At 40.3% G+C, this 144,179-nt stretch overlaps 1 protein-coding gene across 5 annotated transcripts; it reads left to right on the forward strand.

The window, feature by feature from the left end:
- Positions 1-26,539: 26,539 nt before the first annotated feature.
- On the forward strand, positions 26,540-116,628 carry meis2a (Meis homeobox 2a). Of its 5 annotated transcripts, none has more exons than XM_030126586.1 (13): positions 26,540-26,696; positions 27,013-27,911; positions 28,401-28,627; positions 30,205-30,346; positions 30,579-30,629; positions 31,103-31,153; positions 31,661-31,810; positions 42,591-42,705; positions 66,663-66,805; positions 90,198-90,274; positions 114,472-114,530; positions 116,028-116,138; positions 116,541-116,628. In XM_030126586.1, the coding sequence occupies exons 2-13, from the start codon at positions 27,900-27,902 to the stop codon at positions 116,597-116,599; spliced, it is 1,197 nt and encodes a 398-aa protein (XP_029982446.1). In that variant the 5' UTR covers positions 26,540-26,696; positions 27,013-27,899; the 3' UTR covers positions 116,600-116,628. The 5 variants fall into 5 exon arrangements, with proteins under 5 accessions (XP_029982446.1, XP_029982444.1, XP_029982447.1 ...); XM_030126584.1 differs by having other exon boundaries at positions 26,541-26,696; positions 66,660-66,805; XM_030126587.1 differs by having other exon boundaries at positions 26,543-26,696; positions 66,660-66,805; positions 116,049-116,138.
- Positions 116,629-144,179: the final 27,551 nt, after the last annotated feature.

The following is a 144,179-nucleotide window of genomic DNA, read 5'->3' on the forward strand; positions in this document are numbered from 1 at the left end:
TGCTGAGGCTACTACACTGTGAGGGGAGGAGGGGGGAGGAAGGGGGGAGAGGGTCTGACACGTTTACAGTGATGTGAAAGCTGAGATGTTGATTAATGTGCATTGTTCCTGTCATATAAACTGAATAAATAAATATCAAACAAAAGCACAGGGAGAGACTCATTTACAAACCAGGAAATGAAAGTTCCATTTAGTTGTGGAGTCAGACAGACTGGGATGACAGTCTGGAGACGCCACTGTAAACAACAAATCACCGCATTGTAACTCAAGGCCATGTGACCACTTGCAGAAAACACCTGGAGTGTCTTTTTTGGAGATTTCTTTAATATGTCTGAAGATCTAAGCTCTGATTTTATCTGCATTTTGTGCGTTTCCCGGCTATTTAGCATTAGTAGGACCTGATAAGTATAAGAAATGTAAACCATCTTGGAAGAGAGATGCAGGGAAATAAGGTTATTTTATCGTGCAACACTAGTGTGTAATAAAACTGTTTATTTAAATGCCTGAACATACTGGGCAAAAGCAACATCTCTAACAATGCAACATTTATAAGCCTGGTGATTTGTACGATTTTTCAACACTGTTTTGTGTGTATGTGTGTGTATGTGTGTATTAAATCACTTGGCCTGTGTGAAATCCTGCAAAACAATTACATATACACATGAAGTGCACATTTTATTTCCCAAAGCAGCTTTTTTTCTCTTTGCTTTTTTTTCTCTTTTACCTCTACTTGACTTTTACACCTTCTCCTCGTAAGGATAATTATAAAATTCCCAGTGTCCTCAGATGAGTTCTTCCTAATTAGCAGCATCAAAGCTTGTTACTATGGCTAAAGCCTGTGAAATGTTTTCTGTATTAAACTATCAATGTTATTAAGCAGAAATAAACAAGTTTCAAGTATAAAATTTGATAAAGTTGCGGATCTAGCCTCCTAATTTGCTTGTAGTTCTGAGGGGCCCTGGGGTGGTGGGAGGGAAGGGGGTTTACTTTGTGGAGTTTTTTTTTGTTTGTTTGTTTGTTCCTGTTTTGTTTTTTTACTATTGTGGTTTTTCTTATATCTCATTATTTCATTTTTATGTCATTATGTTTTATATTTGTTATTAATATGTACTACCTTTTTCAAAGTTTGGAAAACAAAATACAAATTTAATCACACAAAAAAGATAAAATTGAAGTAATAAACCATGGTTTCTGGCTGCTGGTTTATTACAGGTACATTTTGAAAACCAAAACTATGAATTAAAGATAATGTTAAAACAAATGCATAAGAAAAAACATTAAAATAATACACAAACACCAAAAATAACATAAGTCACTGGTTGTAATATAGCAAAGAAATTTTTCACCAAAGCCCATAATAAGCCGCCACTTTCTAACGAAATGATAAATACTAAAATATGTTTATGGTGTAAACAAAGAAAAAAAAAAAGACAGTTCAAGCTATTAATTTGTCCACTTTTACCACAGACTTGGCTGTAGAATGGGTTGACTGACATAGCTGCCATCTTGCTTCTACGCTGATTAGTGTACTGAGCTTTTCATTCCACAGGATGACATCAAGAACATGTATGCTAGGTTAACTCTCCTGTTAGCACCAGCTCCTATTGTACAAACATGACTCCATCTATCTATAATTCCCATTAGTTATTCCCACAGTAACAAATATTCTTACCGCATCACAGAAATAAATGAAACAAGACGTCTATACGTTTGATTATTGACAATAACGATAGTAAATCAGTGAACATAAGTGTGGACTTTGTAGTTTCTTATTTATTTATTTAATTAATTAATTTTATTGGCTTTTTTAATAGGGTCTGTGCATATTCATTAATATTGTTGTATAAAAAATACACCCACGTAAATATGCCAAAATTAGTAAAAATAACTACTTTTCATCTGCAGTCCCTTGGCAGCTGACAGAACACGACAACACTGATACAGCACTCATTCACTATATTAAAAAAAAAAAAAAAAAAAAGTTGTTGATACACAATTTAGTAGCCTAACAATGCCATTAAAATAAATAATTAACATTTGTTCCATTCATACTAGAGCACAGTGTTAAGAAGCAACTGTTATAGTAAGAGTCTACAATAGAAACTAATTGAATAAATATATGAATAAATAAATATACTATTAAATAATTACACACAGGAAAGGTTCAAGGCAAAGTGCTTTTGAAGGAACTGATATAAAAGGAGAACAATAAAAATAAATAAACAAAGGGAAAAAAAAGCCTAACCATATAATTACACAACCAAATAACATGTGAGTAAATTGACTCCATAATATATCCTAGACCTGGGCCATTTCAACTTGTTTTAGTCTCATGTTAAACAGAAAAACTACAAGATATTCTCTTTTAAATGAACCCTAATATCAAACACATTACATTTACAGTTCTTCTGTTTAAGCCTAAACCCAAGTTCAGGGTTAAGATTTCATAAAAGAGTTGCAGATAAAGGCAGAAAAATGACATAATAATAAAAATCTGTAATAAAGATTCAATCACTTTTGTGCATTTGTGTATTTACATTGAGTCTGTATTGCTGACGTTAACTCTACACTAGTTGAGGTAATTTCTAAACTCTAATCTGTCTACATTCTTCATAACAGCTTGTACAGTTATTTCTCTTTTTTTCTCCCATTAAAATCTTTATACTTGCTCTGAGTTCTTCAGTGCTTCTCCTCTGATTCCCCACAGCAACAGTGTACAACAACAGCCACCGTAATCTTACAAAATGAGCTGCTAACGTCATCAAACAACCAGTTACCGACACGATGTAGACTCCACGTAAGCGCACAAACATAGACTACATATTAAGACTTGAAGCAGAATGAAGTTATCGGGTACAGCAGCCCTCAGACGTCCTCGTATGCGGACGCAGGGTCTCGAAATGATGCAGCTCAGCTCTTGTAGCATAGACAAAACATGAAAAGTAGATCCCCCGTTGCCCCGGTATAGACTCTCTGAAGTCCACCAGTGAGATAAGTGGCCTTTCCCTGTTAGCATGACATGCTGCAATCAGCTCTGAAAGCCCTCAGGCTGAGATTACTTCACAACAATGTGCAATGTTCCGATTCAAGCAGAGTATAAAATAAACACATTTTTTCTTTCATGTTGCGAGTGATGCACGATGATAACAACAGTCAATAACAGCCCATCCCTGTTTAGGTCATATTTAGGATAGGCTGTTTATATTGATCTTCATATCCCATTCACAAGCACTCCTGTTTACATAAATAAACAATATTCTGTTTGCTACCATGGAAACCGAGTTGACACAGACCACAAAATCACCACTTAATGGAGTACGATGTTTACATGCTTCAGCCTGCTGGCTAATAATGGCATATCTCAGCTGTCATATTCTGGTTTCTCATAACTGGGATATGTGTTTATCCAGGAAGATGGTGTTTACGAGCTACAAGTCTTAAGCGTAATGCTAGTGTACGCCAAGTAATTTGAGAATATTAACGTGAAGTGTGTGTGCTCTGGTGATAATCCCCTGGCGGTAACAGATAAACTTCAGACTCCAAAAACAAAGTTGCTGATCGTTATTTTACATTAGTTCAAATAATTTTCACACTTGTTAAAGCAGTAGCAAAGTGTAATCAATGCGAACTCCGTGAGCCGACGTTCTTCATTGTTCGACAGTGCCAACTTCATGTTTTGGCTTGATCCTATCCATTACATCCCCTCAGTCAGGCTCCTTACCAGTCATTAGATCATTACTTCATTTTAGGAAGCGGCAAACATCCGAAGCCTTCTGAACTTTTCCTGTGGAGCGGAGCCAACGACCACATGACTTAATAAATGGTGACAAACATAAGCCAGCTCTCACATCAGCAACATTACTTGGTAGCAGACACATGGAGCAAGTTCAAGCATATAAATGGTCACTTCAGGTTTTGTGTGTTTATGTATGTGTAAGTGTGTGTACTCCATCCATCATGCTGGTGTCACATCTTTACTTTGATCATTTCCAAACTGTCCTTGACATGTGATTGTTCCCTGACTATGTACAGATACCCAACGCGCACTAATTAGGCGTTATTTTGTCAGGTGAACGATGGATACCAATACTCGCTCTGTCATTTTCTGCAGGAGAAAACACACTTGTGCAGGAATTCCTCCGTCTGCTACCCTCAGCTCCTTTTTTTTTTTTTTTCTCTTCCCGGTTTTTGCAGATTTCCTCGGTCCGCCCGGGCAGGCAGGCAGCCTGGGAGAAGTCGTTTTACAGTTCAATCAGGAATTCTAATAAACTGACCTGTGCTTTAATGACTAATTCATTGTCTCCTTTACTACCTTCATGGGTATAAAGCGGATTAATGACTTGAGCAAGGTTAAAAACAGTACCACTGTGCTTTTCCTTCATCTATTATCAATCATCCTTTAGATTCTTAGGAGAGCAACGGAAATTGAAGGAAAATTAGTAATCCTTTTGATGGATGAGAGCATAGGTATGAGTGTATGCTTTAGATATGACTGCCTTTAGCATTAAGTGGAAATAGCCTGATAAGTAGCATCACATGAGGAGTTTGCAGATCAGGATGAGCCACATGAAAATATGATTCTGTATGACAGGAGTATTAAGGTGTTTAAGCAGTGACAGTTTTAAGGACTGTTATGGTCTTTGTTTTGGTTTCTACACTGTGGGTGGGGGGTTTAAGGACTGGAACCGCCACAGTGACCTGCAAAAATAGTAATGATTAACACTGTATGTAAAGGGAAAGGAATAATTTTGACATTTTTTTTTTTTTTCTTTTGATTTATTTAGCTAAAAATTTATATAAATGTCTAATATATGTAAGTCCATCCATTTGGACATGTTGAGTGTTCTAGTTTATTTATTAAGTCATATGTTATATTTTAGGGCATTCGGATACCTCAAAAGAACAAGAAAATGTTGTGACAAAGAATATTATCCTAATTTTTGAGGTGAATAAAAAGAACATGGAACTCATTTACTATCTTTTAGCCTGTAGCGCTACATTAAGCCATAACTAATAAACCTTGGTACTACACTTGCTCTGAAAATGTCAGACAATGCTGAAAATACTCATGCTATTGTGTTGTCTGGCTAGCAAAAATAATGTGCATCTGCTGACATAACTAGTAATTTTAATAGAAAAACATGAATAAAATACACATATCCCTATTCATTGGAAACAGTTTTGGATTTCTTATTTTATTTTCTTGCAGAATTGGATTTTACATTAACCTTGTTAATATTGTCTGCATGAACTGGACTTTTGCCATAGCAACAGTGCAGACTATGCCGAGCGGTCACGCTAACACATATACACTGATATATTTCTATTATTTAGCACCCTTAAAACATTACAATTCAAAGGTTTAAATATGTAAGATTCACACATGCTCATGTACGTATGTGAAGTTTGTGTTGGACTCTGCGTTATGGGGAGAGCTGGTCATTTATTGATGTTAGCTATCTCCATTTGTAAGCTAACAGCTAGTGCTACAGTAGAAATGAAGTAGCATAGTGGCACTGAAGAACTCAGAAATGAACTTAGATTTTTGTTTTGTTTTTTTTTCAAAGACAGATCATCTAGAGTGTTCTACATGTAAATTAGTTTATAGTCTTTTGTAAATGTAAACAACCACATCATTGGCTTCGAAGCAAAATGTGAACTTCACATAAACATACACACTTGTTAAACCTTTAAACTCCTGCATGCTATTTTTTTTGACAAGAAAGCCTCCAAAGTCATATTTTTGTCAGATTCTTATCCTCTCAACAATGGAATATGTGCTATCAAAATGGCCCTGAGATGTAATCCCATATATTTTAAGTACCGCACATTTCTTTACACTGTTTACAACAAAAGGGCTTTTAGGAAAAGCTCTAAGGAAACTGGAAAAACTCTGCAGTAGTTTTTGAGAATAGAGGCAGAGTGTTTCACGTGAGTTGTTAAACTTCTTTGACAGTTTCTTTACTTTTCTTCACACTGTACTTTTGTGTTGCTCGGAAATCCCACAGAAGAGGAAAGAAATATAAAAAAAAAAAACACACACGCACACAAAGGGGAGGCAAAGGGGATTGGTAAGGAAAAGGGAAGAGCAGGTATGAGGCTGAGTCTCTTTGTTTACCATTCTATATTCCCATCACACATACATTCGCCTCTGCTGCATCTCTGGGCTCTTCCCATTCTTGGCCCAGTCATTTCTGACAATGTTAATGATTTAGTAGAGAGCACTCCACAACGGATGATTTGTGACATGCAGGAAGGCTCGGAACGGGGGAGGACTAGGCAGGTTTCTGTGGGGAGTGTTTGGGATCCAGGGATGCCTTGAAGATAGTGATTCATTATATTTAAGACAAGTGTGACATCCTACTTCAAGGAAGCAGCACACATATGTATGGAGGGGGAGATTTTTCGGGTGGCCAAAGTGGGGAGGGGTAGGTAAGTACAAAGGAATGCCTCAGTGTTTTTGGAGATGACATAGGAATAGGAGGCAGGCATATGGAGACGGCAGACTGGAAAATAATGGGTAATGGAGGAATTTAGCCTGAGGCTATATGCCTGCTTTGCCTACTTCTGTATAACTAGTATATTTATAATTCAAATACATACCTTTAATAATTAACAACCAGTGAATATTAAAGGAGAATGCAGGATATCTTTTCTACAGATGGAGCTAGGTGAAAAAAGTATTAAATTTCAAATTTGACAACAGCACAGAACAAAGAACAGAAGCACCAAAATAAAAAAAAGTTGGCTGCCATTTCTGACCGGGCTCTTATTTTGGGCTCATGCAGTAAACAAAAGAAAAGTAGACAGATGTAAGTGGGTCGCTTTTATGACATGTAATACATAAGTATTAAATACAACTGCAAAAAGGGAATTCAAGAAAGTCAAAAAGGATTGCCTCCTGAAAATGATTCCTTTTCCCCCATAAAAGCACAGTTTTTATTAGAAATATATATTTAATTATTATTTTTTTAGTAAGATATCCCACTTCATATTGAGCTACCAGTAAAATATTTTCCATTATTATAGCAGTGGACTCCACTCGCACAACTTGTCATTTTAACAATATTATCTTAAATAACTGTGTTTTTGTTGCTTGTAACATCACACTTTTCTTAAATTTGGCCATTTTCACTGTTACACAAGCAAATGTCTTGTTGATTATGTTGGACAGTCTCGTTATTTAATGGAGACTGTGTCCATTATGGAAGAAATGTAACTAAGCATAATTACCTTACTGCACTAGCATTTTATTTGTTTATTCAATAGGATGTTTTGAAGTGTCAGAACAAAAACACAAGAAAAAAAGAGTGAAAAGAGCAGGGTGAGCGGTGATCATATATAAAATAAGTTGAAAGAAGTTAAAAAAACGTAAAAAGTACCGCTAATGCACATCATATTGAAGTAATATTAATGAAGTTGACAAAGACAACTGAAAGTTTTATTAAACAATAAGAGATAATAGTCCTTATTATACCCTTGCAGTGGAAATAAGAACCTTAATGTTACTTGATGTAAAAACTGGTTCAATTTGTGGGTTCGTCACGCTTACATTTCAGTTCAAAGACACTTGATCATTGGCTGCGTGTACAGTAGACTCATTGTTTCATGGTTTCTCTTGATGAATCATTCCTTAAACCAATTGTGGGCAACTCCCTGGAAACTTCAGTGTACACTTACACAAGCAAATGTCTCGCTGATTTTCTTGGACTGTCTCAGTGTTTGATTGTTGTGTGGAGTCACTGTCGACTCTTTCTGTCTGCAACAGTCATCAACAGAGTAGCGTCAGTTTTGGCCCGTTGTTGACACCCTTTTGTCTGGCTCAAATCTCAGTACAACACATGGAGTAACACACAGAGGACATTATCAACTTATATTTAACATACAGCTACAAGAAATTATGTCATTTCAGGCACATTTGCAGCAATTTGGAAATAGAAGTGTGTTGCTAAAAGCATTAACATTCAGTGTATTTATGCAGAACTACTGGTGTGCCTTTTAAAATAAAATATCCCAAAGGACAGTGTGTTTTGTAGTCTGTACACAAGTGGCACAGAGAAAGCTCTCATAGTGTGTGTCAGCTGATGTTATGCAAACACCAGAGTTCAACAAGAACCAGTACATTTGCATATTGTGGATCTGAAATGTGTTCTGCTTTTGTGCAGGGCCTATTTCTATCTCTGCTCTTTGATGTAGCTCATACATATTGACGACCCTTCCGAAGAAACCAACCATGTTAACTAAAGCGTGAGCTCAATTTGTGCATCCCTTTTAAAAATGGTGCATTACTTTGTCCCACTTATACTTCCAGGGTTAATTAGCAAGTGAGAAATTGGACAATTAGTTCATCCATGCTAATTGATTATAATATTACAACTTGGCGATGATAGGATGAATGCAGACTCCTCGTTCCATATTCCTCTAAGGGATGTGATAATATATACAATGCTTCTGTGTAATGAGGGTTTTAAAAGACCAAATCAACTAGGGAAATTGTTAATTCAATTCCACTCAGATGGGGCTGAGTTTTTCAGAGAACAATTATTTGAAGTGAACTGCAGAGATGCAAGAGCCCCACAGAATGTCAGTGTTCTTTTTGATTTGGACTCATCGCAAATGATGTAGATCACTGGTTCATTTCTGTCAATGACACCAAATGATGTGAACTCTCAAAGACCTTATCTAGGTCATTTGTCTTCTGATCATAGCTGAAAAGTTCCTCTTTCCCCTTAGTCCGTATCTTCAGTTTTCAGAAATGCAAACTTAAACACGGTTTGGACAGAGATGTAATTATAAGGGGGACAAAAATAGAAAGCGATGAAGATATTGCTTTAGGAATATAAAAATAAATGTCTGTATAAGCAAACACAGTGTTAAAGCCTCTAAAAAATTAATAGAACATAGCCCTCAAACTGTGTATGGTCTCATGTACATAGTAATAAATATTAAGGAGCATTAGTTTGAAACCAATTATTTATTTATTTTTTCCTACTTTTGGCTTGAATTTGATATGGTTAAACTTGAGATTCAATAAGATTTAGATATTAATCAAAATAATTTTAAATAAGATTTTTTTTCAAGACACCAATAACCACAAGTTAAATGACAATTCCAGTCAGTTGTCCCTCCCAAATTCTTATTTATTTGTTTATTAATTACATCCACAGCGATTTACAACATAACCACTGTGAACCAGTCAAAAGCTAACTGATGCCCTCTCTCTACATTCACTGTCTACCTTGCTCTACCACCACTGCACTCTCTTGTATTTGTTCCAACAAACCACATGACCCTGATGCTTTACATTCATAACCAGACGCAGCTATGTTTTATATGTAATTGACTTTTTGGCATATTATGAGACCATCACTGTGTCTCAAATTGTGTACTTCGGTACTAACACCCACTATTTTGTGTACAGTTACACTGTCAGCTTCAGCAAAATGCACTACCAATACCTGGATGTACCCTCAAAACAGTCAAAAAGTTGCATATGGGACGATGGACATTTTTTCTCCTTTAACAGAAAATGGAAGATGAAGTTATGATTATGATGTTGCTCTATACAACATCAGTTATATATAAAAAATAAATTAAAAAAAAGAAGAAGAAGAAGAATCATATAGAATATAAGAGTAGAGGTTGGTAAATAATGCACCAAATAATGAATAGTTGCATAAAGCTGCATAAAACTTGTTGAAATTTATGCACTGCACAAGTAAGTACACAGTGTACTGCTTATAAGAGTAATGCCGGAAGTACTGAAATGGTGTGTATTTATGTTTGTCTTTCAGATTTTGCTACACTGCGTAGACCTAGTGGTGGTGAAGCTAACATTAAAAGAGCCTGATCAGCCACACCTTCACAGTCCTCAGATTTCCTGTTTTTTTTAATTAAATTAACTAGTCATGAATGCTTATTTTCACTCATATATTTTATGGATGCTTAATGTGGTACTCTATTCTGATATCATACCTGTATTTCTTACTATTTTGGGCCAAATATCTAGAGGCTATGAGGTAAAAGTTATAGGAGCTTCTCTCTCCCGTGTTGTCAAATATCTTGAGTGTGACACTCAGGTGTGGACCTCTAACCACTGTGTGCTCAAGTCCTGCTCAGGCTCCATCACTGTGTGACAGTCTGTCAAGAGGGACGGACCATAAAGAATCACAAGGGAAAAGAACTGCAGGAATGTCCACTGATGTTTCTCAACTGGAAAGTTAGATGATGTGCATTAACAGAAAGTACCCAGACTTCCACTTTTTGAATAATTGCTGCTTACCACAATATTACTGGTGTTCTAGGTGAGGGCTGGGGCGGGGCCAATGTTCCCCCTAATTTTTCATGTGTCTGAGCATACACACAAACTCTCTGAGAATTCCTTGGAGCACTGTGAGCAACATCAGACGTACACACTGTGGACACACCTGTGTCACACCTGTCCAAAACCTGTCTTATTATTCATTAGATTACTTTTAATTAGGGCTGTCAAAATTAATGAGTTAACGTGGATTAATCCATCCTCATGACCAATCTGATTAAAAATTTTAACGCAATTAGCCCATCTTATATATGACTCTAAACGCCTCTGCCAATGCATTTGGGTCAGTTTGTCCAAGTAGAGTTACTGTTGCACATGCACAAATGGTCAATTGATCCAGTAGTGACAGGCAGCAGAACCAACACATAAAGATGGAAGATGCTAAATAGTATGTTAGCCCTTTGGATGGGAAATATGAGGACAAAAAAACCCAAGACGGAACAGTCAACCAACATAAAGTATTATACACACTCTGCAGGAGGGAGTTTTCTTTTTACCGAAGCACTTTCAGCTTCAAATACCACATTAACACAAAGCAAATGTTAGTCAGGGATTCTGCTAGCATTTCTGCTAACGCATCGCTCAGCTTGCGACAAACACGTTAAGTGCATATATATTCCCTTCTTTTTTGAGTCTGTTTGGTGATGCAAAGTGAAACGTGATTGGTATAGATTAAAAATGAATGATATTTAATGGTGATTAATCGAAATTAATCCACAGCGACCCTGTGATTAAACTGATTGAAAATGTTAATCATTTGACAGCACTACGTTTAATATAAGTGATTTGGCTCACTTACACTGAAAAAGACAAAAATCTTTTTTTTCATGAGCTGCATAGTATGTTGTATGTCTGGGTGGGGGTCTTGTTCTGGTCTGGGTGGGGTCCTGCTCTGGTCTGGGTGGGGGTCCTGTTCTGGTCTAGGTGGGGTCCTGCTCTGGAAGAATTAAGACATGTACACTTTTCAGAGATCAAATTTTGTTCACATTAAAACATTCACATTTTGCACAATGACGTGTGCTGTAGCACAGGCATGTGATACAGTGTAAATTCCTGTAACTCTGTAAAATATATAATTACACCATTTTTTATTAACACTTCTACTATTCATAATCTGGTAACAGCATTTAACGATTATCCAAACATGAAAATTGTTAATAAATTATACTAAAATAAGCACAGATCTCATCAGGGACTTAAATTTCTCCTTAATTTTCCCATCTGTCCTTCTCACTTCTCCAGTGGTTGTACACTTTGTCCAGGTCGATGGCCCCGTCTGCTTCTTGCTTTGACTTTATGTGCATCAGCTGGTCCAAATTTGCCACTTCAGGATGATTTCTGGATGCTGTTTTGATATGATTCATTAAACTAAAGCCTCTTTCTTTCCAATCTGCACTCAACGCTTGAAAAGTAGCACAAATATCCACAAGCTGTAAGATCTCCTTTAGCTCGTTACATCTTAGTGCTGCACCTTCCATATCTGAGAATGTGCTGATTGACCCTTGTTTAAGTTTTTGCTTCACTATGCACTTGAATTCAGCATATTCACTGTTAATGGTCTCCACTGAATGTGGGTGGTGGACAATGGCCTCATACTTCTTTGTCAGTGTAGCAATGTCTGCTGATCCATACTCAGAACTGATGTGTGATGCTTGGTGCTTCCATGTCAAATGCAGACCACTCCTTTAATTCATCCTCTGGAAAATGAGCGTCCAAGTAATCACAGAGCTTACAAATAAGAAGAGTAATCTCACCGGTATGATGAGGTCCTCATCACCTCTTTGACACGGTCACTCCACTGAACATCCTTCAAGTATTAGGAACACAACTTCTCAATATTTGCTCTCGTAAACAGTGTCCTTCCATCACAGTCAGGTTGCATCTTTCAAAAGAAAAGCAGAGTTGTGCCAGCTCGCCCAAAACATCTCCCAGACCAGTGAGAGTAACCTTGAATATTGAATCACTCACAGCTTTTTGGAGCAGTAGTTTGCCACTGGATCTCTGTTATCACTGGATTCTCTCTTGCAGTATTCTTCCAGCACAGTGTAGTTCCTCAGAACAGCATTCACATCTTGGTGTCAGACTTCGCTCAGAGGCCGGAATGACAGTGTATCCTCATTGAGAATCTTTGCTAGGTCTGCCATTTTTCCCCTCTTCACAGTGGACCAAGAGAAAGTGGAATACACAGTTCTAAGAAGAGTTTCGACATCTTGCATCAAAGGCACATCTTTCCAGGCATCATCAATACCCAAGTCCTGTCTATAGGCCACGCAATGACACTCCATTAGGTGTGGTATTTCCGATGTAATAAAGGTGCAACTCCATTGTGCTTTCCTAGCATTACTGAGGTACCATCGGAGGTCAGCATCACCATTCTCTGCAAGTCCAAGTCCGTACTTGGAGTAAACCTCAGTAATTGCCTGAACAATATCATGAGCAGTGCATGCTGTCAGCTGGATGATTCCGCCAAATACAGTTTTATAGTTGACGTCATTTTCCTCCCTGTATTTAATATATAGGACTAGCATTTTGTGCGCTGTTATGTCTGTGCTCTCATCTACTATCAGGGTTTACCAGGGTGCATTTTTAACATCATCTCATTCTGCACTATCTCATTGATTGAGTTCACAAATTCAAAGGCATCATTTTTGCTTCACTAGCTTTCGGGTATGCTGGCATACTTTGCCATGTGATTGTGGATTTGTTGAACCGACAGCACTGATGCATTCATTTTGATGGCGAGTTGAATCTTGTCGATGAAAACTTTAACTTGCTCAGGGTCGGACTTCTTTTTGTGTGACAGCTCGTTCCTCTTCTCTCAATCTTTTGTGCTCTCCCACAATAATGCACCGATCCCCTTTCCCCTCTTGCGTCTTCATACAATTCCAACAGCATTCAAATGACTTTTCTGCTGAATGTGACGCTTGAGGTAGTCCAACTTCCATTCAGTCCACGCTTTTCCCTCCAAAAACTCGCTTGCTACTTTGGCTTTGCAGAGCAGCCCTTTCTCGTTCGAAACAGAAAAAAATCTCACCCAGTTTCACCTCTGGTTCTTCTGTTTGCACATACTCCAACAGCCATGCCATCTTAAAAGAACCACATTTATTTTTTATAGGGCTGGGCAAGTTAACGCGTTATTAGCGCGTTAACGCATTCATTAAATAACGCCGACAATTTTTTTTTTTTTTTTATCTCACGTTAACGCCGTTTTATTATTATTCTGCCTTTTAAGCAAGTCTTAGTTGGTTTATACATACGAACTCTTATTTTGAAACTCATGCTTTTATTTTGCCGGTCTACACGCACCAAGTGCCGGTGCTGTGTGTTCGTGCCGGCTGAGAGGAGAAAACCAGCGAACTTTACAAGTAAAGCTGAATCAAACTTTGTGTAACTCCTGCAGAAGCAACACCTGTATGTATCAATCATTCTGTTGTTTGCTAAATAATTTCACATGCAAACATGCCGTTAGAAACATGTTTATGACGTTATTTTGGATGTGTTTATTACAATGTGTTATTAACATGTTTAAGCTAATTCGTTTATGCTAGCAGTCGCAGATGGGTTGCTAATTCTTTATGTAGGCTCATATTAAGTTTATGTAAATTCATTGGTTGTGTTTAGGTATAATATGCCAGCCTTTGAACTAACCTTTACTTATTTACGTTGTGAATGTTGTATTAGCAGTCATTTTATCTCGATGCTAACTTGAATGGGAAAATCCATAGACACGCTAACGATTAGCATTTACAGCTTAGTTTAAGATTTACAACGTCTTTTGATCCAGCAACAAAGGTTCACATCAGAGATATTTTATACTATTCATTCTTATAACATCTGAACATAAAATACTCACAGACAAACGTTTTTGGGGCCATACAAACAGAGTGAAAGAAACGTGTGTTAGTTCGTTCTTATGTCTGAACTGACTACAGTAACACCGAAAGGACAAAACATACGTTAGTGCAACTTATTCTGACCACTTCAGGGCTCCTTTTGCTTGCTTTGAACAACTGAACATCACATATTATTGGGCTTATTAGTATTAGTACTTATTAATGGGCTTAAGACTCCTGTCAATCACTCACAACTGTAAATACACTGGTGGGGACATAAACATGTGTAAAAGTACCAGTCTTTTCCATGGACATTTTCATTTTAAATGTCTTCAGATGGTGGGGTTGAGAAGGACACAGTTGTTTGGAAGCACTGACATGTGCAATTATTTTTATCACCAGAGTACTTCCAGTCTGAAATATCCCTGAAAGGCAATACATGCTGTTGATGCGCCCCTCCCCCCAACAACTATGCGATTAATCGCAATTAATCGCAGAAATCCACGCGATTAATCGCGATTAAAAATTTTAATTGCTGCCCACCACTAATTTTTTACTTTGGCTTGATGAGTGGATGTGCCACTGCCTGTTGTTTTCACCATAATAAGGGGTTAGCATCATTTACCTCTTTTAACTCCACTGCACCGTTAGCTAACCTTCAAAACATTGGCAACTACGCATAAAGCACTGTCAATGACATTGTTTGGATGCGTAAGTAAATACATGTGAACTGCATCATATCATTGGTTGGACAGTGTTAGTCATTATTCTATCTGTAGTTACCGCTTGTTGTCACCTGTCACTCACTGAGATGCATTGCACAATCGGACAGAATAAATTATGTGTTTTATTTTATCTACAGTTCAGGTTGGATTTTATTTAGTATGCTGCATAGATTTGCTGTGCGAGATTGTGCAAGCATGCAGCTCAGAGGGACCACTGGTTAAGGCTACATTTGAGTCCTGTTTGAACTGATGTTTAGGTTATATTTTATCGGATGCTAAATTCAAAACCTGCTAAAGAAATCAAATGCATGTATTTTGGTCTTCCAGTCCTTCTGTTAGAACACAAAAGCTTCATGCAACATTCACTTATGATTAAAGTATTCTGAAAAGTTGCTAAAAGATAAAAGGACACTATAGCTGCCCTCCAGATTGCATACTTTTTCTTTTAACTTGTAGTATCTGCTGCAGCTTTTCATACAAAGTACAAGTGGTATGCATACAAGTGGGACATACGACCTTGTCATAATATTGTGCGTTGAATTTATTTTACACATTTCTACTGGAAACTCGATTTGTTTTTGTTGTTTGTGAACATAAAGTTAATTCTGACCACTAGCCTAATGCAGCACTTTAGGAATTTAAACTGACTAAAGTTAACTTTAGTTTCACTAGGTCCATAAAAATACATTAGATTTACATTACATTTTTATTAAACAAGTATTATTTTTTATGGATTAGAAAGTTAAGTGAGCTAATAACAGTTAATAATCACGAGCTAGAAAACTGTAGTTACCATTAGCTCAAAAGAAAACTGAACTTAATTTACTTCCGTCTTTCAAAAAAACAGTAATAGCTGCAACTTCAAGTATTTATAATTTAACAAAGAAAATATACTTCAGTATTTTATCAGCACGAGATTTTTGTGTAGAAATCAACTATTTCGTTTGGCTTGAGTTGCAGTAACTGCATTACACACAACTGCTTACATACTATGCATTAGGATTTCTTGCCCACTAAATACTATGATAGTAAGCCTATCACTACTAGAACACGGTAAAAAAAAAAAAAAAAAAAAAAAATATATATATATATATATATATATATATATATATATATATATATATATATATATATATATATGTGTGTGTGTGTGTGTGTGTGTGTGTGTGTGTGTGTATATATATATATATATATTTTTTTTTTTTTTTTTTTTTTTTTTTTTTTGCAGAAGCTTGTGCCATTTCTCTTGTAATGTTTTAGTAAGAAGGGCTGAGCAGATAAAAGGTTTTGTGTTTCTCTGCTGCAATCGGTTTTATCTTATTTGCCTTTTAGCTCTTGTGTTAATAATGCATGTTCTGAGGCATTTCCTAGTTAACAATTACTGTCCTTTATAATTTAAAGACATCCTAACTGAGAGCAACCTTATTTTTTTCTTCTATGGGAACTATTTTGTGAAAAACGTCTTGTTTCACCTGCGAGTGTTCATCCTTGGGAGCAGCAAATAAAAAATAAGATTCATGTGTTAAATGCTGAAGTATTACACTTCTTTTACTGTGCTTAATAATTAATAGCCCATCCCATCACCCTATGAATATTTACATGCAAAGTGTCCCTGGGAGCTTTCCATATGCCAGAGGGAGGGAAGTCTGTGTGTTTATAGCATTAACCACTCAAACATCGTCACCAACCCTATTTTGCCTCCAACCACGAAAAACGCTCACTAAAGCATTGCAAGCATTTTATTTGTTGTTGCACAATGTAACCTATTCAACTTCCATTTAGACGTGGCAAGTCAAATTACAGGTACTTCTTTCTGTGCTCCACTGAAATCCCACGACACCGCTTGTCTGCTTTGGAATGTGAAGGCAGCAGAAATGAGGTTTCTTCTCAGGCATTGTTTCCAGAGCAATGACATTCTTCATTGAGATCACCTTCCACTTACAGCGTCGCCGTGTCAAAGGTCTTGTTGTCAGGTCTGCTCAAATGAAGGTATCATTGCACAGCTGAGGGAATCTCATGCTATATTAAATAATGAGTAAGTGGAGAGTCTTGTTTTGCAGTTTAAGAAACGGGGTGAGTGTCCTTTTGAAAGTTTATTTAAAACCATTCACATTTCAGCAACGAAAATCCACGACGTCTGTGTTCACGGCTGATCACAGGGACGACTTGACCACTGTTTCACTGCCAGACGTTAGTGTCCTATTCAATTACAATCTGGATGGCTAACGTCTCTTCTCATATTGTGTCAGATCCAAACAAAAGCAGAAATACTGTATGATCACATTTATAATGGGTTTCAACCAGATCAGGAGCTGAAATACTAAACATAACAATAATACACTTGATTCATTCATGGTTTTTATGTATATTTTCATGTTTCTTATGAAAATATACATAAAAACATGAATCAATCAAGTGTTTTATTGTTAATTTGGCAATTAATGATATATGATATGATATGATATATGACATGATATGACATGATATGATGCGATATGATATGGTTTGAAAAAAGAAAGTGAAGTCCAGTAAAAAAATTTAAAAAAATAAAAAAATACACATTAAAAAATGAATGAATCAAGTGTATCATTGATAATTTGGCAATTAATGATATGATATGATATGATATGATATGATATGATATGATATGATATGATTTTAAAAAAGAAAGTAAAGTCCAGTAAAACAACAAACAAAAAAGCAGGAAAATACACATAAAAATATGAATGATACAAGTGTATTATTGTTAATTTGGCAATTAATGATATGATATATGATATTATATGATATGATTTTAAAAAAGATAGTGAAGTCCAGTAAAAAAACAAAACAAAACATGAAAGTATACATAAAAACATGAATGAATCAAGTGTATTGTTAATTTGGCAATCAATGATATGTTATATAATATGATATCATATGTATATATATATATATATATATATATATATATGTGTATATATATATATATATATATATATATATATATATATATATATATAATTTTAAAAAAAAAAAGTAAAATCCAGTTTGTTTTTTCACTGGATTTTACTTCCTTTTTAATCATATCATATATTGTCAAATTGTCATTTTATTTTATTACTTTGGTAAAACTCTTTTTAAGACAATACGGCACCACTTTACAATAAGATCACCCATAAATCATCTATAAATGCCTTATATAATTAGATTATAAACACTTTAGAATTTATTACAGATATGTAAAAAAAACAAAACAAAAACATTTAAGGTAAATGAGAAACTATAGTGTTATTAAAGTGAGCCTACATTTACCTGTACAGTTTTATCTCATATTTATTAATAATCTAACCACTACAAATGCATCTTAATGATCAAATAGTGCTATTTGACAGATTAAATAAACATATTTTCCAATACTCAGTTGTACACATCACATTTAAACTCCCCTTTGTCTGATACATATCATAGTAGCTTGCTGATAAATTCTGATGTGTTTTACTTTCTCCAGTAACATCCCCTTTTATGGTTATAACTCATAATAACTTACTAGTAAATGGTTTAACATGTTTAAATAGATAAGCTAAGATAAGAGACTAACATAATCTGAGGTTTAACAGAGTAAAGAGATTAAAAAAAAAAAAAAAGTGCAGCGGTAAGTTGATATTGCCAAATAGTGACTCTGAGCTGATGAACTGATAACTTCTATTTCTTAATAACATGTATATTATTATAAGGATTGTAAAACAGAACAATGACACACTGATATTCTCTCTTTAAATGAGGATGTTTGTTACCATTTTGTTGCATTGTGTTAGTTTCAGTTGTTTTTTTAAAAGCACAATAAAAGTAGAATTTAAGAAAGCCTGCAATAAAAATCCTAACAGTAGATTAAAAAGTGCATGTTTGCTGATTGGGAGTATTTCTGCACACCAGTGGAAAGAGCTACAGTCGTGAATTTCCGACCTTTGACCTATTATACATCTTGATAATGTAGATGAGTAATGTCTGTTTGTTCCTCCTTCTAAAACTCCACAACAGAAACACGGCTGCACACATGCTAACACTGATTTAACTAACGCTGATTGACAGAGGATGATTTACATTGATCTACGTTGGTAAGAAGTGATCTAAAAATCCCTTTAAAGACATATAAAGTATTGCACAGGCTTTCCTCCATGTTACAGTCAGACTTTTCTGTCTGTTTCTGCAGATAGTCTGAAATATGCAACAGCGGCCGAGCATTTGCAGCCGTGACTCCCACCCTTTAACGTGTCTTCCCGTGGTCCTAAAAAACCCTGTTGGAGCTTAAAGAACTCACCTGTTCATATGTTTATATGTTCACATGTACGCTGTCCTGTGAAAAAGGTTTACAGTCTGTGTCATTTTTATTGTTTTTATTGATGTATGGTTGACCTCCCTGTTTACCATCTGTGTAGGTTTTATTATTTTCACATATTATTATTTTATTATTTGTTTGATATTAATACTTCCTCATTTTAATCTTCTATATTACACCTTATTCAATATCTGTATCATATAGTATGTTACTTACAGTATTCATAGTTACTTTCATTTCAACCAGGCCTGGAACATAAAAATTTCTTTTAAAACATGAGAAAAATCACTATTTCTTGTACTAGTTTGCCACTTTTTATTTATACTTGAAATATATAGAAACAATTTAACCAAGATCCATGCACCAACTACTGGGTTAAAGCCATTAAACTCTTTTCTTTTCTTTTCTTTTCTTTTCTTTTCTTTTCTTTTCTTTTCTTTTCTCCTGTGTACCACATACAGTTTATTAATAACACACTCTACAGTTCAGTGTATCTTATCACTTATTATTACTTTTTTTTTTTTTTTTTTTTACTACATTTACTCTACTTATGTGACTCTTACTCTACCTCCTGTCTTTTACACGGACCCAGAGATTGCAAATCAAAGTTTGTTTGATTGATTGATGTTACCTTTCATGAGCGGAGCTGTTTCAGCTGTTAAAAGCAAACTACCAACAGTTTGGAAGTGAAAGCCTGCAACAAAAGCTGCAATAGAAGACTAAAAAAATGTACCGTTGTGTTTGTAACTGCTTCAGCATTGCCGTGCGCAGCCATATTCATGAATTCCCAACCTTTTGACCTGTCACATCGACTCAACAGGACTCAAATCATGCAGGTCTGGGAATACAGCGAATACTAGTTGTTAAAGTTGCACCGTGGCCACCGTAAAGGATATCATGAGCTAATAATGGACAAGTAGTAATACAAATAAATACTGTGTTACTATAGTGAACCTACATGTTTGGCTCTGTTGCTCCCATTGGTGATATTTATCTAGGAATGGAAAGCTGGATGTTGTTGTTGCCTCTCTGCAGGTCCCCGAGCTCTCAGATCTCCTCTGTGTCTCCTGTGTGGATAAGTAGTGGCTGTAAAGGCAACGCCGCTCTTTGATATTTCACTCCTCATTTGAATCAGTGGCCGCTTTATTTGACAATGCCAGGTAATTACCTGGGTACCTTGCTTGATCATGTGAACTCCTGCAGAACCACAATGGAAGGAGGGAGGGGGTAAAGACGAGGGAGGAAAGAGGGGAGGGTGGTGTGGAGGAAGGAGGGTACGGGCTGTGGATACCGGAGATGGAAATGGGAACATGTAAACAGGAAAAAATAACGCAAGGGGACAAAAAAAAAAACAAACACAAACAAACCATCTGCATTTGTTTACCTGTATTGTGTTAAGTGAGTTGTGTGTATGTGTGTGTGTTTTTGTCACCAGTGGGTTCTGTCAGTGGTGGGACCGTCCCACGCTGTGATGGGAGGTCAGGCAGCATGGGTTACTACACAAATGCATTAACTGGAGACAAGCTACACTAAGTGCAAGTTTATGATTGCCTAAATGAATAGCTTTTGTCTCCTGGGTTCAGTCATTTTGATTAGCCTGGTCATTGTGGAGCTGTGTGTGTGTGAGTGTGTGTGAGAGTGTGTGTGAAATAATTAATTTAACCTCCTACTAATTATATTTTGTGTATTTCACCATTTCCCCTGAAGCAGAAACGTACATTCAAATATAAGAAAAGCATGAAGCAAAAGACAGTTTAGAACAGTTTTTAATGAAATAACAAGAAGTCAACACTAGGATCACAAATCGTACAATAAAATATCAGGTAAAATACAGATTTTACAAGAAAACACATACAATGCAAGAGGCTGGAAATGACTCTTAACTTTGGTGTTTTAACAACTGCAACCAAAAACTCAAACATTACCCAAAATGACAGTGATTACAAAAGGCTAAAAAGTGTTGATCCTCTTCGTGGGGCTGAATAAAAGCTGAGTTTTTCTAAAATGGCTGGATATGGAACCTTGTCAATGATGTTTATTGAATAGGAGAGCGGTGTTTACGCTGCAGTGTGACCAGAATATCAAAATCCGTCACTCCATGTGGATGCAGCTGCGTTCAGGCTCCACTGACTGAGCTGTTCTTGGAGGAAACACTGCCCTGAAGTTCACATTCAACCTTGCTCTGCAATATATGAGAATAATCTAACATGGATGCACAAGAAAATAACACATTATCCCTGTTTTGCGTCGAAATACTTTCAACAAATAACGGTATAAAATAAAATAAAATAATCAAATAATAATAATAATAATAATCAGATTTTACAGAAACAAACTTAAACCTTAAGTGTTGCGTTTAAACAGCCTCTTTATGCATGACTTACTCTCATTAAGACTTGCTATAAATAAACTACTTAAATCACATAACACAGACTTCACTTAATCCCAACTTTACCAGTCCTGTGCGTAAAAATACGCACGGCTATAGCGCATATACAATTATGCCCAGAATAAAATATGCAAATCTATTTTTACAGCCATTGTTAGACGTTATGTGCCACTCGGTAGTTATAACCCTACACGTATTATTTCGCACAACTTTACCAGTATATCTCGCATGTAGACACTTTTGTGCAATTTTATTCACTTTCTAATCATATTTAAACCATGAAAACCTCCGCAGTTCTTAAATTCCCCCGCTTCCGCACTGGACAAACAAAACACACCAGAGTGGAATTTCTATTCATCCCAAAGTCGAGAGTGAGAGAGGGAGAGAAAGAGAGAGAGAGACAGAGAGAGAGGGAGAGAGGGGGAATTAAGACAATTTAATAAAGGCTTAAACCGCTGGGGTTGTCTGCGCAGCGCCTAAAGCCATATTTCCTCTGATCAGCGGAGGAGGGCGACTTTATTGGACATGTTTCTATTTCCAAATCCGCATAACAGGCAACGATGCATGTATTTCCTATATAATGTAGATAAGGGAGAGAGAGGGGTTTGATATGTAATAAAAGGTGGGTCTGTGCTGCCTGTTTAAGCCCCTTAAGCCTGATAAATGATGAGCGACAGAGGCACAGCAAGAGGGTCACCGCTATTAACTCCTCGCTTTCCCGGCCTCCACTTAAACTTCTCTCAATTACATCTGGTAATGTGGCTGGATACGGGCCTTATACGGGCTTCGACCCGCTCAATCTAACCGAAATGAAACAGAAATCAGACGGAAATATAGGCTATCCGCACTTTGAGAGGGGGGAACACTCGGTGCGTCCTGGAGCCACGTGTTAAAGAGGGAAATGAGGATTATGGCTTGTGTGGATGTGTGTGTTTGTATGTGTGTGTGTTGGTGTGTGTGTGTGTGTGTGTGTCAGCCCAAACACATGCACACATGCAGGTATTCTGGGACAAACAGCCAATGCAAGCTCATTAAATCGGCATTTGGTGGATCCGCACAAGCGTTAACGACGGGCTCTAATCTCGGCGGTGACCTGCTCCAAAGTGTGTCAGCGCCGAAAAGGAGCTGGGACTGCGCACGGACAGCACGTTAATATCAGCAACACGGGGGAACAAATACGCTTTTATCTAAAATCCGTTCGGTTTTACACCTGAATACACATTTTTCCCAATCTAAAGTTACGAAACCGTACTTTTACGCACGGTTTCATACCGTTTCTTATTTAATTCTGCGCTCTCCAAATAAGATCAGCCTAAATTATTCGACGTTTTTTTTTTCTTTTTTCTTTCACAAGTTTGGCCACACTAACATTTTAACTCCTAATGGTTCGGTTTGGATTTTATTTCAACGCCCATTCACAGAAAATAGTCGATTATTAAAGCGGTTCAAGTATAACTAATAAAAAAAAAAAAATTCACAGGCCTAAACATTGCTCTATTTTAATATTTAGATAAAAATACAACAATCTGAAATGATTTAATGTTTTTTCTAATTGTCGTGGATTTTTCTGAACTCCGATTTGGATTTAAAATAAATACAATAACCATAATAAATTCGTAAAATCAAAATGTATCTCATTAAAGTGAATTAAATGACTAATAAATGTCACATTTCCCCAGTTTGAGTGAAACACTCACATCATCGACTGCAAAAATAGAGTTAATTTGTTGGAGATCTGCCCAGGAAACAAATAAAAAAAATATCAGAAACAAATGCATCGGAGCTTGTAGTCATTAAAATAAAAATCATCACATTAACATTTTGTGTTTTAGATTTAATTTGCTGGTCAGTTTTTCTGGACATAACAAAGGATTGAACCGCAAACTCTTAAATGTGAATTTTAATACGTGATTTTACTGCGATTTTTGTTCATATTTTATGTCAGATTAGTCATTTAATTGTGCTTTGTTTTATTCTGAGGGCCTTCTCTTATTTTATTACACAGACCTCGACAGCCCGGCCTCGGATGCGGCCGCCAGGTGTCGCTAGAGGGCCGCAAATTATATTTTTTGCGGCAGTGTCCTCCCGTCGGTGTCTATGAAGGGAAAAAGCCACAGTTACATTCTGTGTTGGCCCTCTCTCTCTCTCTCTCTCTCCCTCTCTCTTTCTTTCTCCCTCCCCCTCCTCCTCCTCGTCTTTACTAACCCTCTGACACCAGACTCTGAGAATCGGTGGAGGGGAAAATGAGGCTTTGGAGCTGAAGAATTTACAGTTAGTCGCGAAACTTTTACAAGTATTTGAGTTGCTCACTCCACTTTCTGAAACCCTATAGTCACATTTCAACGCGGGGTCAGAAAGAGTTCAGAGGCAGAGGATTGAGGTAATGTGTTCTGAAGAGGAAAACACAGAGGAGACAAATTATTATTAATATATTACATGGAATTGAATCTCAAATATGGCAGAAGATGACTAAAAAAAAGTAATTTAAAAAAAAAAAAAAAACACGTTTGCTCTCTTAGGTTTGTTAAAACTGAGACAAATCTGGACTTTTATTACGCGCAAAATTTACGCATTAAATTTACGCGATTAAAATAGTTTGCAGTGTCTAAAATAGTGCAAAAAATAAAATAAAAAATGTCCAGGCTGTGAGTTTTTCCGCTTTGCGCGCCTCTCCAGCAGTCACTCTATGATCCAGTCTTATCTCTATACATTAGCTTTTCTAATTTACATAATCTCAAATACTGAAGAGGGCCAAAGAAGAACAAAGTTACAAACAAGATTAGGGCGATTTTATTTGCTCCTGCTTGTTGAGCTCCGATTGTTTCTCCAGGAGTGTTTAAGGTCACTAAGAGGATTTGAAGCTCGTTTCATATCAGTGATCTTTTTGAGGGAATTAAAATCAACAATGCATTTCTCTCCATATTTAGCAACAAGCTTGTGTTGTGTGTGTGTGTGTGTGTGTGTGTGTGTGTGTGTGTGTGTGTGTGTGTGTGTGTGTGTGTAGAAGCCAAACCCTGCAGGGCAGAAAGACAAGAGAAGAAGAGAAGAGAAGAGAAGAGAAGGGGGAGACCAGACAGAGGGGATTGGAAGTCCTGCAAAGAGTAAACACACGAGTGGGGAAGTTCAGTGGCTGATTCCTCGGGTCCTGGTGCACCTTTAGGATGTGACACGCAGTGTGGATCTTTAGCCCGGTGATTGTCCCGCTAGTGTTTTCCTTGAAATGGATCCTCTAACCCCCCTAATGAATCCAAACGCAGCTGGCCATGTCCCACATGGACACCGAGAGCTTTAACCCTAAACTGACCTCAATTTGACACCACCAGATGAAATTTTACCGCCTGTTAATGCCATCCACTGATTTCTTCATAAGAACTGTGCGTGGATCTGAAAAGACACTTGTAAAAAAAAAATAATAACATGTATATAAATGAAACTACTTGGCTACTCCAAAAATGTCCTTCTCTGATATGGGCGCGCTCTTGGTCCCTCTGGTTTATGGGGAGTTTAAGTTGGCACGGGTCCTGTTTATGTGGAAAATTAATTTTAATGAATCTCTGAGTGAGTAGTGATTAAAAAGAAAATAGAAAATTAAACGCCGACTTGCGTAACACATAATTTATGTCGCATTTAAAGCCAAATGTACTTATTTTACAACCTAAAGATAGTTAATTACTATGTCCACTGTTTACAGCTTTATTAATTACTCAAATAAATATATTCGCCAAAATAGGGAAAATTTCTAATTTCATGCCGTTAGTGGAGGAAGTTTTATAGGGAAGGATGTGTTTCTGTGGAGCCGTACATTGGACACGCATAATTAGCCACTGCTATTTTCACACGCTCTTCGGGTGTTTACATCACTCTCCTCGGGGGCAAATCACATATTTCCACAATAAATGCGAAGAAACGACGGTAAAATCTCAAGATGTGAGATCTCATAAAAAGAGAGGAAATTATTATCTCCGAGGCGCATTAATGGGAGTTTGCGCATACACACATATATATATATAAATTGTAGCTGTATTTATTTGTCAGTAATATAATCCAGCCTTAAAACTTTCCGTGAAAACACGCGCGTTCCCAGAGCAGCGGTACAGAACAGCATAAAGTTTACTTACCGTGTTCGTCCAAAGCAGGAGGATGAAAAAAAAGTCGGACGTTTAAGGGCGCAAATCAACGTGAAGGATAGTATTTAGCTTATGAAAATATCAGTCTTCAATAAGCGGAGTCTGCCGGGTTCTAGTTGTGTTTACAGAGTGAAGGAGGAGAGACTTGGAGACGGTGAAATGCCTTGGCTCTGTGCGCACCGCTCTGCTGCTGCAGCTCCTTCTTCCCGGCGTTATTGCACGTTGAAATGTCCACACAGCCGTTTGTCAAACCCTGCAGTCCTCTTACACTTCCCACCCCCCCTTTATGCCAACAAACATAACTGTTGTCACGGTTTCATTTATTAAATCTTTTTCCTTTTTTTTGTTTTAAAGCTATTACTGTAATCGACCCCGGGCTGTAACTGTAACTTGTTTTTTGTTTTTTGTTTGTTAAGTTTATTGACCCTCCAAACGGTAGCCATCTCCTTCACTGTTTGTCTACCTTAATCCTAACCTGTGAATAATTAATTTGCACCTTCAACAAAAAGCCATAAATGGAGCCTTTATGTGAGAATCTATCAATACAGCCATGATATTAGCATTGATGGAGCTAAATATTAAAGGGGATAGATGGCCTGCTTCTGTTTTGTGCGTAAAAAGAGGCTCCAAAAAAAGGCTTCACTAGTGCAATCGATGGCCAGAGCAGTTTGCTCCTCCTCTAAAACTTCAATCTCCTCACATGATTGATGATCTCGGGGAGCTTTGATAATTGACTACTCTGAGGTAAGGCACGGATTTCTATCAAGAGACGGGATTGGATGAAAAGAAACGTACAAAATTACTTTCTCCACAAAAGCTTTTTTTCCCTCTCGGAAAAGTTCATTGTGGGCCTTAGAGGGGTGCTTTCTATGTGTCGTTTAAATTTGTTAAAAAGAGCAGAGTAATAATTAGCAGCGAGATTAGAAGGTATTAGCGAAATATTACGTAGGCACACCGGCTTATAACCACAAAACAGATAACAAGTAAGCGTCATGCTCATATATTAAACTCAGCATTCATAACATCTTGAGCTAATGTTCACTTTAGATGTGCTTTGTAATGTTTAGTTGCATGCACAGAGAAAACTCAACATGTTAGCTGTTTATTATTATTATTATTATTTTTATTTGTGTTGCATTTACCGTGCGTAAAAGTGCATGCGTCGTGCATAATTCTGCTTTAAAATGAACTTTTGAAGCCTTAAACGTAATTGTGTGCTTTAATTCAGTCCTTATGTAGCTGTCTAAGTGTCCGCGCTGTTCAACCTTCCTCACGCAGCCTTTTTCTGCTTTTCTTTAGGACTTCTTCTCGGCAAAAAAAAAAAAAAAAAAAAAAAAAAAAAAAAAGAAGGAACACTGGGGTGGGAGTTGGAGCTGTGTGTTGCTTTGGCTTTTTTACCCCCAAGTGTGGAGTTGAAGCCGTCTTCTCTGTTGCCTCGCATATACTCTGCATATCACAAGATTTGGTCTCTCCTCTCTCTTTCTCTGGAGCTGCTGTAGGACTGGCTATGGCCACCACTACTTCCGGGATCCGTCATTTCATTCGCCCACCGCTCAGCGCTGCGAACTGACTCTGTTTCTATAAGCAAGCTAGCAGCCAACCTGCCAACACTCGCTGACACTCACTCATCTCAGTCTCGCCAGATAGACGAAATACCTACGGGGGGAAAGAAAGGAAAGATCTGAATCGCAATCTCTTAATTTCTACTGCTTTTTTTCTTCTTCTTCTTCTTTTTTTTTTACAGTGATAATAAAACAAGATAGCGATCTGGAGGCATTAAAGGAGACGCGGACTTGCGGGATGAAAACGGACTAAAAAGATTCGTCCTTCTCTTGAACATCATCGCCAACCGTCATTCATTCATTACCTTGACAACCTCTGGCTTTGATTGACAGCTGGAGTGGCAAAAAGCCATGAGACACGACAGTTTAGTTACATGCAGGTTGTTGATGGGCCGATTGTAACCTTCACTTGGGCACATTTTTTTCTTTTTTTTCGAGGAAAGAGGGGAAAACAAGAAAAATTGCAAAACTCCCTGATGCTACGATTTCAACTGAACCACACTGGCGAATAGGAGAATTCGCAAAGTTGGTTGAAAAAGGAATCTTGCCACTAAATCACTTTCTTAACCGGGACTGGGATATTAAATATACGACAGATTCAGGAGTTTATTGGAGCGCAGCCTGATGGCGCAAAGGGTAGGTTTTAAATCTCTCTACACTTACCTGTTCAAATCCACTATAGGGAGGCCATCCTATCGCTAACCTCTTGTCGCTTAGTGGCAAATTTACAAAGTATTCCTATCAAAGCGGCTATATTTGACATTTTTGCTGCGCCCTTACTCTTCAAGCGGAGTGACAGCCTGTGCTTTTACCGACAGCCTCCGCGACAGTCAGTCGTGGAGCAGTTTCACAGGAGACTCCAAACTAATTCGCTCTTTTCACGCACCAAACTCTTTCTCGTGGAACATCTGAGTTGTAATGTTTCTGGTAATGACAGTTTTTAGCAGTAGAACGCACTTTTGCTTCTTTCTGAGCGCATTTTCTGCGTTAGTTTCTCCACCTAAAAATCCCACGGCATGCCTTTTTGTACTTTTCACATTTGTGTTAAAAAAAAAAAAAGAGGAAAAACTCAAACCGGCCGCTGATTCCTTTATTTTTTTTGTTGCTCTTTATTTTATCCCCCAGTACGATGAGCTGGCCCATTACGGTGGGATGGACGGAGTTCCGGCGTCGATGTACGGGGACCCGCACGCTCCCCGGCCGCTTCCCCAGGTCCACCACCTGAACCACGGACCGCCGCTGCACGCCAGCCAGCACTACGGAGCCCACGCTCCACATCCGAACGTTATGCCCACCAGCATGGGCTCCGCTGTCAACGACGTTTTAAAGAGGGATAAAGATCAAATTTATGGGTAAGGCTTGTAAAATAAACCCGTTTTTTTTATTATTTAGATTTTTTTTTTATTTTCCCAAAGTTTTCAGCTTTACCTTAAGTTTGTTTTCGTGGACTTTTTCTTTCTCTCTCTTTTCTCGCCACGAAATTCAGACAGTGTTTTGTGAAGGACTGACCGCAATTTTGGAGCCTCTTTGTTGGTCAGGGGAGTTTTGTTGATGTGTAATTTTATACGCATTGTAGAACAAGCCTTCAGTAAGTAAGAGTAAGCCTCGAGCTTCAAATAATAATAGGGAAGTTCTCTGGCCAGAGTTCAGGCGATAAAGTCACACAGACTGCATGGAAATAGAACCAAACTACCCACAAAATCAGAAATAAGTTTCAAATAATATTAACCCACTATTATATGTCTTCATCTTTACTCAATATCACCCCGTTTCAACCTTAGTCGTTGCTTGTAGAACTTGACAGACCTTTTTTTAAATTTAATATCTTATTTTTTGATAATAAACACACAACCCAAACGCGCAACAAAACACTATGTGTATTTGTAATTATTCCACAATCACGCACCTCTAACATAATTCCACACAGTGTTTTCAGACCTTCTCGTAAGTGGACAGGAAAGTTTAGAAATGTTTTGGGATGCTTTTGTTGAACACACGGACGCAGAACGTGCCATAATCCATGTGCGTATCAGTCTAATCTGGTTTGGAGCGCACACTAAATCCACCACAACTTTTACTAAAGCATTTTACATCCGGAATAGAGTTAAGGCTCTTTTTGAGACTGGTGGAAATGTTAAAAACACACATTTATCCACTGATGACATTTTATAGTGAGCCCTTACAGAGAGTGTAATGTATCCTGAAATTAGAATCTATTATTTTTTATTTATTTGTCTTTGTTATGATGATGTCTGACTGTAAGTTAACTTAACATGTGAGTTTGTATATTTATAGAATTAACTATTAAAGCTGCAGGCCTATTAAAGCACAAATCTGCCTGTAGTACATACAGTATGTGCGTCAGTGCGTCACTAACTTTAACTGTACAAAATTAGAATCTAAAAGTAACTTTTCATTCCGGCTGTATAATTTCTCTTAAACCCCAGTGACATGTGTCGTGTGTCTCTGGCTTGTTTTTTTTTTTTTTTATGGAGTTTTGTTGCTTCTCTTAGTTTGCACTGCAAGAAATATCAGTCTGAATGTATGCATTAATATCATATTGAGTCTAAAACCATTATTTTCCCACGAACGAGATGTTAAAATCTTCCATGTGCGTAATTACGCACGCTTCAGTGTTAAAAAAGTCTTAAAATGCGCAAACGTTACGCGCGTAAATGTCTGTTTTTATTTTTTAGAGAGAAATGTTTGTAAAGCAAAACCTGAACATGAGAATGAAAATTAAATATCAGACACGTGGAGAATATTTTTAACATAAACCCATGCTTGTAAAATGTTTCCGGTGAAAAAGACGCAGGATAATAGTGATAATAATAATGATAATAAGAGGTCATTTTTTGCAGTGGGCATTGTGGAGCCGGTGTGCTGCTTGCTTTGCTTGTACTCAGCCTGTGTGTTTCCCCTCTTGCAGTCACCCTTTATTCCCACTGCTCGCACTGGTTTTTGAGAAGTGCGAGTTGGCGACGTGTACTCCGAGGGAGCCCGGCGTAGCAGGCGGCGATGTCTGCTCCTCAGACTCCTTCAATGAGGACATTGCAGTCTTTGCCAAACAGGTCCATTTTCACCTATTTTTGAAGCATATATTTTGGTTCTATTGGCTGCGTCATAGCGCACAGTTGTCTTTACCGTTTTCATGCATTTTTCCTATAAAACTTTCCCACGATTAGATTGAAGAATAGTGCCAAATCTATCACAAATATTGTCTTTGAAGGTGCATATCAGATTACATACAAGGATAAAAACAGAATATATTTCCTGATAAACTAACTTTGATATTTATTTTAGGTCCGAGCAGAAAAACCTTTATTTTCATCAAATCCAGAGTTGGACAATTTGGTAAGCGCATATATTTATTTATTTATATATATATATATATATATTTTTTAATCTATTTTATTCTTGTTTCTCAATAATTCCCCTCTTCATTGGGGGTGTATCCTTCCAGCAGTGCCTTGTTTTGGGATATTCTGTCCACAGCATCAGACAGAAAATAAGTGAACATATGATTTAAACTTCCACACAGATGTCAGATCAGTTTTGAAGTGAAGCTGTGTGACCACATTCGCCGCTGTCATTGTTCAGCCTTCCATGTAACTGACCCAACTGACCAGTGTGGGATGACTTATTAGATTGGAAAACGCAGCTTTGTTTTCTAGTCTTAAAACATTTTATTTCATTTTATTTATTTTTTTTTTAAGTCTGTGGTGCACTCTATAATATCACTGACGGCGCTGTATCATATACTCCTGCGTAAAAAGTCGCATTCTCTGTTATAATCTGTGATAAATTTGACTTTTTTTGCCCCCCAGATGATACAAGCCATACAAGTATTACGGTTTCACCTCTTGGAATTAGAAAAGGTAAATATAATAAATTTGTGTTTTAATTTAAAAAAAATTATTTTCTGTCGCTTTTGTTGCATGCGTGATCTGTATTTAGTATCCTAATTACCTGCTATGTAAATATAAGCATATATTTAAAATAATCAAGATTATTATAGGTCCAAGTTGTCATTTTCATAAAATATACAATTTTATTTAGTCAACTCTTTATGCAGCTGAAGTGACTATTGATAAAATATGTTGCTCCCATTGCACATTGTTATCGATCTGCAGATTTAGTTTCAACTGCTCATTATTTCTGCAGCTTACGGCATTGCTGTTTATTTTTTTGTCGTTCAACTTGTTGCTCCGGTCTCTGGAGAATAATAAGCACTGCAACAATTTCACTATTGTTTCCTTGCCGCCCGATAATGCCCTCCTTAATTGCAGTTATTCTTGGACTGGCTGAAGAAGTGCTTCCCCCTTCTATCCTGATCCTGAAAATGTTCAAAAATATTTTTTCTTTTTTTTTTTTTCTCCTCATAGGTGCATGAGCTCTGCGACAATTTTTGCCACCGGTACATCAGTTGTTTGAAAGGAAAAATGCCAATAGATCTAGTTATTGACGAAAGGGATGGCAGCTCGAAATCAGATCACGAAGAGCTCTCGGGATCGTCGACTAATCTTGCGGATCACGTAAGTTTATTCCACCTTAAAAACGTGTTTTTTTTGTTGTTGTTGTTGTTTTTTCTTTGGCTGTGTTTGTGCGTGCCTGCGCCTGATCTCACATTTGTTTGATGTTTCTCCTTGTGCCAAATTTTTTGGGGGGGCTGCTCAGTCTGTGCTCAGTGTGACCCTGTTATGCCATTAGTAAATAGAGCATGCTCTGTTCTGCAAAGGAAAATCTGCCGATCGATGTTCTAAGGTCAAAAGCTAGATGTGATACAATAGACTGAGTTATTGTTTTAGTCTTTTGATTGGGGGCAGTCATGTGTGCATAATGCATCTGCTTGTGTGTTCGGGCTTTTGAGTGGGTGTGTATGTATACAAGAGGTGCGTGTGCGCGTGTGTTAACCGCCACCGTGCGTAAAAAGGAGAGAGTTGGAGAAAAGAAAAAAAAAAAAACGCGAGGCAATTATCTGTTACGCAGGTTTAACGTTAAAGCAGGGTATCAGCGGTCTAAGCTTTAGCTTTAGGCCAATATTTAAAAAGAAAGGGGCTTTATATTTGGGTTGCTGTGGGAGCTGCTGTGGATATGGCCCCGTGTGCGTAAAGCTGTGGATTTTTTTTTTTTTCTTGCTGCAGAGGTGGAGAAAGTGGTAGCCTATTGAAATAGATCTGCGAGCTAAAGGCTTACCATCAATGTCAAGTTCACAAGGCATATATGATGGTTCGTCTGGAGGGCCCTTCTTCCATAGCTGTTAATGTTAATGTGTTTAATTGTTTCCTATTGATTGCCGTGTGTTTTTTTTTTTTTTTTCTTTTTTTGCTCTGCAGTGCCTCTTCTCCTCTGCTCCCCATTTTATGGCTGCAGGCTCCATAATGCTGAATTCAATTATATGCACCTGAACTACAGTAGCTTTAAATTTGAGGATCGATTCCCCTTGGTTTAAATCGTGCATTTTCGGTGTAATAAACACACGCCCCCCCACCCCCCCTCCCTCTTTGCAATATGGATCGAGCTGACAGTGTATTATTGAGTTGATATCTGTGAATTATTGCGTATTGCATGCCTGTGATAAAGCTAATGTTTTGGTGGTGGAGGTGGAGGTTTAAGGGGGGGGGGGGGACTATTGCAACAAAGTGACTAGTTAATATCTGTGCAGCACAAGGCCAAGCCTATTAGGAATTAAAGCAGATTTAAGTGTTATGCAAAGTCACAGCACTACATCTGTTGGGTCTGGCTATAGGCCTAATAGCACTGGACCCCCCCACCTCTTTTTTTTTTTTTTTTATTTGGAAGAAGCCCGTTGCGTTTTGCAGCTCACCACACCGCACACAAGGTGAATTAAAGCCTAATCAGACCTTAATGCACCGCTGTTAGGTTTGGTCAGATGAAGCTGCAATATTGCAGTCCTCCAAGCACAAGTGTAGAAATGAGGCATGCTGTTGTTTATATTGTAGAGATTAGATAAACTAGCCTGTTTAGTTTCATGGCAGATGGTTGATACTCTAGCCAATTTCCAATGGTGCCTCCAGTGCTTCAGACACCACCAGCTTTGTCATCAGTCCTGCTTGTGAGAAATATTTTGATAATTAGAAAATTAGATATGCCAATAAAAGCTAAATCAGGAGCAGCAATAAACAAAAGAAAGGAGGCATGACAGGCCATTCATCTCAGTCATTTTTGCACTGACCACTTCCTTTAAAGTTTTGAGGGATTTATTTCACTTTAGTGGCACCGGTGAAGTTTTTATTATAGAGGTGTGGAGCTAAATTTAAGCAAAAAGCACAAGCGTGTCAGTGATTTAATAATGCATGTATAGAAAATACACCCTCATGATGAATGCAGTGAAAAATTTAAAAAGTAGTGTTTGATTTTTGCAAAGTGCATGTGAGTGTGAGGGTTTTGTGTGTGTGTGTGTGTGAGTGTGGAAATAAGGTGCACAGTGCAGTAAACAGTCAACTTCCACAGCAGTAATTTCCATGTCTAATTGAAAAGACTCCAGCTTTTACATGCCTCCAAATGTGTTTTGAATACTGGAGACAATGCACAAAAAATGCATTTGGCTGCAAAAACAGTGCCGCTGGATGGAAAGCTAATTTTTTTACTTGTCTTGATTTATTTATTTTATTTATCGTTTGTATTTGGCTCTGTGTTTTATTATTCATTTCTGTCCTCATTGAAGGGAGAAAGGCAATCTGATAGTTAGATATGCTAATTTATTTAGTTAGAATCTCTCACGTCCATTTTTCTTTGCTTTGATATGCATTTTTAATATATAGCCCTGGGCTACATCTCATTTGGTGAAAAGGCTGTTTTTTTTTTTTTTTTCTGGAGATGATGAGGCTCTTCACTGTGAAGGAGGCGGCCCCGTTCAGCTTGTTTTTGTGTGTCTCCTTTTTCTTTCCCCTCTTCATACCTGACAGTAGGAGCATAATAAGCGCGGTTTTATTTACACTTGAATGCAGCACTGTCTTAGAGAGAAGATTGGATTATGGTATAGTGAGAGCAGGCTGAGGGCCTTTGCTGACACTGTTGATTTCCCCCCTCTTCTTCTTCTCCGTCTTCTCCTTCGTCTTTGCTTGCGGTGACTATCTCAACCATGTAGCCCACCCAAGGCTTTCCTAACTCGTCACCCCTCCTCTGATCAACCCCATCGCATTTAAAGACAGAAAAATAAAAGATGTATTACACATGAAGGGGGAAAACAAAGCAGTGTTGATTTGTAAACGTTTGGTGCACGGTGTGTGTATATACGTGTGTGTGTATGTGTGTGTCTTGTCAATGGTCCGCTCTCTTGTCTTTTAATTAATGAATAAAATTTCTGTCTCTTCTGTGCTACATCCAATTAGGGAGGCAAATAGAATTAACAGCGTCTGAATATTATCTGTTCTAATGAATTAGCTTTTGTGTCTTCTACTGTGCTGCTTCTTCAGCCGAGCTTATATATTAGCTTTTCATTTCCTTTATGCATATGCATTATGCTTTGAAAAGTGTCTTTGAATTCTTGCACAGTTCCAGATTTGGACATTTTTGTAGGATTTTGCAAGTGTGGTGCTTTGTTTTTGTGCAGCTTTCCTCAGGGAGTGAGTGTAGTTCCATTTGAGGTTATAGTGTGGCTCAGTTTTTCTTTTTCTGAGGACCCACTTTTTATAATAAACCTTTGCAACTCACTACAGGCCTCATCTATAAATCATGAGAAGATCATATTTGTGGAAAAAATGAACAGTCCTGATCATTTTTGTGACCATTCCCACATTTCCTTAAGATATTATCTTGAAAAAGTTAACCGTTGTATTTTATTTATTTATTTATTTTTAAAAACATATGTATGTTAAATCATCCTCTCCAAACACTGGGTCGTGACCCACTAGTGTTCAGCAGGAGGTTGTGTTTGGGTCGCCAAATAACCCCCCCCCCCCCCCCAAAAAAAAAAAGGTTAAACAAGACGCAGCTGTTATCTGTACGTAAATGCAGTTACATGCTCTCATAAAGTTTTTAATCTTTATATGTTTTAGGTAATACATATTTAAAATGAAGATGGGATTTTCTTTCTAAAATAGTTACTTTATTTGGTCAGATTAACAGTGTATGGTCATGCAGAAAGAGCAGTAAATATTGTCAGGAATGGTCATTTATGTACAGATTTCTCATGATTAATAGATCAGGTCTGTAATCAGTTTGTTGCAATACTTTGTAAATTAAAAACATTGGAAAAGAAAGCAAAAACTAACTTGAAAATCTGAGTTAAGTACTTAATAAATGTGACTAAAATGGATTTATGTGCAGTGCGACCCACCTGTGGGACAGGATCTAAAGTTTGGGAGTAGATACAATAGAGCTTGTCTTTACTGTTACTGGCTGATGCAGACTCTGGGTGCAGCAGACGATTGGTCAGATGCTCAGGTGATTTCCCAAATGCCCCTGCAGTGATTTACTGTGTGTATTAGTGGAGATGCATGCGTGGTAATGTCACTACGTACATGCACAGCCTGCACACTGCTGCTCCACTCTGTGGACAGCGAGCCCTCGGGCCGAGCCGGCTCTGCTTGCTGAACCGTGGAATTTCTCCGTTTTGGAAGGTGTTCTAATTCAACTATAGCCCCGTTCTCCTCGGGGAGAACTGTCTAAGGTTTGGATTTCATGAAAACAGTGTGTGTATCGTCGACTCGGACTTGGACCGCTCTGTCTGTTCCACACAATTGTTTTGTGATGGTGGGATGTCTGGCCTTACATTTCCTATTTGATTAGTGTTCACAGGCAGGCTGGGCTCTGTTGGCAGGCATAGCTAATCATCACTACTGCGGCTGCACACAGGCTAAGCTCACTTGTTGCATCTCCCATGCTCCCTCTGCTTTAAGTGCATTTAGGAAAGTGCAGCTATAAATGATGCAGTAAAAACAGTTAGTGTGCAGTCGTTTCAGCATCGTGATACATGAATGTTGACTTATAACTTAATAAAACACATGTACTTAATGATACTCTAAACTTATAATTCACATTTGCTAGTTAATGCTTTAGGGTCATTTTCAGTGGGGCACAGTTTTCACCAGTTTATAAAAGCCTAACCATTATTACTGCAATTTGTGCTTTATTTTATAGTAATATTTCAAATATATAAACCAACAGTATTAAAGGGACATAAATTACATATTCTTCTTATAGATAGATAGATAGATAGATAGATAGATAGATAGATAGATAGATAGATAGATAGATAGATAGATTATAATGCACAGTAAAATAAGTATTTTGCATATCTTTATTACAAAACTTAAATAATATTTCTAAAGGTTAGAAGGCTAAAAAAGTACTGTTACTGTGAAGTCATTATAGGAGCATTAGATGCATATATGTCGACTTAAATACATGTGGTCAATGATGGCATAGACACTTATTTATCTATTCATTTGCTCGCCCATATTTCAAGTTAATTCACTACAATAGACAATAGAAGAATCACTCAAATCCACAAAAGTAGAATGAATAGAAGTTACAAAAACATTTTGCAGTACTATTTTATTTACTCTCTAAAATATTCCAGAGAAGTAGACTAACTAAAATTATAATTATCTATTATAACCTGTGATGATAATTGTGATGAAATTATGATGCTGATATCCATAGATTAACTGTATATGTTTTGCACAGGTGCTGTTGTTTAGATTGTTATTATTGTTTTTTAAATATATAAATAGCTAAACTGTTACTACTATTAGTATTGGTGTATTATTAGTGACTTTTTGGTCCATATGTGCTTATCACTTTAATAAATCATCTAAGCGGATCTTGCCTCTGACGTAAACTGACGTAACCGCCTTTAAATAGATTATAAATACCATTTTTTTGTTCTTGTAATTTATTATTTAATACTCCCATGTCTTAGGTCTTGTTTAAAACCTTATTTTTGCTTGTACTTTCTGAGGCAGAAGAAAACACTTACTTTCTTTATTATTATCTTTATCTTTAAAATATAAGCACAAACCCTTTTTTTTTTTCACTTAAGCTCCTCTTTCCGAAGACATATTTGTACGTGTAATATGCCGTTTACTACAGCAAAAAAGATTGTTTTGCCTCAGAGAAAGTTTTAAAGCTTAAATACAAGCAGTCAATCCCTCTGTGTCTGTTAAAACATGCTGCGGTGAATTATTAGCTGCTAAATTTATATTCTGGATAATTGAGGGTGTGTAAATGCTCAGCTGTTCAATAGAGGTGCACCTACACTTTTCTAAAGCGCCTGCTGTATATAATTAACCCAACACAAATGTGCGAGGAGGTTTTTTTTTTCTGTCTCTCTGTTTATGCCATGTGGCAAGATGTGTCTTGAAATGTCAGTTTACTTTTATGATTTATGGTCCTGCATGTTTCTGATGTGTCAGCGATTCTGGATCCCCTTAGCTACACACACACACACACACACACACACACACACACACACACACACACACACACACACACACACACGTATAAGAGTCATTCTTACACTGCTACTACACCAGATTTCTTCCCGTCTTCCCCTGCAGCTTCCAGGGGAATTTAAGGGAAATTCAATGATGCTGCTAAATCAATTTTATTTGAAATTCCTAGGGATGTAGGCAGAGCGCAGTGAGGGAAAGTGAGATTGTGCCAGGCAGGTGTTTGTAAATGAGAAACAGGGGACAGAAGCGGAGGAGACATAGCAGCGGCATTCTCCCGCTCTCCTGTGGCCGGAGCTGCACCACTACAAGCCTTTTTCCTCCCCATATTGTCTCCTGCTTTTATATTAATTACAACTTGTATTAGCAGCCGCCAGTTGCTAACCCCAGCAAATAGAAAAGGCCGCCCCTGGAGACCGTGCTTCTTTTGTATCTTATTCTCTATCTAGTCCTATTGTGTTTGTGTGTGTTCTCGCCTGCAGATGTATGTGTGTTTGCTTCTCCTCCTCCTCCTCCTCCTGGTAACACTGCTCTTTAACACAATTAGTGAAGAGCATGGAGTGAACCATGTTTGACTCCTAATTATGCCCAGCTTTAGGGAATAGTCACATGGGCTAGAGGCCGCTTTTTTACTCTTTCACTTCTTCCTTCCTCTCTCTCTATATTTTTTTTTACTTATGTTTGGGTGACATGATTTTTCCCCCTTTTTTTTTGCACAACTTGTTTGAACTTTATCAGACCCACGGGGCTCGTGACAAAATGGTTGTGTGTTGTGTTTGTGTTGCACGGGTATGGTGTCTGATGATGCGCCCTCCATAGCTCAGAGAGAGGACCGCTAAATTATTCATGGGGAGGAAAGGCTGTTGCTTTTGTCGCCTTGTTGAGCGCGGAAAGTTAACGCTGTTGTTATATTTGTTGTCTTGTTTTGCAGACGGGGTTATGAATGAGAGGTGACTTGCAGGTATTCAGTTTGCATCATCAAAAAAAAAAAACCACTGCATAAGCACTAAGGCTGGATCACAGTGGAGTATTATTCTTATTAGATTATATAAAATGCTTCTTTTTTTTGCCCTGTAGCTTCCAAATGAACAAAGCCTTATCTATATTCCTGCATACGAGACCATTAAACTCATAGGGTAGCAAATCACAGCAAAATATCATTCCCTTTAACACCATTAGCTGAGGTGTCTTTGAATTTAATTTAGTGCCAGCGCCATTAAAAATGACACATTACTCTGCAATGATAGCTAAATTAAGTCCTATCGATTCAGCTGTTGCATTAAAACCATGCTGTGGCCATAGCTGGCAAGTGTTAGAGTGAGAGAGACAGACAGTGAGAGTGTTTGAGAGCAGCCAGCGTAGTTTTTCAGGTCTGTCTCTTGTCTCGGCGGCAGTGGGCGTCTCATCGTGAGGAAGTAAGAACCCAGTCATTTTCCTCTCTTGAAACAACAGCAGCAGTCCATTCAGAGTGTGCACAGTGAGCCCATCTGCAGCCAGATACTTCATGCACTTTAAGCTGAGATTGAAGACTGCACTGCTCAGTACAGAATAGCTGAAATATAAAAGTACAAGTATTCAACATGTAAAAGTTGAAGGATGTGTCTACTACCTGTATCTGTGCAGAGCTAAGTCATCTTAATGTCATATTTGAAGGCTTTACTAAGTTTAATTAAAGTAAATAAGATATATTACTATTAACTTTTCTATGATGCATAAATAAGTCCTTTTACTCTTAGGTTTAGATCGGTCTTGATGTAGGGAATGTGTGCACTGATGCATATAAAACTAAACCCAAATTCTCCTCAAATACAAACTGTAAAAGTACAGATATCTGTGTAAAAATTAATCACTTCAGTAAAGATCTGAGACCTGAATACTCCTGAAACCTGAAAAAACTACATCAAGGAAGTATTTGTACTTTGTTACTTCCCATCTCTGGGGATTCCTACCTCTTTCTCTTCTTTCCCTCTGTGTTTAATGTGACAAAAGACAGAATTAGATAGCTTTGAGTGGTTTTTCCCACATTTTACCCAGCCAGCGCTGTGATGAGATTAACTGAAATTTACAATAACAACAGCCTCATGAAGTATCCCATGTGTGGATCAGTGGCCCAGAGAGTGAACACATCACAATCAGCCATCCCTCGCACAACAGGGACACTCTTCCCTCTGCTTACTCTGGAGGGCTAAAATCCACGCAGAGCTATTGTTCCCCCTGTCTCCTTACCCCTCTTCTCAGTAATTCTCCGAGCTCTTTATCTGATTGCCATCCGGTGAACAGCTGACGCTGAGAGGGCCTTGAGTGGAGCGGAGGGTCTGAAGGGCCTTGTGTGTTTGTGTCTGCTGTTTTCAGCTCCGAGCTGTTTGAGAATACAGCCCTCCTTCCCCTAAAAAACTTAGCAGATAAAAGGGCCTTGCTCGCAGGCATAGCGGGAGAGCTTCGCCTCCGCAAGCAGAACAAGCAGTAGCACATCAGGACTGTGTGCACCCATGGGAGCTCGACAGCCGCTTGTTTCATAGCCTGTGTTTCCTTGCGAACCTCCGCTAGTCTCCAGGCTCTGTGGTGTCTGTCGTCCACCAGTACAGCTCACTCTGACAGGGGCAGTAACGCAGGCAAAGGCAGGCAGGCTCCTCTGTGGCGGGAAGGAAAAGAAGTCCATCACTGAACTTAGACAAAATGGTAAAAACGGTCTCTTATTTGGAATATTCTGTGGCGTGTACATTTTCCCTCTGCTTTCGTATGTATGTATATGTGTTTGTGTGTGTTTGAGGAAGAAAAAAAAAACCCATAGCGGGAACTGAGAAGTGGGTTGAGGTTTGTGGGAAGCCTTGGTGCAGGCCTGTGTTTGTTTGGCTTGGGCTCTGCTCAAGGAGGGCTGCTCCTCTCAGGCCCCAGACAACGTTGGGCTTACGTTAGCCAACATTTTGTCATCGTGCTCAGGTGACATGTTAAATTGGGAAAGACTAGTGAAGGGTTGTGTAAGCTACGAAGCCCTATCAACTCTGTGTGTGTGAGAGGCTGTTCGGTATTTGATTGAGCCCGTGTGTTTGTGGGCGAGTGTGTAGTAAATGACGTGATCGGTCTGTCTCTGTATTGCCTGAATGGCAGAGGAAATTCCACCTCTAGCCTGCCTTCATGTGGCACTGATAAAGCCTTTCCTGTACAGTAGAAAATCCTGTTTCCCTGCGTGCACCAGCAGGGCAGCAGGAATGACCAGCAAAGTAGGAGCAGGAGAGAAAAGTTGAAGAAGTGAAGGCTTTAAGGCCCGGAAATTGATGTACATTTCTGGCGTAGCGGTGTGGGTCAAGGATTTTAATTAGACCAGTACTTCTATGGTGACCAGAAAAAGCAGCAGTGAGCTTTCGCAGTAGCTCTGCAGACCATAACCCAAGTTCCAAGTGGATGTTTGAGGATTTCTTGCAAACAAAACTGCCAGGAGTAGCTGACATGGTGATGATTTCATAACAAGTAAATCAATAACGGATCAAAAAGGAGACAGCCCAATCTACTGTACAATAGTGACTCAAGACAAGTACTGCAAACTTTGGCAGGGGGTCAAGCTCATGCTAATGTGCATAGATATATTTCCAGTTCCTGAAACACTCATTAAAACTGTAGCTGAAGAGCAGTTAAAGTATTTTTGGATTTCTATAGTGATCAGAGAAAAGGTGGTGGGCAGGTTTAGCCATGATTTATGCTAGCTAATAATAACTCCAAATTGACTTGATGGGATTTATTGCCTCCAAAACAACCTTCAAACTTGATTTTTACCTAAATCCCCACTAAAAAAAACACAAAAAAACTAATAAAGTTACTAAAACTGTATTTTTACTGAAAAATATACTTAAAATCTTGCTAACTTCATCATGCATATACTGTTGCAACTTCAAGAAACTTGGGCTTTGGGGCCATAGTCTTGAACCAGGCGACTGCACGCTCACGCAAACAAGCAGAGGTCTATTTCCGGTCACCGTAGCGGTCCAGAAAAACTCCCTAATGAGCTGTAGAGGGAGTGAAGGAAAAAAGAAAAGAAAGAGAAAAGCTATGAATTTGTTTATGGACATTTCTTTGAAGTAAGCCAGCAGAGATTTAACACTTTTTTGCTGCATGTGTTTGTATATATAAAAGTGAGTGTGTGTGCATATGTGTTTATACTTCTTGCTCTATTATGTCATTAACATGTGTGTCTAAGTGTATTTCTGTGAGCCTCTGTGGGCGTGTGTGTGTGTCAGTGTGGGCGTGGACACATTTTTGGCAGATTAGCAGGAGAATCACTGTCATATCTTATTTTCATTTCTGACAGTGGTAATGATTAATGGCGGCCGTGGTGTGTTTGGACTTTTTACCTCTATATTTCTCACTTGACACGGAAGTCTCAATTGGTTATGGTATAAACGAACACTGCTGGGCTCTGCCATATGTGTTTAGACAATTACTCACAAGTGCTCTACTTGCAATGCTCAAAATCAAACGGCACATTAACAGTGCTGTGTTTTGCTCTCATGCATTAATGAAACACTTTGATTACAATGTTTTGACTTATTGCCAGCTGCTTTAGTGCATTAGTTTCTTCTATTTAGCTGTGATTATAGTGACATCCGTGATTGTCTGCTAGCTGGGAAAAAGGCAATGGGGCTCTTCGCCTTGCCAGGAGAATGTAAGCAGGCTAAGGACCCTCACAGTGCTTGTTGTAGACTCTTACAGATGTCACTCTCACGTTTCCAGCGCACTCATATGGGTTTTCTGTGTTTCTCTCTCTACCTTCCCCTCTTCTCCCCCCTTCCTGCTCCCTCTCTCTGCTCCTGGTTTGCGGTTTGGACTGGGGGAATGTGGATGGATGCACGGACGGATGGATGGATCCCACGCTCGCTTTCTCTCCCTCTTTTTCAAACCTCAGAACCCAGCTTCCTGGAGAGACCATGATGACGCCACCTCCACACACTCAGCCGGCACACCGGGGCCCTCCAGCGGAGGACACGCTTCACAGAGTGGTGACAACAGCAGCGAACAAGGTGAGCCAGCACAGAAATGGGCATGCACATGCAGAAACATGCACACACGCACACTTATATATGCATGCAAATGTGCACTCGTGCACGAAGACGTAAACATACACAGATACAGGCACAGATTCATGCAGGACATTAATCATCATACATAGGTAGAGTTGCCAGCGCTTCTCTTTAACCCTGTTTAATGTGAGATGTACAGTGAATAGATGGCACATCTGTGTTCCATTCCTTCTTTATACACATTGGATTATCCCGTATTTTGACTGGCGTCCATGTAAACACAGTCACACCTAAAAATGAACACGCTTATCCACTCTTACACTAAACAGGAGCAACAGCCACTGTAAGACACAAACCTCGTGCAGGGTTTTCTAAAATGTTGCTATTTAAAGAGCAAAACAAAAGCGGGTGATTAATACTAGATTCCTGCCAGTTCTTGCTTGCATTTAAGCCATATTAACTTTGCAAACACAACAGCCCCTAATTATGTCTCAGTGTGCCTTGTGTTATCTAGTGCATGACCTGCCAAACAGTAACAATGCATTTCAAAACAAATGTATTTGTATTTATTACAGATAGTGTGTGCAAGTCACAGCTATCTGCCTTGTATTTTTGTCACGGTCTGTGTCAACCTTGACAAGTAACTTAGTCAAAGTATATGCTAGTATTTAAATTTCAATCCCAGGCATCAATACGGTGTGAAGATTTTTAACTGCAACTGCAGCCTGATCTGAAAGAACAGATGATAAGCTCTTGGCCTTTTCTTTTTTGTCTTCTGCTTGTTTTGAATGCACCAAGATCTCCTTTCACTGGCGGCGGAATGTGTGTGTTTTTGTGGGTCTCATTCCGTTGTGTGTGCGCCTTCTGGCAGTGTCCAGGGTTTTGCATGAAATTTCATCACACCATCTCTCCACACACAAACACACTCAAAAAACACTAGGATGCACACTTACACTGGCTCGCTCAGCAAGCGGAGAAGCTCACTGTGTCCGTTCAAGGATATCGCTTTGCCAATATGTGATCAAACGTATCGATGGGTTTCTGTGGTCGAGCTGTTAAAACCATTTTCTCCTCTGCAGACAGAAGAAGTAGTAGTTGCAGCTTTTGAACCATTGCTGACCACAGACTAGTGGCCGCAGAAGACCTCTGTGGTCAACTATGTCAGGACTAGTTGGATCAGAGACTGGTTGGAGAGGACTTGATGCTGCCAGGCATTGGTTTAGCAACAAAATGTTTCTGTCTGACAGTATGGATAGCACAGGAATGAGGAAAAATAATGTAATTCGTGTATCCTGCAGTAGTTGAAGACATACTGAGATCCTTTAGTCAAGTAAAACTACACAAGAAAAATACTGCTTTAGAGGTAAATGTCTGCATTCAGAACTTTACCTAAGGAAAAGTATATCAGTATTATTAAAATGGACTTAAAATATGAAGAGCAAAAGTAGTAGTTTTGGCTGACCTCACTTGAAATACTTTAACAGTAATACATCATGTCTCTAAAAAGTATTCTAGAACAGGCCTTTTGTCAGCTTTGTGATGTGCATTTTCCACATTATCCAAGAGCGTTTTTAGAGTTGAATCACCTCAGCCTCTAAAGGAACAGTTAAGAAACATTCACAATACACACATTTTTAGACGGTTTTCAAATATAGAGGAGTAAAAAGCGTATTTGTGTGGAGTAGAAGTATAAACCTACACAAAATGGATCTACCCAAATACAGCAGTAGTACATTAAAATTGTACTTGAGTAAATGTACTCAGTTACATTCCATCACTGGTATCCTTTGGAATAACTGACCTTTCGCAATCCAGTGCAGACAGCTCTGAAAGTCTTTAAATAGAAGGCATGTGTTAAAACCAAAGGCATTAATAGTGAACAGGAATGTCAATATTAACAAAATATGCAAAAATACAAGGATTTAGATATTGAGCTTTTCGGAATGTTAGTATTAGTATTAGGTTATCACCAATCAAAAGGCACAACGTAGATGGAATTTTCATCTTTGCAATTGCAACTAGCAAGGGAGATGAAGACAGCAGAACAAGAGCAAGAGGGAAGGGGAGGGGAGGGGGGAGATGAGAGAAAGAAATGCACTGCCTATTGATTATCTTACACACATAAGTACAAGTGACCTGTAATCCACAGAGCACTTATCGACTCCTCTCTCCACCGTATCCAGTAACAGCGGATCAATACGGGCCAAAGACAGTTACGGTACAGCACCGTGCACTGGGCCAACACAGACCTAGACCAGATCAGGCTCTGACCTACACTGAGCGGTGCTAAATGCTACATCCACTAGCCACCTCCGAGCCTTTTATGGTAAGAAAAGAAAAACAAACATAAGCGTCAGAGAATAGAGGAAGATATTTAAAAGAAGCGAAAGAAAGAAAGAGGCATTGAAGTAGAGAGGTGAAAGAGCAGAGAAGGTGAAAAAGTAGGCAGAGCGAGAAAAAGGAGAGAGAGAGGGCAGCTGATTTAATGGTCTAATGAGGCCGTCCTCCAGCCAGTTGTTTTGTGTGAGGCATGCTCTGACCTTTCGCTCCGCTCGGGAGCCCCGCCGCCTCATTTTTCACATTCTTGCAATTACGTTAACGCTTGAAGCGCTCGCTGACTCCCGACTCTGGCCCTTCCATTCTGACAGAGCCTTCCCTTCTCCCAACCTCTCCAACCTTTTCCCTCCTCTCCTCCACTCCACTCCACGCATGAACTCGCCTCCTATCTCAATACATTTCCACAGAAAATTTGTAGTCCACACTCTCAAGTCCGCAGAGGAAAATGTGAAATGTGTGCTTCACTTCAGTAATGGGGTCTTTAACAGCTTGGCCCCTGTTAAAAGGGGTGACGATGTGGATCAGTTGAGGAAGACAGAATAGATGGAAGAAAGAGAAAGAGAGAGAGAGAGGGAAGGGAAGAAAAAGAGACAGAATGTGAGAGATCCACGGTGCGTTTTGGGCTCCATCTGCCGAGAAAAACATCAACTTTATTCTGCCATGGTCCATCTTGAAAGGTGTGTTGTATGTGTGTCTTGAAAAACACTTACCTCAAAAATGGATCCAGAAGCATCACTTTGTTGCAGAGATGGTGAAAGAACACACATTCTTCACTAAAGCAAAAGTTAAGATACGAAGAATCTTGCAAAAGTATTAAAAAGGCACTGAAATACACTTAATGTAAAGAAGTCCAAACTTTGTCTTTTTGATGTTATTGTCCCATCAACATGGATTGCAAACAGTATTAAAGGCGTGCAATAATGCACAATAAATGAATAACTTCCCTTCAAATGCCTTAAAACTAAAATAATTTGTCTTTTTTTGAAAATGTGAGAAGAAAGTACAGATACTTTTGCATAAATGCAAGAAAGAAAAGAAAAAGGAAATATTTAAGAACAGCACAGATCCCTCTACTTCTGCATCTGCTGTGTTCAATATGTTATTTTAGTCCATTCCTCCTAAAATAGCGAATCACTTCAGACAAGTTCAAAAGTAAAAAAGTAAAAGAAACTTTTAACTGGTTTTTCGTCCACTTTTGGCTCCTGTTGGTGGAGATACAGTAGATTAAAGAGTCACTGATGTACCTGTTTATGTATGTATGTATGTTCAGTGCAAACAGGAATTAAGATGGTCGCTGTGGGCAGAATTCACTTCCACAATCTCCAGCTTGGATCTCAGCGTCGAGCATTGCTCTGAACCTATGCCAAAAAACAATTTAACAAGAGCGCAAATATGTATTGCTTCTCTTGTGGAATAATTTATCGTCAAGCAGTAAACCAAGGTGAAGCATGCTCAGAGCTGTCAGTAAAGATTGCCAGTTATGGTTCTGACACATGTGAAAAAGGTTTCAGTACAATGCTAAGATCTGCTACCTCCCCCACTGCCTTATCTTAACAGACTTTATTTTTCCTTTTTCTCAGAATTTCCCTCCAAGAAAGAAAATATGAATTATCACCTTCAGGGTAAATTCTGCACTTTCACTTACTGACTTTTAAAGACTGACTCCCTATGTTCTGGCTAGATAAACAAATATCAGTGATTAAATCAAGATGGTTCAGAAGGTAACGCACAAAAACTCCATTGACTCGGCTTAAACACAATTTTGATTAACAGTGCTTTGGAAGTCTTATCTGGGAACATCAGAGACATCAGATGCAGGGAGTTCAACTTGATGAATGTGTGTGCCTTAAGATAGCACTCAGTTTCCAGGCAGGTGCTTGTAATACGCTAAACATTCAAAGTGTGATGGAGCAGTGTGATGAAATACTCTGCACATGTGCCCACGCTGACACTCAAATGCACTCTGTCATAAAGTGTAAATCCCAAATACTGATTCAGCACAGAAAGAAGGTAGCTGCATATGTGTGTGTGTGTGTGTGAGAGTGTGTGCTTCAGCTCCAGTCCACACTTGTAATTATTAGCTATGCATGAAGACCAAATCCACGTTGACATGTTGAGTAGTGAGCAAAGGGGCTTTCTGTACAATTCCCCATTTCTACTGTAGATGGAAAAGGCTCAACTGAAGAGAGGAGAAAGCATTTTGTACATTTTCTCATCAATTGAACAATCCCCACGCTCCGCGGATAGACAGACTCCCCAGAGAGTCCGAGAGAGGCAGAGAGATGGAGAGAAAAGGGAGGAAGAGAGGGAGAGAGATTGAGTGTTGGGGCTCTGAGGGAGCAAACTGTGCTTGATGGTGTTGTAGTACATTTGTGTGTGCGTGGGGAGTGTGGTAAAGCTCCCTTGGCCCTGGCCAGGGGCCCCACTCAGCAAGGTCTTTGTGGTTGAGCTCACTGGAGGGAGGTCATTCCTGCTGGGGACATGACTTCCCTGCGTCCGCCCAGAAAGTCCAAGGCCTGTTGAATTTGACGTTTTTTCCTGAACCTTTCATTTTTCCTTTTTTTTTTTTTTTTTTTTTTAACCCATGAAGACTCTACTTTTATGTCAATTCCTAAATAATTCTTTTTTTATTAATTTAACTTTTCTTAAGCAATTTATCACTGTTAATATAACATTATCCTCTGTATTTTATGTCTTTAAAGTGTTCAATTCATGTATTTTCCTATATTTTATTCACTGATCATGTTGATATTCATAAAAGCTCAGATTAAAGTTGGGGTTATTATGTCAAAACCTTAGAAAACTGAAGAAAAAGTGACTTTTTCAGCAAAAATATCATTAACTGAACATAAACCAAGTGCCTTCTTCCACTGTCATATATCAAACTAAATGGGTTTTACTGGTTAATCAATGTTGTAGAAGATGACGGTGTTTCCATGGTAACTATGGAGTCTCTGAACATCCAAATGGGTCATATATGATGAACATGAAAAGATGACAAACCGTATTTTACACCAATTAGTTACATGTATTGATAGGATTAGTGGATTATTTTGGTCACCAGTGGATGTTTGGGTTTTTATGGGTTAAACAGATAAAACCCAGTCTCTAGAATAAAAAACATGTATGTATGATGTCATTGTTTTTGATGTAAAATATCTGTAATAGTAAAATTTCTTGGTATGTGTATATCTGCGTTTTAATGACAGCGCTTTTCAACCATCTGTAACAGATATCATGTTCATCTGTAAAACTGGTGATGTTTATGGTTAGGTTTGATAGCACGGCTTGGTTTAATACAGAAATCGTCTGCAAAGATATAATAAAATTGAGCCTCAATGTCTGCAGGAATATTTAAACCAAACCGCTGTCTTTTCCTAACCCTAACCAAAGCGGTTTTATTGCACAAACCTAAAAACCTAAAGCGGTCAAGATTCAAAATCCAGTTTCTCGGGCTGGATTTTATGCATCTGACAACCACCCGACCTACCTCCTACTCACTGAGGTAGAGACAAAACAGCAGCACATCCTTTAATTCATCAGTCATTCAATGTGTTTTCCAGGAAAAAAAGGCGACATTTAGCTTTTCTTTTTGGTGATCGCGTTGTACGACCACACTTAAGTCTCAAGAAGAAGAGACAGGATTAAAAAAAAAAAGACAACTAACCACAACAAAAACAGCATCAGAGTCACTGCTAAGCACAAGATGGAACCCTGTTGCCTTTATACACCATCTATGGAGTGATCAGCGAGGTGTGTCTGTGTATATAAAGTATAGTGTTGTGTGTGTGGGCATGCATGTGTGTTAGCTGGTTTCCTCTAAGTGCCTGTTAGAGTTTAATTTAGTGTAGTAATTAAAGCTGAACACTGGCCCATAAACAACAGATAAACAATAAAGCAGACCCTGGCCCTGCTGTTTCATGGCTCTCACTCCCAGCTGTTTGAGCACTGATAATTTTTTTTTTTTTTTTTACACAGTGCTCCCACCTCACAACAACACAATGCCGAAGCAACAAGGGTGTGTATGGGTTGTAAAATGGGCACATGGATATATTTTAGTGAGTGATGGCAGAGACTGAAGAGGAAAAAAAAAAACAAAAAAAAAAAAACACAGCCACACAAACACACAGGATATGTCCACTTCCCCTCTCACAGAGAAAACACTGAAAACCAGCATGAAGCAATCAGAAAGTATTAAAGGAGTAGTCTGCCTCAGTGGCCATTTACAGCAGCAATCACGTAAATGTTAACGCAAGTGCAGCCATCATGTGCAATAAGCCGATAACTTTAAATATCAAGTGTTTTCCAGAGTAAAATGTTAAATTTGAGCTTTTCTGCAAACCACATGAACCAGTAAGGTACTTGACATATTTTACTCGAGTGTCTATTTTACACAGCTTTACTACTTCACTACTTGCTTTAATGGAATTTAGTTACACTTCTATCTGAAGGCTTTTAACTCGACTCCCGTTTCCTTTAACCCTCATCTACTGATCTAAAATACAGTATAAAACATTTTCAGGGGCATTAGATATGATACATTTAGAGATCCAGAGGATCCGTAGTGAATGTGGAAACATTGTCATCTTCTGCAACATAATAAACTCCATGATTAACAATTAATTGTGGCCATTTTATTAAATGGCTTTCTCTTCGATTTTCTTTGTTTTAATTACATAACCTTTGAATTTACTTTGAGTTTATGTAAATTTCTACATGATCAGCGAATTTAATACAGGAAAATAACTGATTTTTACTGAAAAATGCAAAATGCAAAAGATATAATATAATAAATGGTGATTAATCAAGTAAGGAAAAAGTTAGACCACAAAAATAATTCTATGCAGCATCTTGAATTCGATACTTAACTAAAGAGCTTAATGTCAGGATTAGGATGTCTAAACCTAAAAACTTCCAGGATGCTCTGTTTTCTTGTGGCAAAGTTCTATGTTTTATGTATCTATATTATATCTCTTAACTCTTCAGGAAAGCCAGAATTTGCCTTAACCCTTTATCGGGCAAGTGACTATTTTCGGTAATTTCCACACACATTACAAGACAGTGACAGCGATAGTTACAGTGAGGATAGTGAGGCAACAATCTCAGGTCCAATGTGGTCTCCAGGGTCTGTAAGGTCCACCTCTGCATGAACAGTGAGTGGACCTGCTTTGTTTGGTACCATGAAGTAATGGTACTAATGTAAGGAATGATGTTCAAAGGGATAATGTGGATGTGGACAGGGGTCTGGATCAGCATTAATGTTGGTCTAATGCTCTAAAATACATGTTCCTTTCACCTTACATGTGCTTTTTTATGTACTTTTATTTTAGTTTTTGCCACTTATGGCTAAGGAACCAAAAATAGTAACTTCATTGACCATGATTTTCTACATAATAATACAAAAGTTTAGAGCTTTTACAAAAGTACTATAGTTTTGTCAGGTCCAATAACACACTAAGGTTGAAATATTGGATTTCAGAGTATTTCTATCAGTGCCCTATAAAGGGTTAAAGTGGCAAATTACATTGAGATTACGTACTGTATACACCCATCAGTTGCAAAAACATACAATGGCAACATTTTATTCCAGCAACCGGATTCCGTGAAAGCAAACTGAGGAAAACTCCAGCACAAATCAAACTAAAGATACGGGCTACCTGTTTAATGATAACAATGCGATACAGTGTTTCTCAATTAGCTACCGCATGCAATAATTTTAACCTTGTCACTACTTGTCAGGCTGATGTTAGTCAGGTGTCTGTTGTGAAAACAGTGTCTGTCTGATGGTTTGTTGGGAAGGGGCAGGGCCATTGTTGAAAGCTGAGAGGAGTTTGCAGCGGAGGGGGAGAAAACACGGTACGGAGGGGATACTTTCATGATCCCATTAGCATAAGAGAGGTTAAATTATTCATGCCGAGTGCTTAATCTATGGGGAAAAGTATAGTTAATGCACATAGTTTTAAAATGGATCTCTCCCTGCCTCTGCTCTAACACCAGATTCTTGCTGGATTCAGCATTCGTGGGCATTTACGGGAATGGCTGTCACTCTCATACACACACACACACACACACACACACACACACACACACACACACACACACACACACAGATGTAGTCAGTGTGGACATATGTACACACACTCTGAAGCACTGCTGCACTTCAAGCTGTTTCAAGGGGCTCTGCTCTCAGGCTCATCTCCTCTCTCCCTTTCTCCTTAAGTCCCTTCCTCCTCCTCCTCCTGCTCTCTCTCCTTCCATTTATTCCTCCATCTTTCTCCCGGCCCCTCCCTCTCTTACCGTCTCCCTCACACCCCTCTCCTCACTCACCCCTCTCTGTCTCGCTCTCAGCACTGCAGACTACCTGGCCCTCATCCAAAATGTGATTAAAGAGAATGATCAGCTCCCTCAGCTCCCTCCTTCCTTCCTCCCTTCCGCTCTCTCTCTCTCTCTCTTTTTTTTTTCTATCTCTCTGTCTTTCTTCTGACCCTGTGTTACGTTCTTAGACTCTATAGATCATGAGAGAAGGGTGGGGGGGTGGCGGGGGTACATGAAAACAGCAAAAGAAACAGGGACTGTAAAAGGATGAAGGCTGGTACTTCTGTACTCACCCATAACATCGCTACTACTCTGTGCCTTTCTGTTTAGTGTTGTGGAGAAAATGTAGCTTCAATATAAGGGGAATTCCAACCTGTTACTGTTAATGACCAAAAAACGATTTTAATGAAGTCAACCCTAAGAGATCTGGGATAGTTTTGGTTGAAAATTAATTTAAAAGAAAATAAAAATAATAAGCTACGTGACTTAGATGAAGTTGTTGAGGTAGTTACATTTTTAGCAAATCATCTATTCCACTTCAGAGTAACCTTCACAGCACTGGTTTCATCCGCTAAAGCTTAAGTTTTCTTCTCTTTCCCACTTTTCCTCATATTCTCCCTCAGCTCTGGTGGAGGCCTGGTCCCTCTGGTCCATAATCATGAACAGGCCCCCGGCACGACCCGTCCCAGCCCAGCCCCGGTCTAAGTTGGCCGTGCAGGAACTGGGTCCTACACAGCAGGAAAGGGGCATTAACTGGGTCAGACTAATGTGCTAACTAATGTTTGGAGAACATAGGGAAAAAATTACTGAGATTATTCTGACAGCTGCTGAGGAGAATGCCTGTTTTTGCGCCATTAAGGGAAAGCTAGGGGGAGAACTTTTTTTTTTTTTTTGTCTTTCTTTTCTTCTGTTTCTGTCTTTCTCTGAGCTGAAGATGAAGACCAGCTTATCTGGGAGTGAGCTGAGCATAATTAAAAAGCAGAAAGGAAACAGTGTTGCAGGGAAGTACTCATGACTGAGCTCCAGTCAAAGGAGGGGAGTGACTTTTTTCTGTCTTTTACCTCAAGGCTTGGACCAAAAACAGAGTGCATTGTATGGGTTCATTATATGGTGAGTTTACACACCCATGTTCCATTGCTGATTACTCCTGAGCATGTGGTGGTGATGAGTGGAGTGCACAGGGGTCTGATGTAATATGGCTAAAAGGGATTTGAGCACCTGCCCCAAAGGGCAATTCCATGTCCATTAATGCTGCTGCTGCTGTATTTTCGTAAGAACGACAATGCTTTGGTTCTTTTAAGGCAGAGTGTTTTCCCAGGAAATTTTCAGTCTTGTTTCAGCAAGGCTAGCCTGAAGGGGGTCAGCCAAGAAGTCACCCTTAAGAGGTGATAATCCAATTGCTCTAGTCCTCACCAGATTTGTTTTCCCTTGTCTGGCAGTGTGTTTGTGTGTGTTTACAGAGAGTGTAAGCATGCGTGTGTGAATGTAATGGACAGAGAATGTGAGGCAGAGGCAGCAAGATGCCACCGGTTTCTTCTGTGTCCAAACCCTGGGCCCCATTTTAGATCAGAGAGAGGTTATGGAGGCCAAGTCTGTCAAAGGCACACCTGCAGGGAAACTCCGAAAACCCTCACCGCCAGCTTACACAGTCCCATTTAAGGTGTGCTTATTTGGAGTTTAACCCTGACTTCAAATGTCCTTCCCTTCGCTCCCTCTTTGTGTTTGACCAATGGGCCTTGTGGCCTTTTACTTTCTTTCCTTTCTCCAGTCTCCCTTGGCTCTTTAATCTCTTCCACCACCCCCACCCTCCCAATTCTCCTCCCCCTAATGTCCGAACCCCACATCACAGGAAAAAGTCCCACCCAAAGGACAGCACGCGGTTTAGACTAGAGTGGCTTTTGCAAGGCCAGTTATAGCTTGTTCAGTTGATGTGTGGTTTGCTCTTGTGTAAACGAAGGTTTACACACTGAAGCATGTTTGGAACTGAGCAGAGCAGCTATACCCTACAGGTAGTACTTTAACCATGCTGCCGCTATCCAAAAGAGTGGGAGGATGATAAAGGAAGTGTGTTACAATCCGAGTTCTTCCTCTCTGCTGCTGATTTTCACGCGCACATCTTTCACGTTTATGCAAAGCTTTTGAGGGCATTATGCAAGATAAGCTCATTTTCTAGTCTGATTCCCACTCTAGTACATGCTTTAATGACTCTTAAAGCCAAGGGGTGCTTTTTTAGGCATAATAGCAGTCTTGCGGTCTCTCACTTTCCACGTAGCCAGAGTGCTTTTTCCACACCTGATCACTTTTGTTCACTCATTTTATGGCTATTGGGGCGCAGGCGGAGGTGAGCGATTTGACAGTGGTTAGTGCCATGAGCCCTAATGTTTATTGGAAGCATGCGTCTAATAATTTTTGATTACCCCAGAGGAGGTATTAGCCATGTTAGTCAGCAAGGATAATTTCTTATTTACATGCCCCAAGCAGTGAACACTCTTAAGGAACACTGGGGCTAAATGCGCAACAAAACGAATCAAACATGCCAAACGAGATGCTCCATCCTGGCTGGCTGCGGGGCTGAAGCTGAGAAAACCTTCATTATGCATTTACCATAATTCATTTAGAGGGTTATCAATTTGCAGAATACAGAGGAGATGTTTGGAGGGGGAAGCAAGAACACCATATCAAACGAACGAAGAGAATAAGGAACAAGGGAAGGCGAGATGAAAAGCGCCCAGATATACACGGATAGCTCAGTGCCTGGATTTTTAAAATGTTGTTCCAATTACACCCCTTTCCATGTTCTGAGGCAGAACTTGCATGCTAAATGCTGCAATCTCTTCTCTTACCAGTGTCACGCTCCGCCCCCTAAAAAAAAAAAAAAGCAGAAGCTGATTTCCCTTTAATGAAAGCAGTTCGGCTGAGGAATTCTCTCCTCTGCCATTTTTGTTGAGATTGAGGCTGCACAGAGATGTTCTACTTCAAATATTGTCTTTCAGTTCATTTAGGGTTGCTCTTTGTTTGGCTTCTGCCCTGCTTACACAAGGGTTTCTTGTACTTGTCTCTCAGTGTGAATTTCAGGACAGTTACTACATGTTTTCATTTTTTCTCTCCTGGCAACACATACTGAGAGAAGAAAAAGACCTTTAAAAGCATCTTTCCCTCCGCCATCAGGCAAGGATGACTAAGGCCCCATTAGAACAATTGGAGGAAACTTAGGGAGACGGGGAGTGTTTAAAAGAATGAAAGCAGCCAGAAAACAGCACTATCTGGTGATAACCAGTGCTTGCTTTCATTATCTATACACAAAAAGAAACTCCACCTTGGAAAAATTGTACTCATTCTTTTGCTTCATTCAAAAATAAAACAATGAAACATAAAGGTAGAAAAAGAGTGAGACAAAAAAAGGAAAGACAAAAAAGATTTAACATTTTTCAAACTGAGGGAGGGGGGGAAAGCTGCATTGTTTTGTACGAATGCTTACTCCCAAGGATGCAGTCCTTAGACAACTGAGTGTCTGCAGGAGACATCTGTGAAGCCTGACCTTGTGACCCCGGAAAGAATGCTCTTAAGGTGGGGGGAAAACTGCCTTTACTACTGCATCATGGCCTACAGGACAGCCCAGCAGCAGCAGCAGCAGCAGCACAACAAAAACGACCTCTCCAGAAAATAACAACAGATAAACAGTCGATGGGAAAAAAAACAGTGTGGTGAGAAGTAGTCAAGCACAAGAAGAGTGGACAAAGTACAGCTGATATGTTGAGGGAGAATATTCAAGAGACAAGAAGGGGTTAAGCGTGAAGCAATACTGGAAAATAAAAGGACAGAGAGCAAAAAAAAAAAAAAAAAAGAAGGAACATACACAAGTAAAAAGTGCAAAAACACAAATGGACTTGGTCTGCAACATGCCTTTTAGGCCTGGCTGTCTCGTACTCCTTTGGCCCCCCATGAGATCATTTTCATCCTTTATGAGTCAAAAGGAAGCCCGGTTGAAAATGAAAGGTTACACAAGCCAGAGCCTGAGCCCTTGGAGTGAGAGAGGAGAAGATCCCCGCTGCAAGGGCCCTGCTGCTATTCAAAGCACCTGCCATTGTGTGGGCGCCTATCCAGGCCCATTGTTGTGCAGAAATTAGTCGTGCTCCCTTTGGCTCCCTTCGGCTCCAGAGGCATGCGGCAGACCCCCTTGTTGTTTTGGGTTCAGATACGTGGTCGGATAGATGCGTGGCCCCGGCTACCATCACCACTGGCTGTGGCCCTTTGCCCTCTCTCCCTAAGCACAGTATCATTTTCTTTCTCATCTCTGTTCACTTCTCGAGAACACTTTCAGGCCAGCATTCCTATAGTTTTCTCTTTCTTTCTTTTGTACTCCTGCTCTCCATTCTCCAGTGGTGTATATGCTTATTGTTCTTTGGAGCACCCTCATTATACCCATGGTTATATTTTAAGGGCCTCTCTCTTTGATTTTGGTCTCGTGGGGAGTGAGTGGTGGGCTGGTGGGAGCTGTAGGGCTGGCCCAGCTCTCAGGGCTCCCCAGCCAGCGTCTCGGAGAGTGGGCTTGGGGGTATTGTTGTTGGGCTGGGCACCGCCGCAGAAGCACTGGTGCTACCGATAGTGCAGTGGGTGGATGTGAGGGGAAAATTGAAAAGTCAATAACGAAGGCCGTACAAAAAAAAAAAAAAGAAAAAAGAGGGTGAAACAAAAGGAGATGGAGAGCTTCAAAAAGCTGAGAGCTATAGAGCACCCTGCTAATTAATAGCATCAGAGGAAGAGCTTTTTTTCCCCCCTTTCTTCTAGAACTTTAATGCTGAATATTAACTTGTGAGGCGAGGCGATTAAGAGCTCACATTGTGAGTCAGGTCTATCACATGGCCAGACATACAGCTAGCATGTTATATGCCAGTGGAATAGGAATGTCATATTTAGGGGATAACAAAGGAACATACAAGGAAACCCATGGTAACCCTTGATATTTACAATTAACTAGCTGCTTATTAGCATATTAGTAGCATATTGCCTTTATTAGTCATTAAAAACACTTCAAAATATTCTGCAGTTACTTAGTCCCTTACTACTTTGCCTTCAATAATTTTAAAATGACTCATTACTGACAGTAAATAGTTGGTCTCACATGAGTATAGAAGATACGCTGTCCATCTCTTGCTAGTAGGAGCTGGTAAATTTAATGGAGTTCACCTATAATTGGGTCAGGTCACGGTCAGATGACAAGTTTGTATCTACACCACCTCTTCTAAGCAATCACAGTCCACTTGTTGTCAACCCAAGTGAAAGCCAAACAAACTGCAAAAAAGGGGAAAACAAATACAATCTGATTTGAGATTGTAATTCTTGTACAGTAATTACGTTTCTTACTGTAAATAAGCAGTTAGTTATTTTGGGAAAGCTGTCAGTTAATGACTTAATGCACTGAGGAGATCGTATGTTCCTAATATGTATGATAGTTAATTGAAAATATGCCTTAATGTAAAGTGTTACCACAAGAATAACCAAACATTTGAGTGGCATGAAATGATTGTATGTTGTAATGCAATCTACAGTAGAAGTCCTTTAACATAAAAATTCTACCTTTGTGAAACTATTGTTATTGAGGATGTATCTATGATATCATCAGATACCATGTATCTATATATAGATTCCTATTTCATGCAGATAATTAAAAGGTCCAGAAATGTGATAAAATACAGATTTTGGCGTGGCAGTAAAGCAGAGAGGCAATCATTTAAACCAAGGCTTTACAATTTGTATTTTTCACAGCAGTAATAGGCTCTTCTCCCACTGTTCCTGCCATAGCAATTTCCACTGCCAACAGCTGTCAAGCTCCTAAAATCAAAATTAGTGCCATGGAATTGGACCTTAATGAAATGACCTGCTGAATTTACCTTAAGGAGCGCAGTGGACAGTCAATACGAGCCTCATCAAAACTCTCTCTCTCTGCATGCTGGGGTCCCATTAACGGAGGGAAATAGTCTCTGGTGAATGTATTAAGCACTACTTCCACCGTATAATTATATTTTTCTCCTCTCCCTTCATAATTCATTCACTATTTCATTAGTTCTTAATATTGAAAAAGGCTTTTAACTGTCTTTTCTGTCTTCATGGGGGTCACCAATTATTTGTCACTATGTATTACAGAAATGTCTCTGGACCTGACTTTTGGGGCTGAATGGACTGTGACAGGTTGGACTGTGGCAATATGTGTTATTATGCATTTATGCCAGAAATATATTATTTCCATAATATCACGCCAAATAGTGGAGTGTTAAAGAGCGTTCCTTGGAGTCCGAGCCAGCTTCCTATAGAAAGAAGTGAATGTGTGCCAGGGCCCAGAGGAGGACACTGGGCCCTGGTTATTGACTTGTAAAGGAGCTGGTAGGTGAGGGGTCTTGACAAGACATGAGCGGCTGACTCTCTTGTAAAGCTGTATCTGATTTCTCTGCTAGTTGGCTCCCAGGAGAGACTCGCTCTACCCTCTGTTGATCAGACTCTCTCTCGTAGCTGTATGGAAAAACGTACCGATAAAAAAATGAAAGAGTAGTTTTGTGAGAGGATGTGCTCTTGTTCTGTATGCCGTGACTCGCTGTTGGGGTGAGAAAAAGAGCAAGGAATGAAGGCGAATGAAGCGATAAAATCAGATGCTAGGTGAAAGAGCTCTATTCTATGAGCAGATATGTCTCTGTGCCAGAAAAAAACCTCCTCAAACTAATGTTTTTGTGTAACATGGACTTGTCCATAGGGGTATCAACATTTGTGTTGGTGTAATATTTTAAGAAATAACCAGAAAAAGCATGTAACAACCACAACAAGCTCCTCGCTACTCGTAGATCTGACTAATTTATGAGGGTAAACTGCGCTGACAGAGAGAGATGCAGGTGGAGGGAGCAAGTTTTCATTGACTCTTCAGAGCAGGCCAAGCCAAAGCCCTGGAGGGATCTCTCTCAGTTTGAACTTTATCAGGGGCTACGCTTAATCAATACACTATCGGAAAAAGAATTAATTACTAAAGCAGAATAAAACAGCTGCATTTTAAACCAAGGATTCATCAATTCTGTAATCTCTTGGTTACAGCTCAGGTGTCAGGAGGATCATTTCAACTCCATGTAATGAGGAACTGTGGGAGTTTACCCCAACCCCTCCGCTGTCCTCCTCCTCCTCACCATGCCTGACCCCCCCCCCCCCCCCCCCCCCCTCCAAGCAACATCCACTTCTTGTTCTTTACCTCCTCCTTAACATTTTTTCCTTCCCTTCTTTTTCTTTTTATTCTAACATCCATTTACTTTCCCCTTGCTCCATCCTTACTAGATCGACTGTACTCCACTCTCCAACCCCCTGTTTCTCCACATTCCCTTCCCACCAAATTCCTGTCTTTGCGGGGATGCGACGAAGCAGTATTAAAGTTGAAATCTCTGGTGCGAAAGCTGACTGGAATGGGACATTCCCGCTGCTGCAGTCATCAAGCCGGACATTCCTCTGCTCTGGCTGGGACACCACAAGTGTTGCTAAAGAGGGGGGCATAGAAGATGGGGCGTATTGGTATCGGTTATGAAAAACAACCAATCAGGCTCAAAGAATAAAAATAAATAGGTGCAAATAGTTGCACATAGGATAAAAAAGGATGATCACTGGAGGTAAATCCAGGCTGCCTCTTGTTGAAATAACCTTGGCAAGCCTGCAATGTTGCCACGACCACTACCATCCTCCTCTTGCTGCCCTTGACCCGAGCCCAAAGCCTGTAAACGGACTGTCCTTGACTGCCCATAATGGGGGATTTCAAGGCAGGTTGAGAAGGGGTTATGGGTGATGAATTGGGTTTTTAGTGAGCTCATTAGGAAGCCAAACAGAGTTTAGACTGGCAGAGCGGGGCAACAGCGCAGTAATCAGTTCTGCTCGCTTTGTTCCCTGCCTGCAGGACATTTGTGTGAAAAAAAAGGAGAGACCGAAGAGAGAGAGAAAAAAAACTTCATGGCATTTGGCTGATGAGAGGGCTGCTGAGCAGAGGCTACAATCTGATGGTTGACTTGTTGATTTATAAACCTTTTAATCCATTTACTCCACCAACCCCCAGCTCCTATGTAGAAGCCCCCAATCTCTGCTAAACCCCACTTTGATGCCACTGTCCATCAGGTGTGGCAAAGATGTTTGTAATAAATCCAAATCCTTATGTCTTAACATAAAACAGTGAGTTTGTTTGTTTGGTTTTAAGTTGTAATTGAGGGTAGAGAATCACTGTTGAGGCTGTTATCATAAATTACTGTAAACAATGTAAGCTGTTCTGAATCATGAAAATATTTTAAAGCCAGAAACCTTCATACAGCTGCGCTTTGGTTTAGGAAGACAGCTTTGATTATAAAACTTTCTAGCCCTTTCTCTGCTAACTTATACATCCATACGTTGCAAATGCATTCTCTGTATCTCTTTGTTCTTACTTGTAGCACATTATCATTCAGTAGTTGAACAGCATATTCATTTTGTGGGAATAAAAAGTGGAAGCAGCTTGTTTAACTAATGATCCTGCTTGTTTCTATTCAACATAGCTGCACTTACGTTTGGGAAATACCTATACTTTAATATTTAATGAAGCATCCAAGGCGAGGATTTAGGTATGCTACTCTAGTTATGCAGGCCTTTTTTTTATGGTGAAAATACCTACAGGGAGGGAATAGTTTGGATGTATGTGAATTTTAGTCAGTTGTACAAGGAAGTACAAAGTCTCGTTTGACAGTGGCTGGGGTGTAATGTTTCTTGCTTTTTTTTTAAATGAATCTAGAGATAACTTACGGTTACCTATGATTTTGGAAATCTGAAAGAATGGTAGCAGTTTCTTCTGCTGTGTTTTAGTACATGGGGGACAGGGTGGGGTTGTCAGGGAGGCACAGAGTGTGAAATGTGTGGTGGAGACCCATAGCCCTTCATTAGCCACTGATCCTTGTCTGCTGTGTGAAGGGCAGTCATGGGCATCAAAACTCCCTTTTAGTTCTCCCAAAAAAAGAGTGGTGTAAGGGGGGGTGAAGGGTACCCCCATCCCCTGCAATTTAGCCCTTTGCCATTCATGCAAATTGGATCCTGACATCTGCAACAGCCTGCCTCCTTTCTTCTATACATCTTTATTCCATCTTTTTTCTCTGGACCTTTTTTGTCCAGAGATAAAGTCTTAAAGGCTCTTATCTCAACTGGAATACATTCACTTCTGAATACTCAACATCTGTGTAAAAAATGTATACGGAAAAAAGTATTAAAATAAAGATTCCATTCCAGGAATCATTATGTAGCCCTCAATGAATAATGTAAGCCAGACACCATAATAAAACTTTTGCCATTCTACATTTCAGCACAATAATATTTAACATTCACCCTGAGCTTAACTCTTATTCTGAGCAAAATATGTAAAAACTGATGGATGTAAACCATAGTCTCTGGTGACAAAGTCAGGGAATTACATGGATTCTGTCCTCCACATCTACTTTAGAGGACAGCATCAAACAGTTGAGACATTTAAAAATGATGAACAATATATAAATGTTCAGATGAAGCATGTTTTTGGTTCACAAACACAGCCATTAAACACAGTTCTGCAAAAATGTATCATAACTTGTTTTTCCTGCTAATTGGGTTTCCAGTTCAGTCTATGTTATATGCTGATGTGCACACTTTGGACATAGTCTTAAGCTGTAGGATGCTGGCAGTGATGATCTCACGAAGAGATTTACATACTTCTAAACCACATGCCCTGCCACCCTTTCTTTCGCTTGTGGATAAACTACCCTCCTCTGGCTCAAGGGGAGAAGCTGAAAGTGGAGGCTGGTGTTGCTCCAGCCCACATTTTAGGTTAATAGGTAAAATAGCCTAACTGACCGTTAAAAACAAGTTTTACCTCTAACCCTCCACTCTCACCCCTCCCCTCCCTTTTCTCTGTGCTATCCTTCCACTTCAGATCACCCTCTATGGTAGGGATGTGCACAGTGCGGTCAACACTGGGCCTGTGAGAGTAGAGAGGCCTTGTATCGGTGGAGAGACGATAGTTATCTCCGGCATTCCAGGGATGACAGAGAGATATCTGCCTGATGGCAGGGTTAGGGGGCTTAGAGAAGGGGCGGAGAAGGGAGGGAGGAGAGGAGGTACAGGAGTTGTTGAGCAACTACCCCCCCCATTACTTCCCCTCCTGCCTTTCTTGCTGCCTGACTGCTTCACTTCACCACACATAGAAAAACCCATCTAATTAGAAGCTCTTATTCCACTTCATTTAAGGGAACACTTAATGATGTGTTTTTTGGGGGAAGACAACTACACATTACTTCTCATGCAAAAGAAACCACTCAGTTGTAGCACCCAGGATGCAGCTACAGCTGTGTTTGCAAAGGAGGTTTGTCCCTATTTCTCTGGGGTGTCATGGCTGTTGGGGTGCCATAGCTGTTGGATGATCACCTTTTATCCGGTGTCCCAGCAGTAAGAGGGGTGGTAAAGAGGAGGTGGGTAGTGACATCTGAGTTTGGCAGGGAGACTTGCTAACAGAGGGAGTTTGTTGTAATTGCTCTGACAGGTTTTAGGGCTGTTAATGACTCTGGCCTGAGCGCTACCAATTTGTCAGCATGCTTGCTGTTTACTAAGCTGTTGTTTTATGGTCCAGTGCAAGGGGCTGCTGCTTGTTTAAGCACAGATCAGGAAATAATCAGCGTAAAACACTGGCTGCAGTGGTGCAGCCACACTAAAACAGTTCCAGTTTAAAAGCCCTCATCTACTGTATGGATCTAAATTAGCACACTAAACCATATGGTGTGTGGTAACACCAACAAATACACAGATGTGTTACTGACTACTAGATATTGGATGCTTGAGTGTGTGTTTTATCATTAAAGGTATTATGTTATACTCATTAGCACTTGTCTGTGTTGTATATTTTGTGAGTGTGAAGCATATTGTTAGCATGCGGTTATAGTCAGTGGGCCTGTAATCCCCAGTTGGGCACCATTCTACTAGTGCGAATGGAGCCTATGTGTTTGTGTATGTGTGTGAGAGAGCTTGTGTTTGCGTCAAGAGCATGTGGTCCCAGAGACCCCTTCATAAATCCAGAGTAAATAAAAGGGGTAACCAGACGGACAAAAGAGGAGCCCCCACTGCTTCTCTGATTCGCTGCTATTTGGGGGACTGAATGTGCTAAACGCCGCTTATGTTGGCTGAAAAGTTGAGGAGAAAAAGGGGGAAAAGGGAGGCTCTAAATCCCCCTCTTCTTTTCTCTTCATTCTCTGTGGCCAAGCCTGCAGGGCTAGAGGTGGTGTAATGGGAGGGTGTTGGAATGAGGACTGGAGCACCACTATGGTGTGCAAAGGTAGCAAAGGCCAAAGGAGCTCCTTCGACACAGCCTCTTACCTTCTATCCTCTGTTTACGTTTACTCCTTACGTTTACCTTCTAAAGCCTCCTTAACAAATGTGTCCAGGGGCAGCTATGGCTGCTTCTAGCTAATAGCAGCCTCATGTACACCTGAATTCTCCTTCACGCTAATGAAAGTAACACTGGTCCAACTCTCCTTATGAGTTTTTCTCCTTTCCTCATGTGGGTGAGCTTGGGTGAGCATGCCTGACTGGTTTGGGCTGACAGGGGGCGGGGGGGTGGTAGCGAGGGTCTGTTGTAATTAGTCACTTTAACCACAGCTTCCATAAGCCACTGCCTCTACACTCCTGCTTCATTACCCTGAAACAAATGCCGGGGCCTCCCATTTCAAAATCACTGCACAGCCAGTAGAATAATACACAACATCTAAAGCTAGTCAAGAGATCTCCTAGTTGGCATATAAATACTATAGATACCAATAAGTCTGGAATGTTGTTTGATAACTTACCCTGTCTAAATATTTCATCCAGCTATTGACAAGTCATTATTAATTAATGCATGGATATATTGGAATAGTAGAGAACATATTCTTCAATATGTATTACTCGCGGTCATATCCATAATATTCACAGTGCTGACGAGACCTTAGTGTCTCCCTGAGGTACACAGTGTATCCTAGACATGAAGCCTGTTCTCTTCAGTCATTAGGGCCCTCCTGAAGTTCCCCCTACTCTCAGCAGAGGACTCTAAAGCAATTCTTTGTGCAAGAAATCCTGAAGCGACCCTGAATGTGCCAACATTAGATAAGCAGAGTTGCAGTGTGTTTACAGTCCTTTCCCAACCCGTTAATGAGCTCAGCCCTGAGACCAATTTACTCACAGGGAGATATATCTGAATGCATTTTTAATAACCACCCACTGGTGATGAGAGATGGAATGTATGTGAGCGTAATGTGCTCTTGGACTTGTTTGTTTGCTAGTATATTCATTCACTCTGTCACCCTCGTTGTGTCTGGTCATTGTCTTCCATCTTGCCTGATTACACCTTCTCCATTTGCATGCATATAAAAATGCATGCAAACTTTTATTGCAAGCACTTTAAGTCAAGATATTGATAGAGAAGAGGAGAAGGAAAGAGTGAGGGAAGACAGAAAGAGAGTGGGGAGAGGAGGGAGTGGAGGGGCTGTCTTTTTTCCGTCTCCAAGGGCGCTGCTTTTCCAAAAGTGCCTGGGGCTACACTCCAGCACCTCGGCTCCCCTAGGCCTTTCGGCTGCCTCCTAATAGCCAACCCCCATCTGTGTCACATGGCCAGATGATGGGACGCTTCCCCCTGCTCTACCCTGCACTTTTTTTTCTTTGCCCATTTTTTTTTCAGAGTGCACATCCACACAGGTTAGAATGGCAGAGTTGCCAGGGAACAGTCAGAAGCCATTAGCGTTTGGGACAATTTGCCCTGCAGCATTCCTTTTCTTGCTCATAAGAAAGAAGTGGGGGTGGATGCAAAGCACCAGCTCTCCTTTAGATGTAATGAGGTTGTGCAAGTTGGGTCGTCTTTATTCTTTTTCTACTCCTTCTTTTCTTCTTCCCGCTTCTTGTTCTTCCTCTTCTTGCTTTCTTTGGTTCTTTCACCTTCTTCACACTTAGTTATTTCAGTTTTTCTTCCATTTGCATTTAAATAACGCCTATTTCTACATATAGTTTTGCTCAAAAACACTTATTATTGTGCGCACACTCAAATGTTTGGATTCCATATTCCTGGTCTGCACATATATGACAGTATCCATGTGCATGCAAGAGAAAGAGAGAGCGAGAGAGGAGCTGATAGCCTTGGAGTCTAGTTTCACCCTTGCGGGCTTGGGCAGGAGGCAGTGAGCATGCTGGGTAACGAAGTGACAGGTCAGTCTGTAAATACGCATGGGTCGCTCTGGCCCTGGCCAGGGGGGGAAGCTATCGCATTGCAGTGAAAATGGAAACGTCAATAAAATTAATCTGCCAGCCTTTTGGCCACTGTGTGGTTCCATTGGATGAGCCTGACTGCTCACAGCAGGAGAGGGATTTGGAAAGTAGCTCGAAAATCAACACAAAACCTAGCGGCACACAAACAAACAGCCAAACTGTGTATCAACATTATTCAGTGGAGCTCAAAAGCACAGAAACAAGGGGAGGGTGGTTGAAATTCACAGCTCGCCAGTTGTGTTGTTATTGAAGTTGGGAAGCTAACTGGGGGAGTTCGACTTGACTTCCGTCTGGGTCACATTTCTCAGGAAGCCCCTTGCAGTCAGGGTAGGGCTATGGCCAGACCAAAGTTTATTGTTTTAGGCTTTCCTGAACAAGGATTCGTACTTAGCCTGGGATTTACGGCATTTGCAACTAATGAATGCCCATTCTAAAATTACAACACCCCGAGTCTGTGTCCCCATTCCCATATGTCCTTCAGAGAGGCTGATGCTTCTTCATATGGGGAGTGCAAAGTCGGCACTCCTCTGTTTTCCTCTTTCGTGTGGCCCTGCACTAATGATGTGGAAGGAAAACACGGCACAGACAGCAAAGAAAGACAGAAAAGAAAAGGGACGGGGAAAAAACAAGGGGGATAAAGAGAAAGAGAAAGTGGGGAAAGTAGTTAGTAGTGAGGGCCCCTGCTGTCCTTGTATTCTTCATTTATTTTGCATTTGATTACGCCACCAGTCGGATCCTTTTCCTTTCACCCTTTTTAATGTTATTAGTTCAAATATTTATGCGAGATTAAGGCTTGTATAGGTGGTTGTGATTGATGTCTCCCCAAAAACAGGAGGACATGTGAGTCTGGATTTTGAGAACGTCAGGGTCCTTCTCTGCCTTAGTAGAGGAGTTTTTCAGATACATAATTTAGATGCCCTCAAGGAAGGCTTTCAAGGCATTTGTGCCCGGGGGCAAGAAAAAATAACTATGACTGTTAAAAGTAAATCATTTTTGCTAATGCACAATTAATGCTAGGGAAGAGGAACAAGAAAAAGGCAAGGGACAAAGATGGAAAGTTTGATTTTAAAGGAGAAATTGCACTTGGGTATGTGCATGTTTTCCTCTTGAAATTAAACATTGACGGACATTAATGCAGACGAAGCCGCCGCTGGCCTGTCATGCTAATCTTGCGGAATGGGGAGGGGTTGTTGTGTGCGAGGGGAAGGGAGTGGGAGAACTAAGAGAGTCGGGGGTTGGGGTGGGGTGGAGGAGGTAGACAAGTCCATTATGTGCATCGAAGTGCAACAATGAACCACCCCAAATCACATCCCTACTTCAATACGCCTGCCTCTCAACTGGATGTCCTGAATTATTATCAACTGTAGTTTGTATGTTATCATGGATGTGTGCATGTGTGCGTGCTAGCAACACGGATACTGAAATATCTGCGTGGTATACTGTATACGCCTAGATCCTTGTCCCCTTTGGCTCTTTTCAAAGGGTGAAAAAAACACTCTACATTATGTCAAGCATGCAAATTTAATTGAATTAATGACACGAGTCCAAGCCTCTGCTGTACTTGAAGGCTCCTTGTCCTTCTTTTTTGTCATGTTGCTCTATTTTATCCCTCCTCCTCCTTAACTGGAATGAGGAACCTAGTGTTTCAGCGTCCAACCATAACATAAGAGTCATTAACCCTCATTCCCCTCTTCCGTGCTCTGGGGTATAAAACAACTCTGCTAGGCCTCTGTATAAACCCCTCACTCCCTGTACAGGCCTTCGTCTAAGGCCATCTAAATCCCTCTACCTCCATATCTTTACTTCACAACACTGGCTTTGCGCCGGCGAGTCTCTAGGTCTCAGAATTCCGCCTTAAGTATCAGTGGTATTTGTCCATTTATCCATCTTTCATAAGCCTTAAACTCTGCTTAGCCTGTTTCTTCTTTCTGAGATCACAAATCTGTACTGTATTTTGACTCGAGAGTTGCGGTTTGTGATGTTATTTAACCCCGGGTTTGGTTTCCGTCCAGGAGATGGCTTAGACAACAGCGTTGCATCGCCTGGCACAGGAGATGACGACGATCCAGACAAGGATAAGAAGAGGCAGAAAAAGCGTGGCATTTTCCCCAAGGTGGCCACGAACATCATGAGGGCGTGGTTGTTCCAGCATCTCACGGTAAGCACAATTATTATATGTGAAGTCAGGACAGGTAGCAAAAAAAACACACACACACAGATTTAGAAAAGCTTGCACAGGGAATCATGCACACACCTGTCACAGAGTCGTCACTGATGGAGTGAGGGTGTGAGTGACGGCAGTGCTGTGACGCTCACCTGTCAGCCACCTGTCAGAAGGACACAGTGACCAGGTCAATCTAATCAGTTTGGACTGTTTACTCTGCTCAGCACACTGAGTCACAGGGAGATGGCCAAACAGTCTGTGACATTTACTCCTATATGAGATGCGCTGTTCATTTGACCTGAAGTGGGATGTCTTGGGATAGTTATTGGAGAATGATTGTGAGTGCAAAGGTTTGTAAAGCTCATTGACCTGATTACACAACATTTGGCACAGTTATGTCACCTTCATGTAGTCACTTTTAATTTAGCCACCTTGTATGATTCCAGACATATTTATATGCAACTAAAGTGTGACTGCACACTACAACTTCCACTGCATATAAAACCGAAGTATAAAGAAAAAGACAACATTCTGCAAAAGTTTACAATACTGTGAAATCTGACAAGAGCATTATTAAAGAGTTTTTGGTTCGGTGTAAGCACCAGCATCACTTGAAATCAGGGTCTTTGTAAAGATGGAATAGAGATGATCACATTTTTGCTGTAACACTCCAGAATTATGGTTATGCTCATAAAGAACATAAGTTGCACATCCTACATTTACAAATTATCTTTCATTGCAAAAAAAATACAGATTAGACATATGGAGCAAGATGCAACACAGCTCTCCTTATGTCGATTGCATCACTTCACTTGCATTTTCTGAACATATGACATAACTTTGGCTTTGACCACATTCTTAGTACAATAGTACATTATTCTTTCATTGCTCAGTTGTTTTCAGGATACGAGAGCCTGTTTTTCTGTCTGTTTGTGTCGAGGAGGAGGGGAACGTCTGTCCCCGCACCCTTGCTAATGTTAGGACATTATCAGAACATTGTGCTATATTGATTTTGCAACACAGGTCAGATTTCAGGAGGAGGCAAGCCACACCAGGACACATAAGCCGCTCTCTGCACACATGGCTCAGTGTCCCAGAGATGGGGGACAAAGCAAGGGGGGGGGGGACAAGTAAAATAAGACAGAAAGAAAGAAGAAGAGACTTATTTTAGCTTCGACTTACAGATGATTCACACATTTACAAGATTCTAAGTGATGTCGCCTGCTGCCCCCCCTCCCTTCCCAAACAGCACCCACTCCCTGCCCAAAGCCCTTGGACCCTGATTACCTAACCAAAAGCCCAAGTAATGAGTGGCCAGCAAATACTGCCTAATTGAAAGGGCTGTAAATCCATTACATATTGGTCAGGGATAATCAGGAGTGCTTTAATCACTTTTATCTATTCAGGAGCAGTGAAGCTGCAACAGCAAAGCCCTGAGCCTCACAGGCCTTAGCGGCTCCACCACGCCAGTCTGCATGCTTATTATTCTCATCATTATCAAAATGACTTCACAGCTGTTCACAGCTCTGCCGTTCCCTGACTGGAGACCTCAAACCAAACCATACAGACCAGGCTTCATTCAGAGGTAGAGAGGGAAGAAGGAGGCCACATTATTTAACTATTTGAGAGAAATTCTTTTACCACTTGAGTTTTTTTTCCCTCCCTCGAGCTCGGATTAGAATACCTCATTTGTGTATGAAGGGAGCAAACAAAAAACTAAATATTTTTCTAAAGTGGGATCTACTGTATATTCATATACATAAATGCACCTTATGTGAGGCTGAAATTTCCTCATTATTTGGCATCTGTCCTGGTAAAAGCCTTGCACAGATTGAGAAAGATGTGGAGAGAAAGACAGAATGACGCATACAGAGCTTTTGGACGAGTTTCCAGCAATTTTCTTTAGAATTGTTTTAAAATTGAATTGAAAGACTGGAAAAGAAAGGAGGGAGGAAAGCTCAGTGTTGGGCACAGGCAGGGTTTTTTTTTCAGAGAACTGGTTAATTCAGACAGAGGAGAGCTTTCAAGACCTTCTTTTTCTCTTTTCCTCTCTTCTTTATCACATTCTCTGCCTGTAGATGTTCTCTCCAATCTTTATTTGTTTCTTTTGTGTAAAACCCTGGCCAGCCTTGTACAAATAATAATCCCTCCCTTTTAACCTGCCTTCATTTCTCTACTGAGGAAGAGGACTAATTGAATTATCCCCCTTCTCTTCTCACCATCCAGTTCTCCCACCCATAAACTCTCTCGCTCACACACACACACTCACACACACACACACACACATATATACACACACTCACACACACCCATTAGCTATTCTTTTTTCTTTTAATTTGTTAAGCAAATGTATTTGCCATTGCTGGATGCATTTGTGCAAGGGTGAATTCTTAGGGACTTTGGCCCCTGAATGGCCAATAGCGGCATTCTGCCATTCACGCATTCATTAACTGAGGGGTGAGGAGTGAAAGGAGCGGCCTTGTATTTTCTCAAACGGCGGGGCCAGCGTGGTAGCTCCTCTTCCATGAGCCGCAGGGGTCTCTCTACATATGTTCTCAACATCCAGCCATTGTCACGTCTTCTGAAAAGCTCAAAAGGACAGGACCCCCCCTCCCTCACACATAAAAAACAACACAAGGCCAATAGAAACAAATGTTGGCTTTTGGATTCAGTATAACAAAATTGCCCTCTCCCTCTGCCCTCCCACTCTTCTTTGGTTTATGCTGACCTCATACTCTCTTGGGAATAATCACAAGATGGTTTTGGTCACATATTGAAACAAACCTGATATTTGTGACCAACAGTGTTGCGCCAATAAATGTGTCAGCATCCAATTGGTGCAAAAATAACAGAAATCCCGCCTCAGAAAAAACAAAAAAATATCACAATATTTACACTTGGGAGAGTCGGAAAAGTTGGATCACTAATAAAAAGTAAATGCAGATAAGGGCAAATTCCATTTTTGATACAGTAAAGATCTCAAAGTGCACAACGATTCCAGCTGACGTCGATAACCCTGAGCTCGTTTAGACAGCACTAGACAGCACGTGAGTTGGCAACCTTAAATGCCCCATATGTAATTGGCAAATGGCTGGACAGATCAGCTGGCGTTGGCTGGCAGAAGAGGGTCAGACTGTCTCTCCACTCCCTCCTTGTATCCTCCCTCCCACTTTTTTCTCCCTCTCGCTCTCTCTAATACCGCCCCTCCCTCCTCGTGAGTTTCTGGATGTTTTCCAGCCACATTAGGGGAAGGGAAATCCCAGACTGTTGGTATAAGCTTTTCAATACTACAGGGAGATTATGTTATCAGAAAGGTAAACTTCTCTGTTAGGGGTAAAAAGTACTACTGCACTTCAAAAGCACAGAGCATAGAATTCAGGAGGGGAAGGAGGAGTGACACAGAAGGACACATAGCGAGAGGAGAGATACAAGAGATGAAAAAGTGAGGCAGAAAGTAGCATAGAGAGAGGGGTTTTTTTTGTATTTATGCTAAAGGTGATGCCCTCTTGTTTGGCAAAAGCAAACTCTAAAATTTACAATTAGCCTTGTGGTGCCCCTGGCCTTCCTTCCCTCTCACCCCCTGCTAGCCCTGATTCACCCCTGTAAAGACAAGGGTCGGCCTCGCAATGAAAACAGGAAGCACTCAGATACAAAGATACCACTCTGGGCTTTGGTCTTGTCTTTTGACTAGTGTAAACCCTCAAACACCTATGAAAATAAATAGGGGACCCTTAAAGGAGCGAAACCGGTCCAGATGAGAGTTTGCACACGTGTGTGTATGTGTGCATGACAAGGAGGGAGGGAGGGAGAGTGGTCAGTCAGATGAGTAAGTAGGTAGCCCTCTCAAGCATCAAGCGTCTCAGGTTTTGTGCCGGGCCACCCTTTGGCCTGGGTGTTTGGGGAAATGCTGTTAAGCTGCTAAGCCAGGTGTATTGGTCCCTTGGGCTCCTTGAAAGGGAAGTGATATACCCCTTGGTCATTTGGAAAGTCCTTGGACTGTGAACGTTAGAGCGGTATGTTTGGATGTCAGAAGTTTATGTGTGATAAAGCGGTATTTAAATCTAGTTTTAGCACATCATAATATTTTATGCTCTATATGTAAACCAGTGTGAGTACTTGAAAAAGTGCTAAGTATTAAATTGTATTGCAACCCCAGTCACCAGAATCAAATGTTAAAGTCTGAAATCAACCATCTCCAACAGTAATTATGATCATATGTATATTCAAGGATTTGTATGTTGACTAGGGTTAAGGACAATCACCAGAGACTAGTTTAATGAATTACAGCACATTATGAAAAATGTGTTGGCAAGATGTGATTAAAAATGAATCACAAAGTATTCAGTAATATTTCAAATAAACCATGATCAGATGGGAATTTGGTTTCTGTCCTAGATTTTGTTTATTCAACCTCCACCCCGACCATGTCCTATTCTCCCTTACTTTATATGTATCTGTGGTTTACAGAAACTCACAATGGCAAACTCTTTTTCTGGCAACTTTGTGTTGAGTATTGTTTTTCTTGTCAGAACAGCAGAACCTCTAAGATGCCACACAAACCCTCTTAATACAAGCATTAACTAGGGTGAGGACATGTCACACTTTGTGAGGAGATGAGTGCATTGTGTTGCAAACATCATTAGATACACTAGTGACAGTGGCTACCCCCCACCAACACCTCCTCCTCCCCACCCCGCTCCCAATCCTAGCCCAACATAGCATTAGTCTCCATGACAACAGGGTGTCATCGTCAGGTCGAGCCCTCCTATGGGAGCTGCTCTCTCGACCGCCCTTTATAGATGCACATAAAAGAGCCAGCTAGGGTCATTCACAAGACATAGGTGCACGCAAGGCCTAACCCTGGCAACGGATGTTTGTCCCGTACGATAAACAAGTGTACAAGTCCATCTATCCAAAAGAGAGGGCATGTTGTTTGAGTAGACTAAACAGTCGGGCCTGTAGGATCCCCAGTTTTGCTTAAGCTCCTCTAGTCCTTCTAATCCTTGTGTGTTGTTCCAATACAAGCAGCATTTTACTAGTGGAGATGCACATCTGCAAACAGTTTCAAATACCCAACCTTTTCGCTTTTCGACTCAACTGCTGCAAGCTGTTTATTGACACGTTATCTTCCCAACATACATGACATGCAAAGTTTTTCATCCATTGTTTTGCATGTCATACTCGCTGGTATTGAAATTTCACTTATGCCCATGTTTCAAGAAGCAGCAAAACTTATCATTGCCAAGAAATGACTGTCGTATGTATCAGTGATTCACGATGTAAAGCTGTTTGCTCTTCACTTCCTTAGCTTGTTGTGTGAGTTTTAGTTAGAAGGCGGAGACAAAGAAGTAGAGAAAGGGGGGGTTGGAGGTTTAGGAGTAAGAGCAAGGGTGAGGAGGGGGTAAAGAGGGGACTCCTAAGGGTCACAGAGGTGGAAGCCTGGAGGAGGCCCACACACTAATCTGTCATGTGCTCGTTTGCCTCGGAGCCCAAAAGTCAGCTATCCAGTCACCCGTAGCAACCCAGGCGACAGTTTGGTTCACTGCCACTGCCCCACTGTGAGACTACCTTCAGGAAAAAAGAGTCATCACATTGATTTCAAGACAACACCTATTGCTGTTGTGTGTGTGTTTACCAAACAGATGTTAGTGACAATATGACGAGACAGTTTACTGATGTTTAGCACAGAAGTTATTGAAAGTCATTGATAATGACTGTGTAAGAAAAGAGGAGGAGGGAGGTGATGGTGCCTAGCTATTGTCTAGTCACTGTGTTCTAATGTTGGCTGCTCAGCGACCCTGGAAAACAGAGACACAAGCCACCTCAGTCTGCCATCTGTTCTTGTGCAGCCTGGCTACCAAAGAGGGGCTACCTCGGAGAGAAAGACACTCAGAGACACAATACCCAAGAAACGACTTATTTGAAGAAAGAATGACAATGTCAGTTACAGAATGACATTACTATTACCACTCAAACATCATGCTAGTTGTAGGAGATCAGCAGAATGAAGAGAAGTGGCAGAAGAAGTATTCAGATCTTTTGCTCAGGAAAAGAATCCACTACAAGTAAAAGTATGGAGGTATTATCAGATTAGTCTCCTTAAAATGTGAAAAGTAATTGTGCAGCAATATAGTCCTTTTCAGTGTTTTAATATTATGTGACGCTGCGATTTCTAACTTGTTTTGCTGAAGAAGGAGGAGATTTTTCTTGCTCTATTGAAGAAAACTAAATTCTCTAGTGTATCGCAAACATTCAAAGTCTGACTGGACTAACAGCACATAAAAATTTTAAACTGAAAAGTAACAGACATATATTGTGTAGAAACAGTAAAATGTTAGCATCCTCTGAGATGTGGAGGAGTAAAATGTATAAACCTGTAGTAAATAGAAATACTCAAGTGCAGTACAGGTATCTCAAATGAGAACTACAATACAGAACTGAAGTAAAATTACTTATTTGTATTCCGCTACTGACAAACCTTTTAAAAAGTGTTACTGTCTTTTGGAATCTTTTGGTAACTTGCGTTGTGACAATAGGCAAGAGGTTGTTTACCTTGTACTGTGGCATAACTAGTAGCCGTTCTAGAGGTTTAGTGCTGTATTAGAATGTAATAAGCTCTAATTCGTTTCATGCTCCGACATCAGACCTTTACACTTTGCCCCCTAATCCAGATCTGTCGTAGTTCCACTTCAAAGCCAACTAACCCCTCATGGAATCCACTAACATAAAAAGCATGGCACATTAACCTTGAATACACTATGATGTGTATGTGTGTTTGAGAAAAGATCTGCCCTTGTTTTTTTGGGGGGGTTTTTTTGTTTTTTTTTTCCATTGCCATAGGCTTGTTTATTGTGCAGGGATACCTGCATAACCCCACCATTTCTATTCCCTCAATCTCAAGATTTACCCATTTCCCTCCCTCTTTCTGTTCATTTTCATTTCTGCTGTTTGCATCTTAATGCAGGTTGTTTAATGAAGTAGCAGAAATGAGTGCTTTCGCTAAGGGAGTGTTTATGACACGTTTCCCGCCGCATGGAGGTGATTAAGTTGTGCGAAACACCACAGTGTTTGCCAAAGAGGGAAAAAAAAGAGCAACCCACAACATATCCTCCAGTAAGACAGCAACAAAGCAAAAACAAAGATGAGAGTGTTCCCCTGAAATGTGATGCAATGTGCACTTCCTTAAATGAGGTTTAAGGAGTGAGGGCGTGCTCATGGAAGACCAGGAGCGCAGCGTGAGTTTGACTGGCCCCTGCAGAGGTGACTGCACATGCCCTGACCGCAGCAGAATATAAACAGAGCGGGGTCTGCAGAGGGCCGTCAGATTTATAAACTTGCAGCGCTGAAGCAGTGCGAGGCTCCTCCAGGAACACACATGCACACAGCTGAGGAGACTTAAGGCTCTACACTCCGCTGAGATTAGGTCCTGGCACAATAACATTTCCTTGCCTTCAGCACGGCAGCACAAACCCAAGGCTGCTGTAGTCATAACACTGATCCACCGGCAAGGACCTGGCTGAGCTGACGCTATTGGAAATGAGGCTGAATGACATCATGCGTACTAAGGGACCCCACAAGGCAGTCTGTCACAGTATACATGCCCCCGGTGGAAAGCAGGGTTATTAAGATAGTGGTAGCTGATTCTGTGCCGTTTCCCCCTTTCTACACATTTGGGGTTATCTTACTCATAAAAAAATGCATAAGAGGATTTGGTTTCACATGTCTCCTCAAATTACCCCCCCAACCCTCCCCAGTGGTACTTGCCTTGCAGGCTTCCCCCCATAGTTGATTGTGCAGTTGTGGTAGAACGGTGGCTGCTGCATGCCGGGGACAAGGAAGGCCAATGAGATTCTGCTGCAGGCCTCCAAGCTGCCCCAGCATTGCTTTGATATTCATCTCACACCAAGAGAAGAAAATGCAAAAGGGAAAAGGAGCGAGGAAACAGCAAACCAGGCTAAAGACAGGGGAGGAAAGAGAAAAAGGTTGAGGGGATGGAGGCATTGAATAGAAATCAAAAACAGACCTTGTGTTGCACTGTTTGGTTTGTCATGGGACCCTGGCTGCACCAAATCCCTCTCCTGCCATTTTCTGTGATTTTTTTTTTTTTTCCTCCCCTCCCTTCCTACTGCTCCTCTCAAATTCGTGCTTTTTGTTTTGCCCAGTCCAGGGGCAGCCAGTGAGATTCCTGCACAGTGGGGTCCTTATAACTGGAAGCCATGCCTCTTGTTCTCACCTCTTCCCCCCACTTCCTCACCTTTTTCATTCCCCCTCCCATTGATATTCTCTCCCGTTCTCCCTTTCTGAACATATGGACTGGTTTTCAACGAGGAGAGCCCAGTCCACATCAAAGACCAAGGCTGAGCGGGTCAATTTGTTGCTCCTTTTCCCCAGCTCTTCCCTCTTCATTCGCCTCAGCGGACCCTCCCTGCACCACAGCCATTTACCCAGAATTCTCCATTTCTCCAGCAGTCCTCCCTAGCATATACAGTGTATATATATATCAAGCCATGTGTTGTTAATGTCTGAGTCTGTTCTCCACATAGAGCAGACCTAGTTTGCTTCAGAGCTTTGAATTTCTCCGAGGCCACATCCCCCTAAGACAGTGTAAGTCTATACAGATGAACATGTATGATAGATAGCAAAAAATAGCCACACGCTGATAAGAAAAAGCAGATGGATGGAGGAAAACACAACCAAGGAAAGAAAAAAAATCAAGTAAAAAGAAAAAATAAATATATAAATCTAAGTAAAGCAGGCCTTGGCTCCAGATGTGAATCTCTGAATATTGATCGCAGGGAAAGCTAGTTCCCTATATCCCCAAGGCTGCAGCGACTAACACACAAAGCGCCTCTCTAAAGCCCCTAAACCAGCTTGTACAATTATAAGGATAAAGCTGGTGACAACAGCAGTGTATGCCTCCAAAACCAGAACCTCCTCTTTGGCTCTCATCCGTCTGCTACCACTCCTCCTTTTTTCTCTTTCTCATCCAGCATGAGGATGAAAAAAAAAATGAAAAGGGGGGCAAATGTGTAATTAGCCACACATTTCTGAATCCTCCTTAATGTTCATTACTAAAACCAGGGGCAATTACAAGTTCAAAGGGGTTTAGGGGACCCACAGCCTGCATAATCAGTCACAAATTAAGCACTGCTCATTTGTCACAGCGCAGCATGTGCACACTGAAACACACATCAATACATACTGTCAGGGTTGAGTCATAAACTGGTTGACAGGCATCAATTTCCGCACAGGCACAAATCTCAGCTACCGCAAGGTATTGGGTTAGGTCGGCCAATCCTCTTATGATGCTTTGTTTTGCCTAGACGACGGCAAACACCACTGACATCTTCACCTTAACTTACTCGACATTATACTGTAACCTGTTAGCAGTCATCCTCTTATTGGTGTCCTGTTTGCACTTAAAATCCCTGCAGCCACCTGTCCCATCCCGTCTTCATTTTACAGTTGTTTTTCTTTCTTTCTTTCTTTCTTTTTTTTTTTTTTAACCACTATCTTTCTCTGTGTCTATCTCTCCCCACCTGGCTTTGCTTTGCAACACGTGACAGTGTGTGTTTCATGTCTGTCCCCGGAGGTGTATCTCAGTTACCTCTGGGGCCAGGTCACAATGGCTAATCCTGTCTTCAGGTGGCTGTTTAGCACACTGAGAGGAGAGCTTGCAAAACCGGAGGTGAGCTCTTGTTACAGGACTCCCTGACCAGGGGTCACCTCAGACGTTGTCAGAACACATACACACACACAGAAACATGCACACATGTCCAGGCAGATATTCCAGCATGCTTTCACATGTATAGACACACAAATACAATCTGGTAAGAAGGCCGAACAGAATCTGGTAAACACGCACAAGTTAACCCACGGGGTAAGGTGAGGGTTAGTTAGGGTTACTGTTAAGGAAACACTGTCACTCTGCCACATTGACCCTGCTTATCTATCCCAGGTGGCTCAGCCTTCATCTCTCTCATCCCTTGTTCGTCTTTATCTGTCTACTGTACTGCTCCTCTTCTAGTCTTTCTCTGTCTTCTCTCATTCCCAGATCAGTCAGACTCTTGTTCGCATTAGAATTCCCTGATATGATCTCCATGAAGACTTGCTCTAGTGACCATGCGTTGCCTGTCCTGCCCGGCACCCTCATTGTTTAAGCTGCTCTCACACGGGGACACAGTCAGGTCTCCAGTGAATTGAATGGAGCCCTATCATGTGTGGCTCTGCCTCGGCGTAGTGGGAGAGAGAAGTCATTTTTCACTGGGGGAACGACATCCATCTCAGCAGCCAAACGCTGGCTGTTTCATTAAGTAGCCCATCCAGGCAGACAGATGTGTTCACCACACAGCCATGTTTGCCTATGCAAGAGCGTGTATTAACCCACAATCCTTTGGGGGAGATTAATAGGCTACCAGCCCCTTTCCATTGATTATCTCCATGCCTTTTTCCCCTCCTTTCCTTGGCTAGATATTAAAAACTAATGAAGCCTATTGAAAACGGGAACCGCGAGGCTCTTCACGGATCATTTTAGGTTATTTGGACTCAAACAGAGAGGGATCTCTTTAAGGCACAGTTTGAGTCGAATTAAGAAAATAAATGTAGAGAGCAGTGTTGAAGAAACAAGAAAAACAGGCATAAGAGGAGAGAGTGTGACTGTAAAAAGATGTGTGTTTAAGAAAAGACAACTCTACTCTGACACATGAAGCGGAGACGCGGCAGATGTTAGCAATTCCAGAGCATAGCAAAGCATTCCTAGTGTTGGAACCATGTCCTAATTGCCATAATGGAGGTGGTAAGCGCTGACAGTAATGGAGTCGTGGGGATCCATCCCCAGCAACCTGAATTAGGGGCCACTTGGCAGATCCACTTCAAGATGGCCTGTGTTTTTTTGCCTTTCTTTTCCCAAGTCTTGAAAGCTTTTATTTATTTCCCTTTTTGGTGACAGTTTTGCCCTGTACATCTACCAACTGTCTTAATTCTTCTGTAGTTTAAGAGAGGGAGAGTGGGGTAAGATGAGCTGTTTTGCACTTCATTTGACCTGTACCTAAGGAAATACGAGACAGGAGTAAACTAATGTATACATTGAATCAAACAGAACTATTTCTTTTCTATCTGGAGTCTGCACAGTTCACAAATGAATCATGGATCATGATTATGATTTAAAAAGTTGTGCTTTACATCAGTTTATGGTCAGATCACTCTACTCCTATAGTTAGTTATTCATTGTTAGGGTGCAGAACTAATTTAAATGCAGAATAGTTGACGTAAACATGAGCAGGTACAACAAATCTTGGTTGGATTTAATCACAAGATTCTATGTGGTTTTACCCCATAGCTCCCACACGTACTTAACCAAGCTTTTCTACTTTTAAATTTAGGTCACATAACAAAAATTGTGCATGGTTACACAGATACAAGTGGTGGGTCAACTTACCCACTGACTCATCTTACCCGACTCTCCCCTACTTGGGGATTGGTGGCTTGACCCGAGGTACAGTGTCACGAAAGAAGTTGGTGTAAGGAATGCAGGGCTATTGAGAAAGACTTGGCTTTACAAGTGAGCAAAGAGTTAAAAGCGTCCATGTGATGGGCTCACCTCTGCACCAGGCCTGGTGAAAGGCGGCAGGGTGCTGTCGGGGAAAATGACTTCCTGAGACATTACCATCAATCACCAGACAGGTCAGGCCCCCCAATCCTGCCATCAGGATGGAGGGGAGAAGAGGGAGAAGGGGGATGGGGATGGAGCATTAGACTAGAGGGGATGAAAACAGAGAGGAAGACTGGGTTAAGTCTTGTTGGGGGGACTGACTATTAACAATCTCTCTTTCTCTCACCGTCTGACTGTTTTATGTCTTTCTCTTCCTCTGCCTATCTGTCTCTCTGTGTCTTTCTCTCTCTCTATTTTCCGGTCCTCCATAAAACCAGGCATTCAGGATCGGCCCCTGCTGGTCAGAGTCCTCTCCTCACCTCAATTGCATCATTAATTATTCCACAGGCAGTGGGCTAGAAGCAAATCTAAAGAGAGGAAGAGAAGGGAGCAAGAGTTAGAAGGAGAGATGGGGGACAGCTGTCGAACACCCCCGTTTGCTCTTACTCTCCGCCTCTTTCTCCCTCTGTCTCTTTTTCTTTCTGTAAATGAAGGATGGGAGAAGGGAGGGGCTTGGGTTACCTCAGTGAGTGGTTGTGTTACATTCCTGAGAAGGGAAGGGGTAAGGGGAGGCGGGGGGGTGGTTCAACGAGTTGTTGAAAAGAACACAGACGCTTGTCAACAAGCTCAGAGCTGGGGAGCCATCATGCCTTGCTTTTAGGCCCAGAGGTCAATGACCCTCTGTTGCACCCATATAGAGAGAGGTAGTGGAAAACTCAGAGCGAGAGAGCAGCAGAACCACCGAAAGCTACAACAAATCCACCATATGGTTCGTGTCACGGCTTGTCTGTGGCAGAGGTCAGTCAGAATCTTAAAATCTCCAAATCCTACTCTTTCTCTCGTCACCTATAAAACACTGTACGTGAGCAGAGGCTGGCTGACTGTTGGATTAGCCTCCTCGACAGCAGCAGGAGAGGCAGACAGAGAAAACGGTAGGCTAAGCGCTGGCAGACACGGCAAAATGGCCCATTAGATTTAAGGAGTAAAAGTTCATCAGCTTTATTAATGGGAAGGTATATAAATGAAGTATGAATTACCTGACTTTTATGGAGTGGCGAGAGTGAAACTGGAGTGTCTTATGATATAATGTTTTAGTGAGCTGTTCTGAGCGCTCTGATGAGCAGGCTGCAGAGAGGAGGAGGTGGAGGAAGGGAGAGAATGAGCAGAGAGAGGAGTGGAGTGGAGAGACCGAAGTGTGCTGGGGTCCCCTGAGTCCAGCAGCTGGAAGGTTGCCTGATTGTCGCTAACATGCGTAGCTGATCGGGTTAGCTTGGAGACAGGGACGTTTGTAGCTTCCAGGCTTATTCTTTGCGTGTCATTAGCTAGCATAGTAAAAATCGCCTGCATGAAAAATAAAGGTCAGCCACATTGCTGATTTTGGAGCTCTTTGACAAAAGTGCACATACTCAGATGTCTGCAGATGCGTGTACGATTGCACATTTACAGACATGCATGCGCACAGAATGAGTACACAAGCAAGCACGTATGCAAACGCAAGGACACACATGTCGGTGCACACACACAAACACACATGCTCCCCACCATCCTGTAATAAGCGGTAAGCTGAGCTAGCTGATGGTCATCCTCCCATGGGGCTGCTGGGTGGCTGCCAACTTCCTGCCTGCTTTGTCAGTGGATAAAGCCCCTAACAAACGAGAGGGCTGTAGCTAAGGCAGGCCAGCCAGGTCAAAGGTCACCCCGGCCCCCGGGCAGGATTGAGCCTAAGAGCACTACAAGGAGAACGAAAGAGAGAGGATGGAAATATGCACTTAAGATCTGCCCCAATAACAAGGCCTAAAAGCCTTATCACTACTTCTCTCTTCTCTTCTCTTCTCTTCTCTTCTCTTCTCTTCTCTTCTCTTCTCTTCTCTTCTCTTCTCTTCTCTTCTCTTCTCTTCTCTTCTCTTCGTCGGCTTTCACAAAAGCATTTTAACTTCTGTCACATGTCATCTCCCCTTTGAGGAACATTAAGAAAGTGAAAGATCCTGGGGGCATTTGTCAGTCCACAGGGCCAGTGCAGCCAGCCGCCCCTGGGTGTTGAACAGTGACAGGAGATATCTCCTTGACTCATACACCCCTAGATGAAAGGAGAGCTAGGAAGATTTTGGCAAAAAAAAAAAAAAAAAAAACGGTATTCAGTAAAGGGGAACAGACACAACAGGTAGGGATGGGGTGCTGACTGATCAGGGCTTGGTTGGCTTTGTTCCATGGAAGTACTTGTGATCTCAGGTGAATGCACCTATGGTTACCATCAGCAATGCAGGGACATGATCTGAAGTGTCTGTCATACGCCTAAGAGTTTCTCTCACTGGTAGAGGAAGGGGAAGAAAAGGGAGATAGTGGAGGACAGGAGAGAAAATCTTTCCACCCCAGCTGTCCATTCACAGGGAGAGAAAATTTGACATGGTTGACTTGAACACATTTAGCATCATTAGCAAACAGGAAGTGTCCCCTGCAGCTGTTTTTTAGCAGCGGAGGGGGGTGTTCCTGCCTGGACTGTAATGGACAAATGTTACGCACCATGTTTGCCTTTGATTTTTGACCTGAAACCAAAAATTGACATTACAAATGCCCCGTGATATCTTCCAAATTTGCTTGACATTCCCCGGCTGGCCCCGGGCATTCCTTGTTTGTCCTCTGTAAGTGGTTGGTGCTCTTGTTGTTGTGTCCTGAGGCTCGCTATTAGAACAAACTGCTAGAGAATGTGGATTCTTAAAGAGACAGAGGGGAAACGAAGAAAAAGAGGGTGCTAAAAGAGGTCCTGGTTGTGTGTTTGAATACTTATGCTCATTAAGTTAATGCACAGTGAAAGGGAGAACCGTCAAGTGGAAACTCTCAGAAGCTTCTATTTGAAGAGTGAACAAACCACCCCCTTTTTCTCCTGCTCTCGCTACCCATCTCTCTGCAAATTAATCTGTTTCTATTCCACTTGAATATCAGGTCCACTTTACTTTGACTTAGGTAGTTAAACAAAGTCTCAAGAACACAATACTGTAAGTGGATAACCTTGAAGAGACACTGTATGTTAATGCCAAGTCCTTTTCCCAATGCACCTAATACATTCTCTAGGTTTTAAATCCTATACTTATTGTCTTGTGTTTTTTTTATGCACATCTCGTTTTATTACATGCAGGAAAAAAAGGTTGCATTTGTTGCATTTTTGGTCTATTCTATGTATTTAAGTTATTATTTGCAACTGAAATGAACTCAAGGTTGCAAAGGTTTTCTTAGGCCAAATCTATATATCAACCACTAGAAAATCATAGCTTTTTTTTACAATGTGTACATACGTCATTAAACCAGTGGTGCTGTTTATTCAGGGGCTTAGTTTGTTCACTTCACTTAGCTGTAACATGTGTTCCCAATGACTTTATGACCGGTAACAGTGACAAGAGGTGCAGATATGCGGTCGCGTCTTCGAGGTAAAGTGGGTGGGTCTTCTGCTTCGACAGGTCAACCAGACCTCTAATGAGCTGCTTATTGGCCCTAAAAGTCCCTCGCAAAAACAATACTAATTACCTGACACTTGCAACAAAAACATTGGAGGAGTATAGCAAATGAAACTGATAAAATAAAGGACTAATCGGGATGAAAACACAATTGCCAGACAATTGAAATATTAGATATGTGTAATCTTATCATAATTTGAAGGTTTTAGTAGTTTTTTTGGCTTTACCTCAATGACCAAGAGGTGATTAGGTTGGATAATGTTAAGTAAATTTTTAAAGTTGAGGTTTTAAGCTTTTTAGGAATCATTGTAAGTCTTTCTTTAAACCTGCCATCATTGCCTAAATTGAACAAAAAAGTCAATGAATGGACATAATTTGTAGTACAGACATTTGTAAAGAACCATGAAACATTAAAATGCTATAACATGGATCTATAGTGACGTTAATATGAACATACAATTAATTATGGCAACTGTTACTGAAAAATCTACTCAAGACACAAAGATTTAATATCATACTGATGGTTTGCCTTAGTCACAGTCATTGCAACAAGATGTTTTTTAAGATTTCTTGAGAGCATGTAGCGAGCGTGGCTGTGTGTTGACATCAGGCGAGCTACAGAGCAGAGCAGAACAGAGCTGGGTGCCCCTGAGCAGGCAGTTACCACAACAAAGCCAACAGACTGGTCTGAAAAACCAGGCCAAATTCCTGCCCTCTAGGACCTGGCTTAAAGCTTGAGCGGAAACTTTGAAAGAGGGGGGACAAGATGAGAGGAGAGCAGAAGAAGTAGAGGAGAGGTGGTAGCGAAGCGGATGCGAGACGAGGCCAGACGGGTTCGCGTTGTAGCGGAGGAAAGGGATCGCTGCTGGGTTCTGCGAAGTACGGTGGGAGAAGGAGAGATCAACGGAAACAAGAGAGAGAGGGAGAGACTGTGAGAGGAGGCCAGGCCCCCACTGTAAGGATGGAGGGATCGTATTCCTCCTCTTGAAAGCAAAGGGGCAGCCGTGTGGTGGAAAGAGAAGCCATGAACTCGATCTGACGATTAAATAGGCACATCTCTATGGCTGCAGGCCACAAACGAGACTAGGTCCACAACACAGCACACATACTCTATTTGCTTTTTTTATTATTTTTTTTCCTTCTTCATTTTTGTTGTTGAGTCTTACGCGGATTTCTTTGCCAATAACAAACGTTTTTTTTCCAGTTTTATTTTCTTTATTGGATAAAAGTGATACGTTATCATTTCATTATGCATGATAGAATTTGGAAACGTTCCCCTAAAACATCTTTCTCTTTTCGCCGGTCGATCAGCTTAGTCTGGAGGTGCATTGGGATTGTGTGGGAGTGATTGCTATTTAGCCTCACGGAGCTTGGTACAATCAGATGCCTATATCTCGCATATCCTCCAGGGCTCCTTACTCACCCTCTCCCTTCATTCATTCCTCCATCCTTTTGCCTCCCCTCACCCACTTTGCTGTTACTGTAGCTTGGCAAGGGAGCAGGGCAGGCAGTTATGCCGTAGAGCTTCTCTACAACCTTGCACCATCTCCAATGAACATAAATTAATGGTGTAGAGCAAACAGGCTGCTGGCTGGGCTCCAAAATCGGCTTCAGGAGCCCAGCCAGCGATTGTTGTGGGGGGCCGTGGCAGCAACAGCAGTAGTAGTACTGATGCACTGCCAACCGACCGACCAGCCAGCCAGCCAGTCAGAGGCAATACAGACAGACTGGGGGCCCTTTTGCTCTATAATAGATGCCCCGGGCCTCGCCAGTCCGCCTTGTATATGCAGTCATCACTGTTTTACAGTCAGAGGGCAGTCCGCTGAGAGCCCTTACACTTATTGTGGAAGCTGCTGAGTCTGGAGTGAGAGAGACAGAAGTGTAGTGGTATGTTCTGAATGCAGATCGTATGAGGTGTAGATATGGATGTACTTTCATTTGCTGTTATCAGAGGTTGGCATGCAGTGTGTGCAGTTTGCTGGCTGGCATCATGTGAGTTCTGTTTATAAGTTGGCTTACTGTATCTATGAGTGTGTGCAAAGCAGACAGAGAGAGGGAGAGCAGCAGGGTTGAGTCATTGAGTCATGTGGCATTCTTGCCTGTTTTCAAACTGCTGTCAGGAAGCAGTGTAGTTCCTAGTAAAATACAACAAAAACCCGAAAAAGCTTCTACTCCCTCCCAACCTCAGCCTGCCTGAAAACGCTCAAAGAGAGAAAGAAGGAAGAAAGAGAGGAATGGAAAGTTCAGTACAGAGATGAAAATTTAGTTAATGCTTTTTAAAGGACGTTCAGTTTTCTCGTTATCACCATGACCACTTCATTTTAAAATTTTTTGACATCCACTCCCAACGGATGAAAATCAGTCATCAATCATCATCATCGTAAATTGATACAAAAATGATTTTCCATTTATACTGATGAATCCGAAAGATCAGTTCTTTCATTGTCAGAGAAATATAAAACTTTTTTTTTTTTAATTGTCAATTGTCAGTCTATTTGATGTTTACAGATAATTAAAACTATCCTTCAATTTAAACCACGAAATCTGTCAAAGCCAGATATGCACCGTGCACAGTAAACACTCGTGATGGATTGAAAAAGTCCAACTGCATTTATTTGTCATATCTGTTTGATCTCTCAGTAATGCTGATATGCATTCAATTTCATTGTCATTTGTCAAAGAAGCCAATTGTAACGTTATTAACAACTGAAACTTGATATTTAAAATGTGCCAATCTTACCCTGGCTCAATGCAGAATCCATATTAAAATGTCATGCCTATATTTGATTGCATATTTATTTTTTGACAGTGAATGCTATTATCATACTCCAGTCACTTTGATTAAAAACAAATAAGATTCCAATCAATGTGAGGAAAGAAGATATGAAAGGGAAAAGCAGACACAAATGCGCAATGAAGCCCATCAAATGTTGCCAATACATAAAAGCACTACTGTAACAATTTACCCCTTTTATCAAATGAACTAATACATTCTAGGAGAATATATGCAAATGTATGCAGATTATGTAATAAGTCTATCCGAAGACTAAATAGCAAGAGCTAAATGACACCAGTCATCTTGAGCAACTCCTTGGTGTTGCCATGGCGACAGGGGGTAAACAGTCGATGGCCTGTGATTTCCAGGGAGTCATTAGCATGGAATAGGTTTGCAAGCCGCAGCAACCTCGTGACCCGGCTCTATAACTCATGTCACACACTGATGATGTCATTCATCAATGAGGTCCAGGCGAAGGGGGCAGCAGGTTATGTGGGTGGAGAGGAAGGGCAGAGCGGGAAAAGACGGTACGGTGGGGTGGGGTGGAGGTGGGCGGGGGGGTGGGGTGGGTTGAATGGGATAGCTGGGATAATGATCGGGCTGCGGGATTTGTCGACGGCAGCAAATAGGTGTCAGGAGGGTATGAACGTGATATATAGCGAGCTGGATGTTGAATGAGTAGATGGGAGTGTGAGAAGTGTGGTGTGAAGTCAGATCGGTCCAGCAGTAGATGTGGTTATTGTGTATATGGTGAAATGCCAAGATGGGCTCAGGGGGTGGGGGGTTAAGGAGCGTACACAGTGGATGATGGAGCTACCTCAGCTTGTAATGTTCAGCAACCACAGGGGCCATTACATCCAGCACTATCAGAGCACACAGCACATCACAACCTGTAATTTTGCCAGCAGTTGGTCACACACATACACACACACACACCTATACACACACACACACACACGCACACACAGGTCGATTCTCAGTGACTTGCAGAATGGGATTTACCTGCACCTGTGTTTGCGTCGCAATAGAAATCGCATTCGTATGCAATGAAAATGCAAATTGGATTTTTTAAAATCAATTTAATGCCATCTGCGCTGTGTTTCGATACAACTGTAAACTGTAATTAAAGAATCTGTAACCTCTAGTGAGGAAGTAGGGTGTCTAGAAGCTGGAGTTTGCGTTGTCAACCCTCATAGGTTTTTGGGTTAAAACAATGAACATGATGTGCATAGAGTTAGAAAGAGATCCTGGCTTTATTTAAACACTAATAAATACATTGTGATTCCTTTTTTTTCATGGATTTAGACTAATCCTAGACCCTGTAAAGATGCGGTTAGGGACAGGATTAAGAGCTTTCAGTATCTAACACTTAAAACCAGCTGATATTTACTTGTTTGTATATGTATATGTTGTTTGAGAAGACTATTCAATTACATTCAGGTCCAACATTTAGTCCTTATGAGCGGTGTATTACTATTTTGTTGCATATAATCAACATTTCTGAGAGACACTGTTGTTGTGTTGATGTTTGGCAGTACATGCTCAGGTCAGATTGTAAAACCGTGGCTACATGTGTACATCAGAATAGTGCACACTTGCGCCATTAACGGGCTTTAACGTAATTAACAGAGCTGTTTCGATCGTAGACCAATACTACGCCGACAACAAATTGTAGTTGCTCATTTCTGGCTCTAATTATTTATAGACTGGCTGTTTTATGTTTTGCGGTCAATCCTCTTTTAAGGATATTGGCCTTGGTGTTTGTAACTGAACATATTGAGCGAATCCAAAGCTAGTGGGGAAGATTATCAATAGCATCTTTGATCTTGCTCTGTGTTTGTGTTTCATCCATTAAATAACCATGTCATACTGTCTCCTGAGGGTAAAGAAGGACATCTCTAGGAAGAAACACATTAGGACATATTTAGAATGCTGAATTTATGCTTTCCTCTCACGTTTACATATTTTTTTTTTTTGTTCTTATTTGGTGATTTACTGACATATATTTTTTTTACTGAGGCAATTAACATTAAGAGGTCACTCAGAGGTCTAAATAGCCATTCTCCAGTTTCATAGCTGCTGTGGCCTTGGAACCACTAATCCCACTCCCCTCGTCTGTGGGTGTGTGTCACTGCCACCTCACACCATTTTCTCTAGTTGAGATTTCAGAGGTCCATGCTTTAAGGAAAGCTGCCACAACATAAAGTGTGGGTGGCCTGTGGTCACAGCCATAAAAAGTATGTGTGTGTGCGACACAGAGGGGGGTCAACAAGAAGGGTGAGAACAAGTAGAGGATATGAAGACAGGATAAGGGAAGGTTATATACAGGTGCACAGGAGGCATAGACAGGTTGTTTCATTTTTTTCCCCTTATGTGTGTGTTTGGTACTTTTATCTTATGAAGTAGAGATACTTGGATAAACTTTGTGCTCAAACTATAAAAGCTAAACAGTGGCCCTTTTGGATGACATTTTATCCTACTGATGTTATCTAAGTCTAAAATCCAAAGCAATTTACTGAAAATAGGAAGCATTAATGGTTCAAAATGCCAGATTTGCAGATGCTCTCGTGGTCCTGTGAAGTTTATATTTGAGTCTATTTTGAGCAGGAAGTCAGTTGGGACTTTAGTTAACTCCATTTCTAAGCTAATGACTAATGCCCTGGTTGCCTACATCCTACTTGATAACAGCCTCTAAACTGATTCTGAGTTCTTCTTCTCCATAGCTGCGACATTGCTTGCTGTTAACTTAGAAATGGAGTTAGCTAAAGTGAACAGATATCGTCTTTTAGCACTAAATTAGAGCAAAAACATCTGTATCATTTTCTATCATTTGATATTTGACTGGTACTTTTATAATCAATTGAGAATTTTGGCTGTATTTTACTATGTGTTCCACTGTTCCATGTTTTTCATTTGATGTACTGTATTAAAAAGCAATTATGACAACTGGTCATCTTTAATTTCATTATTATGGCACCCTAGCATGGAATGTAGGGTGTATACGTAAATAGTATTGTAGAGATTGAGGTACATTTACAAAAGATTTTGCAGATCCCATCTCTGTGTGTCTGTGTAAGTGCATGGAAGTCTTGAAGCCTAATCTGACCCAGTGAGGAGACAGCGTCAGGGAATGAGCAAAGGGCTGGAAGGGCTATGAGCCGAACGCAATAGGATTTTTTTTTAGAGTCGTGTCTATATGGTCAGAGTAAATCTCCTTACTCAGGGGTTTTGTGTGCGAGGGGGGCTTTAACGTCCCCACTCTCCTTGATGAGACATCTTTCTTGTTTGTTCAAACCATTCATTACGCGGTGGCTGCTGGACGAGCTGTGCCGCTGGGCCGGCGTATTTATCACCAGGCTAGAGCGCGCTCTGCCTGACAGTAGGCGATTGATGACCAGGCCTGGTCCTGAGAGGCTGAGGAAGCCTTAATACAATGTAAATGACCCACTCCCATTTCCAATCTAGGCTCCTCTCCCCACACCTCAAAACCACATCATCTTTAGCTGCATCTCTGTTTGTCTTGGTGTATTTATTTGTGCAGCGTCCTAACAAAAAGAACAGTGGGAGGGAGTGTGTGTATGTTGTGTTATTTTTGCCAGTGTGTTTTGATCGTGACCGAGGTCACAGCTAATGTGAATGAGCAAAGGAAGTAGGGGGAGGGAAAGAGACGCTCTGATCTTATTACATGTTGTTGTCTAGAATGAGCACAAACACGCACATGGAGGGGGTGTAGACATGTATATCTGGACATTGTGCACGCTGTAAATGATCTAGTGCACACTCATACATAAGGTGTAAGTGCATACACACACCGACGGAAACTCATAGAAATCGCTCCGTCTCCCTAAGCCAAGGAAATGTCAGCACCAAGCAATCAAAAAATGTATTTCTATGCAAGCATTATCATCTTTCCTTTGTTAATGATTTTAGCATATTAAAAGGGCCTTACATACACAAGTACAAATCAGATTAATCCCTTTCTGTAGCCGGGACTCATTATTTGTCCAATCTCAGCCTTGTTTGTTATTAATTGAACACATTCCTCCAACAGTTTTTTTTCGTCTCACCTTTAATTAAAACAGACTGCGTTAAGACAGGCAGAAAGGAGAAGTTCTTGCTCCCACAGATATGGAACCTCACTTATATCAATTATTTCAGCAGGAAATGAGAAAATAGTTCTTCCATTTCAAGCTGAAATTAAATAGAATGGGATTTATGAAGTTAACCTCTCCACCAGTGACCCATGTAAAGGTTAGGGTTATGGTAGTGTTTGACCTATGTTTGAGCTGATGTGCTTTAGGTTGTGTTTTAGCCACATTATAAATACAGGAACTAGATGTTCTTGTTCAAATGAATTCTCATAAATGCTTACAGTTCCTCTGTTGGAAACCTTACTCTAACCCTAAGCGAAAGTTCCACGAAAAAAAAAAAGGTCAAAGTTGTGAAGGCTAAAGGCAAAGAATGTGTGTTAATGGGGTTTGAAACCACCCAAAAATGAAGGAGGATTTAAGTGTCACCTTCTAAAAGGAATTTCTGTGTGTTGTGATTTGCAGGAGTCTTGTCTACAACATTTGTATGTGTCTGTGCATTTCTGCTCTGTGTAAGTCAGTGTGCAGGCATGCTCTGTCTACAGCGACTGAATGAAACACATAGTGTCTCATTTGTTTCGTTTGCGTGCGCCCGACTCCTAATCTGGCCCTTAAAGACATCTGTCACCAGCGATCACTGTTGTTTTGTCATGCTTCATAGCAAGCCCAGGGGGAGCGAGGCAGCCCAAGGTCTGCCATTTATATCAGCCGATGTTCTCTAGATTGGACCTGACACAAATAGTATCATTGCAAACCCTGGTCGCAGAATTACATTTTCAGGTAAAAATCTTGGCGAGCCATAGGAGGGAGATTTTACAGCATTTTTTGTTCTTTTAGCATAAGTCTGTATTCAGCTGCTGTCTCTGAAAGAGCCACCATCAGGATACATGTCAGACATTCAAGGAAAGATAAATGTATTCGCTGCAAATCTGCACCCACTCATTCTGTTGCTTGGTATTATAAAGGGATTCTCAGACACCACAGGCCTGCTTCATGTTGTTTGTTTGTGTTTATGTGTGTTTTTACATATGTTCTGTGTGTGTGTGTGTATGTGTGTACACTATATGTTGTGTGTGGGCGGGACTGGGGACAGGGAAAGGGGTTATCATAGTTGACAGTTTTGACAAACTTGTTTGGCCAGCTCTGACAGGTTTAGCACTGTGAATTGTGTGTGTATGTTTGTGTGCAGAGATGTGTGGGTGGACACGTGTATGCTCTGAATGTCTATAATGTTCAAGGTTGGGTGGAGGTCAAGAGAAGGAGCAATCTTGGGTTACACAAAACAACATGAGAACATACTGGATACATACAGTAGGAGGCAACAGCCAGGAACTTGACTCAGGGCGTGTGTTGACTTGCAGTGCGTTTCTTTATGTTAATCTGTATGTTAAAGACGCTCATTTGTATGTTTTCTCTCTTGCAGCACCCATACCCTTCTGAAGAGCAGAAGAAGCAGCTAGCCCAAGACACAGGCCTCACCATCTTACAAGTAAACAACTGGTGAGTCAAGATTTCCGCTCGCCCTATCTCCGCCACCAGCATCGTACTGCCTTTCATTTTCAAAAGCTTTCGCCTCCCTCTCCCCACCAGCCAAGATAGCTAATGCTCCTAAAGTGTGAAAACCGTTTATGTACAGCCCTCCCCATCATGTATACACACACACTGAGGCACACATGTAGACGTGCACACAGACAACCTTTGTAACATCATATGTAAGCTACCAGGCAGGATGTTCCGGTTTTATTGGCGAAATGTTGCGTTGCTAAGTCAGTGGTCTTTGTGGATATATTTAAGAGGGAAAAGTAAAGATCATAAGCTACCCCTAGTTCACCCCTTCATCCAAAACCATACCTAGCTAGCTCCACTACTGGTGCCCCCACAAAAAAAGGCAAAACTGCCTTCCACCCCCTCCACAAGCTATATGGTGGATTAAGGTTTTGGTGGCCTGGCCAGCAGGGCCTTTGTAGATGGCTTAGCACATAACTGGGGGTGGTGGATTAAATAAAATGATCACAGAAGCAAAGAAATGATACAGGAATTACTTATCAAAATACTAGCCCAGGTTTTATCTGCGGCTTAATTTTGTTCAGTACATTCTCAGGGTGATGTTCAGATTAATTGAACTGACAGCTTCCTTTCAAAATTCCGGGAAGGTATTTGCACGGATTTCAGGTCTTACACAAACTTAATTATATGGAACCCCATTTTATCATTCTAATTCCATGTAGCGGGGGTTCTATTTACAAATGACAAGTCTGTGCCTTTTATTCACAGCTTTCCTTAATATATTTATCAAAGCGGGTTCATTTACAAAGTGCTCTATCTGTTGGGTACAGGCAGGCCGACATTAACGAAGCTTTTAGGTTTATCAGACTCGCAGCCTGACAAGCCACCCGAGGGTCAATTGATTTTTTGGTTCCGTGATTCATTTTTTTCTCATTTTTCCTGGATCACAATGAGAAACATGCCTGGAGAATTAGCCTGGTTTGTCGGCCTTATCTATCAGCCCCCCCTCCCTCCTCACACCCCTCCTCCCAACATGACTCTCTCCCTCTCTCTCGCTTTCTCTCACCCTTTGCTTTATTCCCTTCTAGCCAAGGGAAGTCAAGCTACTTAAATTGGCCACAGGAACCACTGTTATCAGACTTTAATGCACCCTACAGTGTGGATAGCATTTCAATTACACCAGTAACCAAAGATTAGCCCCCGCTTGCCTGTTTCATGCCTCGTGCCACCGTTTCGGGATGCCACGCACCTTACCTACAGAAGCAGAAAATTGAGTTGCCTTGCCTGTGTCATGGTGATTAATGCAGAAATAGTCTGCTAACCTGGGAGGAGTGAGAAGGAGAAACAGACAGACGTAGACAGAGATAGATATAGGAAGAGACTCTGCCGTCTCAGAGGCTGTGAAATCCAAGCCCAGCACTGAAACGCCTCAGATCCATTTATATAGAGCTCTGAAAGAATCTCACACTGGATAACATCCTCATGATCCCCGTTTGTTTATACATACAGACAGACATGCACATATAGATGTCCACATTGATGAGTGTATTAACATTACATCAGCGGTATTAACAAAAACACACAGGAAATCATTACAAAGACTTAGGCTGGATTGCATCAACAAGGATTTTAAACCCACTTAAATCACGGTTTAATTGTAAATTAGTTTGCATGGAACCTTAGGTTAATAGGCCAAAACAACCTTATTTGATTTAAACCTCTGTGTAAACCTCAGTTTAGTTTTTACTAGATTGAATGTAAATCTTTTGCACCAAAACGCGACTTTAGGTTCACAATTGAGGGCATGTAAAACTTCCACCGGCTGTGCTTTTTAGATGGAATAAGCAAAAATAATTTCTTAAAGTGTTATGAGGCAGACTCACCACACTTTTAGTATGTTGCTGACTTTCTGTCAAGATTCAAATCAAATATGGTCAAGGAAGATTTAGACTACATGCAATTACTATTCTTCGTGCATATTGTTCCAATAAATAAATCAAGTTTTGTCATTAATGGAGCAATGAGAGCTTCTCAATCATCATGAGTAGGCTAATTAGCTAACTTTTTAGCTAGCTAGGGAACCATGTAAAGTTTCATTAAGTAATACAGAACACCCGAAGATTAATAGCTATATCCCCCTTTTTATATTTACTAAGTGTATGCAAATGTATTCTGTGTTTATGTATTAATTCATTTTCATTTGGGTGAGCAAGCAAGGTTCTCTGCCAAGCTAACTAGCTGACATTTCAGCTACTGTAACAATACTTGGAATACAGAGCAGCTTAAAGTTGACAGATCTGCTTTTTTATACTTGGTAGGTCTGAACATGTGAGTTTATTCTTTAATTATTAATTAGTTTTAATTTGTGTGAATAAGGAAGCTTCTCTGCTAATGCTAATTGGCTAACTTTTTAGCTAACAGGAGCAGAAAGTGAATTGGGTACTTTTTTTTTACAATTTATGAATGCATTGTCATTTAGGTGCAAGCATCTTTAGGTTGATTAAGCACCGTTTAATTTGCTTCAAAACTAAATATATGTTTTTAATGTGGCAGCAGAGTTATTCTTCATTTTAAGTACAATTTCATTCATTGTAAATCTAGTTTTGCAGAACCCTGATTAGATCTAATCTTTCAATCATGCCTTGTTGGTGCAACCCAACCTCACAGTCTTCTGGTTTCCTGCATCGTGATGTCAGGGGAATTGTCATCTTGCATAGAGGAGGAGGCTACTGCTTTACTTGCTGTTTTACAGAGATGAGAGAAAGGATTCTGATGTGTCTTTCCTACTATAGTTCTTGAATCAGCCAGGATCGAGAGTTAAAATGTGTCTGTCTTTTGAGTTGTACCCTCACATGTCCTCCTTTGGTCCCATAGGCCCATTGAGATCATCCACAGAGGATATGACAGAACTTTGCTATATGAAATTCCTGTTAAAAAAGAACGAAAGAAAGAGCTCTTCAAATTCCTGGCTGGCCCCTTGCATTGTTCTGTAGTTCCCTTTGATGCATAGCCGCTGCCACGTTACTGGCCAAAGAGAGGGAGCGGGAGATAGAGACAGAGGGAGGGAGAGACAGAGGAAGAGAGGAATAGGCAGAGGATGAGTGGGGGAGAGGAGGGAGGGGATGGCCGCCGTCTTCGGTTTCCAGAGCTCTCCCCCGGGGAAAGGATGTGCTGAATCAGGGCTTTGTCCGCCGGCACAATCGCAGCTCAGCGAGGGCACAAGGGTGCTCTGTGTGATAGTCAATGGACAGTGCATTCGCTCACTCCCCTTCTTGCCCCATCAAGCCTCCCTGAGTCATAACCTCCAACGGACAACTCCCTTTACGTTTACCTGCAGCTCACCTGTACACATGGAAAACAAATCCAACAGCACACCACTTCCAGCTGCTTTAAATCTTTTTTGCCAATGTACACTTCTGCAAAGCAAGGATGTGTATAATCTCAGTGTTTGTGAAGCAAATTTTAGTGAATATTTCCAGAAATGTGTACATGCTTATTACAGTGTTTTATCAAAGCACGTTTATTTCTTAAACCTAAAAACTTGCAGGGGTATGGATGCAAGTGTATGTGTCATCATGCATGGTCTGCATAAGCGTACAGCGGCAGAAGTCTTTCCTGTTGACTGCATTGTGGCTCCATAACAGAGGCTAGCTCTACGTCTATCGCTCCTAGGCTCACCTGTTTGTAGCGCACACCCCATTAACTGTCTGATGTTAATAAGGAACAAAGGAAAAGGGTAAAGTCCACAGCCTCACTGTGCTGAGCAGTGTTGAGGAGGAAGACTCATTATTCTTTTAATAGTATCTTCTGTGTGCATTAGTGTGTATGTATGCACAGTATTACTCATGGTCTTTTAATATGTACGCTGTTGTTATGTGTGTACAGTGTGTCAGGACACCATTAGTTGTCCATTAGGTAGTTTGTTTGTTCTGCTTACATATGAGACAACTGGCGTCATGCTAACAGCATCGGGGAGTGGTCCGACATGTAATTGCATTTGTTTAAGATTGCAGAAAAAAGGTGAGGGTCGTGTCACATGCGTGGCATTCTGGGATAGCGAAGTAGGTGAAACAGTGCACGCAGGTGGGTGTCTATCCGCTGGAGAAGCATTTACAGTTTACAGTATCTAGTGTTATATTTGCCTGCCTCAGCAGCCCCTGGTGTCCCGCTATCAGTCTAGGCTAAATGGGGCCTGACCGAATCCTTTCATGTCTCAGCGTCAGGCCCAGCACGACGTGCCCTCACTCACTTCCATAAACACACACACCAAATATGCTGCCGTTATTTACCACCACAGCAATACACACATATAAGCGCGCACACACAGGGTTATTACATGGGCCTGAGAGATGACGCCGATGACAGATGACCGAGAGAAACAGCATCTAAAAAAAGGAAGGAAATCGTCCCCTCATTATTCCCTCATCTCACAGGCAGCCAGTTGGTCATTTCCATGGCAGAGAGAGAGAAACGAGGGCCAGAGTAAGTCAGAGGGAGAATATGTCACTTCTTGGCATCTATGATGACTGACTGCTGTGCCACTGGAGCACTAATAACAATAAAGAGGGCACTAAGCCACACACTATTTTTACCTTTCTCCCTCCTTCTTTCTGTACAGCCCCAGAGGGGAATACATGCACAGACACACACACTCTGAGACACACCCACAGGGGAGAGGCTCTAATTAGTGGCAGAAAGGAATACAATGAGTGAGTTATTAAGACACAGGGGCGGATCTCAGCCAACCTTTGCCCCCTGTCAGAGCACAGGTCACATGATAAGGGAAGGATATCCGCCAGACAACGGCGCCAAGCGCTCTGTGCCCACTGAGGAGATGAAATAGACTCAATCTGCAGCCACAAAAGGCAGTGCATGTTGCACTTGTGTGTTTTTTTTCCTTTGTTTTTTTTTTTTTTGTTTTTTTTTTTTTGTACGATTATGAAGAGGACTCCAGTTATAACAGACAGTCTTCATATAATTGCACATACATTTATTTACTTTATATTACAGTACACATATTAACCGTTAAGTAGTTGCTTATTAGCATACATATTACTATGAACAGTTTTCCCCCCAATAAAATTCTAATTACTACTTATTGAGAGTAACTAAGGAAGATGTATTTGACTTACGATCTTAACAAGCTTTTCTCAGTTCTTTTTTTGTTAATTAATGATGGTGGATTCTTATGTAATAAAACTACTAGTGCCCAAATAACACTAAATTGAGAATCTAGTAGAGTTTTTTAGCACATGCAAGAAAATCATTGGCAAATCAATCAAATCATTTTTATATCCATATCTGTTGTCAAATTATTGATTTCTGTGGTAAACACCAATGTAGTAAACAGGGAGTGCATTGTCTGTTATGTAGTCGTGCAATATTTTCATGCAAAGTAAGACAATAACATGGACTTTATAATGATTGAATATGGTGCTCCAAATATGTATGATAATTTGTACCTACTTAATGCGTCTGCTTAATATTAAGTGTAACTTGGCCAGGTAACACTAGAGTCTATCCATTTGGATAAACCAACAAAGTTTTGCATTTTATGAAACCAATTGTAGGGACTTGAAGTGCCAAAGTGTACCAGATGGATCTCTGTATCCACTAAAACATTGGTATATGTCAGGTGTGTATGAAATGTGTAAAGAATATTCTATTTGAAAGAGGGAACACTTCATATTATTCATTACACATCACTGATATGCCTTTATTTTGGCCTCTCTTTATAGATTTCAGATTGTCTTCCCAGATTAGATCCTGCTGTAGCACAGCATACAGATAAACTATGTTGAGCCCCCATATACATTAGACTGACTGCTCTGTACTTCACTGCACAGCATGCTGCCTTTTCCTCCTCAGATCCTCTTTCTCCCCTTCTTCCTTCCCTCTCCCCACTGATTTCTCCAGAGTTTAAATCACCCAAAAAGAGGTACAAAGAGGTTGTATTGCAGGTTCACAAGCAAAAATTTATTATGAGAAAGCGCAGTTGTTTGTAGTATTTAACAGCAAAAAAGAGACAAAACAAAGCCAAATTTGTTCTTCTACTTCCCACCCTCTTTGTTCGGTCCAATGAGACACTTTGGAGCACAGCTTTTATGATTTTTTTAGGATTTTTTACGATTCTCTGGTTTGGCGGGCGAGCCCATTATGAAATGCAAAATAATAACTAATATTTTCCAAATGTAACAGAAAGCTATGAAACGGGCCGAGCCAGCTGCCTCTGCTTTTTTTCCCACATTCTTCATAACTTTTTAAGTCAGTTTATGAATCTCAAACAGAGGCTTTTGAGGTCCTTTTTTCCCTCCGTTTACTCTCCATCAGCGCCTGCCTTTACTTCTCTGCCTCCTCTTCCCAGCCACATTGGTGGGCTAGTTGACTGAAGTTGCCGGTTATCTGTCTAACTTTGACCCAGATGGAAATGTCAGGCCTTTTTTTGGCTGCGACCAGGGACTCCCGGCTGTGGCCATCTTATGCCCCTGGCTTTCTAAATATACAGCTGGAGTGTGGAGAGGTTGTGTGTGCATGCATATTCTAGCGTGTCTGTGTGCAAGTGTATATGTGCGTCAGACTGAGCGAGAGAGAGACTATCGGGGCGCTGCCAACACAGGCATCATGATCCCTCTCATTTAGGGACCGCTAATTGGCAGTTAATTAGCAGAATTGACTCTGTTGTCAGATCCCAAGTGCCAGCCCCCCTACCAACACCCCCTACCCGCTAAGTTCATTTGATCTGGCTGCTTTCTTGATGCTGTAATAATAATCCCATTTTATCTATTTTGAAGGGAGAAGCACATTTGGAAAAACATATTTTCATTATTGGCACAGTAAAACAGAACAGGCTCCCCTGTTGTTGTCGTAGGTTTCATTTAGTTTCTCATTTTTTGTTCAGCAGTTGTTACCGATCCAAATATCTGTTCACGGTGCAATCGAGACACATGCTGTACTCACAGGCTTAGCCATGGGAGTCTTAAACAGCTGATGCTAATGTGTGCCGCTGTGTTTATGTGCGCACTCATGCCGTATGTGCTGTGTGTGAGCCCTGTCGAAATGCTTGGTGAGATTAACAGGGCCTACTCGCACTTTATCAGGCACTAGGGGCACGTTGGGTCATAGCGTGGCATGGACACCCACCGTGGCCCACGGAGAAGGCCAGTGCCCACCTCAGCGCTAGGCTACAGTTATGAAAAACAGCTGGTGGTTTCATAAAACTGGCACTGTTGAGCGATCAAAAAATTGAAATGCTTTTTTTTTTTTTTTTTTTTTTTTTTTTACTTGTTTTCCCATTACAAGCTCTCCAAGGCTGTGGAATTCTCCCAGAAAAGGCGGCGTGCAAGGCGAACGAAGCCAGACGAGGCAAGATAGAGAGGCAAAGAGCTGAAAGAGGCATTACAGAGAAAGCATTAGAGAGAGATGGGAGGAGGGAGGTCTTTGTACTTCTCTGCTCCTTTTGGCTCTTTTATTCCTCAACGGCTTGGTTTTATTGGTGGGTCGTTTAATAACAAGGGCTCCGCGTTTGAAATGAAGTCGAGCTGCGTTTGCGTGGGCGAGCCTCTTTTTTTTTTTTTTTTTATTATTTTTTTTTTTTTTATTTTAAGATGGTAATTTTTGTACTAGGGGTGAGAACTGGAGTGAGGAGTAGAGATAGAACGAGGAAGAGAATACACCAGAGAGAGAAAGAGAGAGAGAGGGAGTTGCAGAGGGAGAGCAAGAGGGTGAGAGTATGGGAGAGGGAGAATTCAAGGAGAATACAAGGGAGGAAAGTAGGTTAATTTATTTCATTTGCAGGAAGAGAAAGAACTTAAAAAGAAAAAAAAAGGTTAGTGATAGTGAGAAAGAAAGTGTAGGATGCTGTTTTCATGAACAAGCAGCCTAATGCACTCGGGCAGCCACAGTAAGCCTGCTAGAATCTCTCTGTGCCTGAGGCCATCTGTGAGCAGAATAGCAATTTTATTACTTTGTCATTAAACCAATTTCACAGCAGTATTGTTTGTTAATGAGCAGCCGCAAACGAGCAAAGATGTCACGTACTAGAATAGCAGCAAGATTTGTGACCCCGGTTCTCCTCCGTCTTATTCTCCCCAAACCTGCGTCGCATTCTTATTCTTCTGCTCTATCCGCTCTTCTTTCTTAACATACTTACTGTCATCCTCACTCTCTTTCTACCATCTTACTCATCCCACAACCCCCCCTTCCTCTCATTCTCTTATAGGGGTCCCTGGCTCATAAAAGGGGAAACTGCTGAAAGATAAAATGCAAAGTCTATACAGTCAAGTCTCTGTTTATGAGCTTCCATTTGCCTTTAGAGCTCATTGGGACGAATGGTTTCTCCATGGGCTTTCAGGGCGTGCAGCTGGAAAGCCTGGGATATTGGCCTGTTATTTAGCTCTAAAGCCCAACATGGGTGCCAACAGCAAGTGCCAACAGAGGGACTAAGCGTCTGAATAGGTGCATAAGTCTCTTGGATTGTATGTCAGATGATGTCATGTATTTTTTTTTTGTGAGATTTTGAGAAAGTTGCACCCGGCTTGATCACTGCTAGCTTTGCTGTGTTTGAATGGCATCACCGTGAAAAAACAACAGTCTTATTTAACTAGATTGTAACTGCGAATTAATTTTGCGATGAACATTACACCACCTTAGAATGCTGCCAACTGAAAAAGTTTAGAGATTATATATTTTGTTGTAGCATGTGATCTGGATTTCACACCTGTTGGTTACAGTTCAATTTAAGATTAGTCTAATTTAAGCTAGGTTTAACAAGGACAGACTGCACCAAGATGTCTCACTTCACAAAAAAAGAATCACAGCCTATTTATTCATACTACAAAACCTGACCATTTTCTAGTCATAACTGAATGATGCAGACGTCTACATGATTTTTTTTTTATCCAAAATCCCTTAAATTCTCTTTCTGGTACCTTTTTGGGTTTACAGTCTAGCTAAATAGGAATCTCTGAGAGAGAGAGAGAGGGATGGAAAAATGTCAGACTTAGGAAGTTGTTTATAATGGTCCATTTTTACAAAGAAAGCCACTGTGGTTCAGCTATATGTGTCTTTACGGTCGGTCACCATGCTTATGTTTTTACTCAAAGGGTCAGTTGGCACAGATTATTGGTCTGTGGCTTATGAGAAGCAGCGAGACACAGAGAGAGAGAGAGAGAGAGAGAGAGAGAGAGAGATCCGGTCAGAGGCCTCAGAGGATCAGACAACCTGACAGAGTAGATTTGGAATAATTAGTTTTATCTGGTGAGTGAGATAACCGGCCGTGTTGTGCGTTCGCCATGGGGTGTTGCTAGTATGCTAGTTTCAAGCCAGCGATACTGTGTGTGTGTGTATGTTCGTGTGTGCAGGGTGTTTAGAAGGAGAGGTGAGGGTGCGGGGGACTAAAAGGGATAAAGGTGACCAGGTGTAACAGAATGGCCTTGAGGGTGTGTATATGTGTGTATGTATGTATATATATATATATATATATATATATATATATATATATATATATATATATATATGTGTGTGTGTGTGTGTGTGTGTGTGTGTGTGTATATGTGTGTTCTGGATCCAGAGAGGACAGGAGCTCCTTCTTTGGCTGAGCTCTTTAAACTCTGTGAACCTCCACAAGGTATTTTCTCTCTGTCCAGGCATGCTCGTCGTTCTCTCACTCTTTCTGTGTGTCTCTGTTTCTCTTTCCTTTCCTCTTTGCATTCCCTCGATCCCCCTTCTCCACACTCGTCTGTATGGATATACAATAACAGAGAGTAAACAAGCTCACTTTTCCTTTTTTATGTTGTTTGTGTGGTGTCACGTTCAGAATGACCTCCCTCTCCCCCTTAAAGAAACAATGAAAGTGAGTGTATTTGGATATAAAAAGAGGAAGAGTTGTAATTGCATCCCTAACAACGCTCCCATGTATTATTCTTACCTGTTGTGTTGTGACTTTTTTTTTCCTGATACTGTGATTCATGGCCCGGCACCCTCTGTGGCTTTGAGGAGCAGGCCAATAAGCCCATCATGGAAGACCCTATAAATCAATATAGGCCTTTGTTTGTTTAAGCCATGCTCTGCCCCAGTTCAGGCCTGTTATGGATGAGATATCAGCAGAGTCGGTGCCAAGTAGAAAAAGGGAGGGAGAGCGTGAGGGAGTCACTGGGCCTCTCCACAAAAACAATCCAATCTTAATTGGAACCTGGCCCAAAATTTTGCAGATATCAAACCTTGTAATTTGCAATTTGGGAGAGGTGAGAAATAAACGGCCCAGCTTGCAGCTGCCTGGTCCCTGCACACACATCGGATCACGCACCACACAAACACACACACACACACGAGCACACTTTGATGAAGTTATCAGAGGTAGCTGGAGGAATTAGCCACTATTAGCCAACACTATTACATGCATAACAAGATGCAGAGATACAGAGAAAGAGCAGGAGAAAGGAGAGGGAGGGAGAACAATGAGGAGTATATTACCCTAATCTAGGGTTTCTTTCTTCACAGCCTTATGAATATTTATTCCTCCCATTACCGACAATGATGTTTCAATTGGGAGTGAGTATGTGCAGTGGGGAGAGAGGGTGGCGGAAATGGCTTTTCCCTTGTGAGGGTGAGGGGAGTCTGCCAGTAGCCCCCCAAGACATATCTGCTTTATCATATTCTTGTTACACTATATGGACAAAGTAGCACCAATCAAAAAACTATATGAGACATGAGGGGAAAAGTTATGGTTTTTCTATTCAAAATAATGGTATCAATGTAAAACTTAGGTCAGATATTTCTAAAATTCTCCTAAACCCTAAAGTATTAGACATATGGACTATGATCTAACAATGATATAAGTGCATATTTTCTATGCAAAACAACCATTATCATTACTTTTCTGTTTGTTCATTTACTATTTTATCATTTATTTAATCTCATACTGAGCAATGTTAATGTAATCCCTTTTAATCTTCATCTATTACTTGAAACATATAGGCTTTGCTCAGTTTATTATTCATGTTAAATTTAATGCCAGTTTATTTCCTCTTAATATCTATCTACTACTTTTGAATCACACTGTGTGGTAGTTCATGCTTAAGTGCAACGTGTTCTAACTGGTGTTGGCAGTCAGCTGACTAGTTATTGTACATTTTGCTTAAGATCAGCATGACATCAGTTTTGATCCTATTTGGCTGTTTTTACCTCTTTACAGCTGCACGGGGATCACTGTTTACATGGAAAAAAAAAAAACATTCTTGACTGTTCACAGATTTCAAGTGCTGTATTCTTCAGTTTAGGCCGGATTGAATGTGATTTTGCGAGACACAGAAATTGTTGCATTTGTTTGAGGCTGTCACATATGAAGGAGGCCAGTCAAAGCAGTGCACAGTGAGTGGTAGAGCTGATCTGAGAGGCAGAGGGCTCGCTTCAGGCCACCAGGCACATCAGAGTCCCTGTGGTCTGCTTCACAGTGTCAGTGCTGCTTCTGCCAGCAGTCCCCTCCACAAACAACAGCTATTTATATCACTAGCCTGCTGCTGGGCTTTTTACCCCTAAACTATGCTTCTAAGTGTGCATGCACATGTGTGTTTATGTGCCTGTGCGTCTAACGCTTATGTATGTCAAAGCGATTATGTGCAATTGAAACTCAGATTAATTATTCATCAGGGAAGTTGGAGGCAAGCTGACAACATTTGACCGATGACTCTCGTGGTCAGTAATATGTGCGAGACACAAACACTCAGACACATCATGGAAATGTACTTGTTGGAAACACTCACACACCACAAACGCAATGATGAGAAGATGATGACACCCCAGTGGGAGGGAGAATCCCTTTCCAAACACACAAAGAGACTGAGACTCTCACACACAGACCTGTACTCCCCACTAGTCTGGTTGTTAAAGATCCCGTGTGCAGCGGTACCTAAACCCCAGCATTAGAGAATCTTGACAGTCGATCCACCAGGTTTAGGTGTCACTTTTAATTGCTCAAACTGCTGCGCAATTTCACTGTCCTAAATTCTTGGTTAATAGGGTAACGATGTCAGCAGGAAAACAGTAAGCAGCAAAGCAGATAGAGTATGTCCACGTGTATACTTCCAATTATGATTTATTTTTCCTCACATACATATGAGACTATAAAAAACATGTTATAAATGGAAACTTAGAGGTCAGCTACTATAATGAGATAAGAAATACCATAAAAATGACTTTATCTGGGTCTGTTTTCAAAATAGCTTAAGGCAGCAGTTATCAGTGTTAGTGTTAAAACATCCTCTAAACTTAATGTAAATGAAATCCAGGTAAATTGTACTGTTTCCGTTTACCAAGACTGTATCTATTATGTGTTACCTATGTAAGTAATGTTCAGATGGATGGAGAAATGTCTTGGTTTCAGTCATATAGGGTTTAGTTTAGGTCATGATGAGCTTAGCTTGTAGGTTTAGCTGGTTCTTTAATGTTGCTGAAAAATTGAATTGAACTGAATTGAACCCTGTTAATAATAATAAATAGGGCATTCGCTGTAAAATGTGAGTAACTTTACCACTGCTTTTTACTAATGTGCAAGCCTAAGTTCAAAGTTGACGCTGCAATTGCATGTGCACATGTGCAGTGCATGTGTGCTCGCAAATTTATCCAAGCATGCATGCGTGTTGTGTAAGGATGGTGCTGTGAAGCCACTCTGGGAAGGCCCCCTCTTTTTCTCTTTGAGTCGAACCCATTATAGTATTATAAGAGAGGGAGAAGAGAGACGTTTGATATGAAGCAAAGGAAATAGATTGGCCTTATTTCCTGCCTGGCTGCTGCAGTGCAGACACTTGTGTTGCCTAGACGATGCAGGCAATTGACACTCAATTTTGTTTGAAATATCACGCCTCTATCATGTCATTATCAGCTTCCCCTGGTAATCCACAAAGCCGCCCTGTTTGATATCTGACAATAAGGGGGAGTCACAGAGTCGTGGAATCTCTCACTCGATTACCAGGCAGAGGGGAAAAAAGGGCTGAGAATGAAAGAAAGTTGGAGACGATAGAGCGAGAGACAAAAGAGAGGGTGAAAGTAATTGAGATGAAAAGATAGCGGCGGGGTGAGCCACAGAGGCTAAAAAAGTCACACATTGTATGATAGCACCAAGAAGTGGATGGAAACCGAGATTACCTGCCCTCCCCACAGAGCCACACAAGAGGAGCCCAACAAGCATGGAACTGTGGGAATAAGGGAAATCTGGGCGATAGGGGTGGCACTGTGCACTACTGAGAAAATGGGGCGATCTTGTAAGCACACCCACTCATCTCAGGAGGACTGATGGGTAGGTCAGGGTAATGATAGAGCTGGATTCTCTGATTCTCCCCCCTCTGTGTGTGTCTGTGTACGTCTGCCAGCCTGCCAGCATGCCTCTGTTCTATTTCCTACTGGCCCTGCATGAAAGCAGGAAGCCCTCACCCACCCAAAAGGTGAGACGCAGGCTTATGAGGAATGAGCGTTACCTTCTAGCGCTGACGACCTCTGTCATGTGCTATGCGCTGGAACCTTTGACGGGAGGGGGGGCTAATATTGACATATGCTGGATGTTTTTAGAGGGTCTTCAAACAACAGAAAGCACAGCTGTTGGTCCCAGAGCTCTTAGGAAGGCAGAGAATACCTTTTGTGCACCTATGCACGTTAATAAGGTGTTGTCTTAAGGGAGGGATTGCGAGAGTAAGAGAAGAGGGGCCTTGCTAACAAGGGAGATCAACTCTTTCCTTAATCCCTATGTCTGGTGGTGATATTCAAAAATAACAGCGTTAGTAAAAACATTCCAGGGCAGAGGTGCCAGCCTCTGAGGAAAGGGGGGTTAATGAAGGGAAATATTAGGGGACTGTCTGGGAGAAGAAGAAAGGAAAAGAAAGAAGAGACTATTCCACCCGCCCGTCGCCACAAAACTGGTAGAGCTGGGGCAGGTTAGCCATGCTGGGTTGCTACAATAAGGTCTCTTTCATACAGGTGTGTTGACGCCTGGGGCAGGCTTGGCCTCGGTCCATTCCATTCACCCTGGCTGATTTGAACAATAACTATCATATCTCTTAAAAGAGAAGGGAGGGTGAAGCGTCAAAAAGGAGATGCCTAAGAGCTGTGTCGGGGCCAAGAAAAACCCCCGCTGCCGTTGTCAGAGCTTGTTGATGTTGTAGGGGAGAAAAAACAGGCAAGTTTTCTTTTTTTTTATCCCGCTCCCCACACCCCCATCCATAACCCCCACATTTTTTTCCTCTCCTCTTTTCTCTCCCTCCACTTCTTGCACTGGCTTCAGTGTTTTTGTGCCGTAGGACAGAGTGTGGAGAGGAGACAGAGGAACAAAGTGCTGCTGTGTGGAGCAGCAGCTGCTGCTTCCCGGATCAAAGGGGCAAAAAGCGTGGTCTTCCTGGCCCAACGCTGCTCTGGAGGTGTTTGACGGACAGTCAGCAGCTGGGGCCGCACAGCCCGCCATGTAAGGGTCAGACTGCTGGACTGCAAGACCCAGGGGTGACATGCCCTCACTGGATGGGGAAGAGGGGAGCTGGTGTTAGATGGGAGGGTAAATAGAGGCAGAGATGTCTATGTTTGTTTCTTCTGTTGTTGTCTGCTGTTTACGTCTGGGGTTCTTACTGTAGGTTTTTTTCTGCTCAAGTTGGTAAATTCTCTCAAATTGGATCTAAATATTTACTCTTTTGTGGATTTTCTTTAGTTATCATCAACATTGGCAGCTAATTATCATATCTGGAAGATGACTTTGTCCTCTATATCACGTACAATCAACGAGTATACAATAAGCTGAAAACTGTATCAGTAGTTAGAGCACTTTACCAAACAACTCCATATCAACATGATAAATGGACATATTGGTTTTATAATAAATGAGTAAGTATGCAGTACTGTTGTGAAATAATATTGTCTTGATAATATTTGACTTAAATTTGCAGCCAAAAATCTATTAAGCAACGGGGAAATATATGTTAAAGAGACAAAAATATTTAGTAAAATTTTAGTAGCTACTTGTTCCATGTTAATACCAAGTCATTTCCTGGTTATGACTTTGATAATTACTTTAATGTCACATCTTTATTACTCCACTATTATTATTTCCAAATTGTAACTCAGTTACTACTGTAGTTTTAATCAGTCTAGGTTATGGTTATTTTAGGCATTTTAAATATAGTGTCTATATTTAGTATCTTATTTAATTGAAGCTAAACTCTTGATAATTTTCCGTAAAATGCATAATATTTCAGCCTCTGGTACAATACTTTAATGTTTCTCATTTTACTTATAGCTGAAACCTGATTTTAAGGGTAAAAGCACCAGTGGAATTGTATTCCACACTGCAGTATTCCACCTCTTTGGTGCTGACAGAAAATCTGAGGAAGAAAAGAGAGACAGACAGAGAGCGAGCATGCCGCAGTGCTATTGATTTATTTTAATTAGCTGCTCGTTAAATCGTGTCAGTTTGCAACACAAATATATAATTCTTTGTCTGATTTTCCACTCGAGTCTTAATGACTTGTACTCCCCGGGTTTCAGAGAGGAATGACTTCTGCAGCTAGACTGACAGAGCAATGCAAATGTTACTCATACTAAGGGGTGGGGTGTGTGTGTGGGGGGGTGCCACAAAAGGGCAATGAGTGGAGTAATAAAACGGGAAAGAAAAACAGGTCAGTGAAAGTCCATGCAGGAGAGGTGAAACAGTCCCCCTTTGAGAGGCAGACAAAAGAGAGTGGAGGGGGATGTGGAGGCACTGTGGATGAGAGAGAGAGTGGGAGAGAGAGAGAGAGAGAGAGAGAGAGAGAGACAGAGAGGTAAAACTATGTAAACACAGTGGCTGCCCTAAACGTGGGCCCTCTCTCTGACGTTCCTAAAAAACGATCCTGCCTCGCTTCGCTTCACATCTGCACTAAATCAAACACAGGGGTGAGGTAATGTTCGGCCGGCTTATGTCTCTTGACTCCTGTTTTAACTTATAGAAAGGAAGACGGGATGGAGAAAGGGAAACTGTGTCTCTGATAGGATGAGCCAGAGGATGCTTCCTTTTTTTTCCCCTCTTTGTCACTTATCTTCATCATGTGAAAAGCTCCTTTATGATAGTTTATGATAAATTCACAGATAGGCTCGGTTCAGTCTGGTGGCAAGCTATGTATAAACTGTTACAGGGGGCCTGTTAGGACCATGTGAGCTGATTCAATCAGTGTTGTTGACACTACAGTAGATCAGTGTTGGAGGTTCAGTAGCCCCTGTCTGCCCTAATGTCTGACCAGACCATAATTAGTGTTTGCTTATACTAAACACACCCTCCTCACGGGGTTAATTTGCATGCACTTCCTGGTCAGAGAACATTGTGGTGTTTTTATTCCTTTCTGTCCATCTTTCTTTCTGGAAGGAGAGGATCAAACTAAAGCCTTCCTCCTTTGATTCCAGCGAGTTGTGACTCAATGGCTGGGGGTTTGGAATCTTTATTTCTGTCTGAAGCGGAAGTATGGAAACAATGAGCTCTAATAGGAACCAGAGGACAGTCATGTTCACGAGCAGTGATCAGGGATTGAGCTCAGCACGTTCTTGTTCAGATTGTGTTGCATCTAATCTTCCTGCAAAGACAGACAGACAGGGGCCCAGGAATTTGACTGACAAACAGAATCTTTTCCCCCTGTCTTTGGCGTATTAACTCTCAAAATGGGTACGTGTAGGTCAGCCATGAAGGTAATAAACTGTCAACGATTTCTGGACCACAATTTTCAATCCTCATCTCTTTGCACGCTCAGTAGGACTACGTTTGGAGCAGCCCTTCCTCTGAGAAGAACATGTTTAGTATTTCTGTCTTTCTCTCTCCTGTCTCGGTCTGGCTCTAACTCGGTTTCTTTCTTTCATCACAAACTCGTCAAACGAGTGACCCCACTCCTGATTGGCTACGTTCCCTCCGATCTGCGTCGCAATTGGCGGACGGAGCAGCGAGGCTTACTGTCTCTATCTTCTCCCTCCCTTTCACTCACTTACTCTCTCTCTCTTTCTCTCTCTTGGCTGTGCTCCAGGGTAGGGTGGTTTGGCATGACGATTTCTCAGGGAAGGAATGCTGACAACAGGAGCGAGTTACCAGGTGTGGCTGCAAGTCAGTTAACCAGAAACAAGGCCGTTCAGACTGAAGTGAGGAAGCAAGAGGAAATATAAGCACTGACATAGCCAGACTGGTTTGCTGTGATTTTATCTGAAAACGTCCAGTAACCTTCCATTGTATATGTTCAAGTAAAGGCAACGGCTTTAACACTGATGACTTAGCAGTTTATTTAGTACACGAAACGATACGGAAAAGTCTCCTGAAGTGCAGCAACTCTTCTGTTTTAATCTAGACAGAAGTGTGGTATGTTTGTGTCTCTGACCAGCCCATATGCCGTCAGTTCCTGTGTACTCACAAACACGAGGTATAGCATAACATCGTAGGCTAGTCAAAATATTTAACACCTAAGCAGACACTCTCTGAGGGTGACCCCCCCTTCTCCCTTGTGTGTGTGAGTAGATATTAGTAGCCAGGGATGGCGTGTTGATCCAGCACTGTGTCAAGTGGAATCCTGCTGCCCAGGCTCCATCATTCATATCTGCTCGCTCTTTTCCTCTACAGCCCGTACAACCAAAACACTTAGCGCACTAGTAAACTTAACACTCCATCTTGGTTCTGGGTCTTTCAGCTGTGAGACATCTGCACCGTGTTGGGAGGGATACTTCACAAATATAATGACTTATAGATCACGACATACCTTGATAATGGAAAAAGGAATGTATGTATTTGATTTGTTTATCTGGTTCTTGACAAATCAGGCCAGTAAAAGCTGAAAATGGCCTTCAAGCATAAACATAGTGATGTTAGTGCTAGGGTTAAGGCTTTATAACAGAATTAGGATCAAAACAAATCAGAAAACAAACTTGTTTACATAACATCAACTCTATACTGAGTAGTGATAGGACTATTATTATGGATGTGGACTGTTTAGAACTTTTTTTTTTACCCTGGTTCCTTCATTACACTTTGTTTTTCATATTTCTGCAGCAAATTGTGAGGTCATACACAGATTTAGTTTGGCAAACAAGTGGTATTACAAAGTCAAACAAAAGAAACAATTAAAAAAACTAGAAAGAGCGCGGACCTCTACCAGGGCAGATCAGTCGTGCCCCCCCCCCCCCCCCCCACTCACCACCAAAATGTAATCAGTTGTTCCTTGTGCCAGTATCAACATTTCCTGAAAATTTCATCAAAATCCGTCCATAACTTTTTGAGTTATCTTGCTAACAGACAAACAAACAGACAAACCCCGATGAAAACATAACCTCCGCTGTTCCTTGGCGGAGGTAAGGAAATATGAAAAATCTAAATTTGCTCAGCAACAGAACTGGATCCGGTTTAGACACAGAGACTTTATCTTTGTAAGCCATCCTAAAATTGATGACGTTGCACTCAAATTTATGCAAATAGCTTCTGAAATATGCACAAAAAAAGCATTTGTGCAACAGAATGAACCTTATGTTATACTTGTTAATATATTCAGATACACAGGACTTACCAATATTTACATTACTGGCTGTAATTTGATTTTTTTTTTTTTTCAGTTAGATGTTACTAGCTACTCCTCAATGCTTCATCTGCACGTGCAGTACACATGTATTTCTCTAAATGTGCTACTTGTGTAGTTTTAGGGCATGTAAGTAGAAAGTGCTACTGCAGGCCAATTGGCAGTGAAGTGCAAAAATGCACTGACACGCACGTACACACATATTGATAGACATGTGCATACATATTCACATGCACTCTCCAAAACATACTTGCAATTTTTGATGTGTGACTTGAAAATGTGGTCAAGGCGCAATGGGTAGAAGCAGCTCGTTGGCCACATTAAACAGCCGCTGCCCCCTCCGGCAGCAGCTCTCTCCTCGGGTAATGTACACATTCTGAGCTGTATCCCAAGGAATGACCTTCGCACGACCTCCTAACCTTGCCTTTAATTATTTGTTTGAAGACAGCATGGAGTTCCCATGCTGAGAGGTACTCTGTGTAATGTGTGTGCATGTGTGTGTGTTGGGATTTCTGCGTTCTAACACTGAGCAGAGGCAGGCCATAATAAACTAGACCACCAGATGTAGATAATAAAACACGGGCTTTGGCTTGGAGGTTTTTTTGCTGTAGTGTCCCCTGTGAGCCCGCTGTGCTCTGGTTAGCCTACGGACACACTGGTGGCGGTTGTGGTCATGTCCATGGTGTCGATGTGTAGATTTACAGCACGCCACGTATGTTTTAGCAAGTGGTTGGGAATTCCGAGTCCCTGTGGTCAACTTCTGTGTCTTCCCTCTCCCCCCCATACACACACTTGGGGCGTTGGGTCCTCCTCGGATCCATCCATCTATCCGTCCATCTATCCCAGTTGACTGGCTGTTCATCTCTGGAGGATTCCTGGTCGTGTTGTTCTAAGCACACACCATTAGCAGCTCACGGGTTGAGGGAAAACACTGTTATCAGGCCAGGCTCTGATAATCTCAATTGGCTTTACTCAGACTGATAAAAGGTGCTCTAAGGCCACAAGAGGGGCCTTCGGTCACCACCCCCACCTCCTCCAATGCATCCTAGTTACTATAGCAACTTGTTGAGGAAAAACATCACCTTGTGTGACATGATTGTGGATAATTATTTTGCATTTGTCATTAGTTGTTTTTGTATTTCTATTTCAGTTTGGCTTCTTATTTTCAGTTTCAGTTTGATTAAAAGTTCATTATGTGAAATGAAGTTTGTTTTAGTTTCTATGCTGAGAGCAGATCATTTATGGACGTTACTAATTTATTTTCTAAACTAATGATTCTCAGTTGTTTCCTGTCACAAATTTACACTGATTAATATGTAGAGATCATGAAAATTTCCACACTCATTCCCCAGTTCTTTAGCATCTATCTTCTGCTCCTCTACAGCAGCAACACTCAAAATGTAGTACATATGTAGTTCATCCAAATTTGGCTTCAAATGTACTTCACTTATTGAATCTTGGAGGCAAGTTTGTTTGTATAAAGCCTTTTTATGGACCTGATTTTTATTATTTGCTTCGTTTTCATTAATGTTAATAATACTAGAAGGTAGAAGGCCTTTTTTTGAACTAACCTGTTTTCATTCTTAGAAAATTATCTAGTCTTTACATGCACTTTTCTTGTAAGAAAAAGAAGGTGACATTTGATCCTACAGCACTTTGATAATGCAGTTCACTTCTTCTGCAGTCACTGGGAAACGTATGGACAAATTTAGCACCTGGGAAAAACATTCCTAATATTATGTGTTTATGGTTATGTCCCAGAATAGGTAAGAATGCACATGGTTATGATTTGGAGCCCCATGGTTCACCCTAGAAATTGAAAAAAAAAAAAAAAAAAAAAAAAAGCAGCACATATAGCTCGACAGGCCCTGCACTTTGAGCTGGAGGAGGGAGCGTGATAGCAGGAATGTCGTACTATTTACTTGCTCAGCTGGTTTTGATGCGTCTCTTTCTGTCTCCCTTGAGCACCACAGGCATTTCTGACTCTGACACTGACAGCACGGATATCTAAGAATGTTTCGTCCTTGTTGTTTCGTTGCAAAACAGTCGATCGTTTAACAAAAATCCTCATTCTGCCTTTGAATCTCAAATCACATGTAATTTCGCCTCTTTAACGCACCCACCTCTGTTCATCATCTGTTTCTCTCTCCCTCATTCTCATATGGATGCGTTTCATCTTTTTCGTTCAGGGGCCTGCGGCACCCCTGTGTACATGCACTCTGGATGCCCCCTGGCAAATGAGCACCGCGTCTCTCTTTTCCCAACCGTGCATTTTGTACGTTTAACCATGTCACTTTGAGCCAGGCAGATTACAGGCGTTTAAGTTCATTGGAGAAGGTAAGGGCAGGTATCAGGGCTTCATGGGGGATTAGGAGCCCAAATTGGTTCCAGCTCTCCCTTCCTTCTAATGACCAGTTCTTTAGCCTTTCTGATGGTGCCGTGGCCTGTACGTTAGAAGAAAGCGGTGTGTTTTTTTTTTTTTTTTTTGGTTTTTTTTTTCCTCTTCTGCTTTTTTGGAACTAGCAAAGGACTTCATGCTGGACAGGTCCACCGTGATTTGAAACCCCTCTTTAATATCAACCACATGGCGGTACCTGTAGCAAGAAGCCCATGGTACATTTTTAGTATATGAAAAGAAAGGGTAAAAATAAGAAGACAGACGTAAAGGTAGATAGTTTGCTAAACCTGAGTGTCCAGCTTTCGTTTGACACAGCCCTTAGGCGTCCCATTCCAAGTTGAAAAGGCCGCCCCTGGCTGCCAGTCACCTCCATATGACCCCCGGCTCTACACTGGAAAAGCCACAGGAGCGAGGGCGGCTAGGGAGGGCTTTGTGGAGCTGCACTTATTCGCTGCTGTGGCGGTGATAAAACTTCAGACAGCCTAATTGATGGGCTCGCTGACATAACAATACCTTGTGAAAGCACGGAGTGGCCCATGCCTGGTCCTCATTTCTAGACAGCTGGAAGGGGAGCAGAACCCCCTACAATGCAGCCGGAGTGGGGGTCCCACTGAGGGGAAAAGGGTGGAAGTGGGGGTGAAGTTGTTGGGGTAGAATGAAAGGAACCATTTGTATTAGTGAACTTAGAGCTTGCTTTAAAATTCCACCGGGTGACAACTCTGCAGAAACATTGTTTAGCAGGAGCAACTGTAGGCTGGATACAGTAAAGATGCTGCATGTGTGTGGTGCATTCACTGTCCCTTTTCATCCTTTAAAGTACTAGTAGCACACTAACTAAACTAAAGGTTGGCTGTATCATGGAGGCACATGGGTTTTAACCCCTTAACGCCTGAATTTGTATACAAGTATATTAAAAAAAAATATTACCTCTGCCAAGGAGGTTTTGTTTTCATCAGGGTTTGTTTGTTTGTCTGTCTGTTAGCAAGATAACTCAAAAAGTTATGGACGGATTTTGATGAAATTTCAGGAAATGTTGATACTGACACAAGGAACAACTGATTAAATTTTGGTGGTGATCATGGGAGAGAGGTTGCAGATTTTTTTGTTTGTCTGTTAGCAAGATAACTCAAAAAGTTATGGACAGATTTTGATGACATTTTCAAGAAATATTGATACTGACACAAGGAACAACTGATTAAATTTTAGGTGATGATCGGGGGGGGGGGGGGGGGGGGGGGTTTGTTTGTTTGTCTGTCTGTTAGCAAGATAACTCAAAAAGAACACCCTTCACTTAGAAAGGATTAGATACACACTTAACGACAAACTGGGAGAATTTGAAAAAAATCTGGAAACCAGTGACGTCATATATGGAAGGGTCAGACAGTTAAGACCCACTACATAAGCAGTAGCCCACAGCGTAGCACTACACCAACCTACCTTAATGGCTCTGGGGATGGGGAGGTGGATAAGATGATAAATTGTATGTTTTTGTTTGTTTTTTGTTTTTTTCTGTTCTTTCTTTTCTCCTCTTCTTTCCTTCCTCTTTTCTCACTCTATCAACGTTGTTTATTTCTGAATGTGCGTTTGTTGCATTGTGTTGATATTAAAAATGAAGCATAATGTACCCAATCGAGGGGATTTCAAACCTATACAATGATAAAGCTTCAAAATAAAAATATCTGAAACACGCAAGATTACTGAAAAAGTTATGGAAGGATTTTGATGACATTTTCAGGAAATGTTCATACTGGCACAAGGAACAAATGATTAAACTTTGGTGGTGATCAGGGCCGGACTGATCTGCCTAGGTGGAGGTCTGCGCTTTCCGAGTGCTTTTTTTAGTTATTTGTGTTTTTACTTTCAGGCAGATGTTAAATTAAGCGCAGATACTATAGGCATAACCAATAGCCATAATAATCAATAAGTAAATGCGTTCAAATTGACTTTCTGCAGACTCAAATTAAACTTTTCTGATCACTTCCCATCATCTGGGATAAGAGTTTAGGATATTCTATAGAACTAGGGGTATACTCACCATTACTAAATATTGTATGCAACAGTATGATGCTAGATAAATCCAGTTAAAAGAAATGAGAATTTTTAAGTACACAGGTGTCAAACATGTGGCCCGGGGGCTAAATCTGGCCCACCAAAGGGTCCAGTCCGGCCCCTGGGATGAATTTGTGAAATGCAAAAATTACACTGAAGATATTAACAATCCTTTTGATTCAGGTTCCACATTCAGACCAATTCAATCTGAAGTGGGTCAAATCGGTAAAATACTATCATAATAACATATAAATAATGACAACTCCTAATGTTTCTCTTTGTAAATGTAAATATTTTTATGTATTTATACTAAAACGAAGTATAATTTCACAAAAAACGTGAATAACCTGAACAAATATGAACAACCTGAAATGTCTTAAGAGAAGTAAGTATAATTTTAACAATATTCTACCTGTTATTAAATGTTTTGTGAGTTTGTAGATCCACTGTGATCTGTAAGTTTTAATGTACATGTGTAAATGAAAAACTGAGGCAGAATATTGTTAAAATTACACTTATTTTTTCAGTTTGTTCATGTTATTCACATCGTTTGAAAAGATAGTTTGTAGATGTAAACATTTTCCTAATGTAAATTTACTTTTTTCACTCTTAAACATAGAGAAAAGTTTGGAGTTGACATTATTTATATATAATTATGCTATTATTTCACTGGTCCGGCCCATTTCAGATCAAATTTAGCTGAACGTGGCCCCTGAACTAAAATGAGTTTGTCACCCCTGTTTTAGTAGAACTATCTCAAGTACATTTTACCACTAGTATGTGTACAACAAGGACAAAGACAGACACACTGAGTGAGAGAGGGATGTGCCACGACTAGCGTTCTTCTGTGCCCAAGCTGCACTTAATACTTGAGGAATGTCTCCCTGGTGCCCATAGCAACCAAACGTAATCAAAAGCTTTATTAAAAGAGGGGAGGAATAGATCATAAGGAACATTAAAAGTATCCCTCACTGGGTTCCCAAGTCACCACACAATTGCCCTTTTGTTTGTTGCTGTTTTGTTGTGTGCGGCTCTCTCAAGGACTCGGTGGCTAATGTTGCCATTAAGTCATGCAAAACTGTTTTGTCTTTGTGGTGGCTTGTGATGAATCTTTTCTGTGTGTGAATGCAGGGTGATTTAACGTTTGTTTTTCCTCTTCTCTTTGTGTTTTTTTTTTTTTTTTCTCTTCTCTCTTCCAGGTTCATTAACGCCAGGAGAAGAATAGTACAGCCCATGATTGACCAGTCAAATCGAGCAGGTAAAAAAACAAAAAAAAAAAAGATATCCAACATTCACTTTTCTCCCCATCCTTCTTCCAAATCCCATCATCTCAGAACCCCCTTTCTTTCTTTTTTTTTTTAAGTAGCACCCTACATTTCCTAACCCCTACACTCTCTCCTCTTCATCTCCCTTTATCCCCTTTTCCATTTTCTCAATGAGATGTGTTCGGCAGTGGTGCGGGCCGTTTGCTGATTGACTCTAATTGGAGATTTCCCAGACTAAGTGGAGAGAGGTATATTAGCACTCTCTCTGTGAATTACTAATTGGACACAAGAGGAGTGCCAGAAATGCTAGCAGCAATTTATGAGTTATCTCTTTTTTTTTTTTTTTTTTTTTTTTTTATGGCCGTTTTGTTTATAATTTTTTATGGTCTGGGTTTAGGGGGGTAGGGGTTTCCCTGCACTTTTCTTTTGTATATTTTATTCAATCAAGAAGATCTAAATGGTGATCATATATATAGTTATTTAGTGTGTTTTTCAAGATCACCACAAAAATCTTAGACATAGTTTAACTATTTTTAGTTGTAAAAATAAAAGGTTTTGGTTTTGATCGTGAGCATTGTTAATATAAGATGTGACATCTGAGTAGTAAACATGCTTCTTTCTGATCCCGTGGACTGATGCGGTTACAAAAAGAAGACAAGTATTTTGATTTACTGAAGAAAAATGTGTTTTAGCCTGATTAGAAAGCTCCTCCGCTTAAAAAAGGTGGAGATTATTTAAACAAACACAAGCCGCGATTACAACGAGACGCACTTACAAATGTGGGCGTCTCTTTTGTGCAATTACTGTGATCTTGTGTGGAATACTTGGCAGCGTGCAACCAGTGAGTGCCAATCAGCAATTTTACAAATGCAGCATGACTAACAGCTACTCCTAATCTTTAAGAATTATAGATTATCCCAGATAAAACTGTTACGTTCCTGGAATTACACTGTTTTCAGCGGACTCAAAGAAGTTCAATCATTTCACCAAACAGAAATAAACTAAAAGCAAATTGATTGCTGTCTTTATCATGATAGATAATCAGGTAAATCATTCATAATATTGAATGATTTGGTAATTTGGGGATTATCTACATGTTGTTTAACTGAATTTGATGTTAGGTCAGAGTAGAAAGTGTGCATGTGATGACTGATTTGAGCACTGATTGGGTAGATTGCTGGTTATGGCACAAATTCTTCTCATCCTGTCAAACCGCATGCTTTTGTGTCTCAGCACGAGAACAATGTAACTCCTGTGAGTGTGTTTTTTTGAATGACACTGACTGTGAGTGTGTGTGAGCGCCTGCATGCCGGAGGACCTACTGTATGCGTGTTTGCACGCCACGCGTCAATCAGTGTGGTCCACAAACATGAGCACAATGTCTTACAGTATGTTTGGGCTGGAGCTGGGACAATTGCTGATTGTCTGGTGTGTTTTCTCTTCTTCTCCCCCCCCTCCCTTTTTCATGTCCACGTTTTGACTACAATCAGGTTTTCTTCTTGATCCTTCAGTGAGCCAAGGAGCAGCATACAGTCCAGAGGGCCAGCCAATGGGCAGCTTCGTGCTGGACGGTCAGCAACACATGGGGATCCGACCAGCTGGTAAGTTCATCCAAATATTGGTTCTGTCTTTAACCCTCTTCACTCCCATCATGTCAGCTTTACCCTGAATTATCACACATCTGATCAGCACTTACTTTGTTGGGCATGAGTCAGTCATTCATCCACATGCGCTTTATACTAACAAATGCTGGCAAGTGCTACTAAACCACAACAAAACATTTCTCTTTAAACATCTTCACTTTTTTAAATCATATCTGGGTAAAGTGTCCCACAAATCCGATTCAAAATAGAATTTGTGGGATGCGACATAACATGAATATCCCTCTTTGCTGCATCTTTACGTTCCATCTAAAACTAACCAACTTCATCGTCTCCTCTGACCTCTCTGTTATTCAGACTGCTGCTGACACTTCTTTTCTGGTGTTTTTCTTCTCTTTCTAGGGCCTATGAGTGGAATGGGAATGAATATGGGCATGGATGGGCAATGGCACTACATGTAACCTCCATCATGTAAAGCAAAACGCAAAGAGAAAGGGGGAAGTAAGTACTGGGCTCTTTTCCTTGTTTTGTTTTGTTTTGTTTTTTTACACTCTGGGGCTGTGGGTTTTATTATTTCACCCACTACCTACTTACTGCTTCTTACCCTTGCCATCAGTTAATGCAGCAAGCTCCTCCTCCTACGCATTAGCATCAGCAGCTATCAGCTAACATGCAGGGTTGAATTAGGTGGCATTTCCAGGAACTTTCCCCAGGAACTAGCAACCTTTGGAGGAACTCAGTGTGTTTCCCTTGAAAGGTCTAAATATAGTTCCTGGACTTTATTTAACCCCCCCTTCCAAATAAAAACGTCTCAGGGGGGTCGTTCTTCCAGATAGTTCAGGAACTTTGGTGGTGGTGCTTGAACACTGGTCAGTACTCGCTGCATTTTAATTCGGTCAACATTTTAACAGGCTGTAACTGTACTTACAGATTTACATTATGCTTTAAAACATAGTCATGAATTTACAGAAGAAAACAAGCAATAGATATCATAGTCTAGGAAGTTCAAGAACTGGAAACAATAGTCACTTTTCCATTGACCCTCAAATTGCGCAAATATAACTTGCGCATAAAAATTTACCTGATGGAAAAATGACAATTTCGCCAAAAGTCTCATTTTTTGATTAAAAGGTTTTGCGCTGGCGAGAGGTGGTTTTTCGGCTGTAGCACAAATGGTATATCACGCAAAACTGCAATGGAAAGACCTTTTTTCGCAACTAGTCAGGTGAATTAAAAAAATGGACGTTGATGGACGTTACAACAAGCAAAGAAGAGGAAACATGTTGTGGTATGTGTGGACAAACCAGGAAACCCAAACATTTTTTTAATTTAGTGCAGGATAGAGGGGTAATATATAATAATAATAAATATATCTGTAAATCAACACCATATTTATGTTCGTCACCATGTTTATGGAATGACTTCTCGTGTCATCTCGCAATAATAAACAAATTATCGCATTTGTGATTTAATGGAAAAACAGGCATTACGCACTTCTGTTTTTTCGACATTTAGTAAATATCAGTTAAGTTTTGCACAGATGTCCAATGGAAACGTGACTAATATATTTTTTTCACGCATCAGCATTTGACTTTATCTAAGCTTCACTGGTTTTTAAATCATAACAGAAATGCAACCAATGGTTCAAAGGAACATTTTAGTTTCAGGGACTACAATTCCAGAACAAAACATTCTGGTACTTGTGTGAAAACATGAGATTCTGTGCTTTTCCAACACCATGATACCAACTCGCTCTCCACTTGCTTTTGGTAGCTGGTACTGCAACATGTTATCGTAGCATTTAATGTAATCTACAGTTGTCATTTTGCATCTCCCCATTTGACCGTGGTGTGGTTTTGCAGGTCACCACATAATCACTGTCACCATTTGGTATCACCTTAGCTTGTTTAGAACCCTGCTACATCTTTGCACCAATGTAGAATCTAAGAAGATGAGGTGAAGTGGCAGCATTTAATGGAAAAACACTGTTAGTTCCTGTTAGGACTAAAAGTTCCCAGTTCATTGGGTGGAAACATGGCTTTAGATAGTTTAACGGGTTGGATGGAGTCAGTGGCCGAGGCTGAATGGAAGACTTGGGAAAAGGGGTGGGGGGTGGGGGGAGTCGTCCCAGGACAGTGAGAGCCCGACTTGTGGCGCCAGACAACAGGAATGACAACAGAATGAGGAGGGGAAGAAACAACCTGGCTTGGCATGCATAAATTTATTTATCACAACAGCGCCATCGCTCTCCCCATCCTGGACAGCCAATGCAAATGTTGGACATTTAGGGAAAAAATAACATCTCCTGGGGAAGGGGCTGACGGGGAGAAATTAAGCAGGCTCCAGTGAAGCGATAAAGAAGGAGAAGTGAAACTGTCCTCCGAGTGACATAAATCTGTCTGGCGAAGGATTGATGCCCAAATTATCTTATATGCAAAGACGGGAACACAGCAGTACATTACAGTCCCTGAGCGAGATATACGGGCCGTGGGTGACATGGCCGATCCTTCACTGGGGGTTTGGTTTGAGCTGTGTAAAGGGAGGAATGAGTGTGGAAGAAGGAGGGGGGGTTGTATGTTTTGATTATTTTTTACTGGAGGGAGACGATTTAAGGGGAGGCGGGGGCCGGTGACTATCCTGACCTGAGACTCACAGACAAGAGCAGCGAGACATTGAGATAAATTTATAAGGTTGTAGACATAAGCATGACTGCATCCAAAAGGAGGGGGTTCTCATTCACAGATACACTGACTCTCAGGTCCGTTCTCTCTCTCTCTCTCTCTCTCACACACACACACACACATACACACAATCTCTTTCCAGCTAAATGGCGGCAGCCTGATTAAGCCGGCCATTCTGCTTCCCGCTACTGCTGACATTTGAAAAATCAAGACATATCACATCCCAAAGGCGGCAGGGCAGAAGAGATTTTATTTAACACCTAAACTCCCTTGCCCAATGAGGCACAATATAATAACACTTACCTTGATTAAAAGAACCCTTTATATGTAAATGGAGGCTGGATTTTCCAAAGGGTCACAGCGGCAATTCTGCCGATAGACATCATTTCACCCCTCTAGTCCTCACCTCCTCTCTCTCCTTTCTGTTTCTCTTTGTCTCTCGCTCGTTTTCTCTTCTTGTCCCCTCCTGTCTCTGCTAATGGCAGCAGGAAAAAAAAAGGAAAATCCAGAAGCAATGTTCCCTAAAACAGCCACACAGAGACAACATTTGCTCAGGTTGGCTAATTCTTAATATAGGGCTATATAATTTTGAGACTATTTAATTACGTAACATACTTTATGCTTCATGACCAATTACATTAATAGCTTAATACAGAGGAATATTATCCTCTCTTGATTTGATTACACAGCCACACAATATGGTATATTTGGTACTTAATTATGGCCAGCCATTGAGCAGGACTGCTGTGCCATAACAGAAGTGCAGAGGCAGCCAGGGAGGCACAGAGCGAGGGAGAGGCCCGGTCTGTCCTCACGTTAATGTCTTCAGATGGTTTTACCACTCTTGTTAATAAAGGAGGGGGTTTCAGATCTACTTAACGGAATGACTGCAGCTTACAAGACTGGAGATTAGCAGCTTACAGTGTCAAAAACATCTGCCGGGCCTTTTAACAGGAGCTGCTCTAGGTTATATAGAGGTGAGGGCACCCATCATACCCCAACACCCGGAATGATTTATTTATTTTATGACCCCCGTAGTGAGGTTTTAAGAGACCTGCTCTGACAAACATGTGCATTTCAAATGAACTGACATGGAAAGGGAGGATTAGAAAATGGCACAGCTTTCAACCAATGAGGCTGCTCATTAATCTTGGCCTTTGCTGTCCCTTTTTTTTTTTTTCCCCTCTCTCTCCTTTTCTGTCCTCCTCCTCTTCCCTTCACCGGGGCCCTCCAGTGTAATTTCTTAATTGCAGTGTACGAAGGTGGAGGAATGCAGAGAGTGAGCATGCCTAGTGCCCTTGCAGCGACCTCTCCCCTCCTATTACAGCTTCTAATCCCCCAGGGGTTCACATTACAAAGCAAGGCCGGCCCAGACCCAATCCCAGACCCAGGCCCCCTGGCTCCAATCGGGGACCCCCTGCTCTCACTTGTCTCTCCCCAAGGTCCAGGCACTCTAAACCAGCCGTGTTCCCATACTCCAGTCCCAGGCTGCAGGAACAGGAACAGGAACTACCCCCTCTTTTTCTTTCTGATTACAACAAACAGTCATGTGAAAAGCTAAACAGTGGACCGGCTCTGTGTCTTGGGTCCTGTCACAGTGTGAGAGATACCAGCATGCACATACGAAGTAAAGTCCATCTTGAGGGACATCGACATACCTCACCTTCTCTATCTTTTTTTGTTTCTGCTTCTTTTAATCTTTGCTTTCGTCTTTTTTTTTTTTTTTTTTTTTTTACTGTAGCTGCCATTTGACTTCAAACCCCTCAGTCCGTGCACCGTCATCAGAAACAAATGTTGCAGTGGCAGTTTTCTGCAAACCATGGACATGTATAGTGTCAGTGCTTTTGAACAAAGAATAATGAAAAAGACCTGTACATTGTACAATCCAATATGATGGGTCCTTATAATAACAATAATAACAAAACTAATACTAATAATAATAATAATAAAGCCAAACATTATGGATCTTCCTCATACTTATAATAGAATAGAGAGAGTCGTGTCATCAAAACAATCCATTTTTAAGCCAAAAACATGTTTCTGTGTCTCTCAAAATTATACTTTGGCATTTTTCAGCCGTGTCTCTCAGAAATTATGCTCATATGTGACTCTATTATGGTTAGTTTTATGCGCTGACAATACGTGCTTAGGGTTAGTACAATAAAATGAGTAATGGTTCACAAATGGCACCAGAAGGAGTGATGGGAATGAAAATAATACGTATGCTATGATTTAATCGCTGCTTATGATTTATTTCATGTAATTGTCGCTTATTTTTGTTAAATGTCAAATATTCCACTGATCTGTAAGCAAAATTTTGGAAAATACTAACATGGATTATCTTTGTTTGAGATGTTAGACCAAAGCAGATCAAATATTTTTTTAAAAAAGGTATTTAATGGTTTTACTCATGTAAATGCTGCATCCTGTTTCTGAACCAGGCTATTTACAACCTCGAAGTCTTGAAAGTTTTGAAGCCTCTGAGGGAAAACCTGCATTTAGCTTCCAACCTCACAGTCCGTGCATCTAAGAGCACCACTTTGTGTTTGCTTAAAATGCTCTCATTCCTGGGTGAAACCAAGCCGTTAATCCCCACTGCTGTGGTGATACAGCTAACTGAGCCCTAAATTATTTAAGAACTTCTTTAAGGGATTCTAAATCAAATATGTTCACAGTGGCGCGTCCCCGTGAGAGAACGCCTGCTCAGTTTGTCACTAAATTCAGCTGGGGAATTGACTGTTCTACTTGTAAAAGTATTAGCACTTCTCCACATCAATACCCCTGCTTGGTTTTCCTCACATCCTCCAGGACTGCAGAGTGTCTGTGGATGACTGAGGATCATTTTCCAACCTGAGACCTGACCACAACGCTATTGGGCATTGTAAACCACTCACCATACCCTAAAATAGCCTGGCGCAATAATGTGTCTCTTTACTCTTGGAGGCTAAAAGAGCTGTAGTCACAGACACTGTCATAAAATCTGCTAAGCTGTTTGTTGCTGTAGTTGATTTTAAATTGAATTAAAGCCCGTTAATGGAGAAGCAATATGTCAAAGCTACAGGAAGAGAAAAGTTTATTGACTGCGTAAACACATCTCTCTCTCTCTCTCTTTTTGTCTTGTGCTCATGCCATGGGCACCCATTCAGCACTATAGTGTTTTAACAGCTCATGGTGATTTTCAACCATTACAGTCGATTCATATGGAACTGACAGCACTCGGTCAGTGTCAGTCTACCAACTCTAGATTCAGATATCAGCATTTTTAATTGTTATATATTGAGGTTTTGGCACTGGCTTCATTTACAATCACAGACCTGGTTCAGGTTAAGGCCGTGTGATAAAAACGATCCAATATATTGACTTTTTCTAACCTTAATGAAAGTGCATTTTACAGCTTTAACTGAGAAAGAGTCAAAGTATAAAGTCCAGGATGACTCATGCAATGACATTTCTTACTGGTGACTTTTTAAGGCTAAAAACAGAACAAAATAAAATGTAAAACTAACTTTTTGATACTGTTTGCCTTTTCGTCCAGCATTGGTGGATCTGATCTGCCTCAGAGATAAAATATGCAAAATCTAACATACTTTAACCCTATAACGCCAAACGTATCATATTTGATATATGACTTTTGAAGTCCTCTACTTGATCAGTGCGATTTTTTTTTTCTTGACAAACCTGATGTATACAATTAGATACATGCAATACACAGATAATTCGCAAGGGGGGAGGAATTCATTCCCCAGAGGCCTTTCCAGTGACACTACAAGAATGTTATTAATAAGGAAGGAGGCAGAACTTTGACAATTTTGAAAAGGAATTACCAATTTGTTAGATATGTTTGTGTTATATTATGTTTTTGTTTGTTCAAAAATAATAACATTTCAGCATTGAGACCCGATGTATCAAATATGATACAAAATTGAAGCTCATTCATAGAAATTGAGATTTGGAAAAAAAAAAAAAAAAAAAAAAAATTGGGGGTTGTTCAGAAGGACCAATAAAGACTCTGGTTTCAAAGAACTGTCAATTGTCAACTGTCTGTCAGTGATTTAATGGTTCAGACTTTACAGGGTTAATGAGATGAACTGGAAAACAAATGACAAAAGTGCTGGTTATCAGATGTTTACATTGTATAAGCGTTATTCCACATATACAGTATATCATGTACATTTATACAGTAGATTTTTAAATCTTCCACGAGATAGAACCTGTAAAGTGTATGTATTGTAAAGTGCAGACAGTGTTTTGAAGTAGATCTAGTAGCTCTGAGACAAATATAGCTTTAGAGTAAAACCCATTCTTTCATTAATTCACATAATTTCACATTTTAACCTAAGATTGTATCTTGAAAACTACAGCCAACCAGTATCTTTGACTTATTTCTTCTTTATTAGTGACTCAAACATGGTAAAGTTTCACTGCTTTTATTCTGTCGGTATTTTACTTATAAACCAGCCCTTCCAATAACACCCAGAACAACATATAAGCACCGAATTTGTGCACATAAAATACACTGGATAGTATTAAAAATGAAAACATTACTATTGTTTTTATGCTAGGACAGTGTCACTATGAAGGTTTGGTTATGTTGAAGCACAAAAAATAAGTGGATATAGTCAGAGACAGTACTAAAGTCACACACATAAACAAACACATTATTTAGCTGTGGTTGGAAGTGGTCCATATCTGTCCTCAGTTCCCTCCTCCTAAGGACCATCCATATCTGAAGACATCATCTACCAGATTTCTGCGTTACTAAGAATGAATGAAAACACTGTGACAGTCTGAAGTATTAATAATATAACCACAAGAAGTTTGGGTCATTTTCAGGTTTTTTCACAGATTGACCCATATGACCTGATGCTCTAGTGGCTAATTTGTTCATAAATGAAGATGTAATGTGTCAAAGCTGTAGGAAAAGGAAAAGTTCATTTACTGACTGTTTCCATCTCTGTCTGTTTTCATTCAGGTCTACCAGGCATGCCAGGGGCACCTCAGAGCGGTCCTATGGGCATGAGCATGGCCCCACCCACTTTCACCAACCCCCATCAGATGACCACCCACCCCTCCCACCTCCGACACGGACCCCTGCTCCACGCGTACCTGCCCAACCACCCACACCAACACCACCACAACCACCACGCTGCCCACCACCACCACCACCACCATCATCACCCACCACCTCAGCCACCGCACCCCGCCATGCTGATGCACGGAGGACCCTCGTCACACCCGGGAATGACCACCATGTCTGCACAGAGACCCCCCCCGCTCACTCCCATTGACCCCAGTACTGGAGGACAAGGCCTGGACATCCACGCCCAATAGTATAAGGGAACTTTGCTACCACGACAACAGCAGCTACTACAAGAAAACAAAAAAAAAAAGAAAGCAGCAGCCCACAATAAATCCTATTTTGAGACTATTTTTAAGAATAAAAAGTGAACCCTTTTGACCAGAATTTGACACTAAAGAAACAGAATTCCAGATGAGCTGTGATAATTCTTTTTTTTTTTTTTTTTTTTTTTTTTTTTTTTTTACTTGTCAATTTTGTTACTTTTCATCCAAAACGGAGGACCAAACTGACAAGAACACTTTGTAAAGTCTTGGGCTTTTGGTAACAGAGGATGTTTTGACGTGTGCAAAGAAATGGACAGACGCACACACTCACACACATTCGCACACACAAACACACCATCATAAACATGTTTAGTACACTTTCATGTGACATGCTCAAACGCTTCTAAAATAAATCACTCTGGAAGATTTAAAAAAGAAACAACAGAAAGACTCCAAGAGTTATAACTACTGTAGTATAAAAAGTATAGATAAATAAGTTAAAACTTGTGCATTTTTCGTTGATCACATGGTTTATGTTTCCTGAGCTAGTTTTAGAATTAAAGGTTAACCTTTTTCTCTCTCACACTGTGTGTGCTCCTTCCTGGAGGAGAAACTGTCTCGCAGCACAGCACTATAAAAGAAAAGAAAAGAAAAAAAAACAATAAGAAGATGGAACATCTCAAAAAGGCTCCAAACCACAGAGGGCAATCAGGTCCTGTCCCCCATAAGAACAGGGCATGATGGGAAAAGGCTGCTAAATGACACCGGATCTCTCCAGAAGATTCAGTTTGAACATTTGTCATGCCCCTCTCTTTTTTTGGTTCATGAATGAATGTTGCCCTGTAGGTTTTAAAGGAAAAAAATACTTTGTTTGAATTGCCCAAGCACTGGATTGTGTTGGTTTTATACATTTTTATTTTAATATTATTTTATTTTTTTGTACCCTGGACTCTCATTGGTAAGAGCCTGTTGAAGGAAGCTTCAAAGTGGAAAAAGCAACATCCTACAGCGCTTCTTTATCCTGCGGATCAACATTCTTGCCATAAAGGACAAAAATACTGACACAAAACGTTGATTCTGTGGCACTGGAGAAGCATTTTGGTGGTTGACGCACCAAAAAAACCTAAAACTTAAAAAAAAAAAAAAAAAAAAAAAAAAGAAAGAAAGAAAAAAAAACTTAAATTATGAACTCAATGCTTTTGGGGGAAAAAAAGCTGAGAGAATATTGTAACAAACTTCGTACAGAGTTCAGTCTATTAATTGTTTCATGTTAGATATTCTATGTGTTTACCTCAATTGAAAAGAATGTTTTTGCTAGTTTCAGATCTGCTGTGGCATTGATATTGTATGTCCATGAATTCCTTCCTTTTTCAGCACGTGTTCCTCACTAGATGATAAGATGCCGTCTCCCTTAAGCTTTGTCAAAAATACATTAAATACTTGTATGAGGACTGTGACGTAATGTTTAAAAGGTGTTCAGTCACAAATGCTGTAATAAATATTTCATTTTTGATTTTTGTTAGATTTTTGTGTGATTAACTGTGTTGTGAAAAACCTTTATCACATTCTTACATTAATGGTACGTGTATTATTATTATTATTATTATTATTATTACTATTTTTATTATTATTATTCTGATGTTTGGTTGCGTGCCACTATAGTGTTCATTTATTATTTATGTAAATTACAGTATGATGGTTTCACTTGACTATTTTTTCCTAAATTACCCACTTACTTATTGACTTTATAAACCCTTTATAATGACAATAACAAATTATGGTTGGAATATTTCACTTTACGTCACGAAAATACATCCTGCAAAATAATAATAATGAACTGTGACATGCAAATGAAGGTGGAAAGTTCTCCATGAATCCACCAAAAAAAACAACTTGAGGTGGTAAATAAGAAGTGGTGCTTTAAGTTAGGAAACAAATACCTAAAGATTTATCACAGCATTGTCTCAGAGTGCAGTTTGTTTTGTAAAATCTTGTTCCTACAGAGTTAAAAAAAAAAAAAAAAAACACCATAAAATTGGGTGAAAATAATTGAGTTTAGTGTATGTGGATTCACCGTCACTCTATTACTGCTTTCCAAACAATAGAACATGCATTAGTCCCCAGTGGAATTCCTCCTGCAGTGAGAACCGTGTGTTGTCTGCGCCTCTCCGCTCATTTCTACCGTTTACCGGCGCCGCCTGTCGGTGAAAGGCGGTACTGCAGACACACACACACACACACACACACACACACACACACACACACACACACTCCACACTCACACACATAGAGAAAGGCTTTGATAGGCTATCTCCTCTCCTTTTTCCCCTCTTCTTCTATCTTTTTCGCCTGTGTTTGCCCGCGGCCATCCAAGTCATAGCCTTAAACCAGAAATGACAACATCACTTGGACTGAAATATTTTTCTGCCCTTCACACAGAACAGAAAACTTGTTGGATTCAAGGCAGGAATTACACTTTATTATTTATCTGCTTTGTTTTTTTTTGTTTTTTTTTTTTTTTTTACTTGGAAGAAATTATTTATTATGACTGAACCGAAAAAACTGCGTCTCAACCACTAATAATAATAATAATAATAATAATAATAATAATAATGTGTATTTTTCTGCTTGTAGTAATGCCTTAATAATCTTACCTGACCACTTTCGTGCATAAAATGCTTTTTTATTCTATTAGATCTGGAAATATGTGTTTGTTCGAGTTTGTTTGTTTTTTTTGTTTTTGTTTTTTTGTTTTTTTTTATTCTCGTTTCCCCCAGTTGGCCCAAATATAGCTAATCCTCATCCTTTTATTTAAAAATAATAATAGTACAGTATTTATATAATGAAATATATTTTATCCCAAAGCAAAATAATCGTAATTTAAACTGTACGTTAATTTTTTGGTTGGATTTTTAATTTAAACACATATTTATTTAGGTTAAAAGCTACAGGCCTGTTTTATTTTTTTCTGTTAAAAAGGATGAAAAAAAATGGAAAAAGTAATAGGAATGACAGTGATAAATGAGTGTTTTGTGTTCCTTAATTTTTTTATTTTTATTTTTTTTTCCAATATTCAACACAATTCCCTACATTGAAATGGTTTCTTCTTATGCTTTTGTTTGCTTGTTTTTTGTTTTTTTGGATTTTTTTCTTAACCCACATTTATAATTATGTCTGATTTGTTAAATTCAGATTATTATTGAGTTAAAAAAAAAAAAAATCAGCAGCAGATGATGTTTGCTGGACGTTTTTCCCTCCCTTTACGCACACAGTGACGTTAGGTCTAAACCAGGTCGGAAAAGTGTGTTGGTTTTCCTCAGGTTAATGGTGCATCTTCTTTTCTTTACGCACAGTATTTAAACCTTTTTTTTTTTTTTTTTAAGTGCTCTATTATTCTGTGGATAAAACGGAAGGAAGAAGCCCTTCGTTTTGTGCGGAGATTATCAGATGAAAAAGAGAGAAAACGTGAGGATTACTGTGGATGGAGAGGATTTTAATATTAATAGTTTTTTTTTTCTTTTCTTTTTCCTCCCCTCCCCCTCCTCCTCCTCCTCCTCCTCCTCTTCCACCACCCCATCCTCCTCCTCCTCTTCTTCCCCCCTTCCCTTCCCTTCCTTTCCCTTCTTTCCCCGATGAGACAGAAGGTAGATTGCCTCTGCTGCTTTCCTTTTGCCGATTCGGTGTGACAGGGATGATGGATGATCCAGCCGAGCTAAACAACTCCTCCCCTTCATCTCCTCCCTGTCAAAGCCAGTCCGGGCTGCTGCTGCACGAATAAAATAAGGAATATATTCCCCCTGCACTGCTGCACAATGCAGCCCGGTGCTGTGGAAGACACTCCGTGCAACAATATTAAAAGTCCACACAGTTTACACGGCGAAAAACACTGGCCTTGTGTGTGTTTATGTGTGTGTGTGTGTGTGTGTGTGTGTGTGTGTGTGTGCGCTCTGCAGAAGCAACATGTTAATAATGCTTATGTTATTGACTGTTTCTGCTGTTTTGTTTTTTTTTATTATTATTTTCTGCAGCTTCTATAACACACAAGAGCCGCTGTGTATTTTTAGATAATGCGTGTGCAGGAAAGTTTTCTTTGTTTGCGCTTCTAAAATGCTGATTTTGGAGAGTGGTCATAAAAATGGACGCACGCAGGGGCTGAGTGTCCTTCGCTTTGCAGCTGGCTGTCCCCAAAATGGCTCGCTCTAGGGGACAGTTTTAAGTTTTTTTTTTTTTTTTTCTTTTTTTTGTATGTAGGCCTCACTCTCTTGCTCGTTTTCTCTCTCAGTGTGTCTGGCCTCCTTTTTTTTTTAACATTTCAGCAGTTTTTCTCTTCTCTTGCCATAAGGTGTTTCTATGACTACGTTATGTAGGCCTGCTTGCTTGCTTGCTTACTTGCATGGCTGTGCTGTGCCGTGCCGTGCCGTGCTGTGTGAGCGGGTCAGAGGCGGGGGTCCCTGGGAGAAAAGGGCTGCATTTGGCTGATCATTTATCAATGTCAACCGCATAATGATTCTCCCTGCAGTCCCCCTATTGATGAGGATAATTACATTAGCTCAGAGTGACTGATCAATAAAGCCCGGGGAAAATGGTTTATTATAGCACCACCGAAAAGGCTTTCTGGAAGAGAGAGAGGACTGGTCTTTCTTTTTTTTTTTTTTCCCTTTCTTTTTCTTTTTTTTTTTTCCATAAAAGCCAGGGCTGATCTGCACAATCCAAACTCCTGATAGATAATCGAGTCAAGAGTCAAAACTTCCTCTTGTGCGCACTTTTCGTTTAATTTTATCATTTATTTAAACATATCACACGTTTACTCCTTTTAAAACACAATTATTCTACATCTTCACCCCCTCATACAATATTTTTAGTCGACATTTTAAGGCCTCCAAGTCTAACACCTTCATATTTCTCTATTCTTGACGAGCAAATCTGTGCGTAAAGGCCGTGCCATTTTAAAATATATATATTTTTCCTGACAGACAGGTCGATCTGTACAGTCCAAATTCTTGATAGATAATCTAGTGCGACTCATAACTTCCTCTTAATGCTGTTTTTTTTAATGTAATGATTAGTCTTGGACATGTTTTTCCATGCGCTCTCAACAAAAAAAAAAAAAAAAACGCCTGTCTATTCAGTTTATTTTAGAGAAAAAAAAACACCTTTATACGTTTAAATTTACACCTCAAATTCTAGATCTATCCAAAAATGCACATATTTAACATATTTTTCTTAAAATCATGTAATACTGAAAGACTTCACCTCTTTAAAAATATACTTAATGATGTATTTTCTTTATTATTTGCTTTTTTAATAGTCTATTTCTGCAGAATTCACACCTGATGCAGTGATAAAAAATTAAGACACACTGAGAAAACCCATGAAATAAGAGCAACAATAAAATAAACAGCCTAATAAATAGCCTTAAAATCATAATAAGCCCGGTCAAGTAAATACAGAGTGGCCCATAAAGAAGTGCGTAAAAGGATTTCTGACCTCACTCCCTCTGTGTCTCTCACATTGTGTGTATGTGTATGTGTGTGTGTGTGTGTGTGTGTGTTCTTTAATTGTCAACAACTTATCCCCTGCAGGAATGTTACAAACTCTCTCTCGCCTTAATTCTCGGCGGTGCTCCGCGCCAGCTCCCATTTACCGCTGATGAACGTGTCTGCAGGAGACAGCTCCATTATCTATTTATCATTTATGATAGTATTTCCTCAGACAATGGAGGAGGAAGAAGAAGAAGAAGAAACGCGCTGCTCTTCCTCACCCACTCACCCACACACACGCCGAGTCCTCCACACTCACGCTGCCCTTTCACAAACGCGCTGATTTAACACTATGGCATTTCAACAGAAATAGAAAAAAAGTATGATTTTATCTAGAAAACAAAGGCTGACATATTTTAAAATTATCCAACAAGACACCGTGGGATTAAAATAAACCTTTAGACTGATGCGTAAAAAATGCGTAAAAGCGCGTCCTTTAAGTGGAGAGCTTATTATTATAATTAAACGTAGATGTAAAAGGAGAAAACTACATGTTTACTGTCAGGAAATATTGAAAAAAAAAAAATCACCGTCTCTTCTTTACCTTAAGCCTTGAAAAAAAAAAAAAAAAAAAAAAATCTGCCAGCAGCCTCTACATGGGTCAGATTCTGGCCTTTTTTTTTTTTTTTTTACGCATGGACATGAGCTTTTTTTCACACTTCAGCGGTGCTTGTCTTCCTAAAACTGAGTGACATAACCCCTCACACCCCCTCCCAGCAAATCCGCAGCCCACTAAAATAAATCCTAATGATGTAAAAATTATAATTAGTCAGATAACATAGCTACAGGGCTTTGGAATTAGCAGAAATTGCAGTGGCCAGTTGCGAAGAGAAGCGGCGAAGGAAAGAAAAGGAGGGCATGTGAGTGCAGAATAAATAAGGCGCAATAAAAAGGGAAATAGCCGGAGTTTAGTCAACCCTTGAGGTACTCAAACCTTTATTTCAATCAGTTAAGATTTAATTAGGCAAGCCCCAGGCCCGAGCGTCTCTTTTTTTCTCTCATTATGTTGCCTTCTCCGCTGCCGCCGCCGCCGCTCTGTTCCAATGGCCCCAAGGTTGTCAACATTTGACCGGTTTTTCCAGGGAAATAATCACAGTTTATGGCTTGAGAACCCATAAGATTCGCAAATAAATCTAGTTATTATTCCATTATGAGACGGACATCCTAACAAGTGAGCAACAGCGGAAATATTGATGGGAATTTATTTATTTTATTTGTATTTTTTTAAATAATTATTATTCATATTTTTATTCTTATTCTTCTGCAGTTATTTTTGGGATCTTAAAAAAAAAAAAAAACAGGTCAGAAATGTCTTGCGGATAGCCGAGAGCAGCAAAGTGAGACATTTCACAAGAAGTGTAAATAACAGAGAGGGAGAGAAGGTGAAGGGAGACAGTGACAGAAAGAGTCAGAGGGCGTTTTCATTTTTCAAAACATGAGGATTCTCTTAGTTATGATTAATATTCACACGTTTGCGCACAAAGTTTCACGCGTTGCATATAATAAACACCAGATATAACGCAGATTTTTTTTTTTCTTTTTTTTTAAGTCACTGTGTGCAGAAAGAGACAGAGACAGAACCCCCCCCTTCACCACCACCACCATCCCAACATCACCCCCCCCTCCTCCTCCCTAACGCACCGCACCCTTGGGCGCACTGTTATTACAAGATGGCGACCCCTTCTGGAGGCCAAAGTAAATGTGTTTACAGACAGAAGAAGAAGATGAAGAAGATGAAGATGAAGATGAAGAAGAGGCGTCCTGACATCATCTCCTGAAGCTTTCATTCACATTTCTGCTTTAAATATTCCCATGTCAGTGCTTTAATTTTTCTCATATAATCTCTGCTTTTTTATTAGTTGTATTATTTACTTGTTATTTCAAACGCAAAAAAAAAAAGAAGTAAGTAAAATCCTCCCTTTATTTGTATCCTTTCCCATCCTCTCTAAGATGATAAGAGCCTGACCCGCTGCAGTAAACATGACCTCCAAAGACTCGCATCTCATATTTACTCACAGGTATAAAGCTCCTTATGCATGTATTAGGCGGCCACGTTGATGGCAAAATCAATAAAGATGGATTGTAAGGTCAATATTATGCTTTGCACCTGGGGACTTGTTGCCTGACTCCTCTTCCTGAGATTGTGCGTGACACGAAGAGAGAAATGAATTCATAATATGCGACCACAACAACATCAGCAGCAGCAGCGCCAAAGTAGTGCGCACATGTCTGACTGTGCGTAAAAAAGAGAGAGAGAGAGAGAGAGAAGGAGGAAAGAGGAGGGAGCCAGGGGCCTGAAGGACCCCGGTCCAACACACTGACATCATTAATCACGAGCCACTTGAAGATTATGACTGAAAGTAGAGAATCGGTAACCATTATCGTCTCGGGTGGCAGTTAAAACCTCTACTTATTTTTCAAAACAATGTAATGGCGTAAGGGTTTGTATAAAAAAAAAAAAAGGAAAGAAATAGAAAAAGACACAAGGAGAAGGAGAAGAAGAAGAGGAGACTGGTGTCACTGAGATGAAATTACGCACTTAGGTTTCCTCTGGAGGAAGCATCAAGGAGACACAGAGGTGGTCCACTTCATCACACAGCAGGAGGAAAGAAGACAATGTATTTATATTCAACACAGTGGACCACCATTATTATTATTATTATTATTATTATTATTATTATTATTATTATCATTATTATTATTATTATTATTATTATTATTATTGGAATGAGAAAATCCCCTTATGGCCGTTAAATCAAATTGTCACATTTTAATTACGTCACAATTACACGTTACAAACTGGAGATCCAGATAACAGAAAAAATAAATATTTCCTACATTTATGCTTCAAAAATAAGGTTGAAAACACTCACCCATAATTTTGGCCTCATTAATATTTTCTTTCACTTGTGGTAATATTCATTAAAGAAGGTTATGCATAAATACAAGAATGTTGGTTATAACTCACCTTCATCTTCCCTCTTCTTCTTGTTCTTCATGGAACCAAAATACATTTATATTTCTATAAAGAGACAGAAAACATTATGAGTTTAATTGTTAAATCCTTTAAAACAAGACATTTTCCCCTTAAATGTGTTTAAGTGAAATATGTTTTTTTTGTGTGTGTGTGTGTGTGTGTGTGTTTTTTAATTAAACCTCATAGGACTTACTCTCAAAACAAAAAACAAACAAACAAACAAACAAAAAAGTGTTATTGAACTGGATGATGATGTAAGACACTAATGTTAATACTGAGGAAAAACATTTGCATATATCATTTCAGCATCAGGCCATATTTATATAATCTATATTGGTGTTTATATTTGTTCTCTTGCATCCTTATATGTGGTCTTTTACCTCATACTTTATTTAACATAACACACAAAGAGAACAACAATCACACCATTTGCAGTGAATACTAATTTGTAACACCTGTCCTCCGAAGGGCATTTATGAGATTACGAGTTAAAAGTGACGTAAGAGGATAAACGAACAGCGAAATAATCATAAAGCTAAAAGCAGCCGAGTGCAGCAGGACACAATGAATGAGACGCAGCAGAAGCTAAGTCCCTGTTAGCAGTCGGAAGCTGCAGTGATGAAAAGCAATAGCTGGTGTGGAGAACTTTTTTAGCCCATCACTACAGGTGGTGGGAATAAATAGTAGCCAACTGGAGGAGAGGATGGTGGGTGGGGGAGGGGGTGTACACTGTGTGACATAAGGCTATTTGGGTGTGTGACCGCGGGGGAACCTGGGTTTTCATATCTACCAGACACAATAAAAGCTCTGTGTGCGACTGTCTCACAAGTCCAACTTTGTTTCTCAACAAGGAGTGTAAACTGTTGTCAATACTCAGATAGCCTTCATCTGCCAATAATGACAGGCAGCCGGCGTCCTATCTTATCTGAGGACCAGGTAGCGCTGTACCTGAGGGGAATAACTGCTGTGATAAAGAGCGTCTAGGCCAATAGAAAGCCTCTTGTCTGTCTGTGAGGAGTTAATGGAGAACGCCACTGGAGACAGGAAGTCCTCAGAAAGTGAAAAGCACTTTATTGCGCACCTGAATGGCCCGGCGTAGGGTTTCTCTCAAACCCAATGGGAAAACCACATTACAGGTCCTTACACAGGGTCGTTACAACAGGCCAACAGAGTTCAAGTGATCCATTGCATTAGAACGACAACATCACATCGCTCCATTCATTCTTAGCTCTTGTGCGACCTGACGATGATCCCCGCGGAGTTGGGGAGTTGGGGATGTTGTCAGTGGAGTGATGTTCGGAATTTACAGTGGACTGTGTTCGACATACGCTTCAGTCGAGTTTTCATCAAAATGCCTATAAAAACGTCCACTTCTGATCTACTTGTCATCAGACCTAGCATCACACGGACGATATTTCTTCAACCAAGTTTCCATTCTAACCTATCTGTTTACATGAATGACTCCACCTGCTGCGAAGAGTCTAATCCGCCCGAAATAGACCTTTTAACAAACACATCACTAGAAACTCACTCAACCTCACAAAGCTACACCAGCCATGGTTTTAATTAGAACAGGGTTCCTACAGGTTTCTACAAGTTGAATTTAAGACTTTTTAAGACTACTTAGATAGAATTTAATGCTCATTTCACAGCCAAATGTTTACGTTTATAGACTATCCTTCCATAAAAATGCAAATAACCTGAACAACCATAAACACACTAAAAAAATCTAAATCTAGACTTCATCTATCAAAGCTGAAACTATCAAAGATGTTTCCCTCGATAAACCCCTCCTGTGACAGATGTAAACAGGGGCTGGCCTCACTTGCACATATGTTTTGGTACTGTCCTTGTGTTAAAATATACTGGACCAAGATATTTCAGATTTTATCCGAAATCTTAAAAAAAACAACTTAAACCAGATCCGGTTTTTGCTTTGTTTGGTGTGAAGCCGGCTGCTGTAGAACTTTCCAACAACCAAAACAATATGATATGTTTTGTGGTGTTGCTAGCGTGAAGATTAATCCTATTAAATTGGAAACAAATAACTCCCCCCCACTCATTCAGCCTTAATGAGAGAAGTAATGAAACACTTACAACTGGAAAAAATAAAATTTTCATTAAAAGGAAAATTAAATGCATTCCACTTAACATGGCAACCTTTCATTGATTGTTTTAATAATGCAAATCTGTAAACAACTTAGGATTGGCGATATATGATGTCCTCAGTTTGGTTTTTTGATGTTCATTGTTTACTGTTGTTTGTGCGCTTTTTGTTTTACTACGTGTTCTCATTTTTTTTGCATTGAGAACAGTGAATGTATGTGAACACGTCTTTGTTACTATATGAAAAAAACTCAATAAAGAGAATTTAAAAAAAAAAAAAAAAATCTAAATCTTACCAAGTGTATTTTTCTCATTTTTCGTCATTTATATTCTAGTCAAAATATAGTTAAGGTTGTCAAGGTCGTCTTAGTTCAGGAGTCACATTTTACCCCAGTTGGATCTCAAGTGGGTCAGACCAGTAAAATAATAGCATAACCTATAAATACTGACAACTCCCAATTCCAAACTTTAATTGCATTCTTAAGAAATTTCAGGTTGCACTGGAAAAAATTTTTTCCTCATTTCTAGTCAAAATATCTCATCACACTTAAAATAAGACAGAATCACTTAAAGGGTAACTTTTCAGTGAGATATAAGGACTTATTTTTAGACAATAGACCTTGAAAATCTTATTTCAAGAAATCTTACCAAAATAGTTTTCACTTGTTCCATTGGTAGATTTTTTTGATTGAATTAAGCAAAACGAAAAATTTTTGAATTAAGCAAAAAAAAAAAAAAAAAAAATCTGCCAATGGAACAAGTGAAAACTATTTTGGTAAGATTTCTTGAAATAAGATTTTCAAGGTCTGTTGTCTAAAAATAAGTTCTTAAATCTCACTGAAAAGTTACTCTTTAGGTGATTCTGTCTTATTTTAAGTGTGATGAGATATTTGGACTAGAAATGAGAAAAATACACTTCGTAAGATTTTGATTTTTGTACTGCAACCTGAAATTTCTTAAGAAAAATAAGTGCAATTCAAGTTTGGAATTGGGACTTGTCAGTATTTATAGGCTATGCTATTATTATTATTTTACTGGTCTGACCCACTTGAGATCCAATTGGATTAAAATGTTGCCCCTGAACTAAAACGACTTTGACAACCTTAACTGTTAACGTCTTCGGTGTAATTTTTGTACTTTGTAAATTCATCCCACGGGCCGGGCTGGAACCTTAGGTGGACTGGTTTTGGCCTGCGAGCCATATGTTTGACACCCCTGATCTACACCCTGAACCAACAACACCATTAAGGTTTAAAAGGTAACTTTTGGTCACATTGTGTCATTTTACTGTTTTAATGAACAACTACTGAGACTTAACCACATTCTAGTCACTTAATTTGAATAAAGATTACAATCAAAACTTGGCCAAACATTTGTTCAGTGGTGTTGTCATAACAGTCTATGTGCTTCCATGGCCAAAACTGGCTCGGTAATGTCTACAGGGTTCCTACAGGTTTCTACAAATTAAATTTAACAGTTTTTAAGACTACTTAGAACAGAATTTAATGCCTATTTCATGGCCATACTGGCAAAAATTTGTGACTCCTACAGATTAGGAAAATGTATTGATTTACTCCAACGCCTTGATTGCCACTGTTCCGGGTCATTTCTCACCTGGGGCTGCAAAGTTAGTGATAATTGATTCCTAATTTCAATATAAATTGTCGGGTTGGAACAGAGTTGACTAACATTACTTTCTTCGCAGCTTGGACACATTTAAACACAGTACAACCGACACATTTATAGAAACATAACTTAAGACCTACCATATCAAATATAAAACCTTTTAAAGACTTTTTAAATGTATTAAATGCAGATTTGTAAATTCAAGACTTAAGACTTTTTAAGACCCTACGGGAACCCTGTTAGAAATACAAGGTTTGATATGTCTGTAAGCGTCCTGACTTCACCTTGAAAATACAACCCTGGTTAATTTTTGAATACTGGTCAATTTATGAATGGAATTTAAGAAGCATTTAAGCAATCCAAGGACTAACTCCAGAGCTAAACCACCATGTTGATTAAAGCCAATGATAGGAGAATTAACCTAGCATACAGGGTTTTAGGAGGTGAAGGAGACCCACATAAGACTGGGAGAACATGCAAAGTCCAAACATAAAAGCCCTGGTTCAACTCAGAAACTTCTTGTGGGATGACAGGTCCAACCACTCAACCGCCTTCTGCAACCTAACATAGGTGTATAATAGAACATTGTATTGGAGGTCCTATTAAATAAGGATGGACCTCAGAAGGAGGAGATATGGTGAAACAAACCAATACTATGGACTGAAACATGGGATACCAGTGTGTGTCCCTTCAAGCCAGAAGTAAATGTTGTGTTTAATTTCCTGATGTTCCTGAAGTAAAACAGGACTTTATTACTTTTGTGAAAATTTTCTGAGACTTTTATTGTTATGTAGAAAATCAAGGTCAATGAAGTTACCATATTTGGTTCCTTACCTGTAAGTTGATTTATGTACAAACCAAAATGAACAATTCATTCATTTATTCAAGTAGCAAAAAAAAAAAAAAAAATCCAAGAAGTAAATATTAAAAAAAAACACAAGAAAAACATGTGAGGTGAAAGGAACATGTATTTTAGAACATTAGACCAACATAAGTGCTGATCCAGACCCCTGTCCACATCCACATTCTCCCTTTGAACATCATTCCTTACATTAGTACCATTACTTCATGGTACCTAACAAACCAGGTACACTCACTGTTCATGCAGAGGTGGACCTTACAGACCCTGTAGACCACATTGGACCTGAGATTATTGACTCACTAACCTCACTAGAACTGTTGCTGTCACTGTCTCGTAACATATGTGGAAATGACCAAAAATAGTCACTTGCCCAATAAAGGTTTGAAGTCTTATTCATTTAACAGAATATTTAACAAAAACAGGCTAGGATGAAGAAATATGTCTCAAAAGGCTATGTAGGTACAATACATTAGTGAGTACTACATATAGTTCCATCTTTGTGAGGTTATGGTTACATTAGAGTCATGTTTTAACTGTTTTAATTTTGGTTAACAGTTTGGTTTTAAGTCTAAACTTAACCCTAAACCTAAATGGAAGTTCCATGAAAAGGGTAAAAGAAGAACATTACTTTCTCAATGACTCTCAAAAGTCCTTCTGTCTGGGATAGTCCAGTGTTTTTCAGCCTTGAGGTCGGAACCTCACGTGGAGTTGCCTGAAATTTCTAGTAATTGATTAAAAAAAAAAAAAACACTTACTAATAAAAAATATATGGTGAGTTGACAGAGACAATCACAATACATAAAAGACATGACAAACTGTGAAGCTGAAGCACTGTGGTACTGTTTATCTGTCAAATGTTCATTGTGGTCAGTTTCAGATGCTGCAGCTCTTTCATAATTCATAGTTTGAGTTCTTGTTTGTTCAGTATTAATTGTCAGCCTTGTAAATCCAAGCTGGACTGACTGTACATATCCTGACCAAGGAAAATCAAATTCTCACTTTGTGCAGTAATCTACACCTGGCTTTTCTGCCTCCGTACATAATAATATACATTATATAGACTAAACGTCATCTAAAATTAACGATTATTTGCAACATAGTATAACAAACTATTACATGATCAAAAACAAATTCATTATAGCAAAAAAAAAAAAAAAAGTCTCCGTTTTGAATGTCTGGGGTCGCCAGAAATTTGTGAAGTTAAAATGGAGTCATGGGCCAAAAAAATGTTGGGAACGACTGGGATAGTCTGAACTGTTTTGGTTTTACTCTGACCTGACTATTATCAAATTACTAGTAGATTATTGGAGTCTATAGTTACTGACTTTAACTGCTGTGGTTTCTGTCTTGCAACAGGTTCATAGACCCATAAGCCATAGCACACTGCACCATGACATCATCAGGTCTCTTAAAATGAACTGCAACATCGATCCCTTGCAGCCTGACCTCCCATAAGTCAAATATAGACGATATGGGACATGTGTTTGGATGGGAGCGTATATTTACCTGTCACCAAGAACTCAAGGACATGGTACCAATGAGGCTGTATCCCAGCCCCACGGAGGAGCGTTTTGGGGTGAAAATAAGTTGTAAAAATGATAAATGGTTCACATTTCTCTGGCTGAGGAGCACCGGAGCTGCTTTGAGCCAAACAGCTAATTGCTCGGCAACAAAATAGTCGTAAAGCATGACAAAAAAGTTTAGTCGTCTGCACTCGGGTGTAGCACAGAATAATTCTGGGCCTGGTTTGTGAGCAATGTCCATGAGTCCCCTTCAACTTCACTTTTTTTAAAGTAATCGAGCCAACAATTGCACACATGAATTTGTCGTGGTTGTTAGTTGCTAATGAGCTCTTCATACCACATTTCAACATATAATCTATGATATGTGCATAAGTCTGCAGAGTCTGAAATTTCATCACATTCAAACAGTCTTTTCTCAACAGCAGTAGCCAATAATTACTGTGCATTATCTTTTTTAATGGTTAAACGAGGTATCGATCTTAAAAGAACCAAATTTTCTTCATGTTTTGGAAGAAATTATCATTCCCATAGTGTAGGACAAAGATTATCTTAGTTTTCTAACTCATACATGAGGGTGAGGTGTTAAAATGATAATGATAGTTACTGCTATTTACTGTAATTATGGCCTGTTCTGCTTGATATATGACACAACTACAGTCAATAACCGACATAATTGATGTTTTGTCTGGGATGTTTCACTAAGTCCTGCCAGAAAAGTGTCGGGTGGATAGATTCTTGCTCATCCACAGATTGTGACCAATAGAAAATGATCATTATTTTTACCTCAAGGTCTCTTCAAAGGATTGACAACCCATACTGTCCTCTTTGTGCGACCCTAGAACAGGTCCACCGTTGTTTTTTCTTTTGGTTCTTTCAGTCTTTCTTCAACACGAGACAGCAACTATAAAAGAATATACAAACATCAATGTAGGCTCCTTGTCAGTCACATCACTTTATATGTGTCACATCTTAACTTAACGGTTCATATCACAAAGGATCTTTACAGTAGTCTGGATCTGAACTAAATCCAAGTCTTTCATTCTCATCTTTTATAATAAAAGCTCTAGAAATACACATCATATTATACTAATTCAGAACATGAGTTATTTATATTTCAGACTCGTGTCATAATATCACAACATGGTGAGATTTGATGACTCTATAATTCCCTAATATGTCCCAATGTCCATTACAGCATTCATGAATTAGTCTTAGTCTTACTTGTAATTGTAGTATCTAAGCCCAAAATGTAGCCCCCCCCCCGCAAAAAAACAAAACAAAAACACAACAAAACAAAACACGCATGTTCGTTTGCATGTAAGATCAATTTTGCAATGATTGGAATCTTTTGCAAACTGATCCAAGAATTATCCGGTAGTAAATGTTTTGTCTAATTTAACACTTATACTCCCTGTCTTTGCATTAGTACCCCGCGTCCCCTGAAGGAGAGGCAAGGGGTACTGTTTTTGATCAGTTTGTTTGTTAACACTCTAGCAGCAGAAGTATTACTTGAATTCCTACCAAATTGGGTTTATAGATTCCCAGTGACCCAGAATAGATCTTATTACATTTTGGGAGAAGCAGGTCAAAGTTCAAATTTTTAAAATGAATTTTGATAATAATTTTTTTCCTCCATTTTCTTATAACGGTCGAAATTTCAAATGTCTATAAAAAATCTATTTTGTTTTAATGTACTTCAAACTTGGCACATATATAGAAGCAATTGATATGCTGACATCAGCACACACATAGACATGATGACATCAGCTGGATCGATGCCAAAATAAGATACATGTGAGGGGCGGGGTTTGTTGTACCTGGCACCACTTGTATTATAACTGCCTTGTACTTTCACATGATTCAATTCAATTCAACTTTATTTGTAGAGCACATTTCACGCACAAGGCAGACTCAGTGTGCTTCACAACAGGTAGATGATATTAAAACATTATAAAAATACATAAATAAATAAATTTAGTTGGGTATGAAAAAAAGCAGCAGTCAAATAAACAGTAGAAGAAGGGAATGGATGAATGTCCTGGGCATCCCCTGTCCTTAGACCCTCCTTCTCAGCAAGGAAAAACTCCAAAACCCAGTGGGAAAAGAGAAACCTTGGGGAGAACCACAGTGAAGGACAGATCCTTCACTGTCTGTGTACATGTATGTCCACCGTCTCCCTGTCTGTAACCTGGTTAATTGTGCTGCTGCTTAACTTGGTCATGATATAAAAGTTTATATATATATATATATATATATATATATATATATATATATATATATATATATAGAAATTTTTTGCCTATTAAATTAAAAAAAAAAAAAAGAAAATGGAAAAAGGTGATCTTTTTTGTAAGGGGTAAGAGAACCTTAGAGAACTGCAAAAGTTTTTTAAACCAAACTTCATTTTCTTGGCTAATCTATTCAACCATTTTAATTCACTAAACACTTGGGGAAAAGTAAACAGGAACTTTTCATTCCAGGCTTTTTAATCGTCATCTCTCTGGGTCATCACTACAGCCTCTTTCTCTTCTCGCTTCCTTTCTTTTCTCAACTCCCCCAGCTAAAACTGCCTCCATCACTCCTCTTCTGCTTCCCAGGATAAAAATATTATGTTGCCAGTAGCAACAATTCAATAAAATAACCAATTACATGTGCTCCTTCAAATATTTCCAAAATTAAGCCGAGTCTGTAGCCTCTTCTCCGTCTCATCCGTGCATTAAAATTTCAGAAGAAGGATTTATTGCCGTGTGATAAATGATCAAAAGGTTTGTTTTGACAAATGTGAGGATACTTCTGGACCGAACGGGCCGGAGCGTTGCACAGGGCCAGACCCATTCCTGGATTAGTGACTCTGATTATGCCCCTATTTCAAGCCTTTGCTCTCAGCACCAATCAAAGCCTGCGGTGGACGCATCCCGTAATAGCAACACCGGTTTCCATGACCACCGCCGCCAGTACACTAGCCCCACCTCCTCCGCTTATTTCATAATAACAAGCTTGTGACGGCTGTAGTTGGGCCGTCGTGGTCGCAAATAGAGGACGAAGGAAAGGGGGAGTAAGGGTTTGTTTTGACTGGAATTTGGTCTCCAGCCTCTCGCAGCTCTAACCTTTTCCCCTCAGTACGTCCTCGGTCTTATCTTTCAGAATGTCACCGGTGCTCGTGCTTCCACCTCCTTCTCCCTCGCTTTGTACCTGTACCTGTGGACATTCCCGGGCCTTTTCCGGACCCACGCTGTGAACAGGAGATGACACACTTTCTGGGTCACTTCTGTCACAGACCAAATGCCACTCAGGGGGGGCTGACCTTTCCAGTGGCTGATGCTGGAACCGGGCAGCCTCCACACCGCCTGTCACCCCTGTGGATCCCACCGACAAACTCACGCTCCCTCCATTCGCACAAAGACCTTTCTCCTCTACGAAACTCCCACCTCCACTGCTCCTTTTTATCTGTGACACTACATGTTAAAACCAACGGGGAAGAGTCAAAACTGACAGGTAAAAATAGTACGAAAATATGGCTGCTGTGCGACACCATGGCTAAGCTAACACTTTAGTTAGAAGCACTTTAACTTGGCACATTTTATCCCAAATATTGGTACTTTCTACTCCTTGCATTTTAAAAATAGATTTCTTACTGCAGTTTCGATGCGTTTGAGGGGAGTTATCTCTGTCTACCAAATATCACGACTGATTTCAACCTAAATAGATGGGACAACGATAAAAATCTTGATCTATTTGTGTATCTGTCCGTGCACATCATACACAACAAATGAAATAAGATGGAAATGACACAGAAAGACAAAACAGACATGAATGGAAGACTGAAACATGGAGAAAATTCAGATTGTCTGGAGATCTGTTGCTGACATTGAGAACTGATTTGCACATTGTCACAAAGTTGATGTTCTTTATTATTACACGTAAAATGTTTTTATTTTGATTTGAACGCTATCCAGTCTGAAGACTTTCATAAACCACAACAATTAAGTCTTTTCTCCCAAATGAAGTGCATTTTTGAGAGTTTAAACACACCCAAAGGTGGAGAAAAATGTTATATTTTATGGATCATTTATGGGGTTCCATTTGGCTTGATTGGACCCCCCCCCCCGCTTACATAATCTTTAAAATGAAGCCCCTAAATGAGGTTTCACTGAGACATATCAAATTCAGGAGGCACATGTATCAGGTGTAGATGCACAAAAGGCCTCTTATATCCATACTCTACACCAGGGATATCAAAGTCATTTTATTTCAGGGGCCACATACAGTCAAATTTGGTCTTAAGTGGGCTGGAAAGAGTAAAACAACAGAACAACAAGTGGCTCCAGGCATAACAAACCCCACCCCTCGCACATACTGTAACTTATTTTGGCATCGATCCAGGTGATGTCATCATATCAATTGCCTCTATATATGTGCCAAGTTTGAAGTAAATTGGAACAAAACTGATGTTTTTATAGATGTGAAATTTCGCCCATTACAAGTAAATGGGAGAAGAAAAAAAGATAAAAAAAATTCATAAAAAATTTGAACTTTGACCTACTTTTCCCAAAATGTAACCACATATATTCTGGGTCACTGCCAATCTATAAACCCAGTTTGGTAGGAATTCAACCAATAGTTTTGTTGCTACAGACATGTGAAGTTTCTTCCATTATAAGCAAATGGGGGGAAATTTTTTTTTTAAAATTCATACATGTTTTTTTACTTTGACCTGCTTTTCTCAAAATGTAATCAGATCTATTCTGGGTCACTGGCAATCTATAAACCCAATTTGGTATGAATTCAACCAATACTTTTGCTGCTAGAGTGTTAACAAAAAAACAAACCAAAAACAATACCTTCGGGGGGTGGAGTAATAACCTATAAATGAAAACAACTCCTAACTTTTCAGTATTTATAGGTTATGCTATTATTTTACCTGTCTGACCCACTTGAGATCCAGTTGGGGTAAAATGTGACCCCTGAACTAAAACAACTTTGACAATCTTACTGTTAACGTGTTCAGTGTAATTCTTGCATTTTGTAAAGTCACCCACGGGTCGGACTGGAACCTTAGGTGGGCTGGTTTTGGCCTGCGAGTTGTATGTTTGACACCCCTGAACCAACTACACCATTAAGGTTTAAAAAGGTGACCTTTTACTATTTTAATTAACAACTACTGAGACTTAACCAAATTCTAGTCATTTTAACCTCCTAAGACCCAGCTATGGGTTTTCTGTACACATTTGTGGACAAGAGTTTCACAACTTTATAAGAAAACAAAAGAAAACTGTCCACCACAAGGACATTCCAAAAAAAAATTTAAAAACTGCATCTGAAAAAACTGTTACATCATGATGTTTCCAATATAGGCACTTATTTAGTAAAAAACAAAAAAAGC

This window comes from Sphaeramia orbicularis, chromosome 22, assembly GCF_902148855.1.
Source record: "Sphaeramia orbicularis chromosome 22, fSphaOr1.1, whole genome shotgun sequence".
NCBI lineage: Eukaryota > Metazoa > Chordata > Actinopteri > Kurtiformes > Apogonidae > Sphaeramia > Sphaeramia orbicularis.

Bases quoted from the DNA above. Each gene is read 5' to 3' on its own strand.
- meis2a (XM_030126584.1), top strand. The intron at 66,806-90,197 runs GTAAGCACAATT...TCTCTCTTGCAG, and splicing joins GGTTGTTCCAGCATCTCACG to CACCCATACCCTTCTGAAGA. The intron at 114,531-116,027 runs GTAAAAAAACAA...GACTACAATCAG, and splicing joins TGACCAGTCAAATCGAGCAG to GTTTTCTTCTTGATCCTTCA.